Below are 144,179 nucleotides of genomic sequence, written 5' to 3'. Positions count from 1 at the left end.
AGTGCACCGCCGTCTCAAGAACCGCTGAACAGGCCACCGCCGTCTCAAGAACCGCTGAACAGGGCCCTTCAAGACAAGCACCGCTGAACAGGGCCCTTCAAGACAAGCACCGCTGAACAGGGCACAGCCGTCTCAAGAACCGCTGAACAGGGCCCTTCAAGACAAGCACCGCTGAACAGGCCACCGCCGTTTTAAGAACCGCTGAACAGGTCCCTTCAAGACAAGCACCGCTCCGCTGGGCCCTTCATCTCAAGCACCGCTCTGCTGGGCCCTTCATCTCAAGCACCGCTCCGCTGGGCCCTTCATCTCAAGCACCGCTCCGCTGGGCCCTTCATCTCAAGCACCGCTCCGCTGGGCCCTCCATCTCAAGCACCGCTCCGCTGGGCCCTTCATCTCAAGCACCGCTCCGCTGGGCCCTTCATCTCAAGCACCGCTCCGCTGGGCCCTTCATCTCAAGCACAGCTCCGCTGGGCACCGCCGTCTCAAGCACAGCTCCGCTGGGCACCGCCGTCTCAAGCACCGCTGGCCCATTGGCAGAAGGGGCAGGCCCGGATCTGTGTCGGGCAGGGCTGCACGATGCACTCTGGGCACCATGCCTCCTCCAGTACCAGTGGAGTCTGTAATCCACTTGAGAGACTGTGGCTTTTCACTCCCCAGGATGGCACAGTGGGCAAGCCACCCACTGTAGAGACTTGAGAGACTGTGGCTTTGCACTCCCCAGGATGGCACAGTGGGCAAGCCACCCACTGTAGAGACTTGTGAGACTGTGGCTTTGCACTCCCTAGGATGGGACAGTGGGCATGGAGGCCCCTCGTGGATCTGGCGTCGTGGACTCATGTGGCTGAGGTGCCTCCCCTTCCCTTCCCCCTGAGGTGCCTGTAGTTTTTCTATCTGATGCCCCTGCAGTGTTCTCTCCAATGGCTTTGGGTCTCCTGTGCGGGCTTTGCCCATGTGTTGAGGCCCATCGGCCCACGTACAATGACTTAAACCCAATTTGGACAGGACAATTTACATATGTGTATATAGTTATAGAAGTTTTACGTAGCCTTACAATATATTTGAATTTCATGATCATTTTATTTTGTCTTTGCATTCTTCCGGGGGGTTTGGGGGGTGTCACTCTGAGTTGTTGCTCTGCATTGATGTGTAGGTAGATGTGGGTGAGGGTGGGTGTGTCGCGTATGTGTGTGCCCGTAATCTTTTCTCCTCCCCCCTCCCCTGTGTCGTAGGTGCAGTACTCACCGTTGTCTTCTGCACCGGCGTTCGTGCTCCTGGTAGAGGAGCAGGTAGACAATAGCTGGTAGGATGTATAGTTCTGGTTCCATGCTGTCCAGATTCCTCGTGGAGTGTGTAGAGGTGAGCGTTTTCCCGTTCGTAGTCTGTTTCCGCCGTGTTTTTATCGGCGGGGCTCCCGCCCCGGAAAAGGGTGCGGATTGGTGAGTTGTGATAGGGTGGGCGGTACATTGTCTCCCGCCTGTCTGTTGGCGGCGACCGCCGCGCTGTTTGTTTGTCCCGCTGTGGCGGTCGGAGTGTTAAAGTGGCGGTCTGTGTTGGCGGTTTCCGCCAGGGTCAGAATTCCATTTTTTGCACCGCCTGCCTGTTGGCGGGTTGGCCGCCGCTTTAACACCGACCGCCAGGGTTGGAATGACCCCCTTAGTCTCTTTTTCTGAGATTTTCATTACCGGGACAAACCAGCAAATCAGGCCGGGTCGCGGTTGAGGCAAGCCGGCTAGAGTTCCCGCAGCGGGTCGGTCCCTCTATGGAGCTTTTTTACAAAAGTTGTCCAAACTTCTCCAAACTTCTGGGGCTTCTCCCAGATGTCCTTTTAAGGTTCTTTTGGGATCCACAGCTCACCCCAAGGGTCCAGAAGTTCTGAGATGGTCCTTGGGGGTGCGGACTACAACTCCCAGAATGCACCTGGCACAAACTCCTTTTTGGCCATTAGACAGTGGTCAGCTGGTCGTTTCCTTCAGGAGTTGGTGCAGGGGACTCTGGATAGCAATTTTTCACCTGTAGCAAACAGGGAGTCCCTCCTAGAACCAGTTGAAGCCAGGCAAAGTCCTTCTTGTGATGAAGCCCAAGTGTGCAGCTGGTGCAGTCCTTCTGAGTGCAGGTTTCAGGTGCAGGCCAGGGGTCCAGCAGGGCAGTCCTTCTTCTTCTGTTGTACTTCCTTGTTGGATGTGGTAGGGAACTGAGGTGTGGGTGCAGGTCTGCCAGTTTTATCCTTGCTCCTGGGTGAAAAGCAGGGGGGCCCTGGTTCTCCAATCAGGTGCAGGGTCCTTCCCCCGGTGATGACCACTTCCTGGGAAGTGTGGCAAAAATCAATCCCAGGAGGCAACATTCTCTCAAAATCCATCATGGCTGAATCTGATTTTTGGAGGTTACATCTGGTTGAGCCCACCCACTGGTGTGGCTAAAAATCATAAACACACCCCTCTCCTGCCCTCTCCTAATCTAATCAAGGGGGCACCTAGTTGTCTGGGGTTGCAGGATGTGGGGGTGTTGCTGGTTGCTCCAAATGTCCTTCTCTGCCTTTGAAGACCAGTTTGGCAGCCCTCCCCCTTCCTGCCTCACCATCTGCTGAGGGGAGATTCCCTCCCACAGGCACATTCCTTTGTGTGAAGCCAGGCCACTTCACACCTCATCAAGGCAGCTTGGCCAGACTGCTAGATGCTGGCCAATCAGAGCACAGCAGCAAAAACAATGCAGGGCTGAAATTGGCAACTTTTCAGGTAAAGTTTCAAACTCTTTACCTGAACAAGTTATATTAAATCCAACAACTGGAAGTTGTGGGATTTATTACAACAATTAATTTGATACCAAATTCTTGGTATGCATCATTTAAGGAGACTTTAAAAATTAAAATAAAGTCTCCCCATTCTAGCCTATGAAGGCCATTTACTACAATGAGGGAAAAACGAATTTGGCAGTTTTTACCTCACCAGGGCTTACAGAAATATTTGTATAAAGTCCCTGCTTATAGTTACATCTCACCCAGCCCTAGGGGCACATAGGGCACACCTTAGGGGTGACTTATATGTAAAAATAAGGTAGTTTAAGACTTTGGAACTACTTTTAATTCCAAAGTCGAATTTGCATATTACTTTAATTTAAAAGCAGCCAGCAAGGCAGGCCTGCCTTTAAAATGACACTGGACACCGCAGCAGTGCACCTATGGGTGCACTACCTGTGCTGTGGTCCCTAAACCTACATGCCCTACCATATACTAGGGACTTATAGGTAGGTTAACTTAGCCAATTATAATTACCCTAATTTGCATATCCATTTTACACAGAGCACAGGCCCTGGGACTGGTTAGCATTATCCAGGGCACCATCAGAGTCAGGAAAACACCAGCAAAAAGTGGAAAATGGGGGCAGAAAGTTAGGGGGCCTCTGCAATCAGCCCTGTTTTCTCACAACAATCAACACAGTACTACTCACTTTTTCTGATTTTGCTACCCCCTGTCCACCACTCTGACCAAGCCACCCCTAAACTCTGTGACCTACTAATCCCAGCCTCTGTGGGAAGAGGCAATTGCAGTTCTAGTCAGGGTAAGTCAAAACACAACCTAAATTTCCTGTGCTCACCCTCCGGTACCTAGGCACAGAGCAGGCAGGCTTAACTTAGAAGGCAATGTGTAAATTATCTGTGCAATAACTCATATGGAAACACAGTGAAAACACCACAAAAAGTACTCAACATCATTGTAGGAAAATAGTTATTATTTATCTGAATAAGAACAAAGCGACAAAATTCCAATATGCACAAGTCAAGATATTACTGTTTAGAGGTTTAAGTAAGTTTGAATCCATTGGAATCAATTGATGTATCTCTTTAGCACAAATTACCTAGGTTGCAGCAAAAATAAAGATGCTGTGGGCCTCAGAGGACATGAGGTGTTGAAAATGAAGTGATGAATTCATTTTTCCGGTGTGGCAGAAGTGATGCATTGATTTCTTCCTCGCAGGCAAGGTGAGGCGTAAATTTCTGGGCAAGCAGCCTTGTTTCCTTACAACGGTGTGGAGTGTGATGATAAATTGATGCCCAGGAAGGATGCGTGAAAAATCCAAATGCACTGTGATGATTAAACCAGTGCTGCATCGATTCTGCAGCTGCTGAATTTGTTTTTCAGTCGCGAAACAGGTGTGGCATCGATTCTGCAGGCATTGCATTGACTTTTCGGGAGCAGGGGTTTTTCTCTCTCTTAGTTGAAGTCTTTGATGGCCGTGAGACTTCTTAATAGGAGGCAAGTTGACAAGCCTTTGGAGATCACTTGTAGGGGGGAATGCCAAGTCCTTCCAACAGAGTCAGGGAGCAGCACAGAACAGGGCAACAAGTAGGAGAGAAGTCCTTACAGAAAACCAGTTCAGGTGAGTCCTTTGAGCAGCACTGCAGTCCTTCTCACAGAGTCCAGTTGTTGGTCCATAAGTGTCTGATTTTAGGGGGTCACAGATGCAATAGATATACCCAAATTAGCCTTTAAAGTGAGGGAAACTTCAAAGAGTGGTTTTGAAGTGCACAAGTTCTACTTTCAGCACAGTCCTGTCTGCCAGTATATGTGTGGGGATTATCAGTTCTTTGTGTGGTATCAGGCAACTAGCCTTTGAAGTGTGAGAGCCCATCCACTCTTCCTGCCTAGGAAGACCCATCAGAATGCAAATTAATGCAGCTGCAGCTGAGTGTCCTGTATTTATGGCTGTCTGGGTGGATTGCACAAGGGGTACTCTCAACCAGAACAGACCAGAAGTGGATTGGAGACAGGCTGCAAGGCACAGAGAGCAGTAACTGCAGAGCAATGCCTAATTCTAAAAGTGGCACATCTAAAATAGTAATGTTAAATCCAACTTCACCAGTAAACAGGATTTCTCAGTACAATTCCAGTCATACCAAACATGACAATGACACTCCTTTCAGATCAGAAATTACCACATAAAAGTATATAAGGGACTTTCCAATGCTGGCCTATGAGAGGAGCAGGCTTCATCATAGTGAAAAATGAATTTGGGTGCTTTTCACTACCAGGATATGTAAAACTTAGAAATACATTTCCTGCCTTTTACTTACCTAGCATACTGACCTATGGGCTACCTAGGATTGGTAAGTAGTTTTAAAAGCCAAGTCGAAGTGGTGGTGAAACTGCACACACGGTCCTTGCCATTGCAGACCTGAGACATTGTTAAGGGGGTACTTTTGTGGGTTACGCAATCAGTGCTGCAGGCTCACTAGTAGCATTTAATGTACAAGCCCTGGGCACATATAGCAAACTTTACTAGGGATGTATAGGCAAATTAAATATGCCAAATGAGTAGGAGCTAATTATACCATGTTTATGGGAGAGAGCACAAGCACTATATCACTGGTCATCAGTGGTACATTGTGCAGATTCCTAAAACCAGCAAAACAAGAACAGAAAAATTTATGGATTCAGGAAAAAAGGTTGGGGGAAGACAGCCTGAGGCTGTCAGGTCTAACACCCACCTTAGCCTTATCCCTGTACCATTTGATTGGTGCCATGCAACTGCACCTGACTTTGCTCAGCCCCTTCCAGAATGAGAAGACCCCCCCTCAACCTAGATATTACTACGAACTGGGCTCTCCAACTATTAGATGATATGTGAACCATCTCAGGAAGTTACACTGTATTTTAGAGAACAGGAAATGAACTGCCTGAATATTTGAAAAAAGGTGAAGCTGGTCTTCACTAACACCATCAATTTTGATTTCTGTATTACTGCTGAATGTACCACCAATGATTTAAATGAGCCCACAAGTCTTTGAAGTTCTCTGTGGCAATGAGCTGCTGTAGCAGACATATCTGAAAAAATCTGAAATTGAAAGTTCTTTGAGGTAGTGAAGCATTTCTTCCAAATTTTTGCTGATAATATAGGAGGGAATTACAATAGACAGAGCCAGAATGATCAGCTGCTAGCACACTCATTCCCTTCACTACTCTCATCATATCTGCTTCTGGTGGGTTCACTGTCATAGCGGTTGGCATGAAATGGTGCACGACAGCAGCACGCTGCAGATGGGAGGACCAAATGCTTCATTATAGGGGACTATGGTTTCTCTATAGCAGACTGAGGATTCGTTATTGTGGACACATGAAGTTCAACCTGTCTTCGGCAGATTTATATGAGGAGATATATGAGCTACCATGGATGCAGAAGAGGTGGCATCTCAAATGGACAAGTAATTGCAAGATGGTCAGCTCACCACACACAGCCAACTAATTTCAGGAAGTGTAATCACGGTCCAGCTCATACCTGAGGTTGCTAATCTCTGCTTCATGTTGGTGCTCACTGTGGGAGTGATCTGCATTGAACCCCAATGAGCTGTATTAAGCCGAAAGACCCCTGAGGTGAGTGAATACAAGTAGTCACTCAATACCCCTGTGGAACGCTTTCTGGCTTTCCAATTGACTATCTCTTGGGCTGGTATATTAATAAAATGAAGGTTCTTGAGTAATTGAGGATTCAAAATGTTATGGGGCAGGAAGGAGCCACGTAACCAAAATGGATAAGCAAGCTAACAAGCCTGTTAGAGAATGTGACAGCAACAACTGAGAGGAGCAGCTGCTAGTGACAGGTCAACATCTCATCTCCAGAGAAATAAAAGATGTGGCGCTCCAGGTTGGTTAGCAGTAGTGTATATGGGCCGAAGCTTTCAGTTAAGAATGGATCCTCATAGGGCAGGACTCCCAAATAGAGTCGGAAAATGAGGCTGAATTACAGAGTACTGGCTTGCTTGAAGACCCCAATTCCCAAACCTTAGAGTAGTCTTTCATAGGCAAAGAGCACGTAAATGCAAATCTGGTGATGTTAGCAGGCCAGGCGCCAAAGGACAATATCAGTGAGACAAGACATAAGGACTATCTATTCTTTAAGAAACAAACAAAAAAGGTTAGTTGAAGCTCTACTACAGCTTGTGCCTTCTGCGGTAAACAATGCTATGGGAGATACTAATCTACTTCTCACATTATTGGATAATACGGCCTCTTCACCTAAACAGCAGAACTTCAATCTCCAGACCTTGGGTCAGTCTCAGAAGTCTCAAAGAATCCTGAGATTCTCATTCCATGCAATGGAGACTCGGAGGATAATGCATGGCAAGACAATAACAATAATCCATCTGGTGCAGACCAAGTGTAAAATACCCCCTAGAAGGATGGACATCCTGAATCGGTCAAGTCTCTTTTGGATACCATTCTGGCTGATATTTGAGATCTAAAACAATTGCAAGTCGTTTTTTTTGACGCAATTTTGACGCAAAACTAACTCCATATTTATACTTTGGCGTTAGACGCGTCTAGCGCCAAAGTCCATGGAGTTAGCATCATTTTTTAGCGTGGACACCTACTTTGCGTTAATGAGATGCAAGGTAGGCGTTCACGTCTAAAAAATCGACTCCGAGGCATGTGCGTCGGATTTATACTCCTGGGCAAAAATCACGCCCGGGAGTGGGCGGGTCAAAAAAAATGACGTACGGCCGCTTTTGCGCCGTTTTTTAGCGCCTGCAAAAGGCAGGCGTTAAGGGACCTGTGGGCTCTGAAGGAGCCCACAGGTGCCCTCCCATCCCCCAGGGACCCCCCCTGTCACCCTTGCCCACCCCAGGAGGACACCCAAGGCTGGAGGGACCCATCCCAGGGACATTAAGGTAAGTTCAGGTAAGTATTTTTTTAAAAAAAAAAATTTGTGGCATAGGGGGGCCTTATTTGTGCCCCCCTACATGCCACTATGCCCAATGACCATGCCCAGGGGACAGAAGTCCCCTGGGCATGGCCATTGGGCAAGGGGGCATGACTCCTGTCTTTGCTAAGACAGGAGTCATTTCTATGGGGGTTGGGAGTGAAAAACAAATGGCGCAAGCCGGGTTGAGGCGCAAAAATTGCCTCAACCTGACTTGCCCCATTTCTTGACGCCCAAGCTCCATTTTCCCCTACGCCGGCGCTGCCTGGTGTACGTCGTTTTTTTTAACGCACACCAGACGGCGCCGGCGGCTAACGCCGGCTAACGTCATTCAATAAATACGGCGCCCGCATGGCGCTTCATAATGGCGTTAGCCGGAACTATTTTTTTTTACGCAAAACTGCGTTAGCGCAGTTTTGCGTCAAAAAGTATAAATATGGGCCTAAAGCTCTTCATAATAGCTTGCTTAAATTAAGGAGAGTGTGACACTGTTCCCAGTAAGACTACAAGAGGCGGAATCAAAAATATTTGATCTTGAAGATAAAATGTCTTCTTTGAATAAAAAAAATGCTAAGTATACAGAAAGTGCATGTCATTTTGAGAATAAAGTTGAGGAATAGGAGAACTATTTGAGGTATTCCAATCAGTGATTTGTAGGGATGTCACAGAGAAGTGAGAATCAAAATATGCTTCAATTGACCGAATTCCGGATTAAATCATATGTATTGTCTGAAGCCTCTGGAGATCTTTGAAATATGAGGGCCCATCACTCTCTGCCAATGTTTACCGAATCCCAAATATCCACAGACTATTTTGGTTAATTTTGACAATTGTTGGATCAAGGAAGGAGACTCATATAATTTAGAACATACCTCAGCATTTTGATCTTGAAAAGTAAAGCCTCACCACTTTAGCAACTTGGATCTCCAAAGACAGCTTTTGGTCAATGAGGGTCACAGGTTTAGAACCATTTTGGGTGAACGAGAACTTTGGACTATTGCAATGTGTTGAACCAGAACAGTGTATGGCACCAGTTTATGTAAGAAGAACCTCATTTTTGCTGGAGTTTATTTTGAAGAGTTGTCAGACATCGACCATGTGATGACAGCAGGTCTTTCCATCAGTGAGTGAATGAAAGAATTTGCATGAACTTTGTGACAATTTTGAATTTTCAATTAGTATTCTGAATAATAATAAAAACCAACTGGGTGTCATCTGCATACATGTAGAAGCAGCCCTTACCTTATGTAAAAGGTGTGCTTGAGTTAACATGTAAATATTGAGAGTTAAAGGTAATAATTGTACTTCGTGTCCACAAAGTTTACATGGACATGAGTTGAAAGAATGGAGGTTTATGTACCAAGTCCTATTAGCCAAAAACAAATGTAGCCAGTCAGGTTCACTATGCATGATGCCATTTGTTTATAACGTTGTCATTAAAGAGTTGTAGTCAATCATGGAGACTCTACCCAGTATGTCCAGTAGGATCAAGATTGCTATGGTATCACAAATCATACTGTCAATTACAGAAAGTATGATGATCTCAATCTCAGTGCTTCTCCCTAATCTGAAATCGGCTTGAAAAGAGCCCAATGAGCAGTGTGTCTAAGTGAGTTTCTGAATTTGCATACAAACGTAGTCTTCAAAAATTTGAAGAAATATGACAGGAGAACAGTCAATCTAAAATTGTTCAAGTCATTTGCCTTTGGAAAAATTATTTTTGAGTTAAGGTTTGAAAATCACCGTTTTCAATTCAATTGACATGTCTCACCTATTTCCAATCGAATAGCATTGTGAATTTATTGATTATATATAAAGCTAACTTCTGCAGGAGTTTAACTGGAACACAGCTCTGGGGGATATCCATATATACAACTAATGTTAGTGATCAGAAAATGACTGAGATTGCAGCTTGGCATGAAATGGTTTCTGCTTCTTTCTGCGCTGCAATCTTTCAGCTGTTTCACAAAAATGGTAGGTTCAACATTCATCAGATTTTTGATGGAACAAAGATTAACAATGTTGCGCATCATCTTTCAGTATCTGATGAGCGACCTGAATAAACAATATATTATAGCACTGGCAATAGAAATAGATGTTCTTCTTTAGTCGGATTACTTAATCCCCCTAATGTAGCCTTTTGTAAATAACAATATTGTCTTGCACAGTTTATAAATAAAATGTTTTGCAATTAGAATATGAGTTTGCTGCTATAAAATATTCAGCAGAATAGGTTTTTGACTGACAGAGCAAAATAGTTTAATAAGCTCTGTGCCACCGGGAAATAGCCCAGAAAAACAGGAGACACATATGCATGTGGTTGAACAGTTCATCTTCAGATTGTCGTCATCTGTGGCCCATCGATGATGAGAATTTCAGTCCACTGTTTCTCTCTGGGACTGGGTATGGAAACATGTAGCAGGATAATTGTAAGAGGTGGCTTTGTTCAGGATCTAGGCAGAGAGCATATGAGAGACAGACATATTTACATGGAGAGAGATTGAGATAGATATTTAATCTCCTCTTCCTCACCAAAATCTTAAAGTGCTGTGTCCAATTCTAACACAGGCAATCTGTTTCTGAAAATGAGCAACTTCACAAATTCCATTTATGATTCAGATCAGGTTTCAGCTTGAAACCACCATACTCTAAAACGTAAATGATGCTCTCAGCTTCTTGGGCAAAATCAAAATATCCCTTCTAGCTCTTCTCGACCTGTCAACATCCCTTGACAAAGTCAATCACTCCTCTTTCCTAAAGACCTTGGAAAACCAAAGTGGACTGAGTAGGATTCTTCTCAGCTGGTTTACCTCCTATCACAAAAACTATTCTCAACTGGTTAAGCTTCACAATTATACCTCACTGTCCACTTCTTTGCAATAGGGATGCCCTAAGGTTGTCTCCTCTCACCCATTCTTCAACTTATTTATGTGGAACTTCTGACCACCCTGCTGTGTCAATCCAGCATCCTCTACCATCTCTAAACTGGCGATGTCCTCCCCTGAGAGTATATCCTTTCTAGCCATAACTCTCTTGAGCATTCAGTTCTGGTTGTCCTTTCAGCAGCAGAAAATAAAGCCCTCTTATAAAGAAGAACTTCTCCTGAACTACCCACACGACTGCATTATCTCCAAAAAGTAGGGCTCGTCTTACTTGTCATGTTTGGCTGCATGCCCTCCAGCATTGTGGACTCTAAATCTATGACCTTTATGTTTAACAAGGAAATTACTTTCTGGTCACTATTCCCAAAGTTCATTGTGAGGGCAACACACAATTCAAGACAATTAACAAAAAATTATACATGACATGGCGCCACGCATGATGATGTTAAAACAGGTTATGATTACCTAGCAGTGTGGGACATGACATGTCACTATGGGCCAGATGTATCAAGCTCCGGTTTGCATTTCTTAAATAGCGAATTTTAAGAAATCGCTATTTAAGAAATGCTAAATGGGATGTGTGAAATTTGCGATTCCATAATAGTGATTTCTTAAAAATCGCAATCTCTATTACCAAATCCCATTTAGGGAATGGGACTCTATTCATCCCTATGGGCCTATAGGCCCATAGGTGTGAATGGTTTTGCATTTCCGAATTTGTGAATTCCTGTTAGTAATTCGCAAATTAGGTAATGCAAACCCCAGGGTGCTGGGGGCCCAAGGCCCAATTTGATGCACCTCAAAAAAATATTTGTGGACATGTGAAGTGCACACATGCCTTTTTTAAAAATTGCACATGCTTACCACCAAATTGGATTTGGTGGTAATTGCATTTCCTAAATGCCCAATTCGCATTTAGGAAATGCTTGATACATGCGCTTTGGAAATCACAAATAGGAATTTCCTATTTGTGATTTCCTATTTAGTGAATTGCAATTCGCGATTCCCGAAATGTCGTCGTAATTTCAGGGAATCGCTGTTTTAGTGATTCCTTGAAATTGCATTGCAAATGCATTTCATAAATCTTGAAAGGCATTTTTGCATTCGCACTGTTTGCAAATGCAAAAATGTTTCATACATCTGGCCCTATCTGTTTCACACATAGGCCCTCATTATGACATTGGTGATAAATCCCACTTACCGCCATGCTGACTGCTGCCAACATTCCGCCGCCATGGCGGATATCAGTTCACCATATTATGTCACACACACACCAATCCATCACTATTCAGCCACACATACAAGTCCGCCACACCAAAGGTCAGTGATAAACTAGTGGTATCCAAACCCACACCGTTACGCCAACAGAACTACGCCCATAACATTATAACCCATGAATCACCATGGCGGACATTCAACCACGGTAAACCATTGGCGGTACATACTGCTGCAATCAAAATACACACACACACATACATAACAACACTACATTGGTCAATTCAAATACCACACAACTGACACCCATTACCACACCATACCCACACCACTATAGAACACACACCCACATTATCCACATCCCTTTACGACTACAATTAATAGCCACCTGAGAGAGACAGCAAGACCCCTCACACAACCAGAGCCACATACCATATCACACCTATACACCACTCACGCACCCCACATCACACACCTCAATACATTACCCTACACACCCTCACCTACACACCATACACAACAACCACGGCACCACAAAGACACCTCCGATTCTCAACGGAGGAGCTAAGGGTCATGGTGGAGGAAATTCCATTGCAGCAAGACACCAAATTGCTGTACAGAAGGCTGGCAGTGGATCCCCACCTCCTCCCCCACAACTAACAACATGGGAGGAGCAAGTCTTGTCAATCATGCATCCTGAGGGCCTAGGAGGAGGACTGGACTCTGGTAAGTCAACTCTATACTACTACTACCCCCCTACCTGCATGCCATCACATACCCTCACCCTCACTCCCATCACTCCACCACCTCCCACACACCCCACCATCACATCCCACTTATTCCAATGCCAAGCCCTGCATGCCATACCAATGCATGGACACCACTCACAGCCCTGCCTGGACACCTATCACCAAAGCACACACACTGTAGAGAATCAGCTAGCCCACCATATACCAACTTATACAAGTGAAAGCTGCCTGGGCAAATACAAACAAATAGGGCAAACCACCGATGCACAATATGTCACACACATAAACAATAACTCTTCATTTACATCCCCACAGGTATCTTAGCCAAGGTCACCGGAGCGGAGGTGCCAGCACTATCCAGTCCCCCAAACTGAAGAGGCCCACAGTGATGACAGCAACTCTGGTCGCCTGGATCTGGATGACCAACCTGGCCCATCAGGGACCTATGGACAGTAGGTTACCCAGGCACAGTCACACACCACCACAGAGCTTCCCCCATCTGGACACACCACCAAAACCCCCACCCAGCGTACCCACACCTCTGTCCCCAGGACACGTCAATCAGCAGTGTCTCCACCTCTACAGGGACCCCAGGCCACCCCTTATACCCAAGACAATCAGGGACCTGGGGTCAGTGGCAGTGGGCACACGGTTCAGGGGACAGAGGCACAGAACAACAGGGAAACCAGAAGGAGTGCTGTGTGCCAGGGGGATGACGGGCCCAGGGAACTGACTCTCCAGGAGGCACTCACCATGATCCTGGGAGCATATCAACATTCCCAGGACACAGTGGGTCAGATCCTGGACAACGTGCAGAAGAACAGGTGGCTGCAGAAGGGACAGTATCAGGGGATCAGGGAGGACCTGCAGGCCATCAACACCACCCGTGTCTCCATTGCAGGGGTGCTGGCAGACATGGCCAACATTATGAGGGAGGCAGTCTCACAACAGCAGGCTCCTGCCACTAGCAAGACATCTGAACTGCCTTCCACCTCTGCTGCAGCTAGTGGACAGGAGGCCCTGCCACAGCACTCACAGGCCACCAGCACCCCTCCCCCTGCAGAAGGAGAACCACACTGCAAACGTTCCCTGCGATCCGGCCAGAAGCAAGAGACTATTGCCAAGACCCCACCAGGCAATGAGACTCTCCTGATTGTCACCCTTGTGTCCTACTCTGTCATCCTGTCTACCTTGAACTGCCAGTGCTCCCCTTCCTATTTCCCCTTGGACAATGCACCTGTGCTACAAATAGACTGAAACAATACCCTGGACTTTCATCCATCATCACCCCATCCCCTTGCACTTGCCCCTCTTCTTCTTAGCACTTCAATCAACCCCTTTGGAAAAAAACACAAGTATGGAGTATGTTACATTTCAAAGTAAGTATTCACTTAACCAGGTTCAAACCTTGCAATTCAACTGTACAGTAATTGTGCACATAGGAAAGACCTGTATTTGGCTCCAGGGCTCACACCAGGAGCAATAATGAGGCACCAACATCTGTAAAATGAATTGCCAAAGGGTACAGTAAGTGGGCATAGAAGTGGGAAATAACCACATGCCAGTGCCAAAGATATACAAAATATTGACAAAGAAATGTGAAGTAACACTGTCTTACCTGTGTGTCATTGGAAATATTGTCGTCTCACTGCTGTTCTGTTGTCCCCATCCTTATCCTCTGCCTCCTGCCTCCCATTGTATAGAAGTCAGCCCTCACTGTGGCCAAATCCTCCAACTGGGGAAAAACAATGTAGCTGCACATGTGTTTAATCAGGGCGGACACCACTTTGGTCAGCACTATTGAGGACATGGGCTGTGAAATTCCTGCTGCCAAGCCCACTGTCACTTGAAAAGATCCAGTTGCCAGGAAATGCAGCACTGATAGAACTTGCACAAGAGGGGGGATCCCAGTGGGATGACGGATAGCAGATATCAGGTCAGGCTCCAATTGGGCACACAGCTCTGTGATTGTGGCCCTGTCAAGTCTATAGGTGGGGATGATGTGCCTGTCCTCCAGTGTTGCCAAATCCACCAGGGGTCTGTACACAGGGGTATTACTCCATCTCCCATTCATCCGCAGCGGTAGCAATCTAAGGGACAAGGGAGTGAGGAGCCGGTCACAAACTGAACATTGGAGCCACAACAGTACAATGCATGATGTCAATTTGTATTGGGTGAGTGGGATTTGTCCTCTATGTCCAAATTTTAACTGTGATGCAGTTATTATCCAGGACTTGCCCTCCTCCGAAATGGCGTCTACCTGTCCTGTGTGGAGGGACAGGTGTAAGTGAGGTAATTCTTCTGACCTTGTGCGCCGTTACGGGAGGCGGTCGGGAACCTTGGTGCAACTCCTCATTGGTTAACATTGGGCCCTATGGGGTACAGTGGCCAATGGTGATGTTCGCCGGGGACGTGACTGCCACTTTCTATCTGATTCCTCACTTGCTACCTGACCTTCAAGAGGAGAGGAACTACACTGCATGTGCTGCTGTGACTGGAACATATCATGGCCCGTGTGACTGGGGAAAGGGCCCCTGCCTTCACCTCTACAGATGGTGGATGGGGTCATACCCCCGTACGGACTGCTGCATGGGCCTCCAGACCAACAGATGAGTACACTGTGAGCACAATGCATGAGGCATGAATGCATGGAGTGGTTTGTGTGAAGGCATCATGTAAGGGGTGGGTGGATTTCCTCTGGGCGGCATATTGGTTGTGTGCAAGGCCATGTGTGTGCAAATGATGATGTGAAGGGGTATGGTGGGCCATAAGTGTAACAGGCATGACTGTCTGACTGATACTATTTTCCTGTGTGCATTACTTCTGCAGGTCAGCGCCCATCAAAAGAAGGGTATATGCTGTGCCATTGCCAAGTTCGTGCGGACCTTGTGGGTCTACAGCAGGTGGAGGACCCACTGTCGGAAACAGTGGGAGGACCTGAGATGCTGGTCACGGAAGGCAGTGGAGGCACAGCTGAGGATGGCCTCCCAATGAGGAAGGGGTGTCTGTTGAACCCTGACCTCCCTGATGGCCTGCATACTGGCGGTGGGCTATCCAGAGCTGGATGGGTGCTGGATGAGGGCATCACAGCAGCCACAAGGGGGTGAGTACAGTGCCCATCATTTTAACTTATGCATGGTATGGTAGTATCCGGGTGGGGGATGTGTGTCAGTGGGTGCCCCTAGCCCAGGCCTGACATTGCATAGTAGGTCCCCTGTTGGCAAGGGTCCTGAAAGGATAATCATGGTACCTAGCTCGCGAGCATCCATAACTGGTCAGGACTGCATGGGTCCCAGATGTGCTGCATTTGGCGGTGTGTGCCCCTTCCCATGCCTTGGTGGCTAGCAAAATAACTGGTAGTGCAATGCATAGTGCGTAGGGCTGTTCCCTGTGTGTGTGAGTAGTGTGTACGCCAACAGTGGTGTTGGTGCAGCCATTGACCAGGTATATACTTTGTCACCCCCCACTTTTGTTTTTTCACCCTGTTCTTATGTGCATTAGCATTATCATGCAGAGGAGCAGAGGCACCGGCGATGGAGGGAGCTGAATCCCACAGGACTCAGGAGGCTGAATCCACCAACGGTGAGGGCACCAGTGGGAAGGAGTTTGAGAGGAGCACCATGGCAGAGACTGGAGGGGACAATTCAGACTCTGATACCTCCTCCGATGGAAGCTCCCTGGTGGTGTCGGACACCTATGTGACCACCCCAGCTTCAGGTACCACCGCCAGCCCCGTACTGGCACTGCCCTCTCAGCAGCCCTTTATCGATTTGCCCGTACCCACTCATCTCCTTCACCCCAGACACCTCAGGCCCTGCCCCAGTGAGCCCTGCTGCCCTGAGTGAGGAGGCTATTGACCTCCTGAGATCCCTCTCTGTAGGGTAGTCAACCATTGTGAATGCCATCCAGGGGCTGGCAGCCCAAATGCAACAAACTAATGCATTTCTGGAGGGCATTCACACTGGCTTGGCGGCCAAACAGAGATCAATCCAAGCTCTGGCCTTTTCTCTGATGGCAGCCATTGTCCATGTTTCCACCCTCTAACTTCCTCTTCCCAATCCCATTCCCGTCAAACCCAACCTACCCCAAGTACACAGGCAGATAAGCATGCACACAAGACAACACACAAGAGTGGATATGGCAATCACAAGCACCACACATCATCCCACAGGCACTAATATAAACACCATCCAGATGCAGGCATACCAACATCCACAATTTCCACTCTCTCCCCCTACTCCTCCTCCTCCACCTCCATCCCAGTTACGTCTACACTCACACCTGCATGTGCTACATCCTCATCCACTACCAGCATCGCCAGCACAACTAGCAGATCACACACCTCACTGGCAGACACTTCCACAAAAGCCATGCACACGTCCCCTGTGTCCTCTCCCAATCTGTCTGTCCCTCCCCTCCTAAAGGATACAAACGCAAGCACTCAGACACCCAACAGCCATCCTTCTCACAACAGCATCCAGCCCATGCAACTGCACCCAAACACAGAAGACTGACAGCTCCTACAAGCACTCCCTCTTCCTCCACTTCCAAACATTCTCCCTCTTCCCACCCCAATGTCCCTAAGAAGCTTTTCCTCTGTAAACTTTGCACTTGTATAGCACACTACTCACCCGTTAGGGTCTCAAGGCACTGTACATATACCGATGTGGAACCCCTCCTGGATTTTCCCTGTGAGGCACCCACTCCTGGACAGCCCCAGGGTGAAGCCAGGCATCCAAGGGCTTTGACGGCCGTTGTGGAGATTAAGCAAGCTATTGCCCAGAGTTACAGAGTGGGACCCATTAATTAGATGAGGCACCGAAGTGAGAATTATCTGGTCCAAGGGAATTGAACCCAAGACCCGCTGAGGTGGGAATTGAACCCTGGTCCTGGGCCAGATCTCTGCATCAGGGTCTGCCGCTCTAACCATTGTGCCACACTTCTCCTCTCCACCATTGACCTCTTCCCTACCCCTGCCCCCGTCCTTTGACATCTGGCCAGGGTGGCAAAAACCAAGTCAATCACCTCAGCCACCCAGTCCATGGGCCCAGTAGTCTCCACACCCACTCGTGGTGGGAAAGGATTCAGGGCACTTGTGCAGAGGGAGAAGGAGCCTGCAGCAGGCAGCCTCAAGGAAAGGGTGCCTTCCCCACTGCTGCCCCAAAGGGCAAGGATCCAGCCCCAGCTGCTACCAGAAAGGGCAAGGAGCCAGCCCCAGCTGCTGACAGGAAGGGAAAGGAGCCAGCCCCAGCTGTTGCCAGGAAGGGCAATGAGCCAGCCCCAGCTGCTGCCAGGAAGGACTCAGACCATGGTTGTGCAGCCCTCTGAGGCTGCAGGGGATGGGCAGGAGCCTCCCCCCAGCAGCAGCAGCAGCAGCAGCAGCAGCACCACCACCACTGGGCAGCCGTATGAGGCTGCAGGGGATGGGCAGGAGCTTCCCCCCACTTCCCCCCACCACCAGCAGCAGCAGCACCACCACCACCACTGGGCAGCCGTCCGAGACTGCAGGGGATGGGCAGGAGATTCCCCCCACAAGAAGCAGCAGTAGCAGCAGCACCACCAATGGGCAGCCGTTCGAGGCTGAAGGGGATAGGCAAGAGCTTCCCCCCACCACCACCAGCTGCAGCATCACCTGCCTTTTGGTTGGGGGTGTGCACTGTGCCTTTCCAAAGCTCATTATTGCTTATTTGCTCACGGTTGGTTAAGAATTGAAAGAGCCAGGGTGGATATGAGTTATCTCTTCATAACCCATATTTAGGGGCGTGTTTTTATTGTACCATAGTTGTTGTTTTTAAAGTCACTTTAAGGGTGTAGGTGGGTTGAGGACTGTTGGCTTTTAATGGATGGTCACCTTTAGCAAGATGGCTAAAACAATTTACAGCAGTAACCTTTGTCGTTTTCACTTAATTTGGTTGGTGGTGTTTCATGGCTCGGGATCATATATTATTTTTAATATGCATATTTTTGTATTCATTGTTTACAGTCCTGATGAATTTCAAACAATTTGAACAAAAAGCGTTGGCTGTTTTGGTGATGTGTTGACGAAAAAAAGGAAATGAATATATTATAACGCACTTTGATCATTGGACTCTTTAATAATGGGACGCACCATTCCATGTTTTGTGTTTGTAGCCATTTTAAATGTGCCTTCATAGGACATAAATTGCTCCACTCTAACACCTCACCAATAGCGGCAAACATAATTTCAGAGGATTCCTGCCTGGTACGCCTCTCTGGGAATCTTCTTCTAAAAAAACCTTTCTTTATTAAAAAAGAAACAAAAAAGAAGCAATAACACATAATCAGCTATTTTACAGAAGCAACCATATAAGACTCCATCCCCACAACCATAAGAACATCCAGACTTCACAGCCTTCAAAAGGAATTGAAGACTTTCCTCTTTCAATAGAACTTCGTAATACAGCTATCATAAATTTCAGTAACTGTTGAATTGCTGGAGCATCCCCCTGTGTCTGTGTGAATCTACACATTTGCATATTTTGTGTTAATGTTTATTTTCATTTTACTAAAAACGACTACTCTTGTGCTGCAATAAACAAGTCCCATTCACATGTTTCCTCTGTGGCACCCTTTTTATTAAACATAGGAATATATATATATATCACGTACTGGCAGTTGCCAGTAGGTAGTTATAGTTAGGAGCTAGTTTCTATTGAAAAAAAAGTTTTTTTGTTTTGTTAATAACTTTGGCGCTGTTTGAATGATGAATATTCATGACATTTTTCCCAAAAATACAATGCTCACTTCAGTATCTGTATGGAATATTTCAGGGTGATTCCTCAAGTGGGGCCGATAAAAATGAGGGGTCTCAAAACGCTTTTTCCCATGCATTTATATAGGCATAGTGACCGAACCACTGGACGGATTTACACCAAATTTGGCAGGAAACTAGGTCCTGGTCCAGAAAGCCTTTTTTGTGATTTGGTGTGAATCATTCAGTGTTTTTTCTGGGTATTAAATACATTTTTGTCACAAAACTCTGATGATGATGCAAATTTGTGCCAACATAAAAAATAAAACATGTGCAGTTGTTTGTTTGAATAAAGGGACCAGGTGGGCCAGGTCCCGGGATTATGCAAAAAATAAAGGAGGAGGCTCAGTGGGGCTCCTTCCTGGTCTTATTTATGCCCAGGGGATCACCACCTCCACAGGGCTTTAATTGAATAGTATGCGGGATGCAGGGGGTGCTTAGATTATATGTTTGGGACTGTTCACCCAGCCACAGCTCCTGGGACTGTCACCTGCCCAGGGCTGAACTTAAATAATGAAGTGGGTCTGTCACGGACCACCAGCCCCCGGGGACCACAACCTCCCTGGGGCAAATTCAAATGCACAAGGAGCCAATAATGGCCCTGGGGACCAGTACCCTCTAGGGCTCGCTCCTGCTTTGTCCCGGGGTGCCCAACCTCAGGACATAGCTGTTTGCTGTGGCTTGGTAGGACTTTTGACAGCTCCCACCAAGTCAGAGCAAACACTTGGGTTCCAGCAAGCGAGAGCTGTCAAACAGTCCTCGCTTGCTGGGAGCAGAGGTTTCCTCTGTTTCTCTGCTTGCAGATATGTGGGAAGGTAAACAGAGGAAACTATTGCTGTCACAGACAGGGAGCTGCATGTTAGCATCTCCCTGTCTGTGACAACAATGCAGGCTCCCACAGGAAACGGGGGGACCTTGGGAGCCTTGTGGCTCCCCACATGGTCCCTTTCCATATTGGGTGCCCTGGAGGACACCCAGGAGATAGATGGCCGGGATGTGGTTGGATTAAAGTATAGTAATGAGAATGACTTGTCATTAAAAAATAAAAAAAAACGTAAAAAAATAAAGGCTACAGGGATGTTATAGGTAGGAAATAGCATTTAAAAAATTAAAATTTTTCTTAAAAAGCAAACATTAAAAGCATGTTATAGTTAGGTTCTAAATTTACTTGCACAAAACCACAGAAATTCACCAGTTATAATTAGAGTCATTTAAAGTAACTGTAACTCAGAGCCTAAGGGAACAATAGCTCGTGCCCTTGCCATTTGGTACTATATTCACGGCAAGGGTGTACTAGTGTTGACCAACTCGTGGACACCCCGGTTTAGCATATTCAGCAGGAGTTGACTATCCAATGGCCTATTCTATCTGTAACTCAGCAGACAAATGTTCATAATGTACTTTAACTATGATGGGTTGAGGGTAAAGGGAAAGAAGGATAGAGGGAAAAAGGATTGGTGAAATATTATATGTGTGAAAGGGTATACAGGTGAAAGGGTGCCTGCCTGGGTGGGTGAAAGGATGCCTGCCTAGGTGGGGGAAAGGAATCCTTGGGTGGATTGGTTGGGTGAATGGGTGAAATGGAAGTTGGTGAAAGGTTTGTTGAGAGCCATTTTTAGAATTTGGATGGATATATGGATGGATGGTTTTCAATGATGAAAGACTGGATGAGAGAATGTAAAGCTTAAATTGTGTGTATTAAAGCCAATGGTGAAGAAAAATAATAATAGAAGAACAAGGCAGTGATGAATGGAAGAGTGCTTGAAATGAAGAAAAAAGTGAGCTCTTTGGATAGGGGTGTTCTTCTCACCTACGTTATTTGTTTGGAATGGTTCTATCACAGCTTTGATTCAAAGGGTTGGGGTGTATTTCTGACTACTCCATGGCAGATACTATGTATCCCACCCATTATCAATCATCATCTCCCTCCCTACTTATGGGCCACTCCAGTGCCACCCATGGTGACCTAACAGCAGCATGTTCAATTTGGCACTGCAGTGTTGGCTGTGCAATCAGAATCTGCTTAAGGTCAGTTAATGTGACATTATTTACAACGTTTTCAATGCCCCTAAGAAGTGGGGTGGAGGGAGAGATTTGCAATTGCCTATTATATTGCCTAAAAGTACAACAATGCTCCATAGTTCTGTTATCTGAATAGATAAAAGGAGTGCTGGGTGATTTCACAAGGTGCCCTGGTGTTTGAAGCAGTAGCATGCTAGTGCACTTACAGTGAAAGCATCAGAAGCAAGGTCCCACTCCCACCTAGGTGAACTCAAACTGTAGGATTAATCGGAAGCACTCTTCACCACAGCCAACTGATTTGAAATAAAAACTGAGTTAGTGGGTTACATATTAATATATCATAGCTTTAAAAATTAATTGAGATTAGACTACTACACAACAAAGAACACCTAATCGAGAATATATAATAAGCAATGCTAAATTAAGTTATTCAGAACAATTGTGAGCTAAAATTTAATAAGATCCTGCAATGAGTTGGTGTTGCTTTCACCACATCCGCCCCACCAAGTGTGTGATCAATTAATGGCATACATATTTAAGTCACAACTCAATAAATCACACAGCCCTGGGGGAAAGGGTTAACTATTCAATGAATGGATGGGAAAGTGGATTTAGGGAAAGGTGTGAAAAAAAAAAAACACTACACAAACACAAAATTAATCTGGTCAATGATCAGCAGCCTGTTGTGGGAGGAAACAAAGGAATGAGTATGACACATTTAACTTAAATGCATTGCAAACTGTCCGTTAGCCCCAGAGAGACCCAAGTTATATATCTAAATATTTTGTTATCTTGGTTTGAAAAATAGTAAATAAATATAATGTTGGAGTGAAGGGAACACACACAGGTAAAAAACAAAAAGATTATTACAAACAAAATGATATTGTGTTGGTGAATTGAGTGGAGCATTTGCATTCTTCTTAGATTGTACCATCAATCTTGAGTGCCTGCCTGGCTGAAGCAGTCCAGAAAAATAAACGTGAGTGTTCATGGTACATTTCCCTTTTGTGCAGGAGAAGAGAATGCCTTCAGACTGTAAAAAAGAAATGATTATCATGACATTATAGAATCAAGAAGAAGGATAGAATGGAAGGTAAGCTTCATGAGGGGTAGCTAGGAGGCAGAGAAAGAGCATAATCCTTTGCAATCATTCTTTTTATGACTGATGTGCGATCAATTAAGTGAGAGCAATTACAACAACGAATATTCTCAGACACGTGGATGCATGTATCAGGCTGATCAAACTCGCAACTGTCATGATCATCACCATCATCATAATGACATTTAGCTTAGAGGACGTGCATAATGTGAAGATATGACATCATGACATGTCTGTCTCCAGTTACCTACAACAACAGGCCCTCCACCCCACCACATTGTTTCAAATTTGAGCGAGCCAGCACACACATGCAGCAACTTTGCATTTTCCAACTCAAGTAATCAACTCACATCTCATTAGTACACAGAGGTGAGTAGGCCTCTTACAGTCATCATCATCACCATGTTGTTTTCCATGAAGTTGATATCTTCCTTCTTCTGGCAGTTGTTGAAGTTGTCAGGTCACACCCTGAGTCCGTCTATCATCCTCCTGAGTCCAAATAAAGATTATGTCCAACGCCATACCAACTCCTCCCAAGAGTCCTGACCCAATTGAGAGAGAATGACCTATAGTGCAATGCTGTGATGAACAAGACAAACATGGAGTCATTTTTTCTGTGTAGACCAGAATTGTGTTTGTTAGCTAAATGGAATGGTCGGGTCTTTGAGAAGAGTGAACCAGAAAACAAAGCAGTGTAAAACTGTCAAACAAATCTTGCTAAGTGTCAGAGGGGAAGGAAAAAATCACCTTCAGGAAAAGAATGATCACACATTAGGCCACTAATTTTGTAAATCAATCACAAACACAATCAGGTGTAATAATTATAGTTAAACAATAAACACCCACTCTCACTGTCTGCCACCACATGAATCATCTCAACATTGAAACAAAAAAACACTCATATCTCACCCATGGGTGCATAGCATTACTTACCTGTTCCAATCAAGCACAGTGCTACATTGCTGATCCTCTTTGATTCACAAAACACACATTGGCCAGTCTAGTTTGTAAATCAAATATTCTGGGGCAGTCCTGCTGGGGAATAAAAGAAAGGATAGGCATGGGATGGAATGGAGGCAGTCATTGTCTCCCCAATGTCCTAGACTGGATTTGGAGGGAGGGGAATGGCCATTCATGTGTCTAAAATGGTGGCACTCCATTAGTCAGTGAGACACAAGCAATCAAAATAATAATGTTCTCCTAGCTAGCTATATCTATTTTTTTTCTTTTTTCTTCAAAGCAGTTCCTCGATATAAAGTTGTATGGTGGCCTAGGTCTACTCATGAGTCAGGGAAGTAAACCTCCTCCTCAAATTTAGGCAGTTCAACCAGAAGTTGGTCAGCTAACACTACCATGACCTGAGTCTAACCAATCGCCCTCACCCTCCTCATGTCGTACTTCAGGTTTGCTGTAATTCAGGGGTATAAAGTGATGATTCATTTTGATCATGGTCAATCTCTCGACTTTTTCGGAGTGAGAGACTGGTCCTTCTCACTGCTAAAACTGCAGCAGCTGTGCTGAACACACACTCAGCAGACAGACTGGCTACAGGGCAAGCCATATACTTTACTGCCACTGGCCAACAGCACCTCTTCCCATGCCAATACACCAATGGGTTTTGATCCAGATAGACACCTGTTGGGTCATCTAGGTAGGCCTGGACCATTCTGCCAACAGTCATTGCTCCTCCACTTTTGCCTTTGCCTCTGCACTGGTCTTAAGCCCTGGATTATAAACCAATCAAATGCAGATTTTGGGGATGTTTCCCCTTTTTCAAGTTGTTGTTGTAGCTGGTGTTGGTTTTGATTTTGGATGCTGTGAGCCAACAGCATTGTCCGCAGGCTCTATGGAAGTTGTATGCAAAAAATTATGGCAACAATGACTGTTTTTAGTTACTCATTCCTATCAGTTTGAATGTTTACTCAGATGGTGCTCAAAAACTAAACATGTACCTGTTGGCACAGTACGTATGCTGGGATAGAGAAAATCTAAACCAGTTACTCACAGACCAAAAGACAGTTTGCGGAGTACACATATATAGAAAGTCCTAAACTAAACCAAAGTAACAAATTCAATGATCATTGTATATCAATACAGACATAGGTGGTCATTCTGACCCTGGCGGTCTTTGACCGCCAGGGCGGAGGACCGCGGGAGCACCGCCGACAGGCCGGCGGTGCTCCAATGGGGATTCCGACCGCGGCGGTAAAGCCGCGGTCGGACCGGCACCACTGGCGGGGTCCCGCCAGTGTACCGCGGCCCCATTGAATCCTCCGCGGCGGCGCAGCTTGCTGCACCGCCGCGGGGATTCCGACCCCCCCTACCGCCATCCAGATCCCGGCGGTCGGACCGCCGAGATCCGGATGGCGGTAGGGGGGGTCGCGGGGCCCCTGGGGGCCCCTGCAGTGCCCATGCCACTGGCATGGGCATTGCAGGGGCCCCCGTAAGAGGGCCCCTACATGTATTTCACTGTCTGCTGTGCAGACAGTGAAATACGCGACTGGTGCAACTGCACCCGTCGCACAGCTTCCACTCCGCCGGCTCGATTCCGAGCCGGCTTCATCGTGGAAGCCTCTTTCCCGCTGGGCTGGCTGGCGGTCTGAAGGCGACCGCCCGCCAGCCCAGCGGGAAAGTCAGAATTACCGCCGCGGTCTTTCGACCGCGGAACGGTAACCTGACGGCGGGACTTTGGCGGGCGGCCTCCGCCGCCCGCCAAGGTCAGAATGAGGGCCATAGTATCCAGTTACGAGATGTGATTACAAAAAATATGAATGGGTATGTGGCAAATTAATTCAAATAAATCAATTTATTTAACACAGATACATCCATAGCAACAAACAATTACTAACAAGCCTAAAAGCAATATCATAATGTAATAAATGCTCTGGCCTGATTCTAAAACACACAAGAAAAGAGTCCAACTGTTGGCAGTTTCGCAAATATTGGCCAAATTCAGATATTCAGCCAAATTTTAATCAGTTCATAAGAGGTTCAACTATAAACAGTATTACAGATGTTGACAGGATTCAGCCAATAGTTGAAGTTGACACAATTCAGCCGAAGGCCTCCTATGCACTGATTAAAAATTGGCTGAATATCTGAATAAAGGTACAAATAAATCCAAGTGCATGCCCACTATCAAACAAACAAGTTTTGCAACATCCTTATACAAGAGTTTTTGAACTTACTTGTGAAATCCCAAATACAAAGTCCTTAAATCCAATGACACACATGCAGCAGACAAGGAGAGTGATCCTTCCAGTTCCAAATCCAAATGCACTGGTAGGAACCTGCTGGACAGGAATAGGACATGGGAGTCTCTGAGGCACTTTGGTGGCCATTACAACCCTGGCGGACGGAGTTAAAGTGGCAGTAAAAAAATTGGAATTATGACCGTGGCGGAAACCGCCAACAACGGTACAGACAAACAGCGCGGCGGTCACCGCCAACAGACAGGCGGAAGACAATGTACCGACCACATTATCACAACCTACCAATCCGCCACCTTTTCCGGGCTGGATTCACCGCAGATAAAAACACAGCGGAAACAGCCATTTCAAAGGGAAAACGCTCACCTCTACACATCCCATGAGGAATCAGGACACCATGGAGCCGGAACTCCATATTCTGCCAGCGATAGACTTCCTGCTCCTATATGAGGATCATCAACGCCAGCGGCGAAGAGCACAGTGAGTACTGCAACTATGACATGGGGGGGAGGCAAAAACACAGGGACACACACAACCAACATCCCAACCCCCACCCCGACCCTCACCCACTACAACACACACACCAATGCATATCTATCCATTACAGTTACACCTCCCAACCCCCCCGGAAAAATGCAAAGACAAAAGGAAATGAGTTGAACCATTGTAATATATAAAAATACAGTAAGCAAATATATACAGATATATATATACACATTAAACAAAAAATACACCACGATTAGTAGTGCAGGTAATGCACCATTCATTGTCCGTGGACCACTCGGCCCAAAATGCATGGGCGAGGCCCACACAAGATACCTGATCAAAACGGAGAGAACACTGCTGGGGCATCAGATAGAAATACAACAGGCACCTCAGGGGGAAGGGAAGGGGGGGCACCTCAGCCGGAAGAGTGCACCACGCCAGATCCACGAGGGGGCTCCATGCCCATTGATGTATCCTGGGGAGTGCAAAGCCACAGTCTCTCAATCTCTGCAGTGGGTGGGTTGCCCACTGTACCATCCTGGGAGAGCAAAGCCACAGTCTCTCAAGTCTCTACAGTGGGTGGTTTGTCCACTGCCATATCCTGGGGAGTGCAAAGCCACAGTCTCTCAAGTCTCACAAGTGGGTGGGTTGCCCACTGTACCAACCTGGGGAGTGCAAAGCCACAGTCTCTCAAGTCTCTGCAGTGGGTGGTTTGCCCACTGCTGCATCCTGGGGAGTGCAAAGCCACAGTCTCTCAAGTCTCTATAGTGGGTGGTTTGCCCACTGCCATATCCTGGGGAGTGCAAAGCCACAGTCTCTCAAGTCTCTTCAGTGGGTGGTTTGCCCACTACCATATCCTGGGGAGTGCAAAGCCACAGTCTCTCAAGTCTCACAAGTGGGTGGGTTGCCCACTGTACCACCCTGGAGAGTGCAAAGCCACAGTCTCTCAAGTCTCTGCAGTGGGTGGCTTGCCCACTGTTCCATCCTGGGGAGTGCAAAGCCACAGTCTCTCAAGTGAATAACAGTCTCCACTGGTGCTGGAGGGGGACTAGTGCCCAGAGTGCAGCACACACCCCGTGACGGTCCCAGTTGCGTCACTGCCCCTGCCACAAATGGGCTAGCAGTGCATTCCATGGCGGTCTTTGCCCTGTTCAGCGATCCCTGGCCTGATCAGCGGTGCTTGCGTTGCCAGTGTCAGACCTGTTCAGCGGTGCATTCCATGGCGGTCTTTGCCCTGTTCAGCGGTCCCTGGCCTGTTCAGCAGTGCTTGCCAAGGCGGTCCTTCATTGCCCAGCAGGGCTGTGGCTGACGGTCCTCCATGGGTCAGCTGGGATGTGGCTTGCGGGGCCCTCCTGGCAAGCTGGGCTGTGGCTGGCAGTGGCCTCCTGGCCAGTGACGATGGGGCTGGCCTCCTGGGCAGTGACTCTGGCGGTGGCCTCCTGGCCAGTGACGATGGGGCTGGCGGTGGCCTCCTGGGCAGCGGGGATGATGGCGGTCCTCTCCGCCGTGCTGCTCCTCCCAGACTTTGGAGATTTCTTTTGCCCCTTCCCCACCTTGGGAGGAGTCACAGTTGATTTGACACTCCCCCCGGGACCCTTGTGAGCAGCTTTGCTGGCTGGAGTCTTCCCCCTCTCCTGCCGGGCACTGTCCAACTTCTGGTGCTTCACGGGGGGACTGGCTGTGCTGTGGCTCCGTGCTATACTGGCTGGCCTGGTGGCCGGTGCACTCCACATACCTGTAACAACAGGCTTCACTGGTCCCGGAGATTTTTTTGCTGAGGTGCTAGTACGGGACCTATGAGTTGGACGGGGGTGGTGGTGGTGGGAAATAGGTTAAGGGGGCCAGGAAAAGTTTTTGGTAGACACTGGGATGGGTAGATGGAGGGGGTTTGGGAGTGGAGGAAGAGGTGGTGGTTGTAGGGGGTGTAAGTTTTGTGGATTTGGGTGCAGGTGCATGGGCTGGAGGCTGACGTGAGGTGGATGGCTGTTGGGTGGGTGTGTGCCTGCGTTTGTGTATCTTCGGAGGGGGCGTCACAGACACACTGGGAAAGGACACAGGGGACGTGTAAATGGTAGTGGGGGTGGTGAGTGCACGTGAGCGGGGTGTGGTGGTGGGTGTGCTGGTGCGGGCATTAGTGGCTGTAGTGGTAGTGCATGCAGGTGTGAGTGTAGACAAGACTGGGAGGGAGGAGGGAGATGACGAGGAGGGGGATATATTGGAGGCAGTGGATGTTGGTGTGTCTGTATGTGTGTGATGCTTGCGTGAGTGCCTGTGGGATGTGTGGTGCTTATGTTTGCCTGAGCTTCCCTTGTGTGTTGAGGTGTGTGCATGCTGGTCTGATGGTGTGCTTGGGATAGGCAGAGGTACAGGGGATTGGGTCGGGGTGGAGGAAGTTGGAGGGGGGAGGCTAGACACAGGGACAATGGCTGCCATCAGTGCTGATGCCAGAGTTTGCAGGGTTCGATGAAGGGCAGCCTGACCAGAATGAATGCCCTCCAGGAATGCATTAGTGTGTTGCAATTCCCTTTCTACACCCTGGATGGCATTCAAAATGGTAGACTGCCCAACAGTGAGAGACCTGAGAAGGCCAATGGCCTCCTCACTGAGGGCAGCAGAGGTGACAGGGGCAGGGGCTGAGGTGCCTGGGGCGAAGGTGATGCCCACCCTCTTGGGTGAGCGGGCACGGGGCGAAGGCTGAGGGGCTGCTGGGAGGGCGGTTCTGGTAGGGTGGGTGGTGGCTGTACCAGTAGAAGTGGGGGGCACAGATTTTGCCACCAGCACAAGGGAGCTCCCATCGGAGGACGAGTCTGTGTCGCTGGTTGCAGATCCTGTGACCGCCATGGTGCTCCCCTCGCCCTCCGTCCCACTGGTGTATTCTGTGTCCGTGGTGTGGCCCTCCATGGCTATGTGGGATGCAGCTCCCTCGTGCTCCAGTGCCACTGTACCTCCGCCTGATGATGCTGATGCACACAAGAACAGGGAGACCACAAAAAGGGGGGGGAACGACAGAAGAAAGACAGGTTGAGTGCATGGCTTACCGCTACCGTTGGCGGACAATACAGACACAGCAGCCCCCTGCACTACGTCGCGCTGTTGGGCTCTACAGATGCAATTCCTGGGATATGGCCTACATGGCTATGGTCGACATCTGCACACATAAATGACACAGGGGCATGAATACCTGTACTTGGCACTCTACAGAGGTGGGGTGGGGTGCCACATGGCCTGCCTTACGGAGGGGCCTAGCCTATTGAACTCGCCCTGGCCTAGGGAAACCCACAGCCCTCCTCCCCACCCAGACACCTTCACTGCGTGCAAAGTCCACTGAATGATGTTGTACTCACCCCCTTGTGTCTGCTGTGATGCCCTCAAGCACCCATCCAACTCAGGGTAGGCCACCACCAGGATCCGGAACATCAGGGGGGTCATGGTTCGACGGGCACCCCTCCCACGTTGGGAGGCCATCCCCAGCTGAGCCTCCGCCGTCTTCTTGCTCCAGTGGCAAATATGCTCCCATCTTTTCCGGCAGTGGGTGCTCCGTCTGTGGTGGACCCCCAGGGTCCGGACGTCCTTGGTGATGGCACGCCAAATATCCTTCTTCTGGTGGGCGCTGACCTACATGACATGTACAGGGGAAGAAGAGAAGTCATTAACAACTGCACCGTGTAAGTGAGTGGCCCCCATCCCTACCCTTGCCGTGTTTCACATGCATTCACAGTCAATCATACATGCAGAACTGTGCCCCCTTCATTCCTACAACCAGCCCTCTCCACACAGGCATAGCCCATACAACATGCTCCCTGTGTACTTACCTGTTGGTCTGGAGGACCGTAGAGTAGCGTGTACTTGGGGAGGACCCCGTCGATGAGCTTCTCCAGCTCCTCTGCAGTGAAGGCCGGGGCCCTTTCCCCAGACGCACGAGCCATTGTCTCTTCCAGACCGAGGTCACAGCAGCACTTGCAGTGTAGCTCCTCTCCTGTCGAAGATCAGGTATCGAGTGATTGAACAGATAGAAAATGGCGGTCACGTCCGCGGCAGGGCGTACCATCACCGCCGGCGTACTTCGTCATTGGCTCCTGGCACCCATAGGGTCCAATGTTAACCAATGCAGCATTGCGCCACGGTCTTCGATCACCTACTGCGACGGTGTACAACACCAGCACAGTTACCTCACATCCCATTGTCCCACTTTCGAGGTCAGGCAGCCGCCATTTCAGGGGCTCACATGCCCTAATTACCAACTGTGTCACAGACCTAGGCCTTGTCACACAACACAAATACAGGCCACATTTTGTGTATCAATGGTGTTCTGTGTAGACTGTGGGTACATACCTCTGAGTTGTTTGACTCTGTGGTCGCTGTTGCCATTCCTAGGCACCGTCTGCTGGGACATGTGAGGAGATGGCGGAATCCTCCGGTGTACAGACCGCTGGTGGACCTGTCGACAATGGAGGAAAGACATTTGATCATCACCTACAGGTTTGACCGTGCCACAATCCAGGAACTGTGTGCCCAGTTGGAGCCTGACCTGATGTCAGCAATCCGCCATCCCACAGGGATCCCCCCTCAAGTGCAGGTGCTATCAGTGCTCCATTTCCTTCCAAGTGGGTCATTTCAAACAACAGTGACCATGGCTTCAGGGATGTCCCAGCCTATGTTTTCCAACATGTTGTCCAGAGTGTTGTCTGCCCTTCTAAAACACATGCAGAGCTACATCGTTTTCCCTCAGGTGGAGGATTTGGCTACTGTTAAAGATGACTTCTATTCCCTTGGACATATCCCCAACATCATCGGTGCCATTGATGGGACCCATGTAGCTCTGGTTCCCCCCCATAGGAGTGAACAGGTGTACAGGAACCGGAAGAGTTATCATTCGCTGAATGTACAGATGTTATGTTTGGCAGACCAGTACATCTCCCAGGTAAATGCTATGTTCCCTGGCTCAGTGCATGACGCCTACATCCGTCGGAATAGCAGCATTCTTTATGTGATGGGTCAACTCCAGAGGCACCGGGTGTGGCTATTAGGGGATTCTGGTTACCTCAACCTGTCATGGCTACTGACCCCAGTGAGGAATCCCAGGACAAGGGCAGAGGAACGCTACAATGAGGCACATGGGCGAACTAGGAGGGTGATCGAACGGACCTTCGGCCTCCTGAAGGCCAGGTTCAGGTGCCTCCATATGACAGGTGGCTCCCTATTCTACTCACCAAAGAAGGTGTGCCAGATCATCGTGGCCTGCTGTATGCTTCACAACTTGGCTTTGCGACGACAGGTGCCTTTTCTGCAGGAGGATGGTCCAGATGACGGTGTTGTGGCAGCTGTGGAGCCTGTGGACAGTGATGAGGAGGAAGCAGAGGAAGAAGACATTGACAACAGGGACTCAGTTATCCAGCAATATTTCCAGTGACACACAGGTGAGAACACATTCCTGCCTACTACAAGTACTTTCACACTTCTACCTCTATCCTGTCGATTTCAACCAGTATATGGTAACTGAGTTGTACATTTCCCTTACGTTTTCACAGGTGTGGTTTCCAACGTGTGTCATCTGCTTAGATTCCTCATGGACTTGCGATGTGTGACATAGGTATGTTGACATTACATTTGAAAGAGCATTTTGACACTGTAATTGCTAATACACATTTTCGAAATCACAGACTAACTCCAGATTGTTTTGTGCTTCAAGGGTGTTTATTGAAGTTCTAAATATTGGAGGGGGGTTGTAACATGGTGAGGGGTGATGGTGGAGGAATGTCCATGGCAGAGTCCAGTCCATGAGTCTCACAGGTGCATTGCCCATATGGGCATAGGAAGTGGAGCTGGGGCAGTTTAAATATGGACAGGGTGACAAAGTGGGACAGTGGGTTGACAATCAGGGTTGTCTCATTTCTTGGCGGGGGTCTTGGCATCGTGCTCTGTTTTGTTCCTGGATCTCAGGGACCGTTTGCACAGTGGTTCTCCATCTGCAGGGGGAGGGGTGCTGGTGTGGTGGTCCTGTGGCGGTGCCTCCTGTCCACTAGCGCTGGCGGAGGTGGTGGGCAGTTCATCGTCCATGCTAGTGTCAGGGGCCCCTTGTAGTGCCACAGTGTCCCTCCTGGTGTTAAGTATTTCCTTCAGCACCCCTACGATGGTGCCCAGGGCGGAGTTGATAACTCTGAGTTCCTCCCTGAAGCCCAAATACTGTTCCTCCTGCATGCGCTGGGTCTCCTGAAACTTTTTCTGGGACGCGGAGCAGGGGTAGGTTATCAACCCGGTGGCCACACGAGCGGGTTGACTATACAAGCCTGGACCACTGATGCTTATCGCTATCCCGATGGGGCCCATCCTTTAATACAAGGAGGGTTTTTGTGGTACGAAGAAATCCCGTATTGGGTTATAACATGTGGAATAGGTACGTTTTTTGGTCCTGACGAATCGCACCGATCTTAACAGTCATTTTTTGCGAGAAACATGTTGACCCCGATGATAGAAGTATAGTTAGTTCTGTACTCTAACTCTCCACATTCCCCTAATTCAGGGACTGACAGTTTTTTTGTTTCTGAGGGTGGACTAGACATTACTTCTAATCCTTACCCACACACTGGGGGTTATTACAACTTTGGAGGAGGTGTTAATCCGTTCCAAAAGTGACGGTAAAGTGACAGATATACCACCAGCCATATTACGAGTCCATTATATCCTATGGAACTCGTAATACAGCTGGTGGCATATCCTTCACTATACCGCACTTTTGGGACGGATTAACACCTCCTCCAAAGTTGTAATAACCCCCTCTGTTTTTAATCATGACAGGGGTCTGTGTTGATTAAATACGATATTTCCAGACCTCTAGCCATTTTTATTTTTACATACCCATACACCAATCCCACATACTAAGACTCAGCTACCGGCATTCTTTACACTCAATAGATCCCCGGCAAAGAGCCCCCACGAGGGGCCCGTCAGGCATTGCAGTGCCGGCCTGACGAGGAGCAAAAGCCCAATGATGAAGCATGTCACCATTTGGTGAGTGAGGGCTCTTGTTCTAATAAGAGCAGACTCATAGACTCTATTACTTACTGTTTACATTTGTACTAGTCTATTGGCTGGAACTGTTTACTTTTGTTTTTTTGGTCTCCTGAAACTTGGCCAGTACCGTTGCCATCGTCTCCTGGGAGTGGTGGTGTGCTCCCATGATGGAGGAGAGGGCCTCGTGGAGAGTGGGTTCCCTAGACCTGTCCGCCCCCTGTTGCACAGCAGCCCTCCCAGTTCCCCTGTGTTCCTGTGCCTCCACCCCCTGGACCGTGTGCCCACTGCCACTGCCCCCAGGTCCCTGTTGTTGTTGGGGTGGTGGGTTATCCTGGGTTCCCTGTAGTGGTGGACACACAGCTGATTGACGTGTCCTGGGGACGGAGGTATGGGCCCGCCGGGTGGGTGCTGTGCTGGTGTTACCAGAGGGTGGAAGGTCTGTGGTGGCCTGTGACTGGGTGTGGGGAACCGACTGTCCCGAGGCCCACGATGGTCCGGGCTGGTTATCTGGATCCAGTTGGACAAAGCTGCTGTCATCACTGTGGGCGTCTTCAGTGGGTGGGGTGGAGATGTCTGGACCCTCCTGTCTGGTGACGTTGGGTAGTGGTCCTGCAGGGGTGTAAAAGCATGATTATTGCATCTGTGTGTGTCATGGTGTGCAATGGGTGGGTGACCGTGTACCCCAGTGCTAGCATTCCTGTGTGGGGACTTGTGTGATTATTGTTGAGGGGGGTGTTGTGGGTATGTGCAGTGGGCAAGCTTTAGTGATGGGTATCCATGCTTTGTTGTGTCTTGCAGGGCTTGGTGTTGGGATGTGTGGTTTGTGTTATTAGTACATTTGTGAGGAGTTGGAGTGATAGGGGATGGGGGCAAGGGTGGGGGTCTGTGATAGCATGCAGGTAGGGTGGGGGATATGAAAGTTAAGATTTGACTTACCGGAGTCCATTCCTCCACCGATTCCTGCGAGGCCCTCAGGATGTAGAATCTCCAAGACCTGCTCCTCCCATGTTGTTAGTTGTGGGGGAGGAGGTGGGGGTCCGCCGCCAGTCCGCTGTACCGCGATGTGGTGTCTTGAGACCACGGAACGCACCTTCCCCGGTAGGTCGTTCCATCTCTTCCTGATGTCGTCGTGATTTCTTGGGTGCTGTCCCACTGCTTTGACCCTGTCGACTATTCTTCTCCATAGCTCCATTTTCCTTGCAATTGAGGTGTGCTGCACCTGTGCTCCAAATAGCTGTGGCTCTACCCAGATGATTTCCTCCATCATGACCCTGAGCTCTTCCTCCGAGAACCTGTGGTGTCTTTGCCGTGCCATGTGGTGGTGTAGGTGATGTGTGGGGTGGTGTATGTGGTGATAAGTGTGGTGATATGTAGTGGTGTGTGGTGTTTTGTGCGTGGAAGTAGTGTGGGTGATGGTGTTGTGTGCCTCTGGATGCTTGGTAGTAGTTTGTAGTGTCTCTCTCTGACATTCTTTCTGTGTTTTTGTCGTAGGGGTTTGTGGGTGATGTGGGTGTGTGTTTTATATTCTATTGGGTGTGTGGGAGTGGTGTGTGTATGTGTATCAGGTGTGTGTATTTCGAATTGTCCAATGCGGTTGTGTTTTGTAAGAGTGTGTGTATTTTGAGTGCAGCGGTGTGTACCGCCAATGGAATACCGTGGTTGAAAGACCGCTGCGTGGATTCATGTGTCATGATAGTGTGGGCGTATTTATGTTGGTGTGACGGTGGAGTTTTGGTTTTCGCCAGTTTATCACTGACCTTTGGTGTGGCAGACTTGTGTGGGTGTCTGGATTTTGTCGGATTTCGAGATGTGGGTCATAATAGATGTGGCAGAATTCTGCGGCCGGGGCGGTGTGTTGGTGGTCTTCTGCACGGCGGTAAGCAGCTTTTACCGCCAATGTTGTAATGACCCCCTTTGTCTTGTTGAAAAAAAGTAAAATTGAAAAAAGTACTCCTTCTTATACAAAAAATCCAATGCGAACAGTCCATTGGAGATGGTTTTCAACTCCAAATTGTCTATTTGAGGAGATTTAGATGCTTTTCACCAAGAGAATCATCTCCAGGTGCAGTTGTGGTTGATCACACTCATTTGTGCTCCCCTATGACAAAAAAAAGCATTGGAAGTTGCTGGTGCAGCCTAAAGCCACACCAGCATCTGCAAAATCTCGCAGGTGCTCGCGGGTGGCTAGAGAGTCTTGTTTGTTCTCTTGAGTGCCCTGCAAGTCTTTTGTCGCACTTCTTTTGCACGCACAATAACATAAAGAGCATGCCAACCGAAAAAACATCCGCTACATTGTAGAGTGCAGAGTTTATCAGGAAGTCTGCCTTCTCTGTGGAACACGGAGTTGACGAATTCCGCAAGCTCCAGAAGAAGAGAATATTTTTATACCCGACCTAACTATAATGTATATCATATATATCATACATATACATCACCCTTTCTATTAAATAAACCAACAATGAAATATATATTTATAGAAATAGATAGATAGATAGATAGATAGATAGATAGATAGACAGATAGATAGATAGATAGATAGATAGATAGATAGATAGATAGATAGATAGATAGATAGATAGTTGATTAATCAATTAAATAAAACATACAAAGAAGAATCTGTCATTGTGTGCCACAAATACACAAGAGTACTCAGAGAAGATGACATTCTGATGTTATGGGACCAAATATGTTTTTTTGAAAAACAATTATAATCTGCCATTTTGGAGCAAAAAAATAAATTCATATATTGAGCACCTTTGTTTAAAGAAAATCGCCTGCCACCATTCATCTGCACTGTTTATGTCCACTTATCTCGTACTACTACTGTTTTGATCAATTCTCAGTCACATAAAGTTCAACAACATAATCCATAATGATAAAAAACTATTTCATTCCTGAAATATGTTTTCACATACTCGGTTTTTACAAACATTCTTGGAGAGCTGCAATATATATATATATATATATATATATATTTCTGGGGGCGATCAAACAAGCAAGATGTATGTACAAAAAGACAATTTTACATTCAAAGAAATCTTGGGAAGACTCTATTTGGCAGGAGTTGTTGGATGCTTCAAAAACAAATAATAACAAGCTTTTCTGGGAATTGTTGACTAAGCACGAGAGAGGGGGTAGATCCAATCTAAGGAATCATATTCAACCAGAATGTTGGGTGGAGCACTTCTCTCTTCTTTATGAGGAAACTACCTCCTCTGTGGCTTTTGATTGCGATAATGTGGGTTTAGACCCCCTCACTTTACCAAATGTTAACCCTGTCACTTCTTTACCTGATGGGAGTCCATATGACCCTGAGAGTCACATTTGTTTCTCCCTAGAAGAAACTGCTGATGCTATTAACTCTCTGAAATCTGGTAAAGCCACAGGACCAGATAAAATCCCAGGTGATCTAAATAGATCTGAGCCACTAATATGGACCTGATATATCAACTTATTGTCAAATAAAATCCTAAAAGGAGGGCAGATTCCCGAGACGTGGAAGGGGGCCGAAATTATCCCCAACTACAAAAAGGGTAACCCAAATCTCCCAACCAACTATAGACCGGTTAGACTAATTTCTAATCTGTAAAAAATCTTCGCAAAACAGCTTTTAGGTAGACTATCGAGCTAGGTTACGGAACAACAGATTCTTTCACCGTTACAGGCGGGGTTCCGGCCTAAAATAAGTACGGTAGACCAGGCCTTTAGGTTGGCTGTGTTACATTGGAAATATGTAGTTTGGCAAAGCAAACCTTATATGTTGCCTTTGTTGATTTGCGTTCTGCCTTTGATTTGGTCCCAAGAGAAAAGCTTTGGGAAGTGCTATACAAAATAGGGATACCAGCCCGTACAATTCAACTATTGAAACGCATGCATGAAGACACATATGCGCAAGTGAGGTGGGGCAACCAAGGTGAATTGACTAATAAATTCCCTATTAAAAGAGGCGTCCGACAGGGATGTGTGCTAGCACCACTCTTGTTCTCTCTATTTATTAATGAGGTGGTGCAAGAATTAAGGGCATGTCAGAATGATGCTCCCACTTTAGCCAATCAGAAAATTCCTATTCTCCTTTTTGCGGATGACTCCTTACTTATTTCAAAAACCCCTATGAGTTTACAAATTCTTGTGGACAAATTTAATTCATTTTGTTGGAATTCTGGTCTAGAGCTGAACCTGAAGAAAACTAAATTGATGGTGCTCCGCTCCGGACCTCGGAAGAAATGCACTATAAGGCTAGATGGTGTTATTTTGGACCAGGTTAGCTCCATCGATTACCTAGGTGTGAGGCTCACAGATTTACTTCATTGGGAAGAACAGGTTAGCAAGAGTGCCGGGCTTTTGCAACATCGGGCAGCATCCATATTGCGCCTTTATAGGAGCATGATTGCCAAAGCTGTATCTCCAGCAATAAAGATTTATGTGGCTAAGGCGCATCTATGGTGCAGAGATTTGGGGCATGTCAGACAGTAGTAGAATAACTAAAATTGAGAATAGCTTTGCACGGGCTTTATGTGCATGCCCTATTAGCACCCCATTAATCCCTTTATTTCTAGACTTAGGGGGTCATTACAACCCTAGCGGACGGTGTTAAAGGTGCGGCAATACCGCAAACAGGCCGGCGGACAAAAAAGGGAATTATGACCCTGGCGGAAACCGCCAACAAAGACAGCCACTTTAACACAATGCCCGCCACGGCGGTACAGACAAGCAGCGCGGCGGTCACCGCCAACAGACAGGCGGAAGACAATGTACCGCCCACAGTATTACAACAGGCCAATCCCCCACCTTTTCCGGGGCGGATTCACTGTGGATAAAAACACGGCGGAAACAGTAACTGCAATGGGAAAACGCTCACCTGAACACATCCCACGAGGAACGAGGACTCCATGGAGCCCGAATTACACCTTCTGCCAGCCCTTGTATTCCTACTCATCTATGAAGACCAACGCCGGCGCGTCCGAAGACAACGGTCAGTACTGCACCTATGACATAGGGGAGGGAGGAGGCAAAAGTTAGGGGTACACACACGAAACACCCCCACCCCCACCCTCACATATTACAACACACACACCAATGCATGTACAAAAATCACAGTAACAACCCACAATCCCCCCAGAAGAATGCAAAGACAAAACGAAATTAGTTCAAACATTGTAATGTATCAATATACATGTCTGTCACAAATATACCGAGATATAATAAAATCAGCCAGATATATATACATTGCGAGAAGTAGTGCAGATATGCACATATCAATGTCCATGCACCACCAGTCCAAAAATGCATGGGCGAGGCCCACAGTAGATACCTGTCCACAATCGGAGAGAACACTGCCGGGGCATCAGATAGAAATACTACAGGCACCTCAGGGGGAAGGGAAGGGGGGGCACCTCAGCCAGATGAGTGCAAAGCCAGATCCACGACGGGGCTCCATGCCCATTGATGTATCCTGGGGAGTGCAAAGCCACAGTCTCTCAAGTCTCTCCAGTGGGTGGGTTGCCCACTGTTCCATCCTGGGGAGTGCAAAGCCACAGTCTCTCAAGTCTCTCCAGTGGGTGGGTTGCCCACTGTTCCATCCTGGGGAGTGCAAAGCCACAGTCTCTCAAGTCTCTAGAGTGGGTGGGTTGCCCACTGTTCCATCCTGGGGAGTGCAAAGCCACAGTCTCTCAAGTAGATAACAGCCGCCACTGGCTCTGGAGGGGGACTGGTGCCCAGACTGGATTAGTCTCCCCGTGAAAGTTCCTGTCCTGTCACTGTCCCAGCTGCACATGGGATAACGATGCTTGATGTGGCGGTCTTTTCATTCTTCCCCGGTGCATGCCCTGATCAGCCGTGCCTTGCCATGGCGGTCTCTGGACTGTTCAGCGGTGCTTTGCCATGGCGGTTCTGGAATGGGCATTGGTGTGTGGCATGACGTTCCCTGGACTGGGCATTGGTGTGTGGCATGACGTTCCCTAGATTGGGCATTGGTGTGTGGCATGATGTTCCCTCATAGCCCACTGGGGCTGTGGCAGCCGGGGCCCTCCTGGACACTGACTCCGGCGGTGGTCTCCTGACCAGTGACGATACTTGGGCCCTCCTGGGCAATGACTCTGGCGGTGGCGGTGGTCTCCTGACCAGTGACAATACTTGGGCCCTCCTGGGCACTGGCGGTGGTCTCCTGACCAGTGACAATACATGGGCCCTCCTGGGCAATGACTCCGGCGGTGGTCTCCTGACCAGTGACGATACTTGGGCCCTCCTGGGCAATGACTCCGGCAGTGGTCTCCTGACCAGTGACGATACTTGGGCCCTCCTGGGCACTGGTGGTGGCCTCCTGACCAGTGAAGATACTTGGGCCCTCCTGGGCAATGATTCCGGCGGTCGTCTCCTGACCAGTGACGATACTTGGGCCCTCCTGGGCACTGGCGGTGGCCTCCTGACCAGTGACGATACTTGGGCCCTCCTGGGCAATGACTCCGGCGGTGGTCTCCTGACCAGTGATGATACTTGGGCCCTCCTGGGCAATGACTCTGGTGGTGGTCTCCGGACCAGTGACGACGGTGGTGGCGTCTCGACCGCCGGGAAGGATGCCGCCCTTCTCCGCTGTGATACTCACAACAGGCTGTGCAGACTTCCTCTGGCCCTTCCCCACCTTTGGTGGATTCACAGCTGACTCTGCAATCCCCTTGGGACCCCTGTGAGTTGTTTTCCCTCCAGGAGTATTCACACGGTCCCGTCGTCCACTTTCCAATTTCAGAGCCTTTACAGGGGGTGGGCTGCCAGTGCCTTGGCTCTGGGTCATACTGCCTGCCCTGGTGGCCGGTGCACTCCACACACCTTGAACAGGGACCAGTGGTATTGGAGGCTTTTTGGCTGAGGCGCTACGACGGGACTGATGAATTGGAGGGGGGGTGGGGGCAAAAAGGTCAACTTGACAGAGGGACAGTTTCTGACGAACACTGGGATGGGAAGTTGGAGGGGGCCTGGGAGTGGAGGAAGAGGAGGTGGTTGTAGGAGGTGTCACTTTAGGTGTTTTGGATGCAGGTGCAGGTACTGGAGGCTGTCCTGAGGTGGATGGATGTTGGGTGTGTGGGTGCTCGCGTTTGTGTACTTTGGGACCGGGTGTCACAGACACACTGGGAGAGGACACAGGGGACGTGTAAATGGCAGTGGAGGTGGTGAGTGCAGGTGAGCGGGAAGTGGTGCTTGGTGTTCTGGTGCGAGTCCTGGTGCCTGTAGATGTAGTGCATGCAGGTGAGAGTGTAGACGACACTGGGAGGAGGGAGAAGAGGAGGAGGGGGACACAGTGGAGGCAGTGGATGTTGCTGTGTCTGTATGTGGGTGATGCTTGCGTGAGTGCCTGTGGGTTGTGTGGTGCCTATGTTTGCTTGAGCTACTTGTGTGTGTTGACTTGTGTGCATGCTGGTCTGTAGGTGTGCTTGGGATGGGCTGGGGTACAGGGGATTGGGTCTGGGTGGAGGAGGTTGGAGGGGGGAGGCTAGACACAGGGACAATGGCTGCCATCAGTGCTGAGGCCAGAGATTGCAGGGTTCGCTGAAGGGCAGCCTGACCAGAATGAATGCCCTCCAGGAATGCATTACTGTGTTGCAACTCTCTTTATACACCCTGGATGGCATTCACAATGGTAGACTGCCCGACAGTGAGTGACCTGAGGAGGTCAATGGCCTCCTCACTGAGGGCAGCAGGGGTGACTGGGGCAGGGCCTGAGGTGCCTGGGGCGAAGGTGATGCCCACCCTCCTGGGTGAGCGGGCACGGGGTGAACGCTGAGGGGCTGCTGGGAGGGCAGTGCTGGTAGGGGAGGCGGCGGCTGTGCCTGTAGAAGTGGGGGGCACAGATGGTGCCGCCACCACAAGGGAGCTCCCATCGGTGGACGAGTCCGTGTCGCTGCTTGGTGATCCGGTGGCCGACGTGAAGCTCCCCTCGCCCTCCTTCCCACTGGTGCATTCTGAGTCCGTGGTGTGGCCCTCCATGGCCATGTGGGATGCAGCTCCCTCGTGCTTCGGTGCCACTGTACCACCGCCTGATGATGCTGATGCACAAAAGAACAGCGAAAGCACAAAAAGGGGGGGGAAGACAGAAGAAGAACAGGTTGAGTGCATGGCATACCGCTACCGTTGGCGGACAAGACAGACACAGCAGCCCCCTGCACCATGCCATGCTCCTGGCCTTTGCAGATGATGCCACAGGGGCATATATACCTGTACTTGGCACTCTACTGCGGTGGTGTAGAGTGCCACATGGGCTGCATTACAGAGGGGCCTAGTCTACGTATTTCTGGCTGGCCTAGGTACACCCACAGGCCTCCTCCCCCACCCAGACCCCTCCACTGCGCGCAAAGTCCGCAGAATGAGGTTGTACTCACCCCCTTGTGTCTGCTGTGATGCCATCATGCGCCCATCCAACTCAGGGTAGGCCACCGCCAGGATCCGGAACATCAGGGGGGTCATGGTGCGACGGGCACCCCTCCCACGTTGGGAGGCCATCCCCAGCTGAGCCTCCGCCGTCTTCTTGCTGCAGCTGCGAATGTCCTCCCATCTTTTCCGGCAGTGGGTGCCCGTGTCTCTGGTGGGCCCCCAGGGTCCAGACGTCCTTGGTGATGGCACGCCAAATGTCCCACTTCTGGTGGGCGCTGACCTACATGACATGCACATGGGAAGACGAAAAGTCATTACCAACTGCACCGTCGATGAGAGTGGCCCCCCTCCCTACTCTAGCCATGTGGCCCATTCATTTACATGCATTGATGTTCCCTGAACTCTGCCACCTTCCCTCTTACAACCAGCCCTCTCCACCCAGGCCTAGCCCATACAACGTGCTCCCTGTGTACTAACCTGTTGATCTGGAGGACCGTAGAGTAGCGTGTACTGGGGAGGACCCCGTCTACCAGTTTCTCCAACTCCTGTGCAGTGAAGGCAGGGGCCCTTTCCCCAGACGCAGCAGCCATTGTCGCTTCCAGACCGAGGTCACAGCAGCACTTGCAGTGTAGGTCCTCTCCTGTCGAAGATCAGGTATCTAGTGATTGAACAGATAGAAAATGGCAGTGATGTCCGCGGCGGTGCGTATCATCACCGCCGGCGCACCTGTTCATTGGCTCCTGGGACCCATAGGGTCCTATGTTAACCAATGCAGCATTGCGCCGCGGTCTACGACCGCCTACCGCGACGGTGTGCAACGCCAGCGCAGTTACCCCATAATCCCATTGTCCCAGCTTAGAGGTCAGGCAGCCGCCATTTCAGGGGCCCACATGGCTTCATTTACTTCTGCCTCACACATAGCTAGGCCTACACTCAACACACATACAGGAAGGGTTTGGTGTTTTGTGTTTGGTGTGGTCTTCTGTGTAACTGTGGGTACATACCTGGAAGAAAATTGACTTTTTTCGTCGCTGTTGTCCTTCGTAGGCGCCGTCAGCTGGAACATGTGAGAAGATGGCTGAATCCTCCGGTGTACCGACCGCTGGTGGACCTGTTGACAATGGAAGAGCGACATGTAATCGTCACCTACAGGTTTGACCGTGCCACAATCCAGGAACTATGTACCCAGTTGGAGCCAGACCTGATGTCACCAATCCACCATCCCACTGGAATCCCCCCTGACGTGCAGGTGCTGTCAGTGCTCCATTTCCTTGCAAGTGGGTCATTTCAGACAACAGTGGCCATGGCATCAGGGATGTCCCAGTCTATGTTTTCCAACGTGTTGTCCAGAGTGTTGTCTGCCCTGCTGAAACACGTAAGGAGATACATCCTTTTCCCTGAGGTGGAAGATTTGCCTACAGTCAAAGGTGACTTCTATGCCCTTTGACATATCCCCAACGTCATAGGTGCCATTGATGGGACCCATGTAGCTCTGGTCCCCCCCCACAGGAGTGAACAGGTGTACAGGAACCGGAAGAGTTATCATTCCATGAATGTACAGATGGTCTGTTTGGCAGACCAGTAAATCTCCCAGGTTAATGCTATGTTCCCTGGCTCAGTGCATGACGCTTACATCCTGCGGAATAGCAGCATCCCTGATATGATGGGTCAACTCCAGAGGCACCGTGTGTGGTTATTAGGGGACCCTGGTTACCCCAACCTTTCCTGGCTATTGACCCCAGTGAGGAATCCCAGGACCGGACTAGGAGGGTGATTGAACGTACCTTCGGCCTCCTGAACGCCAGGTTCAGGTGCCTCCATATGACAGGTGGTTCCCTATTCTACTCACCGAAGAAGGTGTGCCAGATCATCATCGCCTGCTCGATGCTTCATTGGCTTTGCGATGCCAGGTGCCTTTTCTGCAGGAGGATGGTCCAGATGACGGTGTTGTGGCAGCTGTGGAGCCTGTGGACAGTGATGAGGAGGAAGCTGAGGAAGAAGACAACGACAACAGGGATTCAGTCATACAGCAATATTTCCAGTGACACATAGGTGAGAACATTTTCATGTTTACCATTACATTCACTGTCACACGTCTTCCTCTATCCTGTGTGTAATTTCATATGATTATTTGGTAATTGAGTTGTTTCTTTCCATTACGGTTTCACAGGTGTGGTTACCAACGTGTGTCATCTACTTGCATCCTTCAAGGACTTGTGATGTGTGACATTGGTATGTTGCCCTTACATCTCACAACGCATTTTGACATTGTCATAGATATTACATTTTAACAAATCATAGACTGACTCCAGATTGTTTTGTGTTTCAAGGGTGTTTATTGAAGTGCTCAAAAATGGGAGGGGGTTGTAAAATGGTGATGGGTGATGGCGGAGGAATGTCCATGGCAGAGTCCAGTCTATTAGTCTCACAGGTGCACTGCCCATATGGGCATAGGAAGTGGAGCTGGGGCAGTTCAAGTATGGACAGCGTAACTAAGTGGGACAGTGGGGGTACAATCAGGGTGGTCTCATTTCCTTGCGGGAGTCTTGCCATCTTGCTCTGTCCTGTTTCTGGCTCTCAGGGACCACTTGCGTGGTGGTTGTCTGTCTGCAGGGGGTGGGGTGCTGGGGTGGTGGTCCTGTGGCGGGGCATCCTGTCCACTAGCGCGGGCGGAGGTGGTGGGCAGTTCATCGTCCTGGCTAGTGTCAGTGGCCCCTTGGAGTGCCATGGTGTCCCTCAGGGTCTGCTGTATGTCCTTCAGCACCCCTACGATGGTGCCCAAGGCGGAGCTGATGGTCCTGAGCTCCTCCCTGAACCCCAAATACTGGCCCTGCTGCAGGCACTGGGTCTCCTGAAACTTGACCAGACCTGTCGCCATCGTCTCCTGGGAGTGGTGGTATGCTCCCATGATGGAGGAGAGGGCCTTGTGGAGAGTGGGTTCCCTTGGCCTGTCCGCCCCCTGTCGCACAGCAGCCCTCCCAGTTCCCCTGTGTTCCTGTGCCTCTGTCCCCTGGACCGTGTGCCCACTACCACTGCCCTCAGGTCCCTGTTGTTGGGGTGGTGGGTTACCCTGGGTTTCCTGTAGTGGTGGACACACCGCTGACTGACCTGTCCTGGGTACGGAGGTTTGAGCTCGCTGGGTGGGTGCTGTGCTGGTGTTACCAGAGGGTGGAAGGTCAGTGTTGGGCTGTGCCTGTGCAAGGGGAACCGACTGTCCCGAGGCCCACAATGGTCCGGGCTGGTCATCAGGCTCAAGTAGGCCAGAGCTGCTATCGTCACTGTGGGTCTCTCTTCTGGGGGTGGAGTGGTGTTGTCTGGACCCTCTGGTGTGGTGACGGTCCTTCGTGTTCCTGCAGGGGCATAAGAGCATGATTATTGCATGTGTGTGTGTGATGGTGTGCAATGGGTGGGTGTCTGTGTACCCCAGTGCAAGCATTCCTGTGTGGGGGCTTGTGTGATGATGGTTAGGGGGTTGTTCTGGGTATGTGCAGTGGGCATGCTTAGGTGATGGGTGTCCATGCTTAGTTGTGTCATGCAGGGCTTGGTGTTGGGATGTGTAGTTTGTGTTATGAGTACATTAGTGAGGAGTTGGGGTGATAGGGGAGGGTGTGAGTGTGGGGTGTGTGATAGCATGAAGGTAGGGTGAGGGATATGATAGTTAAGATTTGACTTACCAGTGTCCCATCCTCCACCGACTCCTCCGAGGCCCTCTGGATGCGTGATGGTCAAGACTTGCTCCTCCCATGTTGTTAGTTGTGGGGGAGGGGGTGGGGGTCCGCCGCCAGTCCGCTGAACCGCGATGTTGTGCCTGGAGACCGTTGAACACACCTTCCCCCGTAGGTCGTTCCACCTCTTCCTGATGTCCTCCCTATTTCTTGGGTGCTGTCCCAAAGCGTTCACCCTGTCCACTATTCTTCACATAGCTCCATCTTCCTGGCTATGGATGTGAACTGCACTTGTGAGACAAATAGCTGTGGCTCTACCCGGACAATTTCCTCCACCATGACCCTGAGCTCCTCCTCGGAAAAGTGGGGGTGTCTTTGGCGTGCCATGGGGTGGTGTGTGTGATGTGTGGGGCGGTGTGAGCATTGATGTGCGTGGTGATGTGTAGTGGTGTGTGGTGTTTTGTGCGTGTGTTGAAGTAAGCCTCAGCAAGGCCTACTAGTGCAAGGGGTTCACATTTCTCTGCACAAAGTCCTCAGACCGTATAGGAAGAAGTTGGCACAGAAACTGAAATAAAAGACAAAGGCCCTCATTCCAACCCTGGCGGTCTCTGACCGCCAGGGCGGAGGGCAGCGGAAGCACCGCCAACAGGCTGGCGGTGCTTCCTGGGCTATTCTGACCACAGCGGTAAAGCCGAGGTCAGAAAATGGGAACCGGCGGTTTCCCACCGGTTTTCCCCTGGCCCAGGGAATCCTCCATGGCGGCGCTGCTTGCAGCACCGCCATGGGGATTCCGACCCCCTTCCCGCCACCCTGTTTCTGGCGGTTTTCACCGCCAGAACCAGGCTGGCGGGAACGGGTGTCGTGGGGCCCCCTAACAGGGCTCCACAAAGATTTTCACTGTCTGCTTAGCAGACAGTGAAAATCGTGACGGGTGCCACTGCACCCGTCGCACCCCTGCAACTCCGCCGGCTCCATTCGGAGCCGGCTTCATTGTTGCAGGGGCTTTCCCGCTGGGCCGGTGGGCGCTCTTTTGGAGGGCGCCCGCCGGCCCAGCGGGAAAGTTGGAATTGCCCCGCGGTCTTTTGGGTCGCCGCCCGCCGCGGTCAGAATGACCGCCAAAGTTTATTAACGTCAAGAGGCGGTACTACAGTTCAAACAGCACCCTTAGGTAATGTCTGAAGTAGCACACTGAACTGAGAGAGCATGGTCCTTTTATACCCCCGCAGGGGCTAAAAGGAGGTGGTACAATTATAGACGCAAGACTTGTATACATGTAAGGTCATGTGGAAAATGCACAGTCGACAGGTAGGAGGAGCTAACAATTTTCAAGGACTAACAGCTGCAGATCTTACTGAGCATGTGCGAAAGTGGGAGATGCTAAATATAACTTGTCACTAGGCAGATTTTCAAGAGTAGTTAACAGAAAGGTAGGACAGAGCACATGGAGAGCACATGGCAGCATGTGGCAGAGAAAATGGCTGCCATGAATACAAAATGGATTCCGTGAAACGTTCACAATAGTTCTTCTGCTAATGCTTAATCTAATTGCTGCTAAACTACAACAGACGACCCTTTCTGCATTAGCTGAAGACATTCGTCTTTCTGGGATAATCTAAATATTCATCTTGTATATTTATGCTCATCATTTCAGCTATTTCTTTATCTAACATATGTTGTGCTTTCATTTCTGTAATATTTCTTTTGGTAGGCATACAAGCAGTAATACACATGGAGCAGAACATTGGACCACACTGAATACAGATACAGCATGTGAAAAATATTGCAATCATTACACATACCTGACCATCCAACAGGTAGTTGGTAATATCCATAGTTACTACAAACAAAATATGTATTATGTGAAGCTGTAAAACTACTATTATTTACACCCTCAATAGTTGAAATCAAGGTACAATTGCTTATCCCTACTGGAATTCGCCCAATGCTACGTATACATAAATCTGCTTTAGTTTTTGTAACAGAAATCACAAATTGTTCTTTCTTGTCAGAGTCTCTTATATTTGTGAAGACATATGGTATTGAAACATTGTCCGGTTGATACTCTTCCCATTCCCATTTAGTTCCTTTGGCTTGGGGATACCCTTCTTTGTCTCGGTAGCATACTTTATTAAGGCGAAAATGAAGTCCGCCCTCTGTATGTTTTCCAGATGCAAACAAAAGCGTGTACCAAGCTTGACAAGAACCATTGTGTGAAAAAGGAAGAGGAATGAAAGGTGTTCCTCCTTTCTTTTGATGCGCAGGTATTATTCCACATACCCAACAGTTAGTAGTATTTGTAGCATTATGAGTTTGATGCAACATCTGAATGAAAGTATTATTGAAGTACGATTGATGGTGCTTCTGCTCCTGATAGGGAAGTGTAAAGTAATAGTGATCCTCTGGTACTGGAGTAGTGGCAACAAAAAACTCACGAGCAGGAGCCTTCTTTTCAACAAACCAGGTGATTGTTGCTGTAACCACCAAAACAACAACAAACCCCATAGTACTAATGATCAGTTTGTTATTCATCTTAGCAACAGTGATAATCGACCCTTTCAGAAATGGATTAAAAACAATCGTTTGGAGCTCTTATCCCTGGGCAGCTGCTGATTTCTTCACCACGGGCCAAGATGGGTGTCACTACTCTAATGCATGGCTGATTCCCCCCCCCTTGCCACATTGGCTCTCCGTTTCACTAACCCAGGGCGGTAGCTCAACCTGTTTTTTCAAAACATTTTCAGATTCTTTCCTCGGTCTCAAATTATATCACGACACTCCAGAAGTCGTATGGTCCGGGAAGACCTCTGCAGATTCGTCAGGTGATATAGCACAGCCTTTCTCCGTAGTCAAAATCTCTCGATGATCTGTCAGCACAGCAGGTTCCACCAAGGTAGGTAGCACTCTCTTGCAGTGAGTACTATGGACCCAATTCTTTCGGTTCGTCACTCGAACTGCTGTCCTTGTCGCAAGGAGCACCTGTTCTGGGCCTCGCCACCTTGGTTCCAAGCTGCTTGATCTTTCAAAAGACTTAATCATCACCTGGTCACCAGGTCGGAGTTCATGGCCTTCACCTGTAGATCTGTCAGGAAGTGCTTCTCGAACCTGTTGATGAATAGAAACCAAATTGTCGGTTAACTGTGCCAAATAATCATTCATCAGAACACAAGGTACATCATATACGGATTTTGGCTTAGGAACTCCCCAAATATTCATTGGCCTCCCAAATACTATTTCGTATGGGGTAAGGCAGAGTCGAGAGTGTGGCACTGACCTAATGGACAATAATGCCAACGGTAATGCATCCGGCCAAGTTAAGGATGTGGAAGCCTGTATCTTCGCTAACTTCTGCTTCATAGTACAATTATACCTTTCCCACCAACCCTGCTGATTGTGGGTGGGAAACCGCATGGAACTTCTGTTTGATCCCTAAGCCTTTCAGGACATTCTTAATAACTTCCCCAACAAAATGAGGTCCGTTATCACTCCATAAAAGTCTGCAAACACCAAACCTAGGGAAAGATTCTTTCAAAAGCACCTTCGCTGTGGTAATGGCAGTATTATCCTTTGTGGGATACGCCTCTATCCCTTTACTGAAGGCACATACCACCACCAAGACATACTTTAAATTGTTGCAGCGTTCAAGCTGAATATAATCATTTGTAGAACTTCAAAAGGTGCAGTTGGTGTAGCAAACCCTCCCGCAGGAGTACGTGTCCCTTTTCCGGGATTGTATTGTAAACAGATCAAACAAGACTGTACTACTCTCTTAGCTGTACTGGAAATTTCTGGATGCTCCCAAACTTGCGTAAGCAACTTCGTTATTGTTGAAGGTCCAACATGTGCCAGCCCATGTGCCATCTGAACCATAAGTTGTACAAAAGCTATAGGCAATTTCCATTTATCCATCTGTTTATTCCGCCAACAGCCCTCATCATCCAATTCTCCATTTTCAGACCATTGCTCACGTTCTTTCACAGAAGCAGATTTCTGTATATCTAATACGTCTTGTCTAGCATTATGCCAACGTTCAGCTTGTCACTTCACTACATACATAGAAGTAGTACTTCGCTGCATCGCAGTCTCACGTGCTACGCGGTCTGCAAGAGCATTACCTTGCCCTATTTTATCGGTCACTTTCTTATGTGCACTACATTTCACAATAGCTAGTTTCTTTGGATATGTCAATGCAGTCAAGAGGTTATGCACTAATTCTCTGTGCATTATCTGCATCCCGTGGGATGTGAGAAAGCCTCTCTCCTTCCAAAGCAAACCAAAATCATGAGCCACTCCAAAAGCATAGCGGCTGTCTGTATAAATGTTCACACATAAGTCAGTACTAAGCTCACATGCTCGTGTCAAAGCTATTAGTTCAGCTGCTTGAGCTGACTTCTGTGGTATACGAGCTGTCTCCACTACCGTGTGTATTGTGGTGATTGCATATGCAGCTGAGGTCGTACCATCTGGCAACTTCAAACAAGACCCATCAACCCACAATTCCCCGTCTACATCTGGAAGGGGCGTATCTTGTAAATCAATACGACCCTTTGTCTGTTCTTCGGTAAGGAATATACAATCATGTGTTTCTTGTGACTGAGGCTGAGTCACCGGATATGGCAACAAAGTGGCTGGATTTAGTGTTGCACATCTCTTCAGTGTAATGTGAGGAGCCAGCAATGTCAACTCATATCCTGTGATACGGGCGCTAGTTAAATGTTGTGTCTTTGTTTGATTTAAAAGAGCATCAACCGCATGGGGTACTAACACCAACAGCTTATGTGAGAAAACTATCCCTTCACTCTGACATATTGACACAGCTCTTGCCGCAACTGAACGAAAACACCCAGGCAACGCTCGAGCGACAGGATCAAGTACTGCTGAAAAATATGCACAGGGACGCTGCTTATCGCCATGTGTCTGTACTAAAACTGATAATGCACATCCATCTATCTCATGTACGTAAAGTGCAAAAGGCTTCATGTAATCTGGAGTACCTAACACTGGTGCGGAACAAAGGGCTTGTCGCAGCTGCCTGAATGCAGTCTCACATTCATCGGTCCATGGGAGGGGCATTGGAGTAACTTTAGTCAAAAGTGCTAGCAAAGGTTTGACAATGTGTGAAAACTCTAATATCCATTGCCTACAAAAGGAAGTAAGACCAAGGAATGCCCGAACATCTTTCTGAGTAGAGGGTACTTGTGTGTCTAAAATTGCTTGAATACGATCTGATGTAAGTGCACGGCCCTCCTTAGACAAAAGGTGACCTAAATAGGTTACCTTTGGTCTACAATATTGCAATTTCTTTCGTGACACTTAATGATGGTGTGAAGCAAGAAAAGAAAGTAAGGACAAAGTGCACTTATCATATTGCTCAGGGGTATCAGCTGCCAACAAAATATCATCAACATATTGTATGAGAGCCACACCTTCAGGCTAAACAAAAGAATCAAGTTGTCCAAAGTCATTGTACAAGAACTAATTGCTCCCTCAACTTCCTCATAAAAGGCGGCTGTATTTTTCCACGGGTCAGGTAATGCTGTTTTAAGTGCCATTACATCTGCCCTATTCCAAGGAGTATACACCCAATTATAAATAAAATAACCCTTAGCATCTACAGAAGTTTTATCATCACTTGTACCCGATCCTTTAGGAGGAACATGCAAAGGCGCAGCCTCCCGCATTGGTTTCGCGTGAACTATCATAATCTTATCTGTTCCAAAGATGGAAGCTTGCACCCCGCCGGTCTGAGATGTCCATGCAACTACGTCCACAGCCCTTTTCTCCTCTCGCAAACGGTCTGCTGCAACACATAATTTCGCCAAACGCCTGATTGCATCAGCCACCTGGGAGAAAACAAAAAGACCATCACGCATTTGCTTATGTTCAGCTGCTACATCATCGGGCTCTAACTCATCAGAATATTTCCGAAATAGTTCAATAACTTCTGAGCCAAATGCCTCAGTAAAATCTAGCTGCTCCTTTTCCGTCCACCCTTTCATGTTGTCTAAAGGTTCAGAAGCAGAGACAACGCTACGAATTGTTTTACGAGCAATAGATCTAAGCTCAGACGCAAGGTCAGCAGGCAACATAGAGCGACTGTCCCGCATCTTCTGTTGCTCCGAACTGGAGACCTTAGCTAACTCATGAGGGGCAGAAGGAACAACATACGGAGGTGGAGGGCGATCTAGTAACAAAAAATCATCATGTGATTTATTAAGGATAGGATAGAGAGGTTGCCCAACGGTCTATTGGCCGGTTACCTGTAATTTACGTTCTTTCTCTTCTAGCTCCTTTAAGTCATTTATTTATTTATTTCTCATTTCCAATGCTTTCACATATACATTCTTCCGCTGCTCTTTGTCAAGCAAGGCTTGCTCACGCTTCACTCGTCCACGCACTTCTTTCTCCCACATTCGTACACAGTCAAACATATCTTGCCTAGTCTTTCGCTTACACATAGATTGTTCCACATACTCAATCTTTCGCAAATCAAATGACCCATGCATAGGCCAACGTAACTCAGGATCCGCACGAGTGTATTTATTCCATAATATGCTGTACATTATAGAAGAAAGACCATCTTTAACATACATATCTCTATTTGGCGTCCCCTCTGGGGGTGCTGGTTGCGATTCTTCCAGTCTCAAATTGGTACCATTACAAAAGCAACACATCCTACGAAGTGCGCTAAAAACAGGCATGCCAAAAATAGTGCAGAATATGCAATATTATAATCAAAGTAGCACTTAAGGTGCCGTTCAAATCAAAATTAAATTGGAGAAAATTCTCCTCATTACCTGCCTATATAAATTGCAATTTATATATCAATTCAAAGGATACAAATTGACTAGTCACCCAAAACACGAGAGCCACAGTAAGTAGTGCTAAACTACATTACCGAACAAAGGCATCAAAACCCACAGCAAGTGCCGTAAAACGGCTCTTACCAATCACAGGGTGTCCAGGTTCCAACTGCCAAGTTCTAAAATCGACCAAATGGTCACTGCATGACGAAAGAACAAAAAGGATCTCAGTCGAGGACCGGCGCCACCTGGATGGTCAAATCAGAAGGAAGGGAAAAACGCCATGGTTGCCAAGACTCGGGTCTCCTCAGGCATTGATCGTCCGCAGCGAGATCCCAATCCTTTGTCGCAACCAATCCATTGGGCATCCGAGTCACCGATGAGTCCCTGTTCGGGCGCCAATTTGTTGAAGTAAGCCTCAGCAAGGCCTACTAGTACAAGGGGTTCCCCTTTCTCTGCACAAAGTCCTCAGACCATGTAGGAAGAAGTTGGCGCAGAAACTGAAATAAAAGACAAGGGGGGTCATTACAACATTGGCGGTAAAAGGCGCTTATCGCCGTGCAGAAGACCGCCAATACACTGCCGCGGCCATGGAATTCCGCCACAGCTATTATGACACACATCTTGGAATCCGCCGAAATTCAGGCACCCACACAACACCGCCACACCAAAGGTCAGTGAGAAACTGGGGGAAACAAATCCTCCACCTCCAGGCCAACAGAAACACGGCTATGCTATTACGACACACAAATCCACACGGCGGTCTTTCAACCGCGGTATTCCATTGGCGGTACACACCGCCGCGCTCAAAATACACACACATCTCTTAAACACCGCCACATTGGACAATTCCAAATACACACACCTGACACACATACAAACACCACTCCCACACACCCAATACAATATAAAACACACACCCACATCACCCACAAACCCCTACTACCAAAAATGAGAGACGAAGGCCACAGAGAGAGAGCACAGAATAGACAACCCCCCACTACACAGAGGCACACAACACCATCACCCACACAACATCCACGCACAAAACACCACTACACTCACCACAACCATCACCACATACACCACCCCACACATCACCCACACCACCCAATGGCACGCCAAAGACACCCCTGCTTCTCCGAGGAGGAGCTCAGGGTCATGGTGGAGGAAATCGTACGGGTAGAGCCACAGCTATTTGGCTCACAGGCACAGCACACATAAATAGCCTGGAAGATGGAGTTATGGCGCAGAATAGTGGACAGGGTGAACGCCGTGGGACAGCACCCAAGAAATAGGGAGGACATCAGGAAGAGGTGGAACGACCTACGGGGGAAGGTGCCTTCAACGGTCTCCAGGCACAACATCGCGGTACAGCGGGCTGGCGGCGGACCCCCACCTCCTCCCCCACAACTAACAACATGGGAGGAGCAAGTCTTTACCATCTTGCATCCTGAGGGCCTCGCAGGAGTCGGTGGAGGATGGGACACTGGTAAGTCAAATCTTAACTATCATATCCCCCACCCTACCTGCATGCTATCACACACCCCCTCCCTCACCCCCTCCCCTATCACTACAACTCCTCACTAATCTACCCATGACACCAACCACCCAACCCAACACCAAGCCCTGCATGACACAACTATGCATGGATACCCATCACTAAGGCATGCCCACTGCACATACCCAGTACACCCCCCCAACCATCACCACACAAACCCACACACAGGAATGCTTGCACTGGGGTACACAAACAACCACCCATTGCACACCATTACACACACACATGCAATAATCATGCTCTTATGCCCCTGCAGGAACCCGAAGGACCGTCACCACACCAGAGGGTCCAGACAACACCACTCCACCCGCAGAAGAGGCCCACAGTGACGATAGCAGCTCTGCCCTAATGGATCCTGATGACCAGCCCGGACCATCGTGGGCCTCGGGACAGTCGGTTTCCCTTGCACAGGCACAGCCCAACACCGACCTTTCACCCTCTGGTAACACCAGCACAGCACCCACCCAGCGGGCCCAAACCTCCCTACCCAGGACAGGTCAATCAGCGGTGTGTCCACCACTAAAGGGCACCCAGGGTAACCCACCACCCCAACAACAACAGGGACCTGGGGGCAGTGGTAGTAGGCACACAGTCCAGGGGACGGAGGCACAGGAACACAGGGGAACTGGGAGGGCTGCTGTGCGACAGGGGGCGGACAGGCCAAGGGAACCCACTCTCCACGAGGCCCTCATCTCCATCATGGGAGCATACTACCACTCCCAGGAGATGATGGCGACGGTCCTGGACAAGTTGCAGGAGACCCTGCGCCTGCAGGACCAACTGTATTTGGGGTTCAGTGAGGAGCTCAGGACCATCAGCTCCGCCCTGGGCACCATCGTAGGGGTGCAGAAGGACATACAGCAGACCTTGAGGGACACCGTGGCACTCCAAGGGGCCACTGACACTAGCCAGGACGATGAACTGCCCACCACCTCCGCCGGCGCTAGTGGACAGGACGCCCCGCCACAGGACCAACACACCAGGACCCCACCCCCTGCAGACGGACAACCACCACGCAAGCGGTCCCTGAGATCCAGGAACAGGACAGAGCAAGATGGCAAGACCCCCGCCAGGAAATGAGACCACCCTGATTGTCACCCCATTGTCCCACTTTGTTATCCTGTCCATACTTAAACTGCCCCAGCTCCACTTCCTATGCCCAGATGGGCAGTGCACCTGTGAGACTAATAGACAGGACTCTGCCATGGACATTCCTCCACCATCACCCATCATCATTTTACAACCCCCTCCCATTTCTGAGCACTTCAATAAACAACCTTGAAACACAAAACAATCTGGAGTCAGTCTGTGATTTAGTAAAATTGTATTATCAATGACAGTGTCATAATGGGTGTACCATTGTAAAGCTAACATACCTATGTCACTCATCACAAGCCCTTGAAGGATGCAAGCAGTTGACAAGTAGGTAACCACACCTGTGAAACCGTAATGGGAGGGTACAACTCAGTTACCAAATAGTGATTTAAATCGAAAAACAGGATAGAGGTAGACGTGTGAAAGTTAATGTAATGTTAAACATGAAAATGTTCTCACCTGTGTCTCACTGGAAATATTGCTGTATGACTGACTCCCTGTTGTCGTTGTCTTCTTCATCAGCTTCATCCTCATCACTGTCCACAGGCTCCACAGGCACCACAGCTGCTACAACACCGTCATCGGGATCATCCTCCTGCAGAAAAGGCACCTGGCGTCGCAAAGCCAAATTATGGAGCATGGAGCAGGCGATGATGATGTCGCACACCTTCTTCGGTGAGTAGAATAGGGATCCACCTGTCATATGGAGGCACCTGAACCTGGCCTTCAGGAGGCCGAAGGTGCGTTCGATCACCCTCCTAGTCTGCCCATGGGCCTCATTGTAGCGTTCCTCTGCCCTGGTCCTGGGATTCCTCACTGGGGTCAATAGCCAGGACAGGTTGGGGTAACCAGAGTCCCCCAATAGCCATACACGGTGCCTCTGGAGTTGACCCATCATGTCAGGGATGCTGCTATTCCGCAGGATGTAGGCATCATGCACTGAGCCAGGGAACATAGCATTTACCTGGGAGATATACTGGTCTGCCAAACAGACCATCGGAACGTTCATGGAATGATAACTCTTCCTGTTTCTGTACACCTGTTCACTCCTGTGGGGGGGGACCAGAGCTACATGGGTCCCATCAAAAGCACCTATGACGTTGGGGATATGTCCAAGGGCATAGAAGTCACCTTTCACTGTAGGCAAATCCTCCACCTCAGGGAGAATGATGTATCTCCTTACGTGTTTCAGTAGGGCAGACAACACTCTGGACAACACGTTGGAAAACATAGACTGGGACATCCCTGATGCCATGGCCACAGTTGTCTGAAAAGACCCACTTGCAAGGAAATGGAGCACTGACAGCACCTGCACATCAGGGGGGATTCCAGTTGGATGTCGGATTGAGGACATCAGGTCTGGCTCCAACTGGGTACATAGTTCCTGGATTGTGGCATGGTCAAACCGGTAGGTTACGATGACATGTCGCTCTTCCATTGTCAACAGGTCCACCAGCGGTTGGTACACCGGAGGATTCCGCCATCTTCTCATATGTCCAAGCAGACGGTGCCTACGAAGGACAACAGCGAAGAACCAGTCATTATTCCTCCAGGTATGTACCCACAGTCACACACAAGACGACACCACTCACAAAACCCTTCCTGTATGTGTGTTGAGTGTAGGCCTAGCTATGTGTGACGCAGTAGGAAATGAAGCCATGTGGGCCCCTGAAATGGCGGCTGCCTGACCTCTAAAGAGGGACAATGGGATTGTGGGGTAACTGCGCTGGCGTTGCACACCGTCGCGGTAGGCGGTCGTAGACCGCGGCGCAATGCTGCATTGGTTAACATTGGACCCTATGGGTCCCAGGAGCCAATGAACAGGTGCGCTGGTGGTGATGATGCGCACCGCCGCGGACGTCACCGCCGCGGACGTCACCGCCGCGGACGTCACCGCCATTTTCTATCTGTTCAATCACTAGATACCTGACCTTCGACAGGAGAGGACCTACACTGCAAGTGCTGCTGTGACCTCGGTCTGGAAGCGACGATGGCTGCTGCGTCTTGGGAAAGGGCCCCTGCCTTCACTGCACAGGAGTTGGAGAAACTAGTAGACGGAGTCCTCCCCCAGTACACGCTACTCTACGGTCCTCCAGACCAACAGATAAGTACACAGGGAGCACGTTGTATGGGCTAGGCCTGGGTGGAGAGGGCTGGTTGGAAGAGGGAAGGGGGCAGAGTTCATAGAACATTAATGCATGGGAATGAATGGGCCACATGGCCAGAGTAGGGAGGGGGCCACTCACAACGACGGAGTATTTGGTAATGACTGTTCCTCTTTCCTTGTGCATGTCATGTAGGTCAGCGCCCACCAGAAGAGGGACATTTGGCGTGCCATCGCAAGGAGGTCTGGACCCTGGGGGCCCACCAGAGAAGGGGCACCCACTGCCATAAGAGATGGGAGGACATTCACCGCTGCAGCAAGAAGACGGCGGAGGCTCAGCTGGGGATGGCCTCCCAACGTGGGGGGGTGCCCATCGCACCATGACCCCCCTGATGTTCCGGATCCTGGCTGTGGCCTACCTGGAGTTGAATGGGCGCTTGAGGGCATCACAGCAGACACAAGGGGGTGAGTACAACCTCATTCTGCGGACTTTGCTGACTTTGCGTGCAGTGGAGCTGTCTGGGTGGGGGAGGTGGGCTGTGGGTGTCCCTAGGCCAGTGCGAGTTAGGTAGGCAAGGCCCCTCCGTAATGTAGGCCATGTGGCACTCTACCCCACCTCAGCATAGTGCCAAGTCAAGGTATAGTTGCCCCTGTGGCATCCATGTGCGCAGATGTCCACAATTGCCATATAGGCCATATCCCAGAAATAGCATGTGCAGAGGGCAGGAGCACGGCGTAATGCAGGGGGCAGCTGCGTTTGTTTTGTCCGCCAACGGTAGCGGTATGCCATGCACTAAAACCCTCTTTCTTCTGTCTCCCCCCCTTTTTCTGCTCTCCCTGTCCTTTTGTACATCAGCATCAACAGGCGGAGGTACAGTGGCACCGGAGCACGAGGGAGCTGCATCCCACATGGCCATGGAGGGCCACACCACGGACTCTGAATGCACCAGTGGGACGGAGGGTGAGGAGAGCTTCACGTCGGCCACTGGATCACCAAGCAGCGACACGGACTTGTTCGACGATGTGGGCTCCCTTGTGGTGGCGGCACCATCTCTGCCCCCCACCTCTACAGGTACAGCCACCACCTCCCCTTCCAGCACCGCCCTCCCAGCAGCTCCTCAGTGTTCGCCCTGTGCCCGCTCACCCAGGAGGGTGGGCATCACCTTCGCCCCAGGCACCTCAGGCCCTGCCCCAGTCACCCCAGCTGCCCTCAGTGAGTAGGCCATTGACCTCCTCAGGTCACTCACTGTTGGGCAGTCTACCATTGTGAATGCCATCCAGGGTGTAGAACGAGAGTTGCAACACGGTAATGCATTCCTGGAGGGCATTCATTCTGGTCAGGTTGTCCTTCAGCGAACCCTGCAATCTTTGGCCTCAGCACTGATGGCAGCCATTGTCCCTTGGTCTAGCCTCGCCCCTCCAACTTCCTCCACCCAGACCCAATCTCCTGTGCCCCATCCCATCCCAATCACACCTACAGACCAGCATACACACAAGTCAACACACCCAAGTAGCTCAAGCAAACATAGGCACCACACACACCACAGGCACTCACGCAAGCCTCAGCCACATACAGACACAACAACATCCACTGCCTCCACTGTGTCCCCCTCCTCCTCTTCACCCGCCTCCCTCCCAGTCTCGTCTACACACACACCTGCATGCACCACATCTACAGGCACCATGAATCGCACCAGGACACCCAGCACCACAAGCCGCTCACCTGCACTCACCACCTCCACTCCCATTTACACATCCCCTGTGTCCTCTCCCAGTATGTCTGTGACGCCCCCTCCCAAAGTACGCAAACGCCGGCAGTCACTCACCCAACATCCATCCACCTCACGACAGCCTCCAGTACCTGCACTTGCATCCAAAACACCTAAAGTGACACCTCCGACAACCACCTCCTCTTCCTCCACTCCCAGACCCCCTCCAGCTACCCATCCCAGTGTTCGCCAGAAACTGTCCCTCTGTAAAGTTGACCTTTTTGCCCCCAACCCCACCTCCAATTCATCAGTCCCGTCGTAGCGCCTCAGCCAAAAAGCCTCCAATACTAGTGGTGCCTGTTCAAGGTTTTTGGAGTGCACCGGCCACCAGGGCAGGCAGTAGGACCCGGAGCCAAGGCACTGGCAGCCCACCCCCTGTAAAGGCTCCAAAATTGGAGAGTGGATGACGGGACCGTGTTAAGACTCCTGGTGGGAAAACAACTGACATGGGTTCCAAGGGGATTGGAGAGTCAGCTGTGACTCCACCAAAGGTGGGGAAGGGCCAGAGGAAGTCTCCCCAGCCTGTTGTGAGTGTCACTGTGGAGAAGTGCGCCATCATTTCCGATGGTCGAGACAAAACCGCCAGCACCGTTGTTACTGGTCCAGAGACCACCGCCAGAGTCACAGCCCAGGAGGGCCCAAGTATCGTCACTGGTCAGGAGACCACAGCCATAGTCGCAGCCCAGGAGGGCCCAAGTATCGTCACTGGTCAGGAGACCACCGCCGGAGTCGCAGCCCAGGAGGGCCCAAGTATCGTCACTGGTCAGAAGACCACCGCCGGAGTCACAGCCCAGGATGGCCCAAGTATCGTCACTGGTCAGGAGACCACCGCCGGAGTCACAGCCCAGGAGGGCCCAAGTATCGTCACTGGTCAGGAGACCACCGCCGGAGTCACAGCCCAGGAGGGCCCAAGTATCGTCACTGGTCAGGAGACCACCGCCGGACGGAGTCAGTGCCCTGCAGGGCCGCGGCTGCCACTGGCCCGCTGGGCAATGATGAAACGTCATGCCACACACCAATGTCCAGTGTAGAAGAGGTCATCCCATACACCAATGTCCAGTGTAGAGAACGTCATGCCACACACCAATGTCCTTATCAGAACCGCCATGGCAAAGCACAGCTGAACAGTCCTGAACCACCATGGCAAAGCACCGCTGAACAGGGCAAAGACCGCCATGGCAAAGCACCGCTGAAGAGTCCTGAACCGCCATGGCAAAGCACAGCTGAACAGGGCAAAGACCGCCATGACAAAGCACCGCTGAACAGTCCTGAACCGCCATGGCAAAGCACCGCTGAACAGGGCAAAGACCGCCATGGCAAAGCACCGCTGAAGAGTCCTGAACCGCCATGGCAAAGCACCGCTGAACAGGGCAACGACCGCCATGGCAAAGCACCGCTGAACAGTCCTGAACCGCCATGGCAAAGCACCGCTGAACAGGGCAAAGACCGCTATGGCAAAGCACCGCTGAAGAGTCCTGAACCGCCATGGCTAAGCACCGCTGATCAGGGCAAAGACCCCCATGGCAAAGCACCGCTGAATAGGGCAAAGACCGCCATGGCAAAGCACCGCTGAAGAGTCCTGAACCGCCATGGCAAAGCACCGCTGAACAGGGCAAAGACCGCCATGGCAAAGCACCGCTCAACAGGGCAATGCACGGGGTAGGAATGAAAGGACCGCCACATCAGGCATCCTTATCCCACGTGCAGCTGGGACAGTGACAGGACACGACCTTTCACGGGGAGACTCATCCAGTCTGGGCACCAGTCCCCCCCAGTACCAGTAGAGACCTGCATCAACTTGAGAGACTGTGGCTTTGCACTCCCCAGGATGGCAGAGTGGGCAAACCACCCACTGTATAGACTTGAGAGACTATGGCTTTGCACTCCCCAGGATGGCAGAGTGGGCAAACCACCCACTGTATAGACTTGAGAGACTGTGGTTTTGCACTCTCCAGGATGGCAGAGTGGGCAAACCACCCCCTGCATAGACTTGAGAGACTGTGGCTTTGCACTTCCCAGGATGGCATAAATGGGCATGGAGCCCTGTCGTGGATCTGGCTTTGCAGTCATCTGGCTGAGGTGCCCCCCTTCCCTTCCCCCTGAGGTGCCTGTAGTATTTCAATCTGATGCCCCGACAGTGTTCTCTCCGATTGTGGTCAGGTATCGTTAGTGGGCCTCGCCCATGCATTTTTGGACTGTTGGTGCATGGACATTGTTATGTACATATCTGCACTACTTCTCGTCTTGTATATAATTATGACTGATTTTCAAATATATATCTGTATATTTTTGTATGACATGTATATTGGCACATTACATTGTTTGACCGATTTTCGCTTTGTGTATTCATTCTTCCGGGGGGATTGTGGGTTGTTACTGTGATTTTTTGAGAATTCATTGGTTTGTATGTTGTAATATGCGAGGGTGGGGGTGGAGGTTTTTGGTGGGTGTCCCCCTAACTTTTGCCTCCCCACTCCCCCATGTCGTAGGTGCAGTACTCACCGTTGTCTGTGGCGCCTACATAGCTGTTGGTCGTAGAGGAGCAGAAACACAAGCGCAGGGAGTATTTGGAGTTCCGGCTCCATGGATTCCTCGTTCCTCGTGGGATATGTTCAGGTGAGCGTTTTCCCATAGCAAAAGCTGTATCCGCCATGTTTTTATCCACGGTGAATCCGCCCCGGAAAAGGTGGCGGATTGGCGGGTTGTAATACTGTAGGCGGTACATTGTCCTCCGCCTGTCTGTTGGTGGTGACCGCCGTGCTGCTTGTCTGTACCGCCGTGGCGGACAAAGTGTTAAAGTGGCTGTCTTTGTTGGCGGTTTCCGCCAGGGTCATAATTCCCTTTTTTTGTCCGCCGGCCTGTTTGCGGTATTTCCGCTGCTTTAACACCGTCCGCCAGGGTTGTAATGACCCCCAAAGTTTATTAACCTCATGAGGTGGTACTACAGTTCAAACAGCACCCTTAGGCAATGTCTGAAGTAGCACACTGAACTGAGAGAGCATGGTCCTTTTATACCCACGCAGGGGCTAAAAGGAGGTGGTACAATTATAGAAGCAAGACTTGTATACATGTAAGGTCATGTGGAAAATGCACAGTCGACAGGTAGGAGGAGCTAACAATTTTCAAGGACTAACAGCTGCAGACCTTACTGAGCATGTGCGAAAGTGGGAGATGCTAAATATAACTTGTCACTAGGCAGATTTTCAAGAGTAGTTAACAGAAAGGTAGGACAGAGCACATGGTGAGCACATGGCAGCATGTGGCGGAGAAAATGGCTGCCATGAATACAAAATGGATTCCGCAAAATGTTCACAATAGTTACAAATACATGATGTCTTCTGCTAATGCTTAATCTAATTGCTGCTAAACTACAACACGTGGATGTTGTGTGGGTGATGGTGGTGTGTGCCTCTGTATGGTGGGGTTGTCTTTGCTGTGCTGTCTATTCTGGCCTTCGTCCGTGAATTGTGGTCATAGGGGTTTGTGGGTGATGTGGGTGTGTGTTTTATATTGTAATGGGTGTGTGGAAGTTGTGTGTGTATGTGTATCAGGTGTATATATTTGGAATTGTCCAATGTGGCAGTGTTTTGGAGATGTGTGTGTATTTTGAGCGCGGCGGTGTGTACCGCCAATGGAATACCGCGGTTGAAAGACCGCCGCGTGGATTCGTGGGTCATAATAGCACGGAAGTGTTTCTGGTGGCGTGGAGGTGGAGGATTTGTTTTCGCCAGTTTATCACTGACCTTTGGTGTGGCGGAGTTGTGTGGGTGTTTGAATTTTGGCGGATTCCGAGATGTGTGTCATAATAGCTGTGGCAGAATTCCGCAGCTGCGGTGGTGTATTGGCGGTCTTCTGCACGGCGGTAAGCGCCTTTTACCGCCAATGTTGTAATGACCCCCTTAGGGTTAAAACGAATGGCTGATCTAATTATTCTACGACCTTTGTTGCATTGGGTGAGGCTATGGATAGTCCCCGAATTGGTCGTATACAAGTCCTCACTTCTAGACTTGCTAAAATGTTCTAATTCTACCTCTATCCCAAGGATCAACATGTATCCAGATGGTTTTGCACATTGGGACTGAGAGATTTATGGGAGAACCCTTACCAACTTGAGAAATCCCATGTAAAAGTATTGAAGGGAGCCTACTGGTCTTACATACGGAACAATTATATTTCCCGTATATCTAGTGGTCGTTTAATCAATCTTTTCATTGATTTTAAATGGTACCCGGAATTTGAATTATACCTAGATATAATACCTGACCTATTAGGCAAAGGACTGTATGCCAGATTTCGCTTTGGAACATTACCATTAATGGCCTTGACGAGCAGATGGGGATCCAATTTAACGTCTGATACTTGTCCTGTGTGTGGTAATGCCCCGGAAACAGTAGAGCATTTTATGTTTTTTTGTCCCGCTTATTTAACTCCAAGGTCTAAATGGATCCGTAACATTTGCCGGGAAATGAAGCTAAGAAAATGAGCTTTAGCTTTGAGTATTCTAAAAAGTCACAATTCAAGTGTGTTAATCTATGCTCTAAGCAAGTTTTTAGTAGCGGCATGGCGTATACGTATCTTTTATCTATAATGATTTTAACTGTTTTAAGCTTGGGTAGAATGGATTTTACTCTCTTTCTTAAATTTGGTTTATGGTAGATTTGTATTGTTCTATTTATGATCATTATTTATTTTGTATTGTATTGGTTTGATGGTCTGTTGGCCGAATAAAGCTTGTGTGTGATGATGACGATATATATATATATATATATATATATATATATATATATATATATAAATACAAATATGTACTAGTTTTCTTATTGCAGCCTGATTGTGACATCATTAGTGACCTGTAGCAAGAGCTGTAACATCACAAATTGCCAGAGTTAGAATGAAGAAATCAATGGGAGTATGTTTATTTTATTGCAAGACCAGATGATACCATTAATATTATTACTTTAATGCCACTCCACGCAGTACCTGAAAGGAGTTATCATCACAAAGAAAGCATTCTAGAACAGAACATTCAATATTTATAATTAGTAAGTGCAGTCATCAATCTGCCTCTTTTAAGTACTGCTCTTTGCTGATAAGTATCTTGTTATGCTTATACTTTATAACCTATTGTGTGTACTTATTCTATTATGCTTTCACTTAACAACTTATTTGTTGAGGTCTATCTAGTGGCTTCCAATGTATGCAATCCATTGGTTCTTTTCTCATAGTTGCTTTTTCACCGGTGGTGCTTTCACCCTGCGTATCATTGGGATCATTTACCTTTGCAGGTTTCTTCTCAATCAGCTAATTCTTTTCTTTGTGGGGATCACATCTGGGCTCTTATTGGTTCAGATCAGTGGGATTGCCCAGAGCAGTGTCTCAATGAGCTCTTCACCCAACAGGCTTTTAAGATGTTGTTATTATTATTATCAAGGTTTTTACTTCTAAGCTAATACCAGCTAAAAATAATTCTAAGATTAATAATAGTATTAAGTGCATCCCTTTCCTATAATATCTAGCCAAGAAAGCGAGATCCCTGAGATGTCTCAACTTAAAATGAATCTGTAGATGATTAAAAGATTATTCAACATGAGATGCACACTTGTGTGCATGACCCTTAACCAGGTAATGTCCATGAGAGGGTCCAGAAATGCAGAAGAACAAGAATTTCCTTCCACAGAAAACGCTATTTCCAAAGATAAAAGTGGTAAAAGAGAGAGAAAATAAAAACATAATGAGAAGGCAGCCATACCCTTTAAAAAGATGGGAAATCTAAGCACCCCAACAAAAATGGGAGATCGAAGCATCTCGACAAAAATGGGAGGTCTCAGCACCTCAAAGAGAGTACAAAGTCGAAGCACCTTGCTCAGGATGGGTGTCCCAAGAGGCACAAACACAATGGTGCCTGATGCTACACACCAGATTCAGATGTCCTAAGCAACATTCAAATTACTGCTTTATGTGAGGAAAATCCACATAATGAATCACCTATCGATTAACATGTTTTGGACTTTGACCTAGGGGATCTTGAAGGGGGTGATCTCTTCATGGAAGATTTTCCCTCTACCTCAAAAGATGTAATAACAGACACCTTACAGGAGGAAATATTTTCTCCGGACAACATCAAGCACCCTATGAGTGCTGAGTAGTGGCCCCTTGACCATGTAGCAAATCTCATGCAGTGCTGGATCCATAAACAACTCAAAAAAGGCACAAGGAACATTTTAAGGGAAGAATATTCATGGGTGGTAATACTGAATAAAGTACATCTCACTCCAAATCTAGAGTTTATTACCTTTTTTTAAATTGAATAGAGATTCTAGGAAGGGATGGGAAAGATCCCTTAAAACTTGTCAGGATTGCCTTCTCAAAGTAGTTGGACCTCTGGTGAGAATAATTGATATGGTAGAAGAGGCTCACACCAGTGATCTTCCACTGGACATAAACATAATCAGAGGATGGAGCCAAAGAGCTATGGTTCTTCTCGGAAATGCAAATACAGGCCTTAATGCTGATAGATGTAGAATGTAGAGTGTTAATGAAGATTTACACAAAACTTACAGATCCTGCAGAAAAAGTGTTTTTTGAGAACGCAAAGGACCTTCTTTTTGGAGAAGATATGATCAAATCACTCAGAAAATATGTTGAAACATTCACTGCACTTGATAAGGGGCAATCTAATATGTGCAAAGTTTTAGGTGCAGGTGTTTTTGGACAAGCCGGCAGAAGGGGACTTTCTTCCAGCCGTGGTTCCCCAAGATACCATTTCACAAACTCCAGACATCCAAAAGGCTCAAATAGAAGCTACCAGTCCGGGACAGCTGCATTCTTTTATCCCAAAAGAGGACATGCACAATGCGGAAGAGGATATAGGTCATGTGGACAAGGCTCAGCAGGATACCAGGGTGAGTACTATGATTTCACATTCTTCTTCCCAGGGTAACAATTAGGCAAGATCATTGGATCTGAGAAACTGTCCAAGGGTTCAAAATATATTTTTGGAAAAAGTGCCCTTTTAGACAGCTATCCCAAGAGAACTGAGTTCTTCCACTCAGGGTTGCTCCAGAAAACAAGTATCCCTGACTGGTGTAGTTTTATAGATAAACACCATATTATTCTACTCCAGGAAACATGGGCTTTATCCGTGACCAGCAGAGATGGTTATTGGACCTTCCAAAAGACCGCACGTCCTTCATCATCTGGTAGGGCAGCAGGGGGTCTGATAATTTGGCTAAAACACGATTTATTTCCCAAAGTCAGGGAGCTAGTAACCCCTTCCAGGGACCTGCTAGCTGTTGAGGTTGAACTTAGCACTGCTAGAGGGTCCTTTAGTATAGTAATTGTTAACATATATGTTAGGCCTGGCATTCATAGGATTAAGACAGTACTGATGAATATATTAACAGACTTTCTTAATACCCTACCGGGAGGGCAGGGCCTTATTGTTGCAGGAGATTTTAATATGCATTTGAATGGCATTGATGATACCCAGCAAAAAGGAATTCAGGGGCATATTTATAATCCGTTTGCGCCGGAATTGCGTAGTTTTTTTTTACGCAATTCCGACGCAAAACGAACTCCATATTTATACTTTGGCGTTAGACACGTCTAGCGCCAAAGTCCATGGAGTTTGCGTCATTTTTTTGCGTGGACACCTACTTTGCGTTAATTATATGCAAGATAGGCGTTCCCGTCTAAAAAATCGACTCCGAGGCATGTGCGTCGGATTTATACTCCCGGGCAAAATTCACGCCCGGGAGTGGGCGGGTCCAAAAAAATTACGTACGGCCGCTTTTGCGCCGTTTTTTAGTGCCTGCAAAAGGCAGGCGTTAAGGGACCTGTGGGCTCTGAAGGAGCCCAGAGGTGCCCTCCCATGCCCCCACGGACCCCCCCTGTCACCCTTGCCCACCCCAGGAGGACACCCAAGGCTGGAGGGACCCATCCCAGGGACATTAAGGTAAGTTCAGGTAAGTAATTTTTGTAATTTTTTTTTGTGGCATAGGGGGGCCTGATTTGTGCCCCCCTACATGCCACTATGCCCAATGACCATGCCCAGGGGACAGAAGTCCCCTGGGCATGGCCATTGGGCAAGGGGGCATGACTCCTGTCTTTGCTATGGGGGTTGGGAGTGAAAAAAAATGGCGCAATTCGGGTTGAGGTGAAAAAATTGCCTCAACCTGACTTGCCCCATTTCTTGACGCCCAAGCCCCATATCCCCCTACGCCGGCGCTGCCTGGTGTACGTTGTTTTTTTTAACGCACACCAGACGGCGCCGGCGGCTAACGCCGGCTAACGTCATTCAATAAATACGGTGCCCATATGGCGCTTCAGAATGGCGTTAGCCGGCGCTAATTTTTTTGATGCAAAACTGCGTTACCGCAGTTTTGCGTCAAAAAGTATAAATATGGGCCTCAGTGTGCAGAAACATGGGATAAATCTGGACCGGTCAAGGTTACAAACAAGAAAGAAGCGGGTGCGTTAGACTTATTAGAAGATCTAATAGCAATAAAGGGGTTAAGAAAAATAAATGGGAACACCAGGTCAGATACCCCGGCATCGCCCACATATAGGAGAGGAATATATTCTAGTCATCTTCATTATGTATTGGTAGATGATATCCTTTGGAATTTGCTTATAGATATGGTCGTTCTCCCTCGCAATGATAGTGATCATTGTGCTCTGAGTGCCACCTTTTTCTCCACTCTATTCACTTGTAAAACTATGACAGCATGGGCCGAAGGTTACGCCTTAGAAAAGACAAATGATTTTAAAAATGTGAAATGGGAATGGGTGGAGGCTGATGTTAACTTCCAACTATTAATTTACCAAATAGTTGTAAAAACTCTGTCCCCACTGAAGTATGCAAATATTATAATGGTGGACCTGATCAACTTGCATGACTCTCTGATTAACCAGTTAAAATTGCAGTTTCAGGTAGTAACGAGGCGGACACAGAATGTGACAAGATCGACAAGCTGGTTTTCCAACTCCTGCCGTCAGGCCAAATTACACCTATTGGGGGCGCTGAAGGCAGGGATGCCCGGAGAGATTAGAGAATCTAGGACTGCATATAAAATTGCACTAAAAAATGCAAAAAAAGAGTGGGAAACTAATTACTGGAATAGGTTGGTAGAGGCACTCCATGGGAAGGACTCCAAATTATTCTGGAAATTAGTGACAGATAAAGGTAATCCCCAAGGTATGGAGGATCACCCTGGAATCCAGCCCGAAATTTGGGTGACACATTTTAAAAATGTATATAGGAAACCTTATACCAGTAGTGCAACTATTTTGTTAGCAAAATCTAATGATTCTTGTCCTAACTTAATAAACTCATCACCTTCTGGGGGATTTCCGTCACCTAAATTTGCCCTGGATCTTTTCACCCTGAAAGAAACTACTCTGGCTCTCCAATCAATCCGTAAAGGGAAGGCCCCTGGGCTGGATGGCAAAATCCTGCCGTGTGCGTCATTTTTTTGATGCGGCAACCCGCCTTGCGTTAATCATATGCAAGGTAGGCATTCCCGTCCAAAAAATGACTTAAACGGCCGTGCATCGTGTTTATGCTTTCGGGCAAAAATGACGCACGGCCATGAGGCGGAGCAGGAAAATGACGCACAGCCCGATTTGCGCCAAAAATTAATGCCTGGGTCAGGGCAGGTGTTAAAATGGGGCAAACACACCTGTATTTAATCAGAACACACAGAAGCAACAGCAGAGCAGCAGAGCAGCAAAAGGGAGACATGGAGGTGCTTCTCATCCAGCATGCACGCAGATGCAGAGCCCAGCAACAACAACAGCAGCTACCACAACACCAGCAGGGAACCCAAAGTCAGCACAGAAGGCAGGAGAGGATATTCCGCACTAGAACAACCCTTCATGGCCTCAGGGAACATGACATCATCCAGAGGTACAGACTGAACTGGCAGGCCATTCAGCAGCTGCTGCGAAACATTGAGCCACAGTTGGCATCCACCTTGCTGACACCCCGCGCCATCCCAACAGAAACCAAGCTGCTTGACGTACTTCACATACTGGCAAGTGGCTCTTTTCAAACAACTGGTGCCCTGGTTGCCAGAATATCACAGACATCATTCTCTGCCTTTTTGCCCAAAGTAATGGATGCCATCATTGGACTCACACCCGCCACATCTGCTTCCCTAACACACTGCAGAAGCAGCAGGAAACAAAACAAGGGTTCTACCTCATTAGTGGCTTCCCACATGTCCTTGGTGGAATCAACTGCACACATGTACGCCTTGTGCCACCTGCTGCAACTGAACACCTCTACTGCAACAGGAAGCATACACATTCCATCAATGTGCAGGCCATTGTCGATCACCAAGGATTGATCACCAACATCGTGGCAAAATATCCTGGGAGTGTCCATGACTCATTCATCTTCCGTCACAGCACCATCAATCAACACTTCCAGGATGGACGGTATGGCAATGGACTACTTGTTGGTAAGTACAAAACCTACTTACACACACACTGCACAGCAGCCCTCTAGGACACACTACACATACACCACAACAGCAACATGTCGACAGGAACACACTGAGATCGTGACATCGCTAGCCATGTTTCATAGGTCACCATTGAACCTGTCACACATCTGAAATTAGTGTACAGTCTAATGTTAAGATGTCAATGATCACACCGTTTGGAGTTGTTTGCCTAATTGTCACCTTGCAAAATGTAAGCATCTCAATGATGTTTATATTAATCCATTGCATAAGCCTAAAGGTATGGGATGTTCAGGGTACATTGATATGAACGTGTTAACAACACTGTCAAAGTGAACCTGTGTATGGAACTATCATCTCACCCCCAGTGAAGACACAGGGACACTTGTATCACAAGTCACAATGCTAGGGAGGGCACACTGTACTGCAAATCCCAAAACATACTGCTGACAACCTGTCAGCAGCCAAACACTCATTCAGCCAAGGAAACAACACAATGCAGATGGTACATCCTACAAGCCTAGGATGCAACACAAAAACACAAAAGAGTAACAGACAACACAAGACACCTACTGCCATGCAAGGTGCTTTCAATGGGGCAAGCTACATCAACGTGATCCCATTCATTTTCTCTTTCAGCTGATCAGGGGTATGGGATCCAGCCATGGATAATGACACCATTTGGCAACCCAAGCACTGCAGCAGAGCGTTCCTACAATGACACACATAGGAGGACACACAGCATAGTCAAGAGGACTTTCGGCATCCTCAAGTCGATATTCGGGTGCCTCGACATCACTGGTGGTAGCCTCCTATATTCCCTTGAAATGGTCTGTAAGATCATTCTGTGCCATCCTGTACAACATTTGTATACAAAGGAACATTCCCCTCTTAGAACCAGAGCCACACATGCCTGAAGAGGAGGAAGAGGAGGATGCTGGCCTGCAACATGAGGGGGAACAACAAAACACGGCTGCTGGAGTGCGTAGGCGCCAACATATCGTGAACAATTTCTTTTAAAACTAATCACCATCACCACTGTATTAACTAATGTAAATAAACACCGATAATAATCACCATAGCATGGTCTGGCTAATCATTTGTGCTCACCTTTATCTCTCACTATCAGAATAAGTGTGTAGCCTCATGGAGCATTGCTGATATACCGATCAGGACACTGAAAATCCCAGGGCAATTGTGATGCGTATCATACAACGGTCACATACACACACACTGTAAATGACATATATCCTGTACATTTCACCTTTGAAGGGCAATAGCAGAGGACCACACCTATTTCACACATACATGTTGGCAACCAGGTTCATCGCAGCATATGGCACACAACTAAGACACCATCACTCAATAAGGGGAAAACAAGCCTCATACATGAGGCAGTTGATGTGCTATTGCATCGGTAACAGGAATGTATGACCAGACCGTTGACAGCAGTAAGTCCAACTGCATCCAATCTTTGCAAGGACTATCTGTGACTAGAGTTCCATATAAGCAGAAGATAGACAGCACAAGTGCCACACGTATGACAAGCATTGCGCACATGACATACCATGTACATCTCAACCCATTTCCTAACTCCTGACACACCCATGCTCCTGGTCACAACCCACCTGTCTGAAGAGGTCCCTGGACTGGTAATATGTGTACCCCGATATTCCCTCCTCTACACACACAGACTAACAATAGTAATCCAGTGTGCTACACCCTTTCCTATGGTATACCATTGTCATAGTACATCTGACTGCATGGACGTCAGGTCAATTAATACACTGGCTTGTAGTTTCTAAGCCCTATTATCACCTGTAGATTGCTTCCCGTGTGAAAGGTACTGTTGGCCATTTGAATGCAAATCTCACCTACAGGACTTGTGCTAAACTTATGCAGCACACACCTATGATCACCTCCATGTACACCACCCATCTGAACATGCACTGCCCCTGCTGATGCCTGGAACAGCATAGAAGTTGCAATTTTGTCAAATACACCGTTATGCATTGCTAGTAATTAAGCCGTGTAACACAGCCCATGGGTTCATGTGTCACCTTCAGAAACACAGGACATACACAGTTTTACATGTCAACTGTCTTGTTCCTCCTCCAACCAGTCTTAGTCAGACCACTGAGTATGTACCTTGTGAAATTGTTGGATCCTGATTGACCCTGCAACCTGTCAGCCTGACTGGCACCTGACTGTGCGTTACCCTAAAGATTCCTTGTGGCTACATATGTACCACACTTGCTTTACTAAACCTCTCATTCCTCAGAGGGTATTTTGTCATGTGCGTCATCAATGCATACCCAAATACATTGTATAGCATCATCTGCTTTTTAATTGTACCATATGTGTTAAATTGTCTTTGAATATCAAAATCATGGCCCATCCCTTGTCTGGGTCTCATGTATGCATGAACGACAAAGTGTGACAGTGTCCCAGGGCCGTATGCAGGGATTGGGTACGTTGCCTCCAGCAGAACCAGCTACCTCTGATAATGTCCATGAAAAGTCCACACATGTTAGGATCCTGACAGTTCACACGCTGAATCACATTTCTCACAACATATTGATGGGCCGTGCGTGGTGAAAAGCTGCGAGAATAATCAGCACAGAGGCTATGATGTTCCCAGATGCAGTGGGAATTTTGGAGGCCAACCTGTGTACAAATGTTGTAATGACATCTGCCGGAACATGACACCTGAGACATTATCTCACTCAGCACACCAAGGTTGCCCTGTTGACAGTCTCATTACATGTCTTCAGTGACAGGGTGGGACCATCCCCATATAGGTTCTCATGTCCTCATTGACATTACGCACATTGATCTCTGAAGGATACTCAGTAGATACAGGAATAGCTGCCACTGACTCATTATGAGACCTGGACATAACTGTGACAGCATACACCCCTAAACATACACAGGGTCAACATTGGACCACGCACATGAACAAGACACCTCTGTGCAATTGATCACTGGAAAAATGTGGACATGTGCTGCCTCGTCTGCTGGTCCACCACAGCCAATGGAGAGTTGTGGCTCAGTTATATGACCTCAACTGTGGCGTCATAATACATTTGTGGTTCACTTTTGGCTGTCTGGGTCAATTACATGGTCCCCACTTTGTCTATGCATGTGCCTGACTCACTGTGGGATTCACCAACAAGTGCCTAGGAAGCAGTTACCAAAAATCTAGGACATGGGATGGCCAAATTGTGGACCATTGACATGAACAAGTGTCTGCCATCTATCTGGTGCATGCTTTTCCATTTGTGGTGTCTACGTTACCCAAAATCTTGGAAGTGCACACAACGGATGTTGCTACATGTATGACTAACACATGTCCTCTCTCATTTTTACAATGACTTGCATCTAAGGTTTGGACACGTTGACTTCACATTCATACAAGCATATTTGCAATAATGCATCTTGTGATGCACACACACTGGGTCAACAACTACATTAGTAGCCACTGCACATACATTGACCCATAGGCATTGAGGTATTGTACTGATGTGCGTCACCTTGCTATCCTCTCCTGATGCCAAACATTCCCAAATTGTGCAATACTTATATGTAGGCCACACATATGGCCATCTAGTGCATCAGCCAAGCGTCAAACTCCTGTTAAGGAAGTAGCAGGTCATGGTCCGCTGCAGTATGATGTCTCACATGTGAACATACACCATCAACACCAAAGTGGGTGCAATCAGCCTATCTCAGTTGTGTCCCAAATGTAACATAACATTAAAATGGAAATAAATCCCAAAAAAACAGTTCATGCCCTGAAATTTTGACGTATTTAGCGTTATGCGTCATATTTTTTTCACCCATACAGATTGAGCGTCATATTTTTCGACGCAGAGGAGTGAAAATTTGGCCGCATCCAAATAATTGTAAAGACTATTTACTATTATTTGGATGTGGCCTAATTTTCACTCCTGTGCGTCGAAAAATATGACGCACAATCTGTATGCGTGAAACAATAAGACGCATAATGATAAAAACGACGGCCATTTTATGCAGGAAGTGATGCAATAGGATATCCTGTTTACAGAATATGTACAGTGGGTGTACTTTCACTTTCACTTTGCAGTCTGTGAATCTTCTAGACTGTGTGGCTGTGTTCAGAGTGTTGTCCAGTGATTTTGTGCTTTGGTTTCCTGTGTGCTATCTTACTTGTTACTTTGTGAAATAAATATTGTTGTTGTATACTGTCTGAGTGTTTTTTGTTTACAATTGTCCGGTATTGTATTGTATTTGTTGTTTGTGGGAGTCTGTTGTGGGTAGTGCTAGTTTGGGGATAGTTGGGCTCTTTTAGTTGTTAAGTTTACTTCTTTTTTTGTACTTCTACTTTCCCCCTTTTCTTCTTTCTTCTTCTTTATCCCCTATTCCCCTTTTCAGTGCTGAGATGTTGGGTAGGCCACATTTTGGCAGGATGGGTGAGGAGGAGCTTGTAGGGTTTATATGGCTGGTGTGCCATTTCCTCCCACTCATGATCGAGGCAGGGTGATACAGGGGTACCACACTGAGGCGCGAAGAATCCAGTGGGGAAAGGTGCTGCATCACTTGCAGCGGGTCTATGGGAGACAGAGGAATGACCACCAACTGAAGCACCGCTGGGCTGACCTCATCACCAGGGAGCAAGATCTGCTGGACTACCTGGGAATAGTGATTGGTGGCCCTTTTGGTGAGTACAAATCATGTAAATGTGCACAATTAAAAGCTCTGTAGTGACATCAGATGATTTGTACAATATCTGCCGGCTAAGTTGTTAACTGTGTGGAATGCTTCGGAAACATACAGGGTCATTGATGGACTTTGTGAAGGACCACAATTGCTAGCTGTCAGGATGCATGTGCTCTGCAAACTTACAGAATACTTTTGCTTAATGTAATTTGGTACCGCCTTTGTGTTAGACAGCAACACAAAATAGGAGCCAATCATGTCTATATAGGTTACATTTGCCAGTGAAGTATAGATTTACTCAAATATTGGCAACCTTTGTTGAAGCAATAGCTAGACTGACTTTAGAGACACTACATGATGCAGAAAATTAGTGCTGGCTTCACATCAATTGATGATAGCCCAGACATATGTCTCATGTATGTCTGGTGAGTGTGTAAGGAAAGCGTTTTTGGAAGTTCTATGAATTTTAAGGATTATTGTGGTCCTTCATCTTTTTAGATAAATGTCAGATCTGGATTTGAAAACATCGGGAAAAGGTGTAAGGTGCCCTCAGCTAACATCTTAGACTGGTATTTGGAGTTTGTCGTGCCACATTCCAATTAGGGATGGCAGTCCAAAGGTATGCACATGGGTTCATATCTCTATGTTTGGTGCAAATCACCATTGCTGGGCCACATCAAATGCAGAAACTGTTACAACATGAGGGCTTACAAAAGTCCCTGCCCCTCTGTACATTGTACCTATGTGTCATAAATGTGTCATGGCCACATAGGCTGTTTGACTGGTAATGCAGTCCTCAAGTAACCAGGCTTTGGATGTCTCTCTTGGATGCACATGATGAGACAATTACACACCATTATTATTTCTGCTCACTAATGAAGGAGCATGTTTGCCACCACATGATAGTTAGGGCCACTGCATGTGTACAGATATTTTTGTAATTTCACAGGAGACCCATGCTATGTACATGTTAGCTGTGATATATCAGATGCAGTTTCATCATGTCTGAATGGCTTTCATTACTTAAGTCATCTTGCACATTTTTTTTGTCTTTGGAATTGTTGGTCAGTGCACAGATTCTGAGCACATTTCTTCCTTCCATGCCTTACAGGTGGACCAGCACCCTACACTGTGGGAGAGGTTGCTGCACTTGAGGACCCCGACCACTCCAGTAAGTGTTGATATGTCTGTTATATGTTGTATTTGCTGGTGATTTGTGATGGACTCCTGTGTGTTGAACACATAGCAAGGTGTGATGCGCTGGCCAATCATTTGTCTTGTTCCATGAGTGGGATTTCAGTTTCTCACAATTTTTTAGTTGGCCAATGTTTATCCTATTGTATTATCTAGGGATTGTAGGTAATTCCTGTAGGCCCCGCAATGAGAACTGGGGTGAGTCATGTGGATAACACTTGTAACAACAAGAGTCGCACTGGAACTCATCTCAGATTTAGGGGGTGATTCTCACCCTGGCGGGCGGCGGAGGCCGCCCGCCAGAGTTCCCCCCTCCAGAATACCGCACTGCGGTCATTAGACCGCTGCGGGTATTCTGGGTTTTACACTGGGCTGGCGGGCGACCGCCAAAAGGCCGCTCGCCAGCCCAGTGGAAAATAACCTTCCCACGAGGACGCCGGCTCCGAATGGAGCCGGCGGAGTGGGAAGGTGCGACGGGTGCAGTGGCACCCGTCGCGAATTTCACTGTCTGCAATGCAGACAGTGAAATTCATTGTGGGGCCCTCTTACGGGGGCCCCTGCAGTGCCCATGCCATTGGCATGGGCACTGCAGGGGCCCCCAGGGGCCCCACGACACCCCATACCGCCATCCTGTTCCTGGCGGGCGAACCGCCAGGAACAGGATGGCGGTATGGGGTGTCTGAATCCCCATGGTGGCGCAGCAAGCTGCGCCGCCATGGAGGATTCAGAAGGGCAGCGGAAAACCGGCGGGAGACTGCCGGTTTTCCAATTCTGACCGCGGCCGAACCGCCGCGGTCAGAATGCCCTGCGGAGCACCGCCAGCCTGTTGGCGGTGCCCCCGTCATTTTAGCCCTGGCGGTCGACGACCGCCAGGGTTAGAATGACCCCCTTAGTCTGCCTGTCAGACCCACATTCTCCCAGATTGGGACTGCAAATCGCTTTCCAACAGACTTCTGCTTCCCTATCCACCAAAGTACTTATTAAAATGTAGGTAGAACTTCCTAGCAGCATGTAGTTCCAGATGTAGAGCTACAAGTATGTGGCCTAGGTGTGAGTGCAAATCATGATCATGGGTGTTCTTGAACTCTGTGTGTGTTGTAAGTCATGCCTTACTAGAAGTATATGATGTGGACAAAGGTCTGCATTTCCTGACATGTGTGGAGCTAGGATTGGTCAAGGGTTTGCTATCTCCTATTTGTTGATAGACCTTACCTGTGGTGTGTGTGTAGAGCCAAACACATGTCCAGCTTTCTATAGACTCCTGGGTGTCCATGTTGTTTCGAATTGTTCGTTGTTTCTCTACCACCCCACCCTCAAACACAGGCATGGGTTTGTGAATAGGGTATCTAGGACTGATGCTACCAGTATGTTACACAGACATGTGAATAAGTGAATGTTTGTTCGGAGCTTAGTATACACACTCAGGTATGGCACATAGTACTATACTAGCAAGTCCAATTACAACTTGCAGACCATGTGGCTCTAGATTTCCATCCCGTACACTGACATCTGTAGCCCAGGCATTGGCGGAGGATGTGCAGCATGATTGTTAGCTGACAATTGGCAGAACTCAGATGCCAAGTTAATGCCAGTTGTTACCCATCTTGTAGGGTTTGGATGTGCTATGTGTGATATGGACTTTGTAGGCTGGCCTGCCATGTACTTCCTCAGGGACATTCAATGATCTGTATCATGATATGAGCTGTTACAAGTACAGTAGATGTACTGTCTGATTTACTTCTTGTGCCATTTCACATAATGCAGTTCCTAATGTAAATTGTTTGCCTTTGTCTTCACAGCTGCAAACATGACACCCATCCAGGCCTCTGAGTTCCAGAGGCGGGCTATGAGGTACCAACATATGGTAGGGTCAGAGTTCAGACGGATGGCCCGAAGATACCGGAATGAACGGGCCTCCGGAGCATGGAGGGCTTTCCCACAGGGTGGCCCTACTTTGCCCACCACAGCCACCACCCGCACAACCACCACTTCCATCCAGGTGGCACCACCCACAGCTGGGACTGTTGTCCCAACGTCTGCAGTTGCTCCAGGCCCCAGCAGTGGAACACCTTCAGGGCAGCCCACAGGCATTGGTTCTGCACGCCCACACACATCCTCCACATGTACCCAGACTGCCCCAGCTGCTACAGTTGACCCAGCAGGTTTTCAGGCAATGGAACGTAAAATGGACCGTGTGCTATGGAAAATCAGTCACCTGCAGCGGGATGTTCGACATATGAACAGGCGTGTGTGGTCCATAAAGTGGACCCTCCGGAGGGCCAACCTCTAGACTTTTTGATATGGAAATGGTTCCCTCCCCTCCCTCCTCTTTCCTTGTTCTCACACGTAGTGGGCTTAGGGGGCTTAGTGTTAGGTTAGTTAGGCTGTTAGTTTAGTTAGTGTTAGTGGGTGGGGGGTCCTGATTCTTTCTATTTTTACTTTTTAAGTGTGTGGGTGGGTGGGTGGGGGACTATGTTGGTGTTCTGTGTGTTTAAAAAAAATAAAAAATAAATCCCCCCAAAATTGAAAAAATATCAAAAAAATAAAAAAATGTATATTTGTTTAGGATAGTATAGTATGTGTTTAGGTTAGTATCTGTTGTCCTCCATGTGTCCCGTCTCATAAGGGGGTTGGAGGGGCTGATGTCTAGAACATTTCGTTACACGTGATAAGTAAGTTTAGCTTAGGTTAGTTAGGAACAGTTGTGGGTAATGAGTAGTTAGGGTAGATTAGGGTAGGTAAGACTTTTCCCTGAGTTTCCTCTTCTGTGATTACCATTTAATAAATATATAGTGAACCCTTTACAGTATGTGTCAAATGCTTGTTGATCAGGGCTTTGGCATTAGTGTACATTAATTTTGTTCTATTACATTTGTGTCCTATGCTACGAACAAATCCCAACTGAGCTGTAAGATTGGCAGCTACCCCAGAGCTACTTTGCAAAGATTCCACCATTCGTTGCAACCACCAATCACAGTTAATATGGATCCCAACGTGTTTTTGTCAATAAGTATGTTTTCAAAGGCACAAACAGTGCTTCCAGATTTGGCACTGGGGAACTGTTTTAGGTCTGACTGCAGTGGGATGTTCAAGGACACCCTCATAAGGTGAGTTGTTGTAAGCACTCTTGTAGTATCGTCTTCCTGACTCACATAGATCATTTGTGACAGTGTTCAGCATAATTACCTATTTGGATGTAAACTCAGACACCTTAATTCATGCAGTTTTTGGAGTGTTTGCTTAGATTTGTGTGCACTGTTATATGTGTTATTATTGCATGGTGACATCATCTTGCTGCCACTATTTGATGACTTAGAAATCCCTTGAGGAAGCATTTTTCTGTCCAACACAGCATGATGGTGTATGGTTTCTCACTTCATCAGATATTACCCTCAGGAAGGGCAGAGTGTGATGCAATCCTGGCCAGTGTGCAAATGTATCTGACTACATGATTTCAGGACAGTTGTATTGACAAGCTACGTAATTTGACAGGAGTCACATTTCCGTTATCTACTGCACAGTCGATGTGTCACATTACACAGAGACAAAGTTGTTGTATAAGTGCTATTTACTGAAAAGTGCTGTAGTGGTATGTGTACATTGTCCATGATTGTGAGTCCATTATAGTGACATCTTCCATTGTGATCCTACACAAGTGGTAAAGGAAAATGCTTTTAACATGCTGGGGTGATGTGTCAGACAGTGCAGAGGGACAGGATTTGCCAATGTGAAGAGAGAGACAAGCACTGGGCAGGTTGACAAGATATACAGTGTTTTGCAGAACAGTCATTGAGTACAGTTGTTGTAAGTCTGGCATGTTACAAAGCGATGTACCTTGGTAATATTTGGCCATGTGGCAGGGACTAGTGCTTCCGGGTACTTTTCCGTGTGAATGGGATCTCTTCCATGTATTCTTCTTCTGATGTGTGTGTTGCCTCCTCTGTCCTTGGTGGTGGTGGTTGTGAAGGGGCAACACACACCTCAGTGTTAGAAGATGTGGAGTCAGACATCCCGGTCACTGCTACCTGTGAAGGTCTTAAGGGCAGTACTTCCGCAAGGAGGATCTTCTGATTCTTAAGAATAACAGCTACATCACGATGGTAGGCAGCCAGGTCAGCCCTGAGGGGGTCATGATTGCATTCGTGCATGCAGTGGAAGGTTTGGGGTGCGAGGTGTTGTGGCAACTCCCTTACCTCAGTGGTGAATTCCTTGACAGTTTCTTGTAGTCCTTGCAGGATGGATGTTAGGGCTTGCAACGCTGCTGCCTGATCTGCAGATGACATCATGCACAAACGCAGCCCCTTTAGGCTGGCTGCCATAGTTTGCATCCCCACCCGCACCTCATTGGCCAGCTCCTGCTGTACCCCAACTACAGTTCTCTCAAAGCTGGTGCCTGTGTCGTCTGAGTCCTCAGCTGTATTGGAGCTGGCAGGTCTTACAATTGGGGTGGTGGGTGGATCCTATGCGATGGTTGCTTGTTCTGTGCTCCTCCTTGTGACTGAAGGTGGGGTCTGGAGGGTTCCAAGGACATCTTGGATGGTCTGCTGGGGAATGTTTGTCAGCTCATCATCCATGTCATCAGGGTATTCTGGGACAGGCATATCCGCAGGAGATCCATCATCCTCTGAAATGAAATGGGGTACAGTTAGTGTGTGTGTGTTGTGGCATTTGTGATGTGACATGCCTGCCTTGTGATGATTTCACATTGTGATCTTGTTTCCTGTTCATTGCTCCAGTCTTTCATATGGGCTTTCTCCCAGGCCTATGGACCACCTGCATGTCACATGCATAGTATTAAGTTATTGGACTTCTCACCATCATCTCCTCTAGTCTTGTTTTAGGCCAAATGGTGAATTGCCACCTTCTTGTCCTACTCAGGCCTCTGTCTACATCCATTCTCATGGTGAGATCTTTCACTGGCTGTGGGTGTTCTGATGGCACTGGCACCACACTTAACAGTCTGGACCTGCCCCAGTCTCTGATCTTTCACATCCACTTATATGTAGTTGACATGTAGCGTATCCTATGCATAGCATTGTTATGGCACGATATGGATGTTGGCATTGGTAATGTGTACAGCTGATGTTAGGGGATGTGTGGTGCATTGGATTGCCCTGATAGTCATAGCAGTGTCCTCTTTCCTCCTGACTGTGCAGGTGTATTTCAGTGACCAGTTACATGTGTCCTCCCCCTCAATGCTGTTGTCTGAACAGTATGACATTTGGGATGTTGCATTGTGACCCAGGCACAGGACTTACCCTGAAATATGCAGCATGGGTGTGACCTTAGTGCTGTGTAGCTCCTAATGTGGATGACATTGGCTGATGTTTGCGACAACTATGGGCATTCACATTTGACAGGACTGGAGCCTTTGTCTTGTTTCAGGGGATTATTGAAGTTGTCATCCTCAACCCTCTAATTTAGGTGTGTATAATCCATGGGAACGTTACTGCCATTGGCTATTTGAGCTGCACACAGAGCGGAGGTGGTAGTGGCAACTGTTGTCACTGTTACATTCTAGTTGTCGGTATGACTAGAGGTTGTTAATTGGGCCCTAGTTAATGTAGGGGGTATAGTGGCTGATGTGTGACAGGATGTCAGTTTGACGTTGTGCCCTTCCCTTCTGGCGTGGCTTTACCTTTGCTCCATCGTTGGCATGGCAGCACGCCCCCATGGGACTGTTGTTGGTTTAGTGTAATGGTGTGCCCCAGCTTTTCTCTGAACGGGCAATGCCCCTGTGCCGTACCCCTTTTCCCATGCCACTGCATGTATATGATGACTTACATGGATTGTGTAGTAGGTATTCCCACCCCCCGGTTGCAGTTAACATTAGTGCATTTTAGTTTCCCATGCAACTTACTCTGCATGTGTGTTGTCTCCTGGAAGACTGCGCTGTCCTGTCCTTGAATCCCTGTGACGATCTCCTCAGGGACGACGGCTGCAACCATCTCCTCCATGTGGTCCAGGGCCTCCTGCGGTGCTGGACTCCCACCTCCAGTCTGCAGTGCTGCCTTCCTATTCCTGGCCACCTTTTCCTTGGTCCTGCGCTTGCAGTCATGCAAGCGTTTCTTGAACTCGATGACTGTTGTGCGTTCTTCTGCCACACTGTTAATCTTGTCAACAATTTGTTGCCATATTGCCTCTCTCCTACCGATTGGCAACTTTGAGGTGACAACCAGTTGGTGCTGGTGTTCCGTCACCTCTTTAACCAGAATTTCCTGCTCCTCTGCACTGAAGCAACACTTTCTTTTCTTCTTAAAAGTGTCCTGGTTCTTGTTTGGGTCCTCCTGACTGTATCCTGGTCTGTTGTCATCTTCCTGGGGTCTGTACAGGCATCTGGGATCCATTTTGGCTCTCCTCTGCTGAAATGGCTGTGTTCGCTGGAAAATTTGACTCTATTGCATCAAAAAACGCTGCATAACTGGTGTGCGGTGTCGTAAATCGACCCACAGTTATTTCCGCCGCGTTAATGGTGTTTTGTTTTACGACTTGACGCTGTGGTGTGCATACAAAAAAATTACTTACACCTGTGGTTTGCGCCGCCGTGCATCAAAGTATAAATTTGATGCCCGCACGGCGCACCAAAATGGCGTTAGCCGGTGGTAATATTTTTGATGCAAAACTGCGTAGTTTCGCATCAAAAAGTATAAATATGGGCCTCAGTCTCTTGTCATCTTCCATTCAAGTAATCATTCTGGGTCCTCTACTTTATCAGGCCTTGCAGTGATTAAAGGCAAAGGCACTTCGGTGAGGTTTGTGGTATGGAGACAAGGTGTTTGTAGATGGAGAAGCAAGGTCAGAGTTATCTTTGTGTTGAAGAACTTCTATGCCTGGAATTGCAGAGCAATCTGTGGTTGCTCTCCAGATTTTGTTCTGGAGCCAAATGCGAGCTGAGCTGGTTGGGGTGCACGCTTAGGTTTCTCGGGAAACTGGTGGCTTATGTTCTCATGTAGAGAAAAAGTATCACAGAAGCTATTTGGAATTGATAACAGGATTCAAAGCCCTTATGAGTTTCAAGCATTGCTTACAAGGCAGAGTGAGTTCTGTTAAAAAAGAACAGTGTTTCTACAGCAACATACATACATTGTTTATGTGGAATGAGATCCTTAGACCTGTCAGAATTAGAAAAGAAACTCAAGCTATACTGGAACACAAGATCAGCCTAAAAGCAGAATATTTGTCAGGAAAACTATTGCCAGTGCTAGCGGGCCCGGTCCTTAGTAAGTAAACTTGCAAGGGGATGCGTAAAGGTCAATGAACCTTTTGAATCGCATAGAGTATCCTACTCATGCAGTAACCACTCAACCAAAAATCATCAGCAATAACCAAAATAACCACTTTATGAGACCCCAATAGAGATAACCACTCCTCATGAAAAGTTTTATTCCCTATTGCTTACAATTCTAGTTCATCAGTTAGTTCAAAGTTCATTCAATCAATTCTTTATTAATTCATCACTTAGAAGACATTATTCTCTTGAAGAAAACATATGCGACCAAGCAACAACATGAGATATGAATATCAGTATTAACCATGTAATTCAGCAATAAAGTTTGTCAGTCATTTGTCACTGTCCACTTCACTCCTAACAGCCTACCTAACCAAGATTAGCATTAGCATGGGGGTCTTCATGCGAAAACAATTTAGAGAAAAACGTTAAGTTGGAAAAATCTACCTAAGAGTGATCTCTGTAAAGCAGCGCAGTTGGTACCTAGAAAGAAAAGGCACAAAATCATCAGTCACATTTCATAGCTACCTATCCAACATGGATCAGCAACAAGGCAGTCTTTGTCTTCAGGGCATCAATGGTCAGCTACAGATCAGACTCATAGAATATGTGCCCAATATCAGCACCTCGGACAGCGTCTCCTGATGTCATCAACTTTCTCCTCACAGTTCTGAGTTCTCACCTCTTGTCATGACTTTTTATTAGGGTCTCCCAGCCCATCCCACTAATTGCTAATTGGTCAGTTTATCGGACGTTATGACTCTAACCTATAGTTTTTGTTTACCAAATCCTTGAGTTTGCATATGTCTTGTGTCCCATAAAACTGATTGGTTCTTCTTGCGATGAAAACATCATCCGGCTCTTCAGGTAACAAAATTGTTGCATACAAGTCTTTAGTCAGTGCCTCTATTGTTCAGGTCTTGGGAAAGTACATTTAGCCTATACTACACATAATTGTATCAAATTGTCTTCATTATCTCCTGCCCATTGGTACATTTGCAGAATGTTCTACCTGAGCGGCTTGCACTCTGAGCGGTTCGTGGTTGCAATCCCCGGTTACCAGTCCTGAAATTCTTCATGTTCAGAGCAAGCAAGGCCCAGTGAACCCAGGCCCTTAATCCGGCTAATTTAAGAAGATGAATTAATATAAAACATAAGTTATACATTTCGGTACGACATGTTGGTGCATTTTCTTATACATTTTTCTATTTTTTTGCATCTGTTAATAAATATGGTGACCATTCCCCAAGGGCACATTTTCAAATGCACACATTATTTTTGTAAAATCAATTTCTCTATGCATATTTCTTATTAATAAACACACATAAGTCATTAGAAATTTCTTAATTAACATATCTGCTCCATCACCAGCATTGTTAAGTTCTTCCCTCAGAAAAAATGATTCCCCTTTTCCTTTTACCCACGCTGGTCGCAGCAACGTCTTCACTCCCGGTGGCTCTTGCGGAGGCTGTTGTCAGAACTAGTTTCTTCATGTTTAACTGCCACTCAAGAGGATGGCCTCAAATCCTTGTGAGGTCAGGGCTCTAGTGTTTCTACCTTCCCTCCAGCTGTTTCTCTCTGGGAGCCCTGCTCTTCAACTGTCATCCTGAGGAGAATGAGAAATGTTCCTGAGGCATTTTGTTGCATAGAGAAATCTCCCAGTTTTGAGTAATTAATTATTTTTCTTGTTACGGTGTGCACACCAGCTACTTTTTCCCTTTTATAGGAGCTGAATTATTTGCTTCTTCTAACAACTGGCCACCGGCTTTCTGAGGAGAATTTGTTTTGGCTTAACAGAACTTCAAGCAACTGCAGTAAGGAATCATTTTGCATGATTTCCAGACTTGCCAATACATATATATGTACATACATATTCAAAAACTCTTTGCTTTGCAGACTTGTCAACCTTAGAGACTGTTGGAAAATGGGTTATTGGTAAGAGCAGGTAAGTACCTACACTTAGCAATTGGCCAATAACCTCCACTTAGGTCCAGTTAGGTCTCAGTAAATAAACCTAGCTCAACCCTTGGTAGCTTGGCAATGAGCGACAAGGCTTAAATTAGGAGACAGAGTGTAAAGCATTCAAATATCACAAAACAGGAATTAAATAAAACACAGGAAACAGTTTAAAAATCCAAAATCAATCTATAAAAATAGATTCTATTTTTATCTTTAAAATAACACAAAAACGAATAGAATCGGATAAGAGGAATTTTTAAAGAATGATTACTTTCTAACGCATAGAAACAAAAAGCGCCAATCTGGTCATCTGGTCACACCTCGCCTGGGGCAAAGTCAAAGTTTAAGGCCGACCGCACTGGAGCCCGGCTCGGCTACAGGCCACAGGAGGCCTCAGTCAAAAGTTTACCTTAGGACTTAGTTGTTTTTCTGAAGATTTTCTTCAGCTGGACGAACCTGGCAGTCCAATCTGACCTCCTGGAACTCTTCTTCGGATGCGTGTTGCGGGAGCCCTCGGTGGAGATTTTTACCTTCGTACTTAGGGGCATATTTATACTCTGTCTGCGCCGAATGTGCGCCAAATATTTTGACGCACATTCGGCATGAACCTTGACCCGTATTTAAACTTTGACACCGAGCCCGCAGACGTCAAAATTCCTCTGTGTGAGTCATTTTTGGAATGTGGGAAACTGCCTTGCATTAATGACATGCAAGGTAGGCGTTCCCTCCCAAAAAATGACTTTAAGGCCTGTGCGCCTTAGATGTATTCCCGTGTCATTGTGATGCACAGTAGAGTGCGGGCCTTAAAAAACGGCACATAGCCTGATGTGCGTACTTTTTTAACGCCTGGGTCAGGGCAGGCGTAAAGGGATCTGTGGGCTCACTTCCATGGTCTCTGACCATGGAAGGAGTCCAGAGGTGCCCTTCCCTGCCCCCAGGGACACCCCCTGCCACCCTCGGACACCATCCGCATCCTGAATTGCGATTCACAAACTGCGAGTCTCTCTTACTCGCAATTTGCGAGTCGCAATTCAGGATTTTACTACATCTGGCCCTTAGTCTCGTTTTTGGAGATTTTCTTCACCAGGAAAAACCTGCAAGTCAGACTGGGTCACGGTTGAGGCAGGCCAGCTAGAGTTGCTGCAGCGGGTCGGTCCCTTTATGGAGCTTTTTTTCAAAAGTTCTCCAAACTTCTGGATCTTCTTCCAGATGTTCTTTTAAGGTTCTTTTGAGCTCCACAGCTCACCCCAAGGTTCAAGAAGCTCTGAGATGCTCCTTGTGTGGACTACAACTCCCAGAATGCACCTGGCGCAAACTCCTTTTTGGCCACTGGGCAGTGGTCAGCTGGTTGGTATCTTCAGGAGTTGGTGCAGGGGACTCTGGTTAGCACCTTTTCACCTGTAGCAAGCAGGGAGTCCCTCCTTGAACCAGTTGAAGCGGGGCAAAGTCCTTCTTGTGGTAAAACCCAAGTGTGTAGCTGGTGCAGTCCTTCAGAGTGCAGGGTCCAGGTGCAGGCCAGGGGTTGAGCTGGGCTGTCCTTCTTCTTCTGTAGTTCTTCCTGGTAGGGATCTCATAGGGAACTGAGGTGTGGGGGCAGGTCCGCCAGTTTTATCCTTGCTCCTGGGTGAAAAACAGGGGGGTCCTGGTTCTCCAATCAGGGGCAGGGTCCTTCCCCCTGTGATGACCACTTCCTGGGAAGTGTGGCAAAAACCAATCCCAGCAAGCAACATTCCTCAAAAATCCATCATGGCTGAAAGTGATTTTTGGAGGTTACATCTGGAAGAGCCCACCCACTGGTGTGGCTAAAAATCCTAACTACAGCCCTCTCCTCCCCTGTCCTAATCTAATCAAGGGGGCACCTAATTGTCTGGGTTTGCAGGATGTGAGGGTGTTGCTGGGTTGCTCCAAATGTCCTCCTGTGCCTTTGAAGACCAGCCCTCCCCCTTCCTGCTTCACCATCTGCTGAGGGGAGACCTCCTCACCCAGACACATCTCTTTGTGTGGAGCCAGGCCACTTCCCACCTCATCAAGGCAGCCTGGTCACGAGCACAGCAGCAAAAGCACTGCAGGGCAGAAGTAGGCACCTTTTCGGGTAAAGTTTAAAACTCTTTATCTGAACAAGTTATAGTAAATCCAACAACTGAAAGTTGTGGGATTTATTATAACAATTAATTTGATAGCAAACTTCTGGTATCTGTTACTTAAGGGGACTTTAAAATTAAAATAAAATCTCCCCATTCTAGCCTATGGAGGCCATTCACTACAATGAGGGAAAAACGAATTTGGCTGTTTTACCTCACCAGGGCTTATAAAACTATTTTTATAAGGTCCCTGCTTATAGTTACATGGCACCCAGCCCTAGGGGGCACATAGGGCACACCTTAGGGGTGACTTATATGTAAAATTAAGGTAGTTTAAGACTTTGGAACTAATTTTAATTCCAAAGTCGAATTTGCATAAAACTTAAATTTAAAAGCAGCCAGCAAGGCAGGCCTGCCTTTAACCCCTTTGCTGCCAGGCCTTTTCCCCTCCTGTGCCGAGCCTTTTTTTGGCTATTTGGGCAGTTCGTGCTTAGAACCTCATAACGTTTTCTCTACATAAGCTACCCATGCCAAATTTGCGTCCCTTTTTTCCAACATCCTATGAATTCTAGAGGTACCCAGACTTTGTGGGTTCCCCTGAAGGAGACCAAGAAATTAGCCAAAATACAAGCGAAATTTCATTTTTTTTTTAAATGGGGAAAAAGGGCTGCAGAAGAAGGCTTGTGGTTTTTCCCTGAAAATGGCATCAACAAAGTGTTTGCGGTGCTAAAATCACCATCTTCCCAGCTTTCAGGAACAGGCAGACTTGAATCACAAAACCCCATTTTTCAAAACAATTTTGGCATTTTACTGGGACATGGCCCATATTTACTATTTTTTGTGCTTTCAGCCTCCTTCCAATTAGTGACAGAAATAGGTGTGAAACCAATGCTGGATCCCAGAAACCTAAAAATTTCTGAAAAGTAGACAAAATTCTGAATTCAGCAAGGGGTCATTTGTTTCCTACAAAAAAACACAGCTGAAATAAAAAAATATTGAAATTGAGGTAAAAAAACAGCCATTTTTCTCCACGTTTTACTCTGTAACTTTTTCCTGCAATGTCAAATTTTCAAAAGCAATATACTGCTATGTCTGCTGGACTCTTCTGGTTGCGGGGATATATAGGGCTTGTAGGTTCATCAAGAACTCTAGGTACCCAGAGCCAATAAAGGAGTTGCACCTTGCAACAGGTTTTCATTGTATACCGGGCACACAGCAATTAATTTGGTGAAATATAAAACATGAGAAATAGGTATCAAGAAAACCTTTGTATTTCCAAAATGGGCACAAGAAAAGGTGTTGGGAAGCAGTGGTTATTTGCACCTCTCTGAATTCCGGGGTGCCGATACAGGGCATTTTTCAAATAGACGTCTTTTTTACACACTATCTTACATTTGGAAGGAAAAAATGTAGAGAAAGTCAAGGGGCAATAACAAGTGTTTTGCTATTCTGTGTTCCCCCAAGTCTCCTGATAAAAATGGTAGGCCTAATGCTTGCGACAGGAAACGCAACATGGACACATCACATTTTTACACTGAAATCTGAAGTTTTTCTTGCAAAGTGCCTAGCTGTAGATTTTGGCCGCTAGCTCAGCCGGCACCTAGGGAAACCTACCAAACCTGGGCAGTTTTTAAACCTAGACACCTACGGGAATCCAAGATGGGGTGACTTGTGGGGCTCACACCAGGTTCTCTTACCCCGAATCCTTTGCAAACCTCACAATTTGGCCCAAAAACACTTTTTCCTCACATTTCGGTGACAAAAAGTTCTGGAATCTGAGAGGAGCCACACATTTCCTTCCACCCAGCGTTCCCCCAAGTCTCCCGATAAAAATGGTACCTCACTTGTGTGGGAAGATCTAGCCCCCGTGACAGGATATGCCCCAAAACACAACGTGGACACATCACATTTTACCAAAGAAAACAGACGTGTTTTTTGCAAAGTGCCTAGCTGTGGATTTTGGCCTCTATCTCAGCCGGCACCTAGGAAAACATACCAAACCTGTGTATTTTTGACAACTAGACACCTAGGGGAATCCAAGATGGGGTGACTTGTGGGGGTCTCACCAGGTTCTGTTACCCAGAATCCTTTGCAAATCTCAAAATTTGGCCCAAAAAACACTTTTTCCTCACATTTTGGTGACAGAATGTTCTGGAATCTAAGAGGAGCCACAAAGTTCCTTCCAACCAGCGCTCTCCCAAAGTCTCCCGATAAAAATGGTACCTCACTTGTGTGGGTAGGCCTAGCACCCATGACAGGATATGCCCTAAAACACAACGTGGACACATCACATTTTCACAAAGAAAGCAGACCTGTTTTTTGCAAAGTGCCTAGCTGTGGATTTTGGCCTCTGTCTCAGCCGGCACCTAGGAAAACCTACCAAACCTGAGTATTTTTTAAGACTAGACACCTAGGGGAATCCAAGATGGAGTGACACGTGGGGCTCTCCCCAGGTTCTGTTACCCAGAATCCTTTGCAAACCTCAAAATTTGGCAAAAAAAACACTTTTTCCTCACTTTTCGGAGACAGAAAGTTCTGGAATCTGAGAGGAGCCACAAATTTCCTTCCACCCAGTGTTCCCCCAAGTCTCCCGATACAAATGGTACCTCACTTGTGTAGGTGGGCCAAGCGCTTGTGACAGGGAAGAACCAAAAACATGTCAAAATTGAGGGGGAACCAAAGCGGCTTCAAAAGGGCAGTTTGAAAAAAACACATTTATAGGCTGACAAATGCAGCAGAATTTTTATCAGTATAGATGGGACAATGCTGGGTGGTAGGAATTTTGTGGATTCCTGCAGATTCCGGAAGGTTCCATCACAAAAATGTGGGAAAAATGTGTGATTTCCAGCAAAGTTGGTGGTTTGCAGGGCATTGTGGGTAAGAAAATGGTGCGGGTGCCTGTGAAGCACACCGCCCTGGAATCACCCAGATGTTTAGTTTTCAGATGTGTCTAGGTTTCGTGGATTTTTCTACATGGCAGAGTCCCAAAGGCCATAAAGTGCAGCCCTCACCATTCCAAGTGGGACGATTTTGAGAATTAGCCAAGCTCTCATGGCCCAAATGTAAAACGAAAACTCAAAATAATCAAATGTCCTCTTGCTTGCTGTAGGATAAGATGTTTTAGTGTGCAGGGGAGAGCTGAAAGCATGTTACCCTCTTCAGTTGGGGTGGGGGCATAACCAGGCCCATACTGGTTGGTAGCCATCACCCCACAATTTTGTTTTTTTAATTCCCTGGCATCTAGAAGACTTTCTGCCCCCCAGGGTGTGGATCAGGGTAATTGTCCCATCTGCCCACTGGTGGGCGGAACAACTTTGTCCCCATTTATTTGGGGTGGGGTTATTGGCTATACCCCCACCCTTTTATTTTGACAAATAAAATCTTCCCTGGTCTCTGGTGGGCCTTCCAAAAATAAGCCAATTTGCCCCCAAGGGGGCAGAAATGGCCAACAGTAATGTGCCTCCATAGGGAGCAACACTTGCCCAAGGGGCTGCCCCCCAAACAAAACACACACATACACACACACCAATCCCTGGTGCCTAAGTGGTTCCTGCCCCCCCCGGGGGCAGATCGGCCTAATAGAAATAAGCCGATCTGCCCCCAAGGGGAGGAGAAATGGCCTAAAATAAATCCCCCCCTAGGGGAGCGACCCTTGCCTAAGAGGTCGCTCCCGTAGCGTGAAATTGGCTCAAAAAATCCAAGGTGCCTAGTGGTTTCTGCCCCCGTTGGGGGCAGATCGGCCTAATACAAATAGGCTGATCTACCCCCAATGGGGTCAGAAATGGCCTAAATATAATTTGCCCCCCAGGGGAGCGACCCTTGCCTAAGGGGTCGCTCCTCTTGCGTGAAATTCACGTTAAAAAAAAAACCTCCCTGGTGTCTAGTGGTTTCTGTCCCCCTTGGGGGCAAATTGGCCTCATAAAAATGGGCCAATCTGCCCCCAAGGTGGGCAGAAAAGGCCTTGAAAAAAATTCCCCCCTGGGGAGCGACCCTTGCCCAAGGGGTCGCTCCCCTCATGCCAATTTCCGTTTTATAAATAAATCCATGGTGTCCAGTAGGTATTTCAAAAGCTGGATTCCCCTTCCATCCCTGCCTTTGGAGGGTGGGAGGGAAGACAACAGAGGGAGCGCTAGCACTCCCTCTGAGCTCTGTGCCCAGGACGTAATGGTAACGTCCTGGGCACACAAGCACTGTGCCGCAAGACGTAACCATTACTTCCCCGGCACAGAACCGGTTAAAATGACACTGGGCACCTCAGCAGTGCACCTATGGGTGCACTACCTATGTTGGGGTCCCGAAACCTACATGCCCTACCATATACTAGGGACTTATAGGTAGGTTGACTTAGCCAATTATAATTAGCCTAATTTGCATACTGATTTTACACAGAGCACAGGCCATGGGACTGGTTGGCAGTACCCAGGGTGCCATCAGAGTCAGGAAAACACGAGCAAAAAAGTGGAAAATGGGGGCAAAACGTTAGGGGGCCTCTGCAATCAGCCCTGTTCTCTCACAGAGACAAACCTCAGTGTTCAGACTAATTCCTAGAGACTGTGATTGATAAAACTGAATCTTGAGAAGGAGTTTTCGTTTCCTGTAAAGACATTAGCATTTTGTATATTTGTGAACTTTTGAACTGTTCTCTAGAGAACCTTGGAAACCTCTGACTCATAGAGAAAAGAAGATATTAAGTTAACATTGTTCTCTTAGAGAGAGGCTAGTCTCTCAAAAGATCCAGGTTAGGAGAATGATAGAATTGGGTGAATGTGAATGGCTGAACAGTTGAATGCACAGTAGGAATGTACTTATCTATGCACTTATCACCCAACAGCAGGTCCTTCCTTTAAAGAAATCCCAATAAGAAGATGCAGGTTTTCAGAGACAAACACTGAATATCCTATCTTCAAGTGGGAAACACAGGCTTGAACTGGATCTGGAGACGGTCTCTCTTTTTCTATTCCCATTCCCCCTAGTGGATGCAGGGTTCAGATAATCAGTTAAAGTCTGAGCATGCATATGTTGGAGGGGTTTGGGTAAAAGGCATCTGCTCTTATGGAAGTTTGATTTAATGGGTAATCTGACAATATTTGCGTAGAAAAAACCAAATTTTTCTGCAGATTGGAATTCAAGGTTCATCTGAGATTTCAGCAACTGGAATTTGAACAGTCTTTGATTCAAGAAGTTGCATCTGGAGCTAGATCTTTTTGCAAGCAGGCTGACATTTTCACTAAAGAGATACTATAGTTGGATGCCAGACCTGGGTGCTCTAGCGGTGAATGCATTCCTACAATCCTAGAAAGGAACAAATGCTTATGCATTTCGCCCTTTTGACATGATCCTGAGATTCCTTCAGAAGGTAAGACAAGAGGAGTGTTCACTTTTTCTAGTAACTCCATTTTGGACTTCACAGGTATGGTTCCTAATTAGAATTGGCCTGCAACATTCCCTTCTTTCTTCCTGCCATGAAAGGCCTACAGTGAAACATAGATGGGAAGGAACACCTCTAGTTCTGAGGGGGACTTTAACCCTTCTTATCTGGAGAGTATCAGAAGATCTAGAAAAATGTCAGGCCTTTCGGTAAGAACTGAGGAACTCCTTAAAGAATCCTGGGCATCTGGTACCCATAGCAGGTATACAGGAATATGGAAGACCTGGGAATTTTGGTGCTTGGAAAAGAATCTGGATCCCATGGAGGCACTTATACTGGGGGTAGTTCATTTTCTCATAGAACAGGGGGCTTAGTTATAAAACTGCAAATATATTATTGCTATAAGATGCATGTCATCTGTTTGAATATAAGTATTTGATAAATCAATTGAGTGTCTAATTTCTGGACTTTGACATTGGATTATCTAGAATTTTAATATTGTTTCTATTGTTGCAGAGAATACCTAATAATTGGCCTACTAGTAGAAGGCTTGTTTCTTTGATGTTCTGCATTTCAAGTGGATTTGTTTCAAGTGACTACCTAATTTTCATTTGTCTTTAATGGATACAGCATCTTTGATGGATACAGCATCTTTAGCATTTAAAAGAGGCAGATTGTTGACTGCAGGGGCTAATTATATATATATATATATCGAATGTTCTGTCCTAGAATGTTTTCTTTGTGATGTTAACTACTTTTGAGTGCTGCATAGAGTGGCATTAAAGGAATAATGCATGTTAGCCTCTGTGTCTTAAATGAAATTCAGATTCTGTTGGCATTTAATTTGGAGAATCGCTATTCTCCACTCCACACAGCACTTGAAAATATGTTACATCATAAACACACAATCTAGAACAGACCACTGACAACACATAACCAGTCCATGTATAGAAAAATCTTTCTGTTGAATGCGTGACTTGTTGAATCAAACTTGCTCTCCTTCCATTAGATAGACAAGGAGAATATAAAAGTCACCACGAAAACCATTATGATAGACTGAATTACTGTGTATTATCTGAAAAGAAAAATATTGTTAAGGATTCTGCACTGAGAACTGACAAAAGGAGCAAGATTATTTTTTATAATTAAATGAAACCAACTACAGGGGAATGTGAGGGAGGGATACTGTTAGCCTCCATGTCTTTAATGAAATTCAGATTCTCTTAGCATAGAATTTTGAGACCGCAGAACTCTTGACCACTGCAGCCTTGCTTTGTCAGGATGTTTGTATGGTACAGTGATGTTTTCTATTGGGTACCACTGCCAACCAACTCCTATTGCAACTAATATGCTAAATTGAGACAACAACACAGCAGATAGCCACTCAAATGAAAAAGAACCAAGTGCTGAGCTGCAGCAATTGGAGAGAATAATTGGACAAAACTGAGTGTGGTGGGAGGCTTGAGTGGTAATCATGTTTTTAGTCATTTTTGTTTAGTATCTAAGTATTTGTTAAATCATATGTAAAAGTGTTCTTTCCATTGATTATTAAAGACTCAGGCACTTTCATAGAATGTTATCTGTTTCAGCATCAATGTTTGTTGCAGGAATTCTGGTAAAGTTGGAAGTCCAATGTTTAAACAGATAGCAATGTGTCCAAAGATCTTTAACAGTACACATACACATGACATACATATCTCCCACACAGTCCTTACCAAAGCAGCAGTTTATCAGTGAAAGCAGAGTGCCATAATCCCCACAAGGTAGGTGGAAGAGATTAAAATGTGTGTATGTATTGATTCAAAGATTGCTTGCAATTAGGTGCATACTGCTTACCTGTATGTGAGCCTGGTGGGAGGTGATAATGTGGATCCGGGGGATTGTTAATTAATCCAAACAACCACATACTGACGTACTGACGTAGTGATATTTTTGTACACTAACACACTCACTCCTATGTGCATATAATCACATTCTTACACACCTCATACTTACTCACATGCCTTGCACACCTTAAATACCTCAGTCGCCTCTTTATGTGTGGGTAGAGTTCATGTTCATGTGCGTAAGAATAGTAGTATGCCTATTCAAGTATGTGGTTGTTCCTGGGTGTATGTCACCTATTTATTATGCAGAAGAAATGTAGTATTATGCATCATTGGGCTTTCAAAAGAAACACTTTATTAATTTATCCCTATGAAAACATGTATAACAGATAGGCCCAAGTACTTATTGAGTTGCAGAGCAGTTCCTTGTTATATAATGCTTGATCAGGCTGGGGAGGTTGTAGGAGAATGTCACCTTTTTTCCAGCCTCATGGCTATCCTCAGACAATGGAGCACAAAGCTCCCTTCATCTGCATAATGCATGAGGGTGTATTCTCTTATGCCTTATCAGAATGTGGGGAGAGGTTTTATGATCGGACCTTGAAAACAAAATCTGCTATACACACAGTTAATAAGTGCAAAAAAATCTATTAAGAAGTAGAAGATTGTGAGGGAGAAAAAGTGGAGTTAAAACAAAAGTTTGTTAATTGAGCCACACAGCTCAAATCACTGATAAATTAGAAGAGCACATCCACGTTATTGACAGGAAGGAATTTTAGGGTGCAGACAGTTTTTTTTTTCCCTTTGGGCCTTCTCCACTAGATGGGCGATACATCAGACATTGGCCCTACCCTGCCTATTTAAAAATAAATCCCTCCATGTTCCAGGTCCAACAACCCCAGGCGCCACCCCTTTATTCTGCTTGCCCACCATTTGTTTGCCCATGTGTGGAAAAATAATTTGCAAATGCTAGGAGATGCCATCCTGCCATAGGGCCGTGTGTGGCTACATAATTCTCAAAACTGTTTTCAACATTTATACCAAAGGGGTTTTCCAATGACTCTCTGATTTTGTTTGAGATGGGTTGCCATGCACTATTAATTATTTAGACCTGGAACTCTGCTAGGTGTTCCAGTCCTCTAGCATATTGGGCTTCCAAATGCTTACTAAATGCTGCTTGTTTATCCCACTTCCATTTTGCCCAAAAATCACAAGAACTTAAAAATGCTTGCTAAATGCATTTTAACTTGTTGGTACATAAGGGCTCATTAAGAGTTTGGCGGTCGGACAAGCTGACCGTCAAAATCACGGGGGTGAGGCAGATAATCGTATTATGACATTCCTGCCGGTCAACCACTTGGGAACAGTGCTACGGTATTGGTCTATATGAGTATGAGGCCAATACCATAGCACACCAGCACCCTCAGAATGTGCACTGTCATCAAAGCAGACCGTGCGCATTCTGAGGGTGCTGTGTTTTACCAGCCTTTTCATGACGGGATCCCTGCAATGAAATGACTGGCACAAACTGTACTTGTGATCAGCATGGCGGCCCCGAACTCAGCGCCACCGTGTCTGACCATGACTTTGAATGCTGTTAGTCCGCGAGAACCATGTTCCTGGGAGGCACAGTGGTCCCCTGGTGGTCTGACCACCATGTTCATAATATGGCAGTCAAACAGTCTGGAGTGTAGCAGTCCGACTGCCACCAAGGCGTTAGTGATCCCAAGACCGCCAATGTTGTAATCAGGCCCTTAGTCTTTCTGGCACCTTGAATGCTTCAGACTGTGGCATTATAGCCGATGCTTAACAGAGCGCTAATGAAGATCCAAATCTGTAACTTAATATATTTTATAAGGCTCAAAGTGAATATGAAACACACATTTTAAATGTAAAGTGAAGGAAAATTATTTTTTCCACTGGAAATGTTACATATGTGAATTTAATAAATTGGGTTACATTCACTAAATATGTTTTGTGAATCCCCGAAATAAAAACAAATGACACCCATGCTCAGGGTGTGGGGGTCATTATTATTTCCTATCTCACTTCCCCAGTTTTTTTCCTGATGTTGACAGACAGAAATAAACCTCTTCAGACCATCCACACTAAATAGAGTGGGCGGTGTGATGCTTTACTCCAATGACATCATTGCGCAGAGATGGGCCCTCCCCCCATTTGTCTATTGACAGAATGGCAAAGAGCACAATGTCCACAAACCTCTGAATGAGGACAACAGACAATCAGTTTAGCAGGGAAGGTGCCCTGTTACATTTGCAACTAAATAGCCTGTTTGTCAAGCACTAAAATCCACACTTGCATTTTTTTTTCAATGAGATACCTTTACCATTAGGACCAGGTGGATCTCCAAAGGTCTTGTAAGTCTAAAAATGTTCCTAGTCGAAACGTTACAAGCTTTCTTGAGCAGCTACTCTTATACCTTAGAGACAGCAATTATGTTCCAACATTCACACCAGCAGATGCCACCAGCAGGGTGCAGTAGAGGTCCAGGGACTCTTGCAGTGTACTTCTCTATCCTGAGTACAAATGTGAGTAGGTGTAACCTTTTCAGGTCTCCACACAGGTCATGGATAGCAGATCTAATCATTTTCTGTTCTTCTACAGTTCCAGAAAATGCTCCGAGGACCTGTGGGTGAGGTTCAAATTTTGTACAATACAATTTATTAGCCACTGGCTGGGGGTTGTCATGGCCACACCCCAACCAAACAAAAAAAGAATTCCAAGGGCAAGTCTTCACGGAATATCCTGTTTGCCTTTTGCAAACTTTTCAAAGTGCACTGTTCTTAGTGAAATTCAACATGGCAAAACCCTTCTGCCTTTGGAGGAGCTTAGGGCTAGATGTAGGTAGAAATGGGTTTGCGACTCGCAGTTGCGAGTCGCAAACCCACATGCAGGATGGTGTCCCTGACACCATCGGCAAATCGCAAGGAGGTCGCAAAGACCCACCTCCTTAATATTAAAGAGGTGGGTCACAATTTGCGACCCCCTTGAGATTCCCTGCACTCATAGGGATGGTGGCCAGCTGGAGACAGCAGACCACCATGTCTGTGACTGCTTTGTTAATAAAGCAGGTATTTTTTTTGTATTGCAGCCCGTTTTCCTTGAAGGAAAACGAGTTGCAATACACTCGAGAAAATTAAACTCTTTTGTTTCATTTTTTCAGAGCCATTCACAAAGGGGAAGGGGTCCCATGGGGACCTCTTCCCTTTTGCCAATGGGTTAGCACCCACTTCACATGGGTACTAACTGTGAATTGCTTTGCGACCGCGTTTGCGGTCACAAAGCAATTCTACATCGCGATGCGAATCGCAAATAGGAAGGGGAACACCCCTTCCTATTTGCGAGTCGCATTCCCATTTTGCGAGTCGGTAACCAAGTTACTGTCTCGCAAAATGGGAATGAGCATCGCAATGCGCGTCTTGCATGGCGCAAACAGCGAAATTCGCTGTTTGCGCCATGCAAAACGTTTTGTACATCTGGCCCTTAGTGGCCAAACCAGGGGTGTGTCTGAGGAAGTGAGCTGCCTCCTCAATCTCACTCAAATGGTTTTGCGGCCAGATACTCCTACCACTTGGATGATGTCAGAATGGCTACACTAAGTCCTAAATCAAAAGGCTTCTCTTTCCCAGGTCTCCATTTACTCTTAACTATCAACATGAAGGGCTCTCTCTGCTTCTTTTCAAGGTAATGAAGTTCCTGAATCCTCCGCAGCTGCTCTTCCTGTGCTTAGAGGACTCAAATACCCAACACCCACATCTCCTCCCAAAAGGCCAAAGGCACTTATGTACACTCATGCACCACATACAATGACCTTACTGGAAAGTTAAATATGCCAAGTGGGGATTAGTCAATTTAATATGTTTTAAGAGTCAGAACTGGTACACTGGTACTGGATAATAGTGCCTCAATGTGCAGAATAAAAAAAAAACAGCAATACAGTTAAAAAGTGTTTGTCTCATAGTGGCTAAATTGAGTCTACCCACCTTTTGACCCTATCTATGTAGGTATCCTAAAAAGTTTTTATAGTCTCTCATAATGACTCGTCCTATCATCCTAGTTCAAATTCCTCCAAAATTGGATGAATCATTAGACCCAGTGATGACAAATTCTACATCAGCGGGTGAGATAGTATAGTCACTTTAAACATGTAAGGCGCGAGTATTATTACTTAATTTTTAAGAAACTAAATCAGCCTCTTGCTTTCAGATGTTCTGACAATGGTATCTTTCATTTTTGTTTTTTTTTGCTTGATTTTAGGAAGGGTCTAAAAGAGGACCTTGAAAGTTTATTTTCCTTGCTCTGCTTTTGTCTTCGATATTGCTTTGGATACCACGGCTATTACAATGACTACTTGCCTCAATGTGCTTTTTGAACAAGTTCACATTATATCTACTAGCATCAGTAGGTCACCAATTAGAACATCAAAATACCAAATTAGAAAAGTATGAAAAATGCAAACTTCATTCCTGGGCAATAATGCTTTCCCACCTCTTGATTTCAACAAAGGGCAAAGCAATTCTACATAACAAAATGCTTGCTCTTTCTTGTGTCGTAAAGTGAACCAGAAATGGGAAGAGTTTTTATACTCTTTATATGTTATGGGATTTAACATTGTACTTATCATGCATGGACCAGGCCAAATGAGACAGGGTGCTATAAAGGAAACTTGTAGGTACAGCACATTGATAGTTTCATGATGAGTAAGGCAATATATTTCAGTACATGTATTGTATAAAATAGTATAGTGAATTAAAGGTTAAAGTTATTCTAGTATGAAAAGGAACATCGGAAAACTTTGTGAAAAGAATAGAATAAACTCAGAATTATGAAAAATAAATTCTGATCCAGAAAGCCATGAAATCGAATTTAAAACTACCTCAAAATTGCTAGAATACTCATCATGAAATGTAAACCCACAAGGAAAAGCTACAGCAATTGAGTAGAGTCAGTGGCAATTTCATGCACAGTACATATGAAAATTACATAAAAGTAGAAGAAAGTCTCATTCATTACTGCACCAAAGCATACCCACAGTACATCTATCAAAGTAGACGACATTTTCAACCATTTTTGTTGTACTAGAGCATATGTACATGATTTACAAACATTGTAGTATTTATATTCAATCTCTGGTTATACCTTTCAAATCTTACACTTTTAGTGAAACTATTCTATGCTGATACTAATTGACCTAAACTTCGATTCAGATATCCAGGAGGCAATTTTAGGACTTGGAAATGGAAGTTGAAAATGGAACAACATTAGGATATAGAAGTCAAAAGTCCATAAAGGGAATTTATGCTGGTCAATCAATAGTAAAGATAAATATTATCACCTTGTCCGTATGCTTTTCCCTGGCCTTTCCAATTAATGTAATTGCTGGTCACCATCTCCGGTTCTGAGAATAATAATAGTGTTAGTTAGTTAAGCTTGAGGAAAGGCAGTAACTCATGCCACTTCAGTCTAGTATTTGATTCACAGTAATTCTCTGCTTCTTTTTATGTAGTAGTATGTCACCTGACAAAACGTAAAATGCAACAGACAGTATCCCTATATGATAGAGGAGGTTTGACTAAATATTTTCAGTTGTAAAAATCTGTATTGGATGCAGATTGGAAAGCTGAATAATTTTCAGTCTCTAAATTTAGCACATAAAACATTTTACCTGACATGTCCCTCACTTAAGTTGAACTAGCTGAGAACTGCTCACCTTAACCTATGAAATCGGCAAAGTTGACCTTCATGGTTTGTTTCAAACTTTAGACCTAAAAAACTCACATCCATTTCTCAAGAGGTGTGTACAAATTAATATAGTATGTTTACGCTATCACAATGCAGTCTTAACCTCCACATAGGTGTTGGGGGATGTTCTCAAGAATACGTTAGTAAAATGGCAGAAAACTTGTGCAAGAGCAAATGTATGGTTGCACAGAAAATGTGTCAGCATTACTGCTCAAATCAGACTCTTTTAAGTGAGGTGTGTCCTGTGCGATACCGTCAAACCACATTTTGTCTGAAAACATATTGGCCGTCATGATGACCCTGGCGGTGAGTGATAAATTGGCTGTAATACCGCCAACAGGCTGGTAGTAATTACAGCCAAATTATGACCCTGGTGGTGATAACTCCCATTGACAGGCAATGTACCACACCGAACTCCAGGGCGGAAACAACACTCACCACAGCGCTAGCCGTCAACAGCAAGGTGGAAGACAAAGTACCACCCACCATATTTTGACCCATCAATCCTCCACATTTTCTGGGGCGGTACCAATGCCACCAAAAGCCTGGTGAAAGCACATCACAGAAGAGCAATAACTCACCATCATAGACTCAAGGAAGAAAAACGCCGCCATGGAACCGGAACTGCAAGTCTTCCAGATGCTCATCTACATCATGCTCAACCTATAACACTAACGCCAATGGACACGATGATGGTGAGTACACAGCCGCCTAGCACACAAGGGAGGGAGGGAGGAGAACGAGAGTGGCACACACATGCACAACACACACCCAACACACACACATCATACACACAACCAGCTGCACACGAAAAACAATGACACAAGATATACAGCAGAATTATGCAAGAACAACAAGAATGCACTAATTAGAATGTATTAATATAAACAGATACTAAATAATCCAATTGTACGTGAAACAGATATGTACAAATGTACACAAAGGGCCACTGCTCAGTCCGTTGTAATAAGGGCCCACATGACCACAGGGCACAGCCAAGGCCCAACTCGAATCCTGACTTCATCCAGAAAGAAGTCTGCAGGGGCATCAGTTTGGAATTGGGCAGGTACCTCAGGGGGTTGCGGGGTGGGGGTCACCTTAGCCAAATATGGGAACAAGCCCACTGGTTCTGGAGGGGGCTCCATGCCCATTACTCTCTGCTGGGGAGTGCACGGCCACAGTCTCTGCAGTGGGTGTCTTTCCCACTGGTTCTGGAGTAGGCTCCATACCCATTTGTCAGTACTGGAAAGTGCAAGGATACAGTCTCTGGAGTAGGTGTCTTTCCCACTGGTTCTGGAGGGGGCTCCATGCCCATTTGTCAGTGCTGGGGAGTGCAAGGCCACAGTCTCTCATGTGGGGAACATGCCCACTGCTCCTGGAGGGGGCCCCTTGTACAGCAGCCCATGGAGGGTGGCCTACATGCCCTTCGCTGGTGGTGATGGCTGCACTGTTTCATCTAGAGGTGAAGGCTGAACTGTGGTGGCAGGTGAAGGTGCCTTCTGGGCAGCCTCTGTTGGTGGTGAGGGCTTAACTGTGGTGGCAGGTGAAAATGCCTCCTGGGCTGCCTCTGCTGGTGGTGAGGCTGAACTGTGGTGACAGGTGGAGGTGCCTCCAGGGCAGCCTGTGCTGGTGCTGAGGAATGCACTTCCTCAGCTGGCGATGGGGGCCCGTGACCACAGATGGTGGTGGAGGTGTCACACTGACAGCCTCTGCTGGAGTCGAGGGCTTATCCCTCTTCATGGCATGAGGCATGTGATCCTTACCCTTCCTAGCAGGGGTTGAGGGCTTCTTCCCCCTCATGGCAGGTTGTGCGTGTTCCTTAGCCTTCCAGGCAGGAGTTGAGGGCTTCTTCCCCTTCATGGCAGGATGTGTGGGATCCTTAACCTTCTTGGCTGTTGGAGTGGGATCCTTCACTGACTTGCTACCAAGACTAGGAGGTGCTACCACTGTCTGCGTGGACTGTTTGCCTGAGGTGCTGGGCTGGGTCATTGGGACCCAGCTCTTACGGGCAGGACAGGGGGAAGGGGAGGGAAGAGGTCTAGTTGGGCAAGAAAAAGCTTCTTAGGGACAGTGGGGGGGAGGGATGGAAGTGGAGGTGAGGGTGTGGTTGTAGGAGGTGTTTGTCTGCTGGATTTGGGTGCAGGTGCATGGGCAGTGTACTGATGTGAGGTGGATGGCTGTTGGGTGTGTGAGTGCTTGCGTCTGTATCCTTTAGGAGGAGAGGGACAGACAGGTTGGGAGAGGATATAGGAGGTGCCTGCATGGATGTTGTTGAGGTGTCTGCTAGTGAAGTGTTTGCTGCTTGGTTTGGTGATGCTTGTGGTGGATGTTGATGCAGTGCATGCAGGTGTGAGTGTGGATGTGACTGTGAGGCAGGTGGAGGAGGGGGAGACAGTGGAGGCAGTGAATGTGGTTGTGTCTGCAAATTTCTGATGTTTGTGTGAGTGCTTGTGGGATGAAGTGTGGTGCCTGTGTTTGACTATGCCACTCTTCTGTGTTGTCTTGTGTGTATGCTAGTCTGTATGTGTGCGTGGGATGGCTTGGGGTTGAGGAGATTGGGAGTGGGAAGTGGTAGTTGGAGGGGGGACGGTAGAAACAGGGACAATGGAAATGGCTGCCATCAAAGAGGAGGCCAGAGCCTGAATAGATCTCTATTGGGCCGCTAATCCACCGTGGATGCCCTCCAGGAATGCATTGCATTGCTGCATCTGGGATGCCAGGCCCTGGATGGCATTCACAATGGTTGACTGGAGGGCAATAGGCTCCTCACACTGGGCAGCAGGGCTCCATGGGGCAGGGCCTGAGGTGCCTGGGGTGAAGGAGATGCCCACCCTCCTGGGTGAGCGGGCACAGGCAACTTGCTGAGGGGCTATTGGTACAGGGAGTGGTGGCTGTACCAGCAGCTGTGGTGGTCACAGAGTTGTCTGCCACCACTAGGGAGCTTCCATCAGGGAAGGTATCTGAGTCTGAGTTGTCACCTCCTGTCTCTGCCATGGTGCTCCCCTCGCCCTCCGTCCCACTGGTTCCCTCGACGTCGGTGGACTCTGGGTCCTGTGGGATGCAGCTCCCTCTGTCGCAGGTGCCCCTGCTTCTCTGCCAGATGATGCTAATGCACACATGGACGGGATGACAGAAGAAAAATGGGGAGGAGAGAGAAAAAGGAAACACTGGGTCAATTACTGCACTAACACCACAGTTGGAATACACAGGACCGCCACACACAGGGATCAGCCTTCAGCACTTGGCATTGCACTGCCAGTGATTTGAGTAGATGCTGCGGCAAGATGAGGGCCACACACCGCCAACTGCACCACTCCTGGGACACACAAAGCCCTGACTGACATTGAGGGGCATATTTATACTCTGTTTGCGCCGGAATTGCGTCATTTTTTTTGACGCAATTCCAACGCAAAACTAACTCCATATTTATACTTTGGCGTTAGACGCGTCTAGTGCCAAAGTCCATGGAGTTTGCGTCATTTTTTAGCGTGGACACCTACTTTGCGTTAATGAGATGTAAGGTAGGCGTTCCCGTCTAAAAAATTGACTCCGAGGCATGTGCGCCGTATTTACACTCCCGGGCAAAATTCACGCCCGGGAGTGGGTGGGTCAAAAAAAATGACATACGGCCGCTTTTGCGCCGTTTTTTAGCGCCTGGACAAGGCAGGCGTTAAGGGACCTGTGGGCTCGGAAGGAGCCCAGAGGTGCCCTCCCATGCCCCCAGGGACACCCCCTGTCACCCTTGCCCACCCCAGGAGGACACCCAAGGCTGGAGGAACCCATCCCAGGGACATTAAGGTAAGTTCTGGTAAGTATTATATATTTTTTTTTGTGGCATAGGGGGGCCTGATTTGTGCCCCCCTACATGCCACTATGCCCAATGACCATGCCCAGGGGACAGAAGTCCCCTGGGCATGGCCATTGGGCAAGGGGGCATGACTCCTGTCTTTGCTAAGACAGGAGTCATTTCTATGGGGGTTGGGAGTCGAAAAAAATGGTGCAAATCGGGTTGAGGCGAAAAATTTGCCTCAGCCTGACTTGCCCCATTTTTTGGCGCCCAAGCTCCATATCCCCCTACGCCGGCACTACCTGGTGTACGTTGTTTTTTTCCACGCACACCAGGCAGCGCCGGCGGCTAACGCCGGCTAACGTCATTGATTAAATACGGCGCCCGCATGGCGCTTCAGAATGGCGTTAGCCGGCGCTAATTTTTTTGACGCAAAACTGCGTTAGCGCAGTTTTGCGTCAAAAAGTATCAAAATGGCCCTAAATGCTAACAAGCTAGGTTACCTGCATTTGCCATACACCCATTATCCTAGAGTTGAATCAAGCTGCAATATCAGGCCTGGCCTTATGGTCAGCCACTAACTCACATTCACCACCCGGATCCCATGCCACTTGCCAATTTTTTTAATAATGCCCACTGTAATCACCTCCTTGTGGCTGCTGTGATTCCCTCAAGGGCCCATCCAGCACTAGGTAGGCCACCGCCAGTATACAGGCCTTCAGGGGGATCAGGTTCCAACAGGCACCCCTTCCTCTTTGGGAGGCCATCCCCAGCTGGGCCTCTGCGGTCTTTTGTGCCCAGCATCTCAGGTCCTCTCACCGTTTCTGAGAGTGGGTGCTCTGCCTACCATAGACCCCCAGCGTCTGCACGTCATTGGTGAAGGCTCGCCATTATCCCTTCTTTGGATGGGCGCTGACCTGCAGAGGTAATACAGACAGTAGAACACCATTAATCATACAATCCAGGCTGTCACACATATGGCCCACCAATCCCGTTTCCATCACCATTGGCACACACATAGGCCTGCACACACCATACACCACCACAAGACATTCCACCCCGATGACATGATGCTTGCACACACATCTCCATGCATCCTTCCCACATGCATTGTGCCTTAAGTGGACTCACCTGTTGGTCTGGAGGCCCATGCAGTAGTCTGTAATGGGGTAGGACCTCATCCACCAATCACTCCAACTACTCCTACGTGAAGGCAGGGGCCCTTTTCCTGCCTGGTCACACGGGCCATGGTAGGTTCCAGACACAGGTCACAGCAGCACACACAGTGTAGGTGTTCTCCTGTTGAAGGTCAGGAAAAGAGTGAGGAATCAGATAGAAAATGGAGGTCATGTCTGCAGCGGGATACACCGTCACTTCTGGTGCATATCCCCATTGGCCGCTGTACTCCATAGAGCCCCATATTATCCAAGGAGGAATTGCATGGCGGTGCAAGACCGCCGTCCGTCACGACACCCAACGTCAGCGGAGTTACCTCACTTCCACCTGTCCCAAGATACAGGACAGGGGTTCACCATTTCCCGGTGGCAGACAACGGTCATATCAACCTTAACTGCGTCACAGCCTAGATTAGCAGATACCTCACCATTCCCACTGTCCCATGACATAAATGCTATATCTACACTGAAGTTGTGGTTCCATTGTTCAATTTGTGACAGCCTACTCACTCTTGTGTCCCTTAGATACCTCCAGCAGTGGATCAATAGGAGGAGGAGACATACCCCCATGTACAGACCTCTTGTGAACTTGGCTACACTGGAGGACAGGCACATTATACCCCTTGATAGACTGGACAGGGCCACAATAACTGAGCTGTGTATCCAATTGGAGCCAAACTTGATATCTGCTATCCGTCATCCCACTGGGATCCCCCTTCTTGTGCAAGTGCTATCAGTGTTCCATTTCCTGGCAACAGGTTATTTCCAAGTGACAGTGGGCTTGGCAGCAGGAATTTTACTGCCAATGTTCTCAATCGTGTTTTGTCTGCCCTGGTTACACACATGGGCCTCTACATTTATTTTCCCAAGGTGGAAGATTTGGCCACAGTGAAGGCCGGATTCTATGCAATGGGACATATCCCCAATATTATTGGGGTGAATAATGGAACACATATTGCTTTTGCCCCCCATCCCTGAATGAAATAATGAATTATTGTAATGCTATGAAATTGAGGGAAAAGTGCAATGGAATGGGGTGATGCTAGAGGAAGGTCCAGGGTATTGTTCCAGTCTGTTTGTAGCACAGGTCCAGTGTCCAAGGGGACATAGGAATGGGAGCAAAGGCAGTTCAAAGTGGACAAGATAACAGAGTTGGACACAAGGGGGACAATCAGGAGAGTCTCATTTCCTGGCGGTGGTCTTGGCAAGTGTCCCTGGCTTCTGTCTGGCTCACAGGGAACGTTTGCGGGGTGGTTCACCTTCTGCAGGGGGAAGGGTGCTGGTGGCCTGTGGGTCCTGTGGCGGGGCCTTCTGCCCACTAGCTGCAGTGGAGGGCTGGTCAATGGACTGGCTAGTGGTTGGGGCCCACTGCTGTGCAGTTGCCTCCCTCATGATGTTGGCCATCTCTGCCAGCACCCCTGCTATAGAGATCATAGTGGTGTTAATGGCCTGCAAGTCCTCCCTGATCCCCTGACACTGTTCCTCCTGCAGCCACCTGTTCTCCTGTATGTTGTTAAGGATCTGTACCATCGTGCCCTTGGAATGTTGGTAGGCTCCCATGATCTCGGAGAGAACCTCCTGGAGAGTCGGTTCCCTAGGCCTGTTCTCCCTCTGGTGCACAGCGGTCCTCCCAGTGTCAATGTTGGCCTGTGCCTCTGTCCCTTGAACGGTGTGCCCGCTGCTACTGACCCCAGGTCCCTGATTGTCTTGGATGTGCGGTGTTGCCTGGGGTCCCTGTACAGGTGGGCACACTGCTAATTGACATGTCCTTGGTACAGAGGTGTGGGTACGCTGGGTGGGTGCTGTGGTGTTGGATGTTGATGGGGAGGCTCTAGTGGACTTTGAGTGGGTTCAGGTGACTGACTGTCCAGTGGTCCCTGATGGGCCAGGATGTTGGTCCAGATCCTGAAGTCCACAGTTACTGTCATCACTGGGGGCATCTTCTGTTGGGGGACTGGTTTGCCATGGGACCTCCTCTCTGCTGACATTGGCTGGGGCACCAGTGTGGATGTAAGTGATGTATTATGCTTCTTCTCTGTGACATATTGTACATCCCTGGCTTCCCCTCTATCATTGGTATTGCCCTGACACCTTTTTCTTATGTATGGTGATGTATTTTGTGATTGTTAATTTCCCTATGCTGTGCATGCTTTGGAGATGTGTGCCCATGCAGGGCTGGGAGGGGAGTCGATGCATTGGTATTTCATGCAGGGCTTGACATTGGGGTTAGTCATATGTGTAGGTGCAGTGTGTGAGATGGAGTGGAGTGATAGGAGTGAGGGTGAGGGTGTGAGATGGCATGCAGCAATGGGGGTGATAAGTGGTACCTTCCCAGTCGACCTCTTCCTGATGTTATCCCTTGTTCTTGGGTGCTGTCCCATGGCGTTCACCCTGTCCACAATTCTCCGCCATAGCTCCATCTTCCTTGCAATGGATATCTGCTGTACCTGTACTCCAAGCAACTGTGGCTCTACCCTGACAATTTCCTCCACCATGATTCTTATCTCCTCATCAGTGAAATGGGGGTGCCTTTGTGAAGACGTGGGTGTTGTATTGTGTGTGTCGATGAGAGCGTGTTGAGTAATGTGGTGGTGTTTGTGATGTGGGGTGTGTGAGGGATGTATTGGTATATGTGGTGTGTGTGTCTAGTTGTCTCTGTGCTGTTTGTGTCAATCTCCTGGCAATAATTGTTGTTTAAAAAGGGTTGTGGGTTCAGTGGGTGTGTGTTTTATAGTGCTGTGGGTGGGTGTGTGTGGTGTGTGTATGAATGTCAGGTGTGTGTTTTTAGTAGTGGCCAATGTAGTGTTGTTTTGTATGTGGGTGTCCATTCTGAGCGCAGCTGTGTATACCGCTAATGGTTTACCACCGTTGAATGTCCGCTGTGGTGATTCGTGGGTCATAATGTGATGGGTGTTGTTCTGTTGGTGTAACGGTATGGGTGTTGGTACCACCACTTTATCACTGACCCTTGGGCTTGCAGATTTGTGTAAGTGGCAGTATTCTGTCAGATTGGTGTGTGTCATAATATGGCAAACGGATATTCGCCACCGCAGTGGTATTTTGGCAGCCATCACCGTGGCGGTAAGCTGCATTTACCGCCAATGTCATAATGAGGGCCATTGTCTTGTAATTTCATAAATTGTTCATGTTTTTTTTCCAAACATAAGCAATTTCACACACCTGTACAAAATGTTTATCATTATCGATGAATACATGCTTTCAATTGAATGACGAAATTACACCCAAACCAGCAAATAATGTTTGGTACCTAAAAAGCACTTTCTTCAACAATTTTGAAACACAGTGGCAATTAAATAATGTTGCCTCCAAACTTCAGGTTGATATGTTCTGAAAATACACAGATTTTGCTTTCCAATAGAAGCTTCAATTTTGAATAATTATTTTTAAGCAAATTATTGCCCTTTTCTTTCTCAAATATGATTTATAAATTCAAAATTTTGACCATCAAATACCATACTATAATTGTAAGCAAGACCATCTATGTGATACTATCTCACTATCACGCTTAATCTACTCTTATGCTTGATTCACAATCACCTGTTGATTGTGGCATCTATAAAATGTGGAAAAGTCACCAAACATTAGTGATTTCTAACTTATGGAAGCTGCTTATTAGAAGTCATGAAGATCACAATACATCAGAGACAGCATAATTCTTACAATGTCAACAATAGGGGATGTGGCTTTGCCACAGTGCAAAATGGCAGCTCACTAATAGAGCTCCGGTGGACGGGAGACTGCTCAACCGAATTCAGGGACCCATTAGGGCAGATTGACTGACATCGCCGCTGGGCGACGAAGAAGTCTGCCCCATACACTTTAGTTAGAAGGGCAGTAACAGCAGCCATTCAAAAGGGTGACATAGGAAGCAGCAGGCTTGGCCCCCTTCCTGAACAGTGGTCGAGGAGCTGTGCAGCAAACTATACCCTTCCTGAGAGAACGAAGTGGCAAAATTGAGAGAAGTAGTGCAGAGGGAGATCCTCGGCAGTGGTCAGTCAACAGTGGCAGGCAGACCTGGGGGGCCAAGGGACTGACACAGGATAAGGGCTTTGCGAGAGGGCCATACTCCACCTCGAATCTTCACTTTCTCAGAAGAAGTATGAGCTGAGATGCGGGGCCCACACAGCAAAACTGGTTCATAGGTGGCTATGCCAGAAACTGCTTATAGCCCAGTGTCCCTGAGCACTGATAACAATTCCCAACCAGGCCTACCCTGAACAGATTCCTGGACATGGGAGAAACACCCCATAGAGGCCACACAGGGGAGCTCAAAGATCTGGCCCCTGTTGATCTGAGAAGGGACAGTAACAAATCTGTGGGCAAGGGGCTGGATGGCTTGAATTCCAGTTATATACTGTACAGCCTGAAACCAGGCATCACAATGAAAAGCACCCCAAACTGGCATAGTTAGATCAGGGAACACTCACTATCCCTTTACAGGTACCTAATTTATCATCCCTTTTGACCTTACTTGTAGGGCCATTTGCTGTTGTATAATGGGGAACCACACACATTCCTGTGCCCAACTAGACCATCTAGCACCATGGCCAGTCTATAAAAGGCACATATGGTGAGTCTGAGAAACAATCATAAATGTCCTCACTAGGAGGACATAAAAGATGATACCCGAGCCCAGTGGTTCCCAGCCTGTGGCCTAAGGACCCCAGGGGGTCTGTGAAGGCTCCTCAGGAGTCCATGATTGCTTACAAAAATTAAGTAATATCAACATATGAATAAAGTGTATATAAATAAAGTAGCTAAATGTACAATTGAAAAGTTTGAAACATCCTGTAAATGTCTAAGAATTTGAAATTAGACGCTAAAAATTTAATTAGCACCCTCAAGTTGATTTGTGGGAACAGTGCAGGTGCATCAAACAGAATATTGTATGAATGATGTGTGGTTTCAGTTGAATTTAGAAAAGCTCCAACCTTCTCATTTGGAATTAAAACAACTATTATTGTATTTTATTTTATTGTGTTATCATTTGTGTATGTGTTTGATGGAATGGTTGTTGTTGTTTTTTGTATACTGTTTTGTGGTTCGAATCATCAACAAAGTTTAGGCTTAGGACTCAGTAGGAGTCCCTGGATAAAGCAGGGGTCCACAGAAGTCAAAAGGTTAGAAACCGCTGGTTTTGCCCCAAAGTAGTGTCACTCTCATACAGCAGTTAGCTCCAAGTAATACTAGTCCACCTATGGCATGTTGAACCCACCAGTGCCACCTAAAGCACAGTGGGGACTTTGCAGTTTAGTCCCAAAACATGGCATTTACACAGGACTGGGACTCCACTGCTAATGATGAGAATTCCTTTAGATTATGCTGTTTACATTTAATACTCATGCTGGGTTAGAAGGTGACCAGACAGCTGTTTCTTACTGATGCCTTGTCAAGGTAGGGAGTCTATGCATACAGCCAATAAACCAGACATGATTGTGGGGAGCATCTCAACACTATCTTCAAGGAAGATCCAAGTAAGAGCTCTAACATAACAACCTTTAATACGACAGTTGCCCACATGGTAACAGACATCACCTCCGTAAAGACAGACCTCATGCATATTCATTTATGCCTGGCCTCTATGGAAAATAGATGAGCTAGACTGACTATACAGCATACAGGTAGACTGGAGCAATGCACTGCTGAACCTGCAAAGAAATATGATGGGTCTGGAAGACCGCTCCTGCAGGGATAATATATACATGTTTAAAAGATCCTGGAAAGCATAGAAGAAGAGGACGTGATTAAATTCCTATGATCCCTTTTACCTACATTGCTTCAGGTTACAATTCCAGAACCACTGGAAATTCAAAGGGCCCACAAGCTAAGAGCATGCCTCTCCCGATCAGCAAATAGTCCCTGAGTCGTCATAGTGAGCCTCCATGAAAACTAAACACAGGAAGTAGTAGGAGGCACCAGGTCTGGTGACCACAAAACTATGCATCTTTTGGCATTGGAGAAAAACAACAATGCCAAGTGCCATCAAGTGGCCATCGGAATTAGCAAAATTGCACACTGTGAGCAAATCATTTATGAAATGAATGATCAAATGGATATTCCCAGATAAGGGAGCCCTTCTTACACTCTGAAAGTGGAGAGAGTCAAGGATCATGGAATCTTTAAGGCAAAGTAAGATACACAACTACCACACAACCTGGGTGAGCGTGGGAGCTATACTCACATCCACACATTTCCATTTTCTTGAACCTCAATGGAGCTTCCTTCTATTTACATCTCTATGCAAGAAGGCAAATCTACAAAAACATGGCCTATACATTACAAGTCAATAGTCTATTCTCATGGGTGAGCTTTGATAACTATTTGAATACTAAGATACTCTGGATCCTGGGTGTTACTTCTCATCTCCTATTGAACAAGGGATGCAACAACTGGACACTGACATACTAAAAATATTGTTTTACCATCCTTCTATGAGATGGAAAAGTACCAGTGGAGTAATATTGACTGAAAAGAAAGATCATGCTGATATGTTGAAGGAAGGGGCGGGGGAGATGTGATGGGGGTTGGAAACAGCATCCTAACACCAAGGTTATCCTGAGAAAGGCTCTTCTACCTAAACCTATTATAAAAGAATGTTCTACATTGACCTGAGTTGTCGGACTCATTTAATTTTGGCTCCATCACTAATAAAGCACAAGACTATTGTTACTAATGCAGGTCGCAGGGTGATGTTTTATATGTTACTACTCCATCAATATTATGTGTAATGATACTTATATTCTTCACAATTTAAACTTTAATAAAAAGAATACTCAAAGTATGCTAAAAAGGATTACCATGTAATGCCCAGAATGCCCAGAATTTGAAGAGTCAGGCCATGTGAATGATTTGAAAGCTTGCTAATCAAATCATAGGCAGATCATACCAAGGGCATAGTGATGACAAACAGTGCCGACCCAAAGAAGGACAAAGAAAAAGGTTAGAATGCTCATTGTTTAAAACAAAAAAGAATCACATTATGTTACACCCAAGATAATGCCTGGAATGCAGAGGCACCTTGTCACAAACTGCATTCTGTGGTGTGTTTAGTAGTACTGCTACCATATTACAAAATGCTATTCACTAACCTATGTGTGGAGTCTACGGTCTATGCCTCCTCTCCTCCTATCATTTAGGCATAGAGATCTCCACCTTTAAGAGATCTCTGCACACACCAGTATACATTTTAATTGTAAATGTGGGACAGGTTAGTGGCTGGTATATGGGACTAGTTTTGAATAAATAGGAAGGGCTAGTGATAAGTAAAGATGGGTTAGGAGAGTGTCAGGGAGGAGCATGCACCCACGCATGAAAGAGTAAACCAATTGCTACCCATAAACTGCCCGTCTATAGTTTAGACGGCCAAACAGTAACCAAAACAGTACCAAATGTACACCAGGTCAGAGATGGAGTATGTCAAGAACCACTCACTGGTACCACAACACACACCTTTAGAAAAAAATGGAGGCAGTATCTTAAAATTAGAACCCACATGAACTAATGATACATTTAATTAATTAATTTTGCCTTTTGAAAAATAAGAATAATTCTAATTCATGTTAATAAAATGTTATATACATGAGTAACTAGGTAAATAACTATTGTATTTTAAAATATATTAATAGTCTTTTTTAATTTAAGCATTAATGCATCTTTACTTGTTTCAAAATAATTAAATTGATATAATATTTTCTATATATAACTTTTACTAATTATTATTACATAATCAATGATTATAAAATGTATTCAATTTGTAAGACAAATCATTTTGATTTAATGCATTATATTGAAAGTATTTAAATATTTAATCAAAAATTAAGTTAATAATACTGTAGCATTTATATTGTTCTATTTTTAAAATAAATATTGATAATGAATTGACATTATTAGTTACCATCAAATATGTTTCCTAATTTACTTTATGTTTAATAAACTTTTACATTTTTCCCTTTACTTTTCCAAATTCTCAGTCCTGGTGGCAGAGACCTCCACTTGCTTGTGAAAAATTATAAGAGACCCTTATTAATAATGCAGAGGCCAGTCTTCTAGACCCTAAAGTTCTGTCATGGATCATAGGGCATTAAGTACACAAACTATAATTAAATTAACACACAACAGTGCCTTTATTTTAAGTACCCATAGTTAAACATATAATAAAGCGTCATCATATAAGTCACACACTTTCTTTGGTCACCAAATCCAAGATGCTGGCAACCAGCAGATGCAAGGGGATGATAGAAACTTGATGACAAAAGTAGGTGTCCTTCAGTTGCTGGAGGGCACTAGACACACATACTGGCATAAAGTCATAAGGATTACCATAAACGTGAGACAGGGTAGTCAAGAGAGTCAATGCTGTATGCACCACCCTGCGCACAATGGAGGAAATTAGGAAGAGGTGGAATGACCTCAGGGGCAAGGTCCATTCTTCAAGCACCAGATGCTGGCCAAGAAGCTGGCGGTGGCCCTCCCAGTCCCCATTGCACCTCTTTCCCTGGGAGGAGAAGGCCTTGGCCATCCTGCATCCTGAGGACTTGGCAGGAATACCCGGGGGAGTGGAGTCTGGTAAGTCACAACACTAAAATGTCATCAAAATGCCATGCATTTCATGCTGTAGCTCATCTTTTGCCACATTTACTGTTAATCCACTCACCATCCCAGTGTTCTCTTCTCCAAAGACCCCTATTTGTTAACTCCCATTTGTCAAGTGTGTGTAGTACAGGGACTGGAATGACTATAACTCCCAGGAGGTAATGTTACTGTTACGCAAACCATCAGTCTAGTGTTTACCTCTTCAAATACCCTTGTTTTTTGACTCACAGATGAGGTGTACTCACCTGGGTGGAGAACATTAGTCAAGTGTATGTAGTAGAGGGAGTGACCTGACTGCTACCTCAGCAGGACCTGTTTCTCTGACTTCAACCACCAGCACAGTGCTCACATGTCCCAATACAACTATTTGTCAACTCTCAAATGAAGTTCACTCGCCTGGGGGGATAATTGGTCAGGTGTGTGTAGTTCAGGGCCTGACATGACTGCAACCATCCAGAGGCACTCTTTTAATAACACCAACACAGTGTCCTCTTCTCCAAATACTCCTGTTTGTGAACTCCCAATTGATGTTTTCTCACTTGGCAGGATATCATGGGCTAACTGCTGGAAAGAAGAGGGAGCGAAATGAGTGTAAAGTCCAACAGCCCCTGTTTCTCCAAAGTCAAATAACAGACCAGTGTACACTTCTCCACATACCCGTATTTGACATCACTCTAATACGCTTCAGTCACCTGGGATAATACCATTTCTCAAATGTTGGGAAGTAGAGGGAGTGATCTGACTACAAAAGCCCAAATAAACACTGTTACTCCAAGTATAACCACCAGCCCAGTGTTTCCTTCTCTGAATACCCTTGGTTGCCAGCTCACAAACGAATTGTACTCACTTGGGGGGACAACATATGAATGGTGTATGTAGTAAAGGGACTGACATGAATGCAACTCCCGGGCTCTGATACTGTTAACGCAACCACCAGCACAGTGTCCTCTCCAAATACCCTTGCTTGGTAACTCCCAAATGAAGTTTATTTACTTGGGGGTATGACATATGTATAGTGTGTGTAACAGAGGGAGGGGCATCACTGAAATCCCAGGAGGCACTGTTTCAGTAACTCAGGACAACAGTATAGTGCTCCCTTGTCCTAATAACCCTGTTTGTCAAATCACAAATTATGTTTACTCACCTTGGGGGATGACATTATTCAAGTGTGTGAAGTAGACAGAATAACCAAACTGCAACTCACAGAAGTCACTGTTTCTCCCACTCCAAACACCAGAACAGTGTACATTCAATCAAAGAGCCCAGTTTGGCAAATCACAATGTAAGTTTACACAGATGTGAAGATATTATTTGTAAAGTGTGTAGAGTGGAGGGAGCGACCTGACTGCTAAGGCCAGGAGGCTATGGGCCAGATTAACAAGGCCCTAGCGCCTCATTGCACCACAATAGCGTCATTTATTTTTACGCTAATGTGGCTTAATGAGGCAATTTTTGCCACGCCATATTTACAAAGTGGTGCAATGCATGCATTGCGCCACTTTGCTACCCCTTGCACTACATTATGCCTGCGTCAAGCATAATGTATGCAAGGGAGGGCAATCCTGGCATTATGAGGCCTGCAAAAATGGGACGGTAAAATCTACAAGATTTCAATGCACCTTTTTGACGTCATTTTTAACATTTGATCAAAGAAAGAGTTAAAGTGATGCACCCATTTTAATCGATTGGCCCCCTTGCACTTTGCTGCACTAGCGTCACAATTCTTGACACTAGTGCAGCAAAGCGCTACAATAGCTTAAACAATATTGACACTATTGGCCTAACATGCTCTATGATGTGTCGTATTGTAAATACGTTACACACATGGTGTTGTTAGGTGGGACAGGGGTGACGAAAGAAACTGGTGCATCAGCACTGATGTGGCAGTTTCTTGTAAATCTGCAACCGTATCTCCCACTCCAGACACAAGCCCAGTGTCCATATGCCCAAATAGCCATGTCTGTGAAATCCCAATTGAAGGTCACTCCTTTGAGAGGCTACCACTTGAAAAAGGGTGGGGAGTAGAGGGAGGGACCAGAATGCAAATCCCAACTGGCCTTGTTTCAGTAACTCCAACAACAAAACCAGTTTTACTTGCCCAAATCCATCTAGAAGAGAACTCCCATATGAACGGTAACTCCCAGGAGGCACAATTTCCTCAACTAAAAACACCACGACAGTGGTCACTTGATTAAATCCCCTTGCATGCTAAGTCAGATTTGAGGTTTACTCATCTGGGAGTGACCAGGCTACAGATCTCTGAGATGTGTCTGGCTACTTACCTCCATCTTGACCTGCTAACCCAAGATGGAACTATTGAGGACAGGAAGAGCAGCTTACCCAGTGTGCAAAACAATGATTCCAAAGGCCTCAAGATGCATCACCAGAATTGTATTGGGAGCACACATTAGAACTGCAGTAACCACATGATGATTCCGGTCACCTATACAACAAGCTCCTGGGTCTGCCTTCTGAATGGATAGACATTGCAACCAGTACACATCACAGCTGCATATAACACAAGGATGACATGTGGCCAGTATGGTATTACACACATGTGGTAACAACATGCATATGGACCAATCTCAGAGATGTGCAACACAATGGGCCCTCACAATATGACTGGGTATTCCTCCCACCAAAATGTCCCTCGATGGTGGGGGACTGTGCCAGACTGTTAAATGCCATCTGTGCCCTGCAACACACTACAATGTTGTTTGAGTAGTAGGACCTAATTTGCAAGACAGGATAAGCATGTTTGTGAGGTCAAAAATATATTTTTGAATGTGCAACGCAATTCCTACAACCCAATATAGCATTACAGGTCACCAAAATGGCGGCTGCCTGACCTACTCCACTGGACATTAGGGAACCACCCGCAAACACCAGCGGAAGTCATCATAGCGGTAGGCGGTTGCAACCACGGTGGACACAGTCACAGGCTAAGGTTGTTGCCAGTGGTGGTCGCTGGCCAATGGCGTTGTCCACCAGCGGTGACAATCGCGTATGTGGTGTATGTGGCCACCTTGTTCTGCAGATTTACTCATTTGACTCCTGACACTGCTGCCAGCAAGACCTCCATGACCTGAGCTGCTATGTGATGCCTCTGGGAGCAATCATGCCACATCCAGCAGGTGATAGGGCCCCCTGCCTTCTCTCCAGAGGAGCTGGAGAGGCTAGAGATTGAGGTCCTACCTCAGTGTAGACAGCTCTGTGGGTCACCAGGGGAGAAGATAAGTACCTCAAGAGAAACATTTTCTCTGTACTTCACCACCTTTTTCCTTCTCACAGGAAATAATGTGCCCATGTGTGCCAGTTTGACTACTCATGTTCATATTTTTGCAGTCTGTGTAGCATCAATGGGAGGGACAAAGTGCAGGTTTTGGTGGCCAGTGCCATATGTTAATTTCAGTCACATTGTGTTGTGTATGGTTTTGGGGTTCTAAATCCTCCTTGTGTTGGATGCATTTAGCTAGGTGAGGAGACATTACTGCCAACCACTGACATCTCTCTCCTCATGAAAGTTGTAAATGTCAGACAATATGTATGTGCATGACAACATGAGCTGTGTATGCATATTGTATGAGTCAGTTGAGATTCCTGTGAGTAATGTGTATAGCCACAGACCCTTCAAATCACATCTGCCTTTGCTAAACTGTTGTTTGGAAGGCATATGATGACTCACTGGACCCTTCAGGTTGCCATCAGGTTGCCACACACACCACATGTCAAATTGTTGTTGGCTGCATGATGTACTGTCATGCATGGAGGTGATGAGAATGGAGTGTCATGTAGGTTCTGTATGCTCAGTCTACAGAAACCTGGGCCTAGTACATATACCTCCCAGTATGGGACCTAGTCCAGTCTGTGGGAGAGTCACTGTTGCTATGCAACTGTGGAAATGCGTCCACTCCCTGTACCCTAGCAGATCCTGTTGTGTGGCCAATATGAGGCTCTGGTGGCAAAACCTGCACTGAATGCTTCATTCCTTTGATTAGATTAGGAATGGGTGCAGAAGTCAATCATCAGTCTACTTCATATGTGCACTTAGCATCATTGTCAGTGTGTGTCTCACAATAATGACAGATCCCTTATTCTCACAGCTCTATTGTTACCTTCCCACAGGTCATATCTGTATAGCTGACAGTCCAACAGTGCAGAAAGAGTGTTGATTCCTGGGAGGCCATGATATGTGAGTCTGTAGGTTGGTCACAAAGCAGAAACTTTATAATACATACCTTTATTAGTTGGAAGCCATCTCAGTAGGATGGATACAAATGTCCAAAGGAGTGTTCTGTGGTATAGGTATATACGACAGAACCCCGCCCCATGAAGTGGCATGAGTCTGCATTTGTTGTACCACATGTCCACACATGGACAGGGAATACACTTTCTATACCCACCATGCCAACCCATTGATTGTTACTCATGTGGAATGTTGGAGTTTGCACTCTGGCAGCTGCCTGTAGGGACTGCATGCAATTAGACATTCTCACAGATTGTGAATGTGTTGGTACATTCATGCCTAAGGACTTTACCCTTCAGAAGCCAAATAGGTGTGTAGTGTTACATAGTGGCTCACATCACACTGTGGGTTGCTAGAACATGGGCTACCTGATGTCAGTAAGCTTGCTTAGTCATTGTAGGGCCATGAGCTGTGCAGTGGGTCAGTCTGCCGATGGAAATATATATGTGTTCAGTCATGTTCCTGTACTTACTGGCTTGTGAGTGTCACACTTGGGAAGTAATAATAAATAGAATAGTCCTAGCTTGATGTTACTGACATGTATGTGACTCAAACATGTGTGATGAAACTTGTGTCCACGAAAGATTGCTGTGGTCCAGCTGGGGATGTCCTTCCAACATGGGCGGGTTGCCCGTCAGACCATTATCCAACTATTGGCCCGCATTCTGACGGTGGCCTATCCACAGCTTGATGGGCATTTGAGGGCAGGACATCAGCCACAAGAGGGTGAGTACAGGGCATCATTCTGCCTGTCAAATTGGCAAGTGTGTGTGTTAGGTTCAGATGGCTCTCCCTGACAATTACAGACGAGCAATGTGTCACACAGTAGATGAGTGACTGTGTAAGTATGTCATGTGTTGTATACTGATGTGCCTTGCCTATTGGCTTAGGGTACTAGGACACAACTGTGTACAATCCACAACCCACTTGCTCTCCAGGGATGGCATATGGCTCTGTACAGTGATCAATCAAGTACTGATTGTTGTTGTAGTATGTGTAAATTCTATGCAACATACCACTACTGCTCAAAGTCACAGGCCAAAGGCAAGTAAGTGATAGATCACTGTCCTCAGCCATGTTTCTGGGTAAATTAATGCATTAACATCTTCCACCCAGACGCTAGGTGTCTTCAGTGTATGATGGGTTCTGATGCCTCACTGAAGACTGTAATGTGAAGATGGCCGTCACATGTGACAGAGCCTACATTGTACTTTGGTTGCAGATATTGATCAATACTTTCCCTTGGTAAGTGGGGAATGTCCATTGACATGATTTATGTGCCATCAACGTTTCTAGCACTCCTTGTGCCTACATGTCAGCATGTGTCTCTTTCTCTTTTGAAAAACATTTATAAGCTGCTGTTTCGTGCATTGTCTACCTATATTGATAGGATGATGCCTGTATTCCCTCACATATATGTGCATAGAAAAATGTGTGTGGAATAGGATATTTACAATGGGGGTACATTTCTTATTGTGACACAGACAGCCGTGTACCAACATTGCTTATTTGCTGACACATTCCCTCATGTGTCATAGCATGCAATTTGGCATGTACAACTGCAGTACCAATGAGGGACATGACAGGTAGCCCTAGGGGTTTGAGCCACAATGTGCATTTCACTGCCTTTGATGTGGCACCATGAGGCAAAGTGCACTGCACATGTGAACTGGGTAAGGCTTGTGACGTGACTGTTGGCCAGGAACATAGAGTGATTTTCAGTTATGTTGAAATCACATGTGTTTGGGTATAAGCATTCCTCCACTGACATCTGGGTCTGTATGACCATAATGGAGACAATGATGTAGCTTCTTATTGGGTAACTTGTTGAGGGACTTCACAAGTACTTGCAATTCTCAGGGCCTCTCTAGTATCAAAGAGACTAATGGTGTCTACTGACCCACCCAGGGTATGTCATTGTAAGGGGTGTAAGCCATTAGTGGTGATTACCCAGGGGCTTGTTGATTCATAGTGTTGTGGATTTTGGGAATATATCTTCCTGACATATTGCACATGATGTCTACAGTGTCCATTTTCATACGACATCTGGGACCTATCTGAGCAACATTAATACTACCTCCATGACTCTTTTGGGACAAATATCACTTGAGAAGTGTGCACAGGGGAACTGCTTCCAGTGTGACATGAGTATTTTCACCACACCTTCTCCAGGCTATTGTACTTTTCTCATTAACTATGGCAGGATTTTGGAGCATCATTTCTCATTGCTGGGTCATTATGTATTTGACAAAAGAGGTGTGCATGGCCTTGTGTGTTATCTGTGGGAATGTATTTGGCATTGGCCTACTATTTTATGGCAACAGGTAACTGAGGTCTCCTCCATAGGGCAAAGTTTTGAGGGTGATCAGGTCTCCTACTTATTGAATGGTTATTCTGATTGTATAACCACAGCCATGCACTTGTAGTTGTCTTAGATCCCGATTTTCCTGTGGACAACTGTTGGCAGTTCCGATGGCATGCATGTATATGCTATGGAACATGTATGTGCCACTTAAGTTTGTTTGTTTGTTACTGATTCCTGCTTGATATGATGGTAATGTTTGCTAATCAGAGCTGTTGTTCAAGTGTGATCATGGATATGTGATGGCCCTAGTTCTCTTTGTATTTGCAGCAACAGCACTGGCAAGAAAAGGAGATGGAGCACAGCTGAGTGGGGATGCATCTGGTCACAGGACCTCAGGTCAAGACACCACTGACACAGCGGGACCAGTGGCCTGGAGGGTGAGGGGTTTGCCACGGGGGAGACAGGAACAACCTCTTCATCATTGGAATCATCCTCCAGTGGACACTCCCTAGTGGACCCATCAGGGCATCACCCTACACCAACTGTGTCCTTCATCCCTGTTCTATCACCACCTCACTGTTGCTACCCACCCAGTTGGGTGGGTGTCTCCTTTGTTGCAGGCACCTCTGTCCCAGCCCCTGTTACACCTACTGCCCTCAGTGAGAAGGCTATTAACCTCCTGAGAAGTATCTCTGTGGATCAGCAAACACATGCATTCCTAGAAGGCATTCATGGTGCAATATCTGTCTTACAGGGAGATCTTTTCAGGCTCTAGCCTCCTCATTGATGACAGCCAGTCACCCCCCACCTTCCGTCCTCCCTCCACCTCCCTCTGTCCAGTCCAAAGCCCCCCTTCGTCTACATACCCAAAACACACAGACTGATCTGCACGTATCCACATCAACACACAAGAGAAGCACACACAGACACAAGCACAGCAAAACACATCGGCATGCAAACAAATAAAAGGCACTCACAGACACAACAACAGTCACCACTTCCCCAGAGACCCCCACCACCTCCAACATAGCACACACAACATCAAGCATACCCACAGTCACCACCACAACAGTCAGTGACTCACCCACCACACCCAGCATATCTTCAGACCCCACACCCAGACATCCAGCACAAGCACCATACCCGCAGACACCACCCAAACAGACACACAGTCATCCACCACTAGCAGCATCCCTACAGATACCACCCCAACAGACATACACACATCCACCACTCCATCCCCAGCACCTCCACCTCTAAGACCCCAAGACACACAAGCACTCTTACTCACCCACGCAACAGACACCAACCAAACACATGTATACCACCCACAAGCACAACATTGGCACCAACACAACAGACAACTTCTCCCTCAGCCTCCAAATCCCGCCTCTTTTGCTGACCTAGCCTGTGTCCCTAAGAAAGTTTTTTTGGTTTACCTATACCTTTCCTCTGATCCTCCACCCCGTCCCAAACCCAAGAGGTCTCCATCTACCTCCAAACACCTCACTTCCATCTCCAGGTCCTCCCCTGGCCCCCTGCAAGCACCCATACCCCTCCCCCAAGAAGAAGCCCACCTTTCACAAAAAAACTGTCCACCCCTCTCAAACCCAAGACAAAACCCAATTCCCAAATCAGACCTCACCTGCATAGAAGATCACTGAGGTGCCTGCCCACTCGGTGCCCCTTCCTGTGGAGGTTTCCTGGCAGTTAGGAGTCACATGACGGCACCATGATATGCCTGCACCAACACACATGCACTGCCCAAGAGCCTTGGATTTTTTCCTATTTTGAATTTATTAAACCCAAACAGTTGTTTTTTGGGTTTACATTTGTCTTGCAATTCCTTTTCTACCTTTATGTTGTTCCTCAGTAACTTGTGTTGTTCGCCTACAGTTGTGTGTGTTTCACAATGGTAACTCCGAATATGCCAATGTGAGGTGTCTAAGATTGTGGAATTGTCCCCCATTCCAAATCTGGTATTGGGGGCCAATCCCATGCACCCTGGGGCCTCCACTGTGGACCTCCAGTACTACCAAACCAGCTCTCGGAGGTTTCCACTGCAGCCCCAGCTGCTGCCACCTCACAGACAGGTTTCTGCCTTCCTGGAGACTGAGCAGCTCAATCCTAGGAAGGCAGAACAATGCATTTCCTTTGGGAGGAGGGTGTTACACCATCTCTGTTTGGAAATAGGTGTTACACCCTTGGGAGGAGTAGCCTCCCAGAGCCTCTGGAAATGCTTTGAAGGGCACAGATGGTGGCCTCCTTGCATAAGCCAGTCTACACCGGTTCAGGGACCCCCAGTCCCTGCTCTGGAACAAAACTGGACAAAGGGAAGGGTGTGACCACTCCCCTGTCCATTACCACCCCAGAGGTAAAGCCCATAGCTCCTTTGGTGTGTCCCTGTGTTAGCCATCTTGGATTCCAAGGTGTGGCGACACACTGGAGACCTCTGAGTGGCCAGTGCCAGAGGTGACGCAGGGGCCCCTCCTGATAAGTGCATACCTGGGTAGGTAGCCAATCACGCTCAGGGCTATTTAGGGTCTCTCCTCTGGGTGTTTCCTCAGATTCAGCTTGCAAGACTCCTCCAGGAATCCTCTGCACCCTCTGCTTCAGCTTCTGACCGTTGGATCAACCGCAGACTGCTCCAGGAACCGCTGTAATTGCAACAAAGTATCCAGGATGACTCCTGTGACCTTCAACTTCAGATCCAGCCAGCCTTTCCAACAGTTTCCAAGGTGTGCACGCTCTGAGGGCTGCCTGTCTTCATCCTGCACCAAAAGAACCAAAGGAATCTCCTGTGGATTGACGGAGTCACTTCCTTGCTTCTGCAGGCACCCTTCTTGTGCAGTAGAACTGCTGCAGCAGATAGTAGAGCAGGAACGGGATAAGGTGGCCAAACTGGTTTTCACAGGAAGGAATGCCATCTGGGACAGAAACCAGATCTCTTCCAATTCCTGCTCCCCCAGACAAATAGGAGCCCTTGTAATTAGATTATGAGGGGCTTGAAGGGGGTGTGTTAGGGAAAATTAGCCACACAATCTATTCTCCCAGGAGATTTTCTCCATCTTGCATTTTTGAAGAATCTTACTTTCTTTGATTGATTTATGCTACACTAAGCAGGAAGTGGTCACTCAAGAGGGGGTGCACTCCACACCTAATTGGTCAATGGTACCCCAGCTAGCCATCCCAGGAGCAAGGATAAATATGGAAGAGCTGCCCAGCAACTAATATTCCTGCTGGAAGAAAGACTGAAGAAGAATATCTGCCCTGCTTAAGCCCTGGTCTGCCCCTGAAGGACTCCACCCACAAGGACTGTATCAGCTGCACATTCTGAGCTTTATCACTAAAAAGACTTTGCCTTACTTCTGAAGAGCCAGGGTGGCCTATCTATAAGCAACAGGTACAAAGGAGCTACTGAGAGTCACCCTTCTCAAGTCCTACAAGAAGAGCCCAGCTACCAGTGTTCGGTGACCTTTTCAGGATTATGACCAGGTGTATTCTGAGAATTGTAGACCCCACTCCCAAGGAACTACTCAGAGATTCTGAAACCTTGGATCAAGTTTGTGGACACTTCAATGGCACAAAAGGATTTCTTGAAGAATATTCAGAGGTTTGGAGAAGTTTGGAGCAACTGTTGTAACAAGCTACATAAGTTGAAAAGAGCATTGTGGGAGTTGTAGTCCCAGGCCCATTGAAGCAACCAGAGCCTCTGAACCCTTGGCTGGTGCTGTGAACCTCTTTCTTGAATCAAGAAACACTTTGGAAAGCAAGTGTTACATCATGGGTGACTAGAACTCTAGACTTTGTCCCTGTCCAGTGGGACCTTTTTTAACCCTTTGAGTGCTATTTGTTACTGAGCTAACTTACAACCGGCTATGTACTGCTTATGATCTCAAATATTAAATCACCCATGACAGGTTGAATGACATAATAGATGACATCACTGAGTGTACACTATTAGAAATTGGATCTCCAGTTGGCAGAGCTCTGCACCTTGTAGGGAGCACAATCCTAGTCAGGGTAAGTCAGATACACATCCTGTGAAAAGTAATTGTGCTACACTTAAATACAGCACCACAGCAAGAGACACCGCTAAAAGACTCCCCACCAGTTTAGGAAAATAGAGAATATTTATCTGAGCAAAACAAGAGCACAATGACAAAAAGTCAATAAGTAGAAGTCAAGACATGACAATTTAAAGATTAAATGGGAAAACAGTGCTTCCAAGTTACTAGTGGTCAAAAGGTTACTTGAGGTCGTGAGGGACCAGTACAAATCCAAAGTTCAGGCTGACTGCGATGGAGGGTAGGCCAGCTAAAGAACCCATGCAGGGCCCACTGAAACAGTACCTTTAATGGAGCAAAGCATCAATGTCGTGGGCACGATGCCTTAGTTTTTGCAGACGTCTGCTGCAGGACTTAGTTCCTAGGCCCAGGACTGGAGGGGCCACCTGAGGCAAAGGTAGGACTCACAGATAGCAGAGTCCAGCAGCACCAAGAGAGTTGCAGGCAGTCTTTGATGGCCTTGAAACAGTGGAGAACGGGGGAAAGCCAACAAGCCCTTGGATAATTTTGGTGTAACAGGACAATGTACTGGGCACCACCACAGAGGAGGTAGGGTTGTAATGATTTTTATTTAGAATATGTTTGGTAGCAGTCCAGTGAGGTCTAACCACAACACACCAGATTATTTTCCTGGGTTCATCGACTGGACTGCTTGGGTTTTGCACTCCGTGCAATGACACACTGTATCCTAGGGGGGAAAAGGACATATGTTTTAATAATCAGGGTCCTAATACTCTGCTTTGGATCAAACACCACACCATACTGTGACTGTTTTGTGAAAACCTTTCTCCCACTGGGAAGAACTCTAGCCCATGTGCAACTTTGTGCAGTTGTTTATGAAGAAAGAAAATACTGAGGTGAAACTTCATGCCGCTGATGACACCACCCATGAGTTCTGTGAAAACATGCACTATCACCACCCAATTTTCACTTCCTGTACTGCCACCTACCACATTGAGCTGCCTGAAGCCCGGGAAGATCTTGACTGAGGCCACAGCTCTGACTCAGAGCTAGAGCATGACCTTCCAGATTGCCTCTCCCCAGGGAAATTGCCTCTGCTTCTGCCCAAGCCACTTCTGGCATCTCCTTTTCAGTCTGTCTGTCCTCCCAGCAGATGCCTCTTCTCACCTCCTCTGTTCTTGTAGATATCCTTCAGGTTTCTGGTTCCCGATGTCCTCCCACCATCTCGTCCTCACTCCACTCTCCTTCTCCTCACACACCACCATCTTCTGGGTCTTTGCCGCCATTACTTACTTCTCCGCCCGTTTTAACATGATTAGCCATATCCTCCTCAGCCACTATAACACTCATCTGACACTCATTGGTATCCCTGGGGTTCTGGTCACTTTGCGATACACTTGAAATACAGACTTACTTTACACATGAACTCAAGGAGGTAGAGAACAAGTCTTGTCCTTTTCACTCCAGGCAAGAATCAGCAGACAACAGGCCAACACAGCACAGCACGTACCAGTGTCAGTCAGTCCTACAGCACAGAACACACCAAGCAGTAGGCAAAAACAGCAATGCAGTTGCAGAGTGGCAGTCCCTCCTTGTAGCACAGCAGTCCTTCCTTCTGGCAAAATGTCCTTCATTCCTGTAGAGTTCGGATTTTCTGCAGTTTGGGGTCCAGTACTTATACCTAAATGTATTGTTGAAGTGAAGCAGACAAATAAGAGGCTTTTGAAGAGAACAGTGTCCCTCTCCTTCCTTCCCCGGCTCCAGAGATTCTACAGGAATGTATAAAGCCCTTTGTGTGGAGAGAGGCACAGCCCTGTTCAGGCTATAAGTGAGGCAGTGCTAAGCTCAACCCTCATTATGCCAGCTAATGGCCTACCAGTCCAGTGATGGGCCATCAGTTGCAAATGTCACACACCAGCTCTGAAGTGGTAGGCCTGAGACATGTTTGAAGGGTTACTGTAGTAGATGGCACAATCAATGCTGCAGGACCACTAGTAGCATTTGAATTACAGGCCCTGGGCACCTATAATGAACTTTACTAGGGGCTTACAAGGAAATTAAATATGCCACTTGTGGTAAAGCCAATACTACCAAGGTAAGAGAAATAGCACCTGCACTTTAGCATTGGCCAGCAGTGGTAGAGCAATCCAAAATCCTAAGGCCAACAGAAACATAATTAGCCAAAAGTGGAAGGAAATGGCAAAAGGTCTGGGGATGATCCTGCAGAAATGGTCAGGTCCAACATACACCTGGGGATTTGAAAGCATGGAAATAGCATAATCTCTGAAGACAAGTGTAATTGTGCATTTTAAAAGTTATATGTTGCACTGTTTACAGATCACTACGATTGGGGTGGGAGAAGTATTCTCTGTTTAACAAGGTAAAGGTGTGGAGTTCACCTAATTTGTGTTGCAAAGCTATGTTTGAAAGTAGGTTGTGGCTTAAAGTCTGTTCTACAAAAATCTATGAGAAAGGCCAATGCTGCTGTTGACAATGCATTAACCACCAGTGGATATCTAGACAGGTGCACTTTTGATAGTTGTTGACAATTTGAGCGTCATCCATTTAGTATTCATATTTTGAGTTTTACTGAAGATGTTCTGAAAAATGTGTGCTTTGGTTTGGGATAATGTGGTTATATTTTAAATGTAAAATGTTTTTATCTAACGGTTATTATTATAAATCGTACTTTAAAAGCAAACCTCATTGCAAGGACATTAAACAAATGCATTCTAATATGAGCTTTACTTTTGTAGTACAATGACATTATAGAATCAGGTTAACAAGACATATGAACAAAGAAAATCGAATGCAATGTGGACAGAGTAGCTTTCTACTAGCATGGTTCTATATTCACACATTGCAGAGGATTCATTCATAGATGCATACATCAGGAACGATCCTGCAAGGGTGACCTTTTCAAGTGTGCTGATGAGTAATGTAAAAGCAGCACTGTCACCACAAAGAATACTCCTTGCTCAGGACTTGAGAGACAGTAAAGAAGCAATACTAGCTCTGGGAAAACTAATGCAAGCTCTTTTGCAGGTTGAAAAACACCCGCTCATGCTTAAGTGGCATACTTCATCGTGTGCCCCTCTTGACACTGGTTTAGCGATCCTGGGACAAGCTACTGCCTTTGCAAAGGTTTTAAATAAAAAGTATGAATGTTACGTGCTAAACCCACTTACTTAGAAGGCTGCGTTGTAGTGCCTCATGTAAAGTCGTGCACATAAAATCTAAAACAATGTTTACATCACTAGACCTCATTGTCAGGCACATAGAGCAGGTACTGCTCCCGGTGAAGGGCGCAAGACCAGCTGTGCTGAAACTGACACTGACAAAGTGTGTGGTTAGTCCTGCATCGTATGCTGCACCCCACGCAACTCTAGTGGAGTTGGTATTCATCCAGTACACTGAAGCAGTGTTATATGACTTCTTTACACTCTTACATGCTAGTGCAATGATGACACAGGAACTCTAGATCAGACAAAACAAGGCCCTGAGTTGTGTCCTTGGTACATTACTAAATAAGATAATTCAGGAAATTGACTGGTCCACTGTTCTATGTGTTATAATTCATGTAGTACTGCTTTTTAACTGAAAATAATACGTGTCGTTGTTGACCTTCAAAACATGTTACTCTTTATTTCTAACTTCATCAAGCTTGCAAAAATATAAAGAGTCATGAACAAAATCATTATCTTTATATTCTTACTTTACTGTTAGTACTAGGACAGGTTAAAAAGAGACCACTTTAAGCCACGCCTGTACCTGGAATGGTTGTTGATCTCGACATGGGGCTCATCACCGGTATAAAGACGACCTTGCACATAAACTTTTTCAGCACTCCTCAAAAAAAGCTTCTGTGATTTTAGAGTTGTGTTAGGTAAAAAGGCAATGATTGTACTGGAGACCGCTACGAGATTATAGTTAATAGAACACCCTGACAATAGTGAATCAATGTGTGCTAAATGTTTTACAGTTTAATCTTCTATTTGAAGTTATTTTTGCTCATTGATCGCCATTTTAGGGATGTCTACAATGCTCAAGTTGCCTTGCAGATATATTTCATAAATGATTATATTTGCTATCGTTTATATATTCTTCAAATCGACTTATACAGAGAAATGTATACAAACCCTTGCAAATTATTTATTTGACTCACATATTTTTCTTTAAAAAGTACATCATTAGTTTCACATAGGACATATTATTTCCATAGTTTTGGAAGCAGAACGAAACATTCTCAACATTTTCCTAAAAATAACGGATTTATGAAATAGCATTTGTCAAGACAACATAACACAAATATAATCAAATATAGAAGAAATATGATTCATAATTTCTGGAGAACTTCAAAGTGAGTTGCACAACCAATTTATCTCAAAGATCCCGATGGTCTTGTGGGATAATGTAGCAAAAAGGAATCTTGGAAGTTATTCATAAATTTCTGAAGTCAAGTCAAAAGAAGTGAGACTTTTTCCAGTCCTAAAGCGCATCTACACAGTGAAATAAAAACCAACATGTAGTAGTAGCTGCATTGCTGGTAGCTTTGAAGTGTAAATGTTCCCGGGAGTGGACTAGGGTAGGAAGAGAGGTGTGTCTTTTAGCAGTAATTTAACACCCCAAAAGTATTGAATTTTCAAACATTTGGAAAGTATTCAGGAAGGTCCAAGTCCAATTTGAGATGTTATCATTAGTTTCAAGATAGTCAGATTTGGAAATATCACATTAGGTGTGAAAACAACTCTTTGTTAGCAATACTAACAAAATAGTTTTGGTGAAGAACCATTATAGTACTGAGCTTACGGTATACATTGGACTATTCCTTCTGGTGGGTGTGGTTCGGGGACATCAGGAAGCTTTTGAGTAACTTTGGAATTCAACTTTGGGTGCACTGTCTTCTAAGAATCACTGAATCTTAGATTATGTGACATCAGCATAAGTTTCGAGTGGTTTGATAACAAAGCAAAACAAATGAAATTGTATAGCTACTGACAAACACACTAACTTGATATGTTTGCCTTGTTTTTGGAGCAGATAGTCAAGTGGTGTACTCTAGGAACAGCCCTCGCTCGTGCAGTTCACTGAAGATATCCAGTGAAATTATGCATCTGAAATTTGCATCTGATATACAATGAGTCCTCTATTTTTTATGTGGTAAGGATGAACTTAATGAGCCAAGATTCAAGATTGTTGTACTAGTTTGATATTATACCTTCTTTCATTACCTCCGCCAGCAGCAATATAAAAGGGACAGTGAAACAGAGAAAGAACCCCTATCTTCCTTTTTTTGATGCTACTCCTGCTCATAAACAGATACATGTAGCTTGACTTTTTTGATTATTAAGGTATTTTTCCATGTATATTTCAAGGTTGTTGTCCAACAGTTAGTGGATGGCACCTATGTCAAACCATTTTCGGTGCAAAGATGATTAAACTCTGGGTGACATCAGCATGGTAAGGGGATCCAAAATATTGTGCCAGGGTGCGGTTTAGGGTTTTACCTAGGTGATGCCAGGTAATCTTTGACTTATTTCGAGTTGTTTTGTATTCTACTAAGTTTGTGGATGTGTTTGGTTTTAGGTTGATAGGACTAATGCAGGGTGGCAGATTTGGTTGAGGTATGTGGAGAACCATTAGTATACAGTGTTGCAGCTGATCCCCCCATGTTTGCACTGGAAAATCTGACAGGAGCAGATGGTGGATGAAAAGCAGGTTGCAAAATTAATCTTGAGACAGCCGTGGTGTAAAAGGAAAATGAGACAGATAACAAATAGGTACGCTTTACCTGTTGCCCTATGCACTCTGCGTTGTGTGCACATAGAGATCATTTGAAGTATCACACACACATAAAGGGAGAGAGGAACAACTCCTTGTCCGTCCCCCAAAATACTGACAAAACTACACACAAAATTGGACAAGGAGGAAGATGGACACCTCATAAAATTTGCCACAGTTTGGCCATTCCGGGAAAAACACCTAGATTTCTTAAAAATGCTCTAACCGACTTTTTGTGGCAAGCTTCATCTTTGGGCTATTGCTTCTACATTCCCGCAATAGCCAACATTAGGGACGTAGCAAACAAGGGAGGGGTACAGACAATACACAAACATAAACCTCGGGATCTCACTCACAGAACATATACTAAAACTATTGCATGAGTACCCTCATTTCATTTATTGGTGGGTTCCCTGGATAGGATTAAAAATCTTTGTGCTGCGGTGGTGCCAATGGGGAATTATCACCCATTCACCCCTGCCAGCTGCTATTGTGTCAATATGTTTCACCCTTTTTACTATGCCCTTATAGGTCAGACTGCCTTCATTTGGGTCATTGAAGTAAACAGGATATTGTTTGATAGGGATCAACAAGATCATCTAGTTTAGTCATTTCTGTGCCTTTTTTACAGGAACTTTGGGGCTGATTTTTTTAATAATGGGGTGCATGAACAAATATGCCATATAGATGGCAACACAGAAATTGTTTTGGTGGTGCATGATCTTGTTTCAGCTGGAATATTACAGGGGTACATTTCTAACTTGAGTATTTAACAGAGGTTAATCTTTATAGCTCTGGTACTGATCTAATAGTGCAGCAGAACATGGTTTCGCCAAATGCATGTCAGCAGTCCAGGGTTTGTGTAAACGTCCTGTGCTTGCTAAGTATGCTTTTTTATGAGGATTCATTATTATGGTGTTAGTCCTTGAAACTTACCACGCTGTTATAATTAGTTTCTTATAAAGGAGTTGCTGATGTGAGGGCTCTTGATGGTTCCAGACTTTATTACCTAGAAGGAGTTTGTTTTTATCTAATGTTCAGCATAATGGTACGTTTTGTGTGTTGCTTTTTGTGAACGATTTTGTGCGGCGAATACATTAATTGAGTCTAGTAGGAATGTTATTGTTATTAGTTGATTTCAGGAAACTTAATTTTCCTGTAAATTATCCCACTTCATTTCAATAGGTGAAAGGAAGTATGAAGATGAGAGGGATTAATGTTATCATGTTTGTGGCATATTCGGTCAAGACACTCCAGTATGTAATTTTTTAATGCTGGCAGGTCGTTTACAAAATATTTTATGATCAGAAAATTAGTGAAAAGTTGCGATCTTTGGGTGAATGTATGTTAAAGCAATGAGTGTGCTGTGGGCTGTGTGATTGCAGCGCTTCAAGCGTGAGTAAATATTCGCCTTCATGATTTGCTTTAACATTTTCCAAAGTCTGTTTACAGTGTATTGATAAGCAGGAGGGAACCTCTGCAGGAACACCGGTGCCAAAGATGCTAGTTTGGATTTATTGAAATTAGTTTTTTTACTCAGATTTAGAATTTACATTGTTGTAGATGGCTATGAAGGAAGATAACTGCTTACTCTCTGTTTCAGATGCAGGTCTACATCTCTATTTTGCTTCTGCTATGAGGAAGCAATAAAATATATATATAACATTAGTCTAAATTAATTTTTAAAATCGGTAGATTTTTCTGGCCAGCCAGCTGTTGAAAACCTACATTCCTTAAATGCCTCTGGCACTTCCTTTATTTTGATATGATGTACTTGTCTATAGGTGACAAAGGCAAAGCAGCTGCACACAGAACACAGTCACATTGAAATGTCAAACTCACATAGAAGTAGAGAGGTAGGTTTAGTGCAGCATAGACATTATTTTACTTTATTGTTTGGTGCCATTTCTTTTAGGTATTTGCTTACTTACATATATTTATAACCTATCATGTTTATAGTTATTACTTTCCCCTGGTTATCCTAGATATTTTTGGTCATTGGTAATAGTTTTTGCAAAACGATCAATACAGGTTTATTGCTTTCTTGTGTGAGACTAAAACTCCATCAGACTCTGAGATCTTTCACAGTGGCCAGACACCCTCTGTTCTACTTTTATGGTAGATAATGGTTTACCAGAACCGCTGTATCTCAACTATTGACAAGTACTTGTCTGTGTAAGAGAGCTGGTGGATTGAACGAACCAGGGCCAGTTGCACCACAGTTACAGATGCCTATATGGCAGTAGATTAAGTTGCACCCTTGGACTTGAGAAATGGTGTGTGTCAAGACATGAACCTTGACAGGCATTAAAACTCAGTGAAGTCACATGTTAGTGCCAGGTTCAAGCTGTCATATGGAAGAAGTGTGATTCTGTGGCCAATGCGCTGACCCGTCATGCTTTTCTGACAAAAGAAATGATAACTCATATTCTTGTATCCCCAAGTCCTTGGTAAACTCATACCTTTTCTAAGTTCTCCCAGTCAAGTGTGGCAGAGAAGGAGAGGGGAGTAGTGGTCACATCTAACTCATTGCTTGAAAACGCTCAAATGGTGCTAGTGTCAAAGCCTGCACTGGCGCTCTGCAGCACCACTCATTATACTGATGAAAAGCAGCTTCCTCACACTCAGACTGCTCCTCCTGCACTTGGTATACAAGGAGATCCTTTCCATGTCTTTGTTTTAACACATTATGGCAATCCAATTGAGTGCACCTAATCGATTTACTTGCACAAGTGGAAGGTTGATGAGAGAAAGGCTATCCCCTTGGTTCCCACAAGGTGTATGTTTAAGGGTCATATAGGAACGTGCTGCTGATACTCTATAAGTACGTCAGTCTTTATTTTAAGACTTTGCCGTTTGTTTCGTTGCCTGGATGGAGAGTTAGTACATGCCTTGGTTAGGAACAGAAGACATTGAAACACGGAAACATTACTGAAACAATGTTTAAAAAAATTAAAGCATGCATTACAATTATTCCAGAAACAAAAACAAACGTTGTTTATTCACTTATATTTTATAATATACTGTATGTTCACAGTATGTTTTTTTAACACAAAGTTTACAACTAAAGTAATATAGAGGGTGGGGTGGAGTCGCAGCTGGTGTGAGGGCAAAGTGGAGGGGCAGGGGACAAAGGGGTTGAACACAGGTGGCGGGGGACACAAAACAAAAATTGGAAGAAAAAAATATTCCTGCTGCATTGTAGCTCTTCAGGCTCCACTGCAACCATAGGCTCCCAGCCTTCCCTGTGGTCAATCTTAACAATGCTCTCATGCTTGGCAGCCTGGGAGCAACATCAGGATTGTCCTTAATGCCCTAGATTTGCGCTCCCAGGCAGACTGGGAGCCTGTGCCTTCTGTCTCCAACCAGGCAACACAGCTCGGGTTGGAGACCGCTCAGTGCTCATGTTGATCTGACCATCCTGAGATGGCCGGATAAACCATATGCACACTGACAGCAGTGCCACCACTCCTCCTCCCTGTCATCCCATATGGCCCTTGAAAAATAAAGTGATAATAAACATTATTGTTTATTTTTCAAGTTAAGCAGCTGCTGCTACTGGGGGGGCGATGCTCCCCTGCCATAGTGGAGGAGCCGCCGCTGGTGGAATGGCATAAAAGATATAAGAGGTATTTCTTAGAGACAGCGAATGCTGGACTAATCTGCAGCGAACTTGGCTTGCCATCTGAAGGGAGTTCCTGTCCCCTTGATTCGACCAGCATTCCAGGTGCTTTCAAAAGGAAGTTATTAACTTCTAAACAGCGAGAGCTGTTGTGGACTGTTTGCCAGAATTGCCTACGTGGTTTAGGTCTCCCAGATTGTAACTTATTGCGGTCATGTCCCTTTTCACCTACGCAACAGATGAAAGAAGCAGACATCTGGCCTCATATTGCTACTTCTAATGTAAATTTCGACAAGCTGAACAAACTTAACACTCTTTTATTTAAAACACATATGTAGTGCTGACATCTGCCCGCGACATCCACGTGCTCCAACTAGCAAGATCATCCACTGAAATGCAGTCCCTTTTAAATACAAACTTTCTGAAACACTTTAGTGAACTCACAGGAGCAACATGTAATGCGCCAGTACTGTCGGAAATGTAAACTTCTTTAAGGCTGTTGGTTCTGGGTTTGTCAACACCTTTTCATCTATATTTAGGGGGTCATTCTAACTCTGGCGGGCGGCGGAGGCCGCCCGCCAGAGTTCCCCCTCCAGAACACCGCTCTGCGGTCCGAAGACCGCCGCGGTGATTCTGTGTTTCCCGCTGGGCTGGCGAGCGACCGCCAGAAGGCTGCCCGCCAGCCCAGCGGGAAACCCCTTCCCACGAGGAAGCCGGCTCCGAATGGAGCCGGCGGAGTGGGAAGGGTGCGACGGGTGCAGTTGCACCCGTCGCGAATTTCAGTGTCTGCTAAGCAGACACTGAAATTCTTTGTAGGGCCCTCTTACGGGGCCCCTGCAGTGCCCATGCCATTGGCATGGGCACTGCAGGGGCCCCCAGGGGTCCCACGACACCCCATACCGCCATCCTGTTCCTGGCAGCCGAACCGCCAGGAACAGGATGGCGGTATGGGGTGTCGGAATCCCCATGGCGGCGCAGCAAGCTGCGCCGCCATGGAGGATTCCTTAGGGCAGCGGAAAACCGGCGGGAGACCGCCGGTTTTCCCTTTCTGACCGCGGCCAAACCGCCACAGTCAGAATGCCCTTGAGAGCACCGCCAGCCTGTTGGCGGTGCTCTCGTGGTCGTTGACCCTGGCGGTCAATGACCGCCAGGGTCAGAATGACCCCCTTAGTGTTGGACCTGGTCTTTTTTGAAGGGTCACCCCAGTTTTTGTTGGCTTTAGGGCTCAGAGGACTTTGCCACTGCTAACCAGTGCTAAAGTGCATTTGCTCTCTGTATCAATTGTATTGGCGATTGGTTTATCCATGATTGGCATAGTTATTTTACTAGTAATTCCTTAGTGAAGTGCACTAGAGGTGCCCAGGGCCTGTACATCAATTGCTACTAGTGGGCTTTCCGCATTGATTATGCCACCCACATTAGTATCCCTGTAAACATGGTTCAGACCTGCCACTGCATTGTCTGTGTGTGCAGTTGTAAACTGCCAATTCGACCTTGCAGGTGTACCCACTTGCCAGGCTCAAACCTTCCCTTTTTATACATGTAAGGCACCCCTAAGGTAGGCCCTAGGTAGCCCCATGGGCACGGTGCAATGTATAATAATGTTTGGACATGTACTGATGTGTTGTACATGTCCTAACAGTGAAATACAGCCAAAGTCGTTTTTCACTGTTGTAAGGCCTATCTCTCTCATCATAGGTTAACAGGGGTGTTGAAGTAAGCCTCAGCAAGGCCTACTAGTGCAAAGGGTTCACCCTTCTCTGCTCAAAGTCCTCAGACCATATAGGAAGAAGTTGGCACAGAAACTGAAGTAAAAGACAAAGTTTATTAAACCTCATGAGGTGGTACTACAGTTCAAACAGCACCCTTCGGTAATGTTTGAAGTAGAACACTGAACTGAGAGAGCATGGTCCTTTTATACCCACGCAGGGGCTAAAAGGAGGTGGTACAATTATAGAAGCAAGACTTCTATACTTATAAGGTCATGTGGAAATGCACAGTCGACAGGTAGGAGGGGCTGACAGTTTTCAAGGACTAACAGCTGCAGACCTTACTGAGCATGTGCGAAAGTGGGAGATGCTAAATATAACTTGTCACTAGGCAGATTTTCAAGAGTATTTAACAGAAAGGTAGGACAGAGCACATGGTGAGCACATGGCAGCATGTGGCAGAGAAAATGGCTGCCATGAATACAAAATGGATTCCGTGAAATGTTCACAATAGTTGCTAAATAAAAGATGTCTTCTGCTAATGCTTAATCTAATCACTGCTAAACTACAACAGACGACCCTTTCAGCATTAGCTGAAGACATTCGTCTTTCTGGGATAATCTAAATATTACTCTTGTGTATTTATGCTCATCATTTCAGCCTATTTCCTTATCTAAAATGTGTTGTGCTTTCATTTCTATAATATTTCTTTTGGTAGGCATACAAGCAGTAATACACATGGAGCATAACATTGGACCACACTGAATACAGATACAGCATGTGAAAAATATTGCAATCATTACACACAGGATAGTCAGTAGTTTCCAGCCCCAGGCGGAAACAAGAGCCCAAAACCATCCAAAAAAAGTCCAAGTACCAGTCTCTGTGTGGATTTCTGCAGCAATTTTATGCAATTTAGATATTGCATCATATACTGAAGGTGAGTGATCTGGAATAAAAACACAGCAAATACTACCGATGATGCGACATGCACCACCTCGATCAGCTAATATCACATCTAGTACCATACGATTTTGGAGCGCTACAATCCTCGCAATTTGGAGCTCCTCAGTAATATTCCCAAGTGCCAGAGCTGCCTGATTGGTAACAGCTTCCACAACCCTAGTCAATCGTCTCACTTTCCTACTGTTTAACGCAGCTCCCACAAAGGAGAACAACCCTATATTAAAATCAACATATTGTTGCAGGCTAGAATCTGTTTAGCCTACCTCATTTGAACTTATTGCCCTTTTACATCTATTTTTAATTATGTCATTAAACAGTTTAAACTCTCGGTGATATGATGCAGGGGCCAAAAACACAGGGGGTAATAGAAAAGATACATAACACACACCTGACCACCCAACAGGTAGTTGGTAATATCCATAGTTACCACAAACAAAATATGTATTAGGTGAAGCTGTAAAACTACTATTATTTACACCCTCAATAGTTAAAATCAAGGTACAATCGTTTATCCCTACTTGAATTCGCCCAATGCTACGTATACATAAATCTGCTTTAGTTTTTGTAACAGAAATCACAAATTGTTCTTTCTTGTCAGAGTCTCTTATATTTGTGAAGACATATGGTATTGAAACATTGTCCGGTTGATACTCTTCCCATTCCCATTTAGTTCCTTTGGCTTGGGGATACCCATCATTGTCTTGGTAGCATACTTTATTAAGGCGAAAAAGAAGTCCGCCCTCTGTACGTTTTCCAGATGCAAACAAAAGCGTATTCCAAGCTTGACAAGAACCATTTTGTGAAAAAGTAAGAGGAATGAAAGGTGTTCCTCCTTTCTTTTGATGCGCAGGAATCGTTCCACATACCCAACAGTTAGTAGTATTTGTAGCATTATGAGTATGATGCAACATCTGAATGAAAGTATTATTGAAGTACGATTGACGGTGCTTCTGCTCCTGATAGGGAAGCGTAAAGTAATAGTGATCCTCTGGTACTGGAGTAGTGGCAACAAAAAGCTCATGAGCAGGAGCCTTCTTTTCAACAAACCAGGTGATTATTGCTATAACCACCAAAACAACAACAAACCCCATAGTACTAATGATTAGTTTGTTATTCATTTTAGCAACAGTGATAATCGACCATTTCAGAAATTAATTAAAAACAATCGTTGGAGCTCTTATCCCTGGGCAGCCGCTGATTTCTTCACCACGGGCCAAGATGGGTGTCACTACTCTAATGCATGGCTGACCCCCCCCTTGCCACATTGGCTCTCCGTTTCACTAACCCAGGGCGGTAGCTCAACCAGTTTTTTTCAAAACATTTTCAGATTCTTTCCTCGGTCTCAAATTATATCGCAACACTCCAGAAGTCGTATGGTCCGGGAAGGCCTCTGCAGATTCGTCAGGTGATATAGCACGGCCTTTCTCCGTAGTCAAAATCTCTTGATGATCGGTCAGCACAGCAGGTTCCACCAAGGTAGGTAGCACTCTCTTGCAGTGAGTACTATGGACCCAATTCTTTCGGTTCGTCACTCGAACTGCTGTCCTTGTCGCAAGGAGCACCTGTTCTGGGCCTCGCCACCTTGGTTCCAAGCTGCTTGATCTTTCAAAGAACTTAATCATCACCTGGTCACCAGGTCGGAGTTCATGGCCTTCACCTGTAGATCTGTCAGGAAGTGCTTCTCGAACCTGTTGATGAATAGAAACCAAATTGTCGGTTAACTGTGCCAAATAATCATTCATCAGGACACAAGGTACATCATATACAGAATTTGGCTTAGGAACTCCCCAAATGTTCATTGGCCTTCCAAATACCACTTCATAAGGACTAAGGCCGATTCGAGAGTGTGGCACTGACCTAATAGACAATAATGCCAACGGTAATGCATCCGGTCAAGTTAAGGATGTGGAAGCCTGTATCTTCGCTAACATCAGCTTCAAAGTAGCATTATACCTTTCCACCAACCCTGCTGATTGTGGGTGGAAAACCGCATGGAACTTCTGTTTGATCCCTAATCCTTTCAGGACATACTTAATAACCTCCCCAACAACATGAGGTCCGTTATCATTCCATAAAAGTCTGCAAACACCAAACCTAGGGAAAAATTATTTCAAAAGCACCTTCGCTGTGGTAATGGCAGTATTATCCTTTGTGGGGTAAGCCTCTATCCATTTACTGAGGGCACATACCACCACCAAGACATACTTTAAATTGTTGCAGCGTTCAAGCTGAATATAATCCATTTGTAGAACTTCAAAAGATGCAGTTGGTGTAGCAAACCCTCCCGCAGGAGTATCTGTCCCTTTTCCAGGATTGTATTGTAAACAGATCAAACAAGACTGTACTACTCTCTTAGCTGTACTGGAAATTTCTGGATGCTCCCAAACTTGCGTAAGCAACTTTGTTATTGTTGAAGCTCCAACATGTGCGAGCCCATGTGCCATTTGAACCATAGGTTGTACAAAAGCTATAGGCAATTTCCATTTACCCATCTGCTTATTCCGCCAACAGCCCTCATCATCCAATTCTACTTCTTCAGACCATTGCTCACGTTCTTTCACAGAAGCAGATTTCTGTATATCTAATACGTCTTGTCTAGCATTATGCCAACGTTCAGCTTGTGACTTCACTACATACATAGAAGTAGTACTTTGCTGCATGGCAGTCTCATGTGCTACGCGGTCCGCAAGAGCACTACCTTGCCCTATCTTATCGGTCACTTTCTTGTGTGCACTACATTTCACAATAGCTAGTTTCTTTGGATATGTCAATGCAGTCAAGAGGTTATGCACTAATTCCCCGTGCATTATCTGCATCCCGTGGGATGTGAGAAAGCCTCTCTCCTTCCAAAGCAAACCAAAATCATGAGCCACTCCAAAAGCATAGCGGCTGTCTGTATAAATGTTCACACATAAGTTAGTACTAAGCTCACATGCTCGTGTCAAAGCTATTAGTTCAGCTGCTTGAGCTGACTTCTGTGGTATACGAGCTGTCTCCACTACCGTGTGTATTGTGGTGATTGCATATGCAGCTGAGGATGGACCGTCTGGCAACTTCAAACAAGACCCATCAACCCACAATTCCCCGTCTACATCTTGTAAATCAATGCGACCCTTTGGCTGTTCTTCGGTAAGGAATATACAATCATGTGTTTCTTGTGACTGAGGCTGAGTCACCGGATATGGCAACAAAGTGGCTGGATTTAGTGTTGCACATCTCTTCAGTGTAATGTGAGGAGCCAGCAATGTCAATTCATATCCTGTCATGCGAGCGCTAGTTAAATGTTGTGTCTTTGTTTGATTTAAAAGAGCATCAACCGCATGGGGTACTAACACCAACAGCTTATGTGACAAAACTATCCCTTCACTCTGACGTATTGACACAGCTGTTGCAGCAACTGAATGAAAACACCCAGGCAACGCTCAAGCGACAGGGTCAAGTACTGCTGAAAAATATGCACAGGGACGCTGCTTATCGCCATGTGTCTGTACTAAAACTGACAATGCACATCCATCTTTCTCATGTACGTAAAGTGCAAAAGGCTTCATGTAATCTGGAGTACCTAACACTGGTGCTGAACAAATGGCTTGTCGTAGCTGCCGGAAAGCAGTCTCACATTCATCTGTCCATGGGAGGGGCATTGGAGTATCTTTAGTCAAAAGTGCAAGCAAAGGTTTGACAATGTGTGAAAACTCTAATATCCATTGCCTACAAAAAGAAGTAAGACCAAGGAATGCCCGAAAATCTTTCTGAGTAGAGGGTACTGGTGTGCTAAAATTGCTTGAATACGATCTGATGTAAGTGCACGGCCCTCCTTAGACAAAAGGTGACCTAAATAGGTTACCTTTGGTCTACAATATTGCAATTTCTTTCGTGACACTTTATGATGGTGTGAAGCAAGAAAAGAAAGTAAGGACAAAGTGCACTTTTCACATTGCTCAGGGGTATCAGCTGCCAACAAAATATCATCGACATATTGTATGAGAGCCACACCTTCAGGCAAAACAAAAGGATCAAGTTGTCATTTTAACGCTTGACTATAAATACTTGGACTCTCAGTATAGCCTTGAGGAACTCTGCAAAATCTAAATGATTGTTTATTCAAAGTAAAACCAAACAAATATTGGCTGTCAGGATGAATAGGGATCGAAAAGAAAGCATTCTTCAAGTCTATCACAGAGAACGTAGTTGCTGTTGGGGGATCCAAAGTAAGAAGTGTCGTGATGTCAGATACCACAGGATATTGTCCTGTGAGTGCTTCTTCGCCCTCCTGTAAAATTTTGCATTGAGGCAAACGTGGCAATACAGCTCCCTCCTTGACACTAATATGTACTGGTGGAATAATCATTTGTCCCACATCAGTATCTGAAGTAGCCCACGAAGTACTAGGAAGTGAAGCTAATGCACTATCCTCTTTAACAAGACAACCTCTTTCCATCGCAGGATGATTATCATTTAAAATAACACGCACCCCTTCAGGAGAGCATCGTATTGTAGCCCTGAAATACTTGAGCATATCAAGACCCACAATATTGTCTGGTGTATTTGGAGAAAGCAAAAATGGACATGGAGCAGTAAATTTATCAACATGGAATGCAAGTGGTTGTGACAATCGGCTAGGGGAAGGTGTTCCATCAAAACCTATCGATGTAATGGTTAAGCCAGACAGGGGAGCCCTTGGAATCAATTGTTTAGACAAGGCGCTACGAGTAGCTCCTGTATCAACCAGAAACTGATCAGTAGAACCCAAAACATGTGCTGTAACATAGGGACCCCTCTAATCTACTGGAACTTCAACTGATTCCTTACCCCATCCTAGGCAATCCTATGCATAAGCAGAATCTTGGAAATTAGGCTGCACATGGTTAGACATCTGGCATTGGTTCCGTCTATCAAAAGTGTTAAACCCATCCTGCCCTCGTGCATTAGCATCAACCCTAGCATGATCATTCGTGCTTCTTCTAGGCCCTGAATATCCTGAGCGATTTCTCATTTGTCCCCGACCACGTGAACACTGCTGAACACGTAGTGCTGGACAATTGGTAGCCCAATGCCCAAATTTCTTACAATACGCACACTGATCAACAGACAAATTCGAACGAGTGTAAGAAGAACCATAAGATCCACGTCCACCTCTATCACTACCTCTAAAAGGCGGACCATAAGCTTGAGCCAACATAACCTTCGTCTTTAATTCTTTAATCTTTTTATCCTCGCTACCTTTTGCTTCTAATTCCTGATGTTCATAATACTGAGTCACAGTCAAAAGAGAAACCGGAGTAGAGGTAGTCCATGAACTTTCACTAGCTTTTAGATGACTAGCTATTCCTGGTAAAAGATTTGCGACATATTTATCGACAAACAAATGTCTGCCCGTATAGTCTGTCAATAACTGGCCGCTAAAATCATGAAATGCTTCTTCAAAGCGTGTAAAGAAATCAGAGACCGATTCATCTGCCTTTTGCTTACAAGACACTAAAACAGTCCAATCTATCTTTTTAGGGGGAAAATCGTTTTTAACTTAACTAATATGGCTGCAGGAAGATCTAGAATCAACTTATATGGCTTTTTTGCAGATTCCCTATCCCCGTCCATCGGTTCTAATTCTTTCCATGATGCTCCAAAAACTACACGATCATCAATTTTACGAACAGTTCTCCACATATCTGGCGGTAATATCAATCCGAAAAATAAATCTATGTCAGCCAAAGTCATAGTACAAGAACTAATTGCTCCCTCAACTTCCTCATAAAAGGCGGCTGGATTTTTCCACGGGTCAGGTAATGCTGTTTTAAGTGCCATTACATCTGCCCTATTCCAAGGAGTATACACCCAATAATAAATAAAATAACCCTTAGCATCAACAGAAGTTTTATCATCACTTGTACCCAATCCTTTAGGAGGAACATACAAAGGCGCGGCCTCCTGCATTGGTTTCGTGTGAACTATCATAGTCTTATCTGTTCCGAAGATGGAAGCTTGCACCCCGCCGGTCTGAGATGTCCATGCAACTACATCCACAGCCCTTTTCTCCTCTTGCAAACGGACTGCCACAACACATAATTTCACCAAACACCTGATTGCATCAGCCACCTGGGAGAAAACAAAAAGACCGTCACGCATATGCTTCTGATCAGCTGCTACATCATCGGGCTCTAACTCATCAGAATATTTCCGATATAGTTCAATAACTTCTGTGCCAAATGCCTCAGTAAAATATAGCTGCTCCTTTTCCGTCCACCCTTTCATGTCGTCTAAAAGTTCAGAAGCAGAGACAACGCTACAAATTGTTTTACGAGTAATAGATCTAAGCTCAGACACACGGTCTCGCATCTTCTGTTGCTCTGAACTGGAGACCTTAGCTAACTCATGAGGGGCAGACCTAACGACATACGGAGGTGGAGGGCGATCTAGTAACAAAAAATCATCGTGTGGTTTATTCAGCATAGGATATAGAGGTTGCCTAACGGTGTATTGGCCAGTTACCTGTAATTTACGTTCTTTCTCTCCTAGCTCCTTTAAGTCATTTATTTCTTTCTTTCTTCTTTCCAATGCTTGCACATATACATTCTTCCGCTGCTCTTTCTCAAGCAAGGCTTGCTCACGCTTCACTCGTCCACGCACTTCTTTCTCCCACATTCGTACACAGTCAAACATATCTTGCCTAGTCTTTCGCTTACACATAGATTGTTCCACATACTCAATCTTTCGCAAATTAAATGACCCATGCATAGGCCAACGTAACTCAGGATCCGCACGAGTGTATTTATTCCATAATGTGCTGTAGATTATAGAAGAAAGACCATGTTTAACATAAATATCTCTATTGGGCATCCCCTCTGGGGGTGCCGGTTGCGATTCTTCCATTCTCAAATTGGTACCATTACAAAAGCAACACATCCTACGAAGTGCGCTAATAACAGGCATGCCAAAAATAGTGCAGAATATGCAATATTATAATCAAAGTAGCACTTAAGGTGCCGTTCAAATCAAAATTAAATTGGGGAAAATTCTCCTCATTACCTACCTATATAAATTGCAATTTATCATTTCAAAGGACACAAATTGACTAGTCATCCAAAACACGAGAGCCACAGTAAGTAGTGCTAAACTTCATTACCAAACAAAGGCATCAAAACCCACAGCAATTACCGTAAAACAGCTCTTACCAATCACAGGGTGTCCAGGTTCCAACTGCCAAGTTCTAAAATCAACCAAATGGTCACTGCATGATGAATGAACAAAACGGATCTCAGTCGAGGACCGGCGCCACCTGGATGGTCAAATCAGAAAGAAGGGAAAAACGCTGTGGTTGCCAAGACTCGGGTCTCCTCAGGCATTGATCGTCCGCAGCGATATCCCAATCCTTCATCGCGACCAATCCGTTGGACGCCCGAGTCGCAGATGAGTCCCTGTTCGGACGCCAATTTGTTGAAGTAAGCCTCAGCAAGGCCTACTAGTGCAAGGGGTTCACCCTTCTCTGCTCAAAGTCCTCAGACCATATAGGAAGAAGTTGGCATAGAAACTGAAATAAAAGACAAAGGGGGTCATTACAACCCTGGCGGACGGTGTTAAAGCGGCGGTAAGACCGCCAACAGGCTGGTGGTCTTTTTTTGAGTATTATGACCATGGCGGTTACCGCCATGGTCATCCGCCGCTTCTCCGTTCTGCCCGCCAGGGCAGAGACGACCGCTGGGCTGGAGACCTGGGTCTCCAGCCCGGCGGCCGTCACAATACCGCCGCCGGTATTTTGACCCGGCTTACCGCCGTGGATTTCCAGCGGTAGGAACCGTCATGAAATCCATGGCGGTAAGCACTATCAGTGCCAGGGAATTCCTTCCCTGGCACTGATAGGGGTCTCCCCCACTCCCCACCCCCACCCCGACTCCCTCCCCTACACCCCCCAGCACCCCTGCCACCCCCCAAAGGTGGCAGGGCCCCCCTCCCCACCCGACCCCCAAAATCACATAACTCACACACACATGACACGCACGCAGGCACCACCAACACGCACACACACCGACATACATGCCAACATCCGCACACACAGTCAGACACGCACACCCACATTCAAACATACACGCACACATCCATACAGACATACACGCACTCATTCCCAAAACACGCAACACCCCCGCAAGCATACATGCACTCACACACCCCCTCTACATACACAGACGCACACCCCCATGCACCCACACAACACACAACACCTCCCCACCTCCCTCCCCTAACGGACGATTGACTTACCTGTTCCGTCGATCCTCCGGGAGGGGACGGGAGCCATGGGGGCTGTTCCGCCGACACCACACCGCCAACAGAACACCGCCACGACGAATCACAGGACGTGATTCGCTGGGCGGGTTTCTGTTGCCGTGGCGGTGGAAGTGGAGCAACCTCCACTTCCCTGCCGCCCGCCAGTATGGCTGTTGTGGGCTCTCCGTTGGAAAAAAGACGAAGAGCAGCCAACAGTCATAATACGCAGAGCGGCAAACCACCACTACTGGCGGTCTTCCGCACAGCGGTCCCTCTGCGGTCTTGTTAAAAGACCGAGGTTGTAATGATCCCCAAAGTTTATTAAACCTCATGAGGTGGTACTACAGTTCAAACAGCACCCTTCGGTAATGTTTGAAGTAGCACACTGAACTGAGAGAGCATGGTCCTTTTATACCTACGCAGGGGCTAAAAGGAGGTGATACAATTATAGAAGCAAGGCTTCTATACATATAAGGTCATGTGGAAATGCACAGTTGACAGGTAGGAGGGGCTAACAGTTTCAAGGACTAGTTGACACATTACTGTCTGTTACTGATTACTAACAGCTGCAGATCTTACTGGGCATGTGTGAAAGTGGGAGATGCTAAATATAACTT

The sequence above is a fragment of the Pleurodeles waltl genome, chromosome 7 (genome assembly GCF_031143425.1).
Source record: "Pleurodeles waltl isolate 20211129_DDA chromosome 7, aPleWal1.hap1.20221129, whole genome shotgun sequence".
NCBI lineage: Eukaryota > Metazoa > Chordata > Amphibia > Caudata > Salamandridae > Pleurodeles > Pleurodeles waltl.
Note: the sequence above shows the minus strand (reverse complement) of the source record.